Source organism: Mirounga angustirostris, unplaced genomic scaffold (assembly GCF_029215605.1).
Source record: "Mirounga angustirostris isolate CCGP_5_RB_7025 unplaced genomic scaffold, mMirAng1.0.hap1 SCAF_3, whole genome shotgun sequence".
Taxonomy (NCBI): Eukaryota; Metazoa; Chordata; class Mammalia; order Carnivora; family Phocidae; genus Mirounga; species Mirounga angustirostris.
In genome coordinates, this window is record NW_026991711.1 from 137,581,933 (window position 1) to 137,707,110 (window position 125,178).

Genomic DNA, 125,178 nt, shown 5'->3' on the forward strand with positions numbered 1-125,178 from the left:
TACCTTTGCTGATGCCATTTCCTCTGCCTGACTTTCCCAGATTTCTCCATGCAGTATTTTCCCTCCTCTATATTTCTACAGCACTTTGCATCTGCCGCTAGTATATATTTACCACAATGTATTTGATTATATACAAATCTGTCCAAAGGACCAAATCAGTATCTTTGTGTCTCCAACATGAGGAGGTATTTCACTAAAATACCAAATCTTGTTCCCAAGATATCAACCAATTTGTTTTGTGCTCATTATCAGACAACAAAGACTTCCTACTCATTTATGACAAAAAGTTTTAAACATACTATTTAGTGAAACAAGTAGTTTTTACATTGAAAGCAATTCTTACCAACTTAATTAAAACTAAAACCCAAATTGTCTGATAGGGTAGCACAACCAACACATCAACTTACATATCTTAAAACCAAATGTTATTAGTAGTAATAATCACGAAGTTCAAACAATATTGAATACAAGATTTTTAATAAAACAGGAACTTTGGGGTCATGAGAGTAGTATTAGGATTTGAACTATTAAGATACTAAGATGCTTGCTCTTTTTAAGTGATTCTAATCCAGGAGTGTTTATCAGAGCCACTTAAGGAGTGATGACAAAACACATATATTCTCCATTCCCAGAAATGTCGAGTTAGTAGGCCAAGAATGCACCAAGACCTGTGGATGTTTTTAAATGTTCCCAGCATTTTCTGATGAACAGTAATGGCTAAGCACTATTTTCTATGATGTATGTTTGACATGCCTTCAACTTACACATACATGTATTATTACTATTTAAGCATTTTCACTACTTTGAAATATCTTAAGCATTTTCACTATTTTGCCCAGTCACTTACAGGGCACCCAACTTTTTGCAATAGGTGTATTCCTTTAAAGCTTTATGTGCTTTTTGGTTAATTGAATTACCTCTCAAAGTCATTAAGTCTCAAGATAAAGAAAATTTTCTTAAGTGATATTTTCTTTAAATTAAGGTATACAGAGTACAGACATCTAGCTCATTAGATGAGTATGTTCTGATAAACAGGAATTATTTGCATGTAAATACACTGAATATACACTCTAGCCTTCATGAAAATTAAGCAACTGACGAAACACCTATTAAAGAGTATACTTGCATTAATATACTCAATACTAAGATTCTGTAACTAGAAAAAAATCAATATATTCAGCATTTTTAAATACTTCCTCGGGAAGCCTGCTTCTCCCTCTCCCACTCCCCCTGCTTGTGTCCCCTCTCACGCTCCGACTCTGTCAAATAAAATATTAAAAAAAAACAACACTCTATAAACTTACTGTAGAATTTCAATATTATTTTAAAACATCTCTACTATCACACTCTAAAAAGATTTTTAATCTCCTGACTTAATGGGTATTTTGCTCAAGTGAGCAACCCTCTCACATAATCCTCTTCACACATCCTCAATAGTGAAAAAAATTCTAAAAATTATCTGAAGGAGTTTGAAGATTCAAATTCTAATCCTTGTTAACTTCAAAATAATTGTACATTCCATTAATTTCTATAATTCAAGTAATACTTCCTATTGCACATCACAAGCTTAAGTCTTGTATTTAGGAAAACTCTGCCTGTGTTTTTATGTGTATCTAGAGTTGTCCTATGCATTCAAAGATATTACTGACAGTGTCAGATTGGGCCTGGAAAAGAGACAATGGAAATCTTAATCTTTACCCCCACTGTACACATGTGGAAAGTAATTGGACTTTTAGTTTTAAAATATCTAAAATAAAGTCACTGTTAACTTCTCCCTTCCTCTTATTCTGTTTTTATTAAACGTTAGACATACATAAACCCGAACATAACTTTCAAATAATTCTTGCCATGGTTTACCAAAACATGTTACCATTTTCAAGAATCTTCATGTAAATTCAAGTTTTTAATAAATCAAAATATTCTGCACTGCTTTAACAAGGGAAACCAGGTTTGCAAAATGACATTATTACAATTAACATGAATCAATGTGGACTTAAGAGTTAAAAGATTTTTTCAAGTTTTATTTAATAATTAGTTCATTCTCAGGTGAAAAATTAGTAATCTGTTAGTGCCCCTACTCTTCCAAGTAAATATATCTGCTCACAATAATTTTAGTGTCTGAAATCAAGAATCTATGAACAAAAGGCTAAGATGAAGAAAATAAACCACAGATTTTTCTTACCCCATACCACTGCAAATATTTTAAATGCATAGGAATACAACAAACTCAAAAGAAAAAAAATAGTGTTTTATTAACTACCACACTGTTATAATACACTTTAAACGTACAATAAGGTAGCCTTTAAATTTGAGGTGGTCTTAAGAATAACAAATGAACAGAATTCCAAATTTTTGAAATAGGTGAACTGCTGCAGTTATAGGTATACATTTAGGAAAATTGTATAGCTCTTACAAGACCAGCAATGAAACTTTATTTTGTACATTTTTTTAATAATTGAAAATATAAACAATAATTAAAAAATAAAAAGAAAATACAGCATAATAAAAAAACATACATTTCTCAATTAAATGTACTGGATACATATAAATTTAAAGGGAAGAAGCAAAAAAAGGAAAATGGCTGATATTTAAGTGCAGACTGACTACTTAGACAAAAAAAAAAAAAAAGACTTAAAAAAATATCATAAACCTCTAGTTTTCTATGACTAATATCCGTATGGTTGGAGTATCGTCACTATGGAAGTGATTTTGTTATGTTTGCATATGTTATACTTTACTGGCAATTTACATGATGGCTTTTAAGGCCCTGGCAGACATATGGTTTTTGGAAACAAGACTGGATAAAAAAATCACTGCTAAGACGCAATACACCTTATTTTTTTGGTCCTCCAATATTCAAGAAAAGGGATAATTCACTGTAACATTTTCTTACCACCCAAATGCCTCAACCTATACATTTTAAACTTTTTTTTTTTTAAACATTGGTTATATTGCCCAACTTCGTTATTGAAAGAATATTAACAAGACATTATTTTGGCAAATTAAATCTTAAACATGGCTTTTCAACAGGATTTAAAAGGTGACTATCCCTAGAGTTCCATGTTAAAATGTAGTTTTCAAAATCTTACAAGAGTAATGCTTAAAATATTGTACATAGTTAACCTAATTAAAATAATTAGCTTCAAAATGACAAATTGATAAGCTAAGTAAAGCCTACACTATGTAACATTTGCTTGGAAACTTGATTTGTCAGTTATGCATAATAAAAATTCCAGTCATCAAGAAAATTACAAAAATTTTTTTTATCATAACATGATTTCTTTCACCCACCAACTTTTTTTTATCTTACAATAGATAAATACCAACATGTTCTCATTTTTACACTAAACCACACAGGATTGATGCATTTGGTTAGACTACCATTCGCATTGTTAAATTCAATTTTCTCTTTATATAACTTGGTAAAATTTCATTTCTTCTAGATTCCAAAAGTACCTACAAAACCCATGCAATTTTACCATTTTTAATATACTATGGAATATCATACAAAGTAAGGCATTTCAGTGTCATGTATAACCAAGTTACTGTCAATCCAAAAATTTTTGCACATCAATAAAAAGATATCTAAGAACTTAGGAACAATATTCTTCTCACTACTGTATAAAAATAACCACAATGAATAAGTATTTGTGTAATATTTACTCCATTGTCTCATTTCCAGAAACTGTGACAAGCTGTAAAGGTATTTCAGTGTTGGTAAGGATATCTTGATTGCTGGTGGTGGAAGTATTAACAGTTCCTATCCCTGAAACAGAACCTTGTTGAATATTTGCAAGGATAAGTGTTGTTCCTCCTGCAGTAATCAAAGTATCATCTCGTGCAGCTTCCACAGATGCCAGCACTGTACTGCTAGAGTGAATACCTTTTTTATTCTGATGTGTTTTAATATGTTTGGCAAGGTGGTCACTTCTCATAAAGCGTTTTGAACATTCTGGACAAACAAATTTCTTCTCACCTGTTAAAAAAAAAATTGTTACTCAATTTTTTAAATTCAACATTAATAGACTGATCATTTGCTGAGAAAGAAAGCCAACCTAACTGACAGGGACAGGAAGCAGAGTTCAATTAAAACTGTATTAGTACCATGAGCTGCCCTTGCAAGATCTCTCTCTTAAGAGTATTTTCCCTCAAAATAAATCTGTCATCTTTACTTTTCGATGAGAAGCGATCTTCAAATATTACAGACTGATACTCAGATGAGACTTTAATCTTTCAACTATGCCAATAGTTTTGAAACATCTGTTACAAGAAAGATACCATACAGCTAAAAAATGACTTCTTTAAAGAGTGTACTGTTATTTAAGATACTATTAACATGTCATATCCATGATAACTAAACCTTCAACTCTTAAATGTGAATTCAAGTAACTATGCAGAGTACTTCGAGATTAAAGCAAAAACACAAGCTTGAGGTCCATTAAGACTGAGTAATCCCAGGAATAATGGAGATGGCTAGATGACTTGATTTTAGCTGGAACAGTCAAGAGCAAGCCTGATATATCATGATATTAAAGTTAATTTAAGACCCTGATGCCTAAATTTATTTCCCAGCATGAACGAAATACGTTTTTTAATACAAAAGACAGGCTGAAAGTCTATTTAATGTTAGAGACCTACTATGTAAGAGAGTTACTGGAAGGTCAAGCAAAAGGCCAATCTAAAGGGAATCCAGAGAGAAATCAATCAATAAACAAATCTTGTATTTTCTTAATTTCCTTCAAAATTCTTACCATCTTGTTCCAGCACCTCCACCCTAAGTAGGTCTTCACCAGGCTTCATGCCTGATCTATGCTCTGATGACACCTTAAGTCGACTTATTCCCTCTCCAATCCAATAAATCAATGCCAGACAAATCTTCTTGAAATACCAAATTGTATTACAGTGTAAAATTCCATCATTATACTAAGTGGTATGGGAATACAAGCGTAACTTGCGGATAACTAACTAGTTTAAATTCTCTACTGCCTAACTTAATAGGACCTCTTTGTGGCTCAATCCTACTTATTAACAGAAATGTGCTATATAGAATCTCATCTTCACTCATGGCAAATGGTCTCTCACCTCTTCTATTCACATACTGTTCTATTCTTCTGGGAAAGTATTTCCCAGCGTTTCTCTTGGAATTAATCCTGAAAGATGCTCCATGGAAAATGGCACATCAGAGGAAGTTGGGAAATGCTACGCATACTGCATCTCCCCACTCAGACATACAGTCTTGCTAACGTTCAATTAAAAGTCCTAAGAGGTGCTACCCTGAAGGTACTTGTGGTGACCCTGTTTAACCAAGTGTTTCCCACATTCATTTGATCAGATTTTTTTTTCCTTTCACATTATTCCTTTTTATACCCTGCTGATCAAATTCCACAGACAAAACTTCTGTCATCAGGCCATCTTAAAGTCTACTATCCCAGCCCACTGCCCAATAATCCCTTACTATCCCAAGCAGTAATGATCTCTGCCTGTGAGCATACTTTATCTACTCTCCTACACTGCTGCAGTTTCAAACAGTTTAATAATAAGCTCATCTACCTACCGAACAAGTGAGACAGAAAATAAAACAAGTAGAACATGTAATATATATACTACTACATACTTCACAGGTTATTTTGTATATTTAAAGAGAACGTAGGAGGTGTGAAAGCAGAGTCAGAGACAGCTTATTTGCCTAATCTAACAGAGAACCTGGATTTGAATCCAGATCTAGGAGACTTCAAAAACCAACACAGTCTTTCATTTCACCACGCTTCTTCCTTCCAAGCTCTCTAGTGACTGTAAATATAGATTTTTCAATTCTTCAGTGTTGAGCATAGACTGATGAATACCTTGACCATTATATGGTAGCAAGAGAAAACTATCTCTAAGATATATTAAGTTAGGATTTAATTTGTGTCATTCCTAGGCTCTTTTCACATAACCACACAATACGGTGTATAAACAATTAAGTCTTTCCATCAATAACATCTTGGTTAATCCTCAATGCAATGTTTTTTGCTTACCTCATAGATATTAAAACGAGAAAAGGTGAAATGCTTAGAATTACTCTTTATTGTAGTATTGAGGAAGAAGAGTAAGAAAGGTCAAGAGTAAAAGCAGACAACTAATTTAAAATGTTAACATAGGGGGTGCCTGGGTGGTGCAGCCAGTTAAGTGGCCAACTCTTGGGTTCAGCTCAGGTCATGATTTCAGGGTCATGAGATCGCCTCTCATCTGGCTCCGCGCTCGGCGAAGAGTCTGCTTAAGATGCTCTCTCCATCTCCCTCTGCCCCTCCCCTCCATACTCTCTAAAAGAAATAAATAAATAAAATGTTTATTATGTTAAAATGTTAACATAATAAACAAGAAAAGCATCAAATGTGGCTTAAGACATTCAATGATGTTAAAGCAAAACAAAAAAAGCTAACTAAAAAAGGGGGGGAAAAGCAGCCCAAATAAAATAAAATGTTATTTTACAAGGTAAGCCATATTGGCTTATTTGGAATTACTGTTTCTTTTACTTTTTCAAGATTTTATTTATTTGACAGAGACAGAGAGAGAGAGCACAAGCAGAGGAAGCGGCAGGCAGAGGAAGAAGGTGAAGGAGGATCCCCTCTGAGGAGGGAGCACAACGTGGGGCTTGATCCCAGAACCCTGGGATCATGACCTGAGCCAAAGGCAGACGCTTAGTGACTGAGCCACCCAGAGGCCCGGAATTATTGTTTTTACATTGGTATTGCTGAAGATAAAAAATGGATTAACTGGTCATATTTTAAAAGATACAGATCAGTAAAGTATGCTTTAAAAAAAAAACAAAAAACTTCAAGGTAATATGTTGCCCTGTAATTCATTTTTGTCTGGTAAAAGTAAATATTAGTAACCTGTATGTGTTCTTCTGTGCCTCTGTAATTCATCACTTCGAGTAAATCTTTTACCACAGAACATCCAGTTACAAACAAAAGGGCGTTCCCCAGAATGCCAACGCAGATGAGCTCTCAGATGTGAGGTCTTCCCATAGACTTTACCACATCCTGGTATATGACAAATGTGTTGCTTCTTTTTCCCAAGATTGGTACCTCTAAAAAACACACAAAGAATAATATATACTTATATGAAAATATTCAAATAAACATTACCACTTATATCATATATTCCCGTGTTGAATTTCAAATAGAAGACATTATTACCATGAGGTCAATCAGAAACCAAGACCATTTAAAATCAATTTAAATAAAAATTTGTATGTCTCAAACATATAAGTATTACATATTAATTTTACTTCAGAATTAATATGATTGCTGTCCAAATGTAAATATGCTCAAGAATTACATAATTTAAAAGGACATTTCATAAAGAATGTATAAAAAGCTTTTTATTATTCTGTCAGAACCATTCACAAATTTGATGCATAGGCCCAATCCACCTTATGTTAGTTGTATAAGAAACTAAATGGTCTATTCAAAGTCATGATGTCGGCTAATTTAAAAATTAAATTAAAACCAAGAAATGACTGCAAAACTAATCACACGTACAATTAAAAAAAAGATAGGCACCTTAAGCAGACTTTAACATGACTTAAGCGTATTTATTCATATATTTGTATAGCCACACCCTGAGTATACACTGACTTGGAGAAAAATCAAAGGAAAAAATCTAGACAAAGCTATTGTCTCAGCTTCCCTTGAAATAAATATAAATCAAAATTATCTTAACAATTAAAATTCCCTTCATATTAACCATGCAAAGATATCCCAAATTATATACATCAGTTATATAATAAAAATACAGTTCTCCACAGCGCAAAATTTGACGTTTGTTACATTTTAGTATTTGATATCAAGAACAAGGTTTGGGGGATATGTGCTTATTAGATGAATGAACGCAAGTATTTTGGCCTAAGCAAGAAGAAAACTTTTTTGATTCCAGAATTGATATTCAAATAAATATTAAACACTATAGAAAATGTTATTACTCAAGCTCAAAAAAAAAAAAAAATATAGGCTAGTTACTGAATAAAAATAAATGAGTTCACAAAAAACATGACATTTTAGACTGTCAAAATCATATAAACTTTGCAATGTTTCTGAGATTTTAAAAAAGGTACATTTAAGAACCCCGACTTCCCCTCCTCCCACAATCTCACAGTCTAGGTATAGCCTGTGAACTTTCCATAAGCCTGCAAATCCTCCTTTATATATTATACCTCTCGTTTTTCAAATTTTACTGGAAAAATGCATATTTCCCCACATTTATATTTTAATGTACTCACACTCAGTAGCATGTGAAATTGCCATAGGACAAACAGTGCTAAACGGTGCAGTGCTGGCTGTTAGATGCCATAGGTGTTCTGAACAGGGAGACATCAATGTGGGCTCCAGTAGTTAGAGAAGGCTTCGTGGAAGAGGTGGGTAGGATTTAGATAGAAAGGAGGGAAGGCATTCCAGGCAGAGGAATAGCATAAGTAAAGACAAGGAGGAGTCATGCTGTTGTCTTAAGGGCAAGGACGTCATAATCTAACACAATTCTCATTTCTGCTCCAGTCCACCCCCAATTTCTACAACTCTTTTCCAAGAGCTGAGTTGAGTGAAACAGGTTTTTCTGGCTCACCTGCAATGCCAAAGTATTAACCAAAGCCAATATTTCCATTTAATTTAGCTTTTAAAATTTATTTTATTCTTAAACAGCCCTAAGAAAAAGAGCAATGTTTGTGATTATTGGTGTACAAACCAATTTTACATATTGTGTTCACCATAGCAATTTCACAGAGAACCCAATTCAGTTCACTCTTGTACTCATGACTTCTTGCCTCTATGCTAAGCATACCACTCGAGTGAATTGATGTGCTTTTATAAACTCAAAAGTGCTATTTTACTAACTTAGCAAAATTTAGCTTGAGAGCACTAACAAAGCACAAGATTGTAATAAATTACAGTAATGAATCTGGGTTCTCAAAGAACCAAAACGCCCGGGAAAGATTATTTTCAACTGAATTTAAGAAAACAAGAAATACTCTTTGAAAATGGGATAGGCATCTAAGAAAAAAAAAAATGGGGACAGGGATGCACACAAATATATGTAATGTAAGGGAAAAGCCAAATACCCGGGTCCAAGTTTCTATTTAAAAAGGAAATTTTATTCAAGATAATATCTATATATGCTAGATATGGATTTATGGCATGTGACATGAAGGAAGAGAACTGACTTTCTCAACAACTAAAAAGATAGTAACAGATTTGGCCATAAGTTTTCTTCTTGATTTACATAATCAGACCACTAATACCTATCATACAACCTAGAAAAAACAAACAATTTTAAGTTTCTATTCCTGATTGCCTAAACTTGTTCTCAATAACTTAACAATGCCAAGACAGAGTGACACAGAATAAATAAAGCTAATTTCAGTATGGGAATTAAAAGTTAAGTATATCAAGTGCTTTCTTTTGCTTGGGATGGGAGAAATGAGACACCAAGTGAAATGCTGACAGAGAAGAAAATTTTTAAAATATGGATCAATGTTTAATCCACACAAAACCCACATAACAATAATGCCTTTAGAATTTACTTTACTTTATTAAAATTATTTGTCTCTCCCACTAGAGTAAAAAGTTTCTGAAGGCTAGTTCTGCTTAATAAATATTGGTTAAATGACCAGATGAATACAATTTTAAATATTTAATTATATTTTATATTTTTTATAAATATAAAATAATTTTACATCTTGCTCAAGAAGGTAAACAAAATTTTATTCTCTAAAGTTGTCACTTTATACACACATATACATGTACACGTGTGTGTTATGTGTGTGTGTCAAGAATATGGCTAAGGAAAAAAGGCCAATATTCTAAAATTTTTAAAGTACTCCCTATTTCACCTTTGCAGAATACTTTGGAATGTTCTGGATTTACTATATGCTATGCTTCTATTAATTAGATGCAACAACTGTCAATGACACAATTGTACCTATCATGTATGTTAGTTGAAGTTTGTTCAAATTAGCTCTAAAACAATAGTTTTTTCTTAAGAACTTCAATTTTGATTGCTTATAATAAGTTTAAAAAAAAATTCACAAAAGTTCTAGAAAAAATTTAAAGTTAAGTCTCCTTATAAGGTATTTCATAAAGACCGACCAACTAAAAATTTTGTGCTAAATAAATTAAGTGATACAACTCTTCTTTTACTTGTGTTAACAATGCATTATGCAAACCACTGACAAAGTTGAAAGACGATGTAAAATGAGGAAAAAAACATCTGCATATATGACAGTTAAACACACAAACTGTTAAAAGATTCACAAAAGACAATTTACAACAGAAATCTTAAAATGGTAAAATAACATACCAAAAAATGAATCTCACAACGTAACAAAAAATATACTAAATGAAACAATAATGAGGAATTATTTTTTATCTGTCAGATTTTAAACGGTATTAAAAAATGTGAAATCCATTGTTGGCAAGGGTGTGGGAAAGCAGATACTCTCATACAACACTGGTAGGAGTATAACTTGATACAGATAGAAAAGCAGACAATTCCCTTTGATCCAACAATTTCATTTCTGCCAACTTACACTGATGAAGTAATCAGGCAAATGTGTAAAAATGTATGTGTAAGGATTGGAATGACAATAATAAACTCTCAAAAAAGATATTCTTATGCATCCATACAATAACAGAACAGCCATTAAAAAATTGATGTAGACTCTATACAGACTTGGAAATATGGTCACAAAATTTTTCAAAATAAGAGCACAGACAGGCAAAACAGTAAGAATAAGATGATTCCACTTTAAAAGTATGTAAAATGTGGAAGGATATATAAAAAAATGTTATAATGGTTATCTTGATAGGGGATAAGTGTGGTATTCTTTTAACATTATTCTGTGTTTCTGAATTTTTATGTGCATATTTTAGTTTAATGAAAACAAATCTAAAGGATTTTCAAGAAAATGACAAGTAAAACATAAGCCAGTCTTGACCCTCAATTAGATTTTTTTTTTTTTTGAGCCTCAATTAGATTTGACTTTCATGAACAATGTATCTGAAAGTTATTCTAAAAATGAGAGTAAGTTTCAGGAAAGTTATTGCCTAACCAAAATTCCACATTTACTTATTTAAATTGACCAAAACATTTCAAAGAATAAATATTTCAAACAATTAGAATAATTACCAGTAAATACAAATACCTAAGGATCAGATGCAGAAGCAAATCCACTTGTGAGGCAGTAAGTACAGTATAGTGGTTAAGGCTCTGGAGTCAGACACTGAGTCCAAATCTCACTTGCGTGTTGCTCTTAAAAGTCATTCAACCTCTCTGTGCCTCACTTTTGAGACGGTCTAAAACGGTCTAAAACTCTCAATGTTAGCAGTTATTAGTCATTATTACCATCATTGCAAATGGACTGGCCAATGTGCAAATCAACTAATAGCACCAACTCAAAGGCAGCTAGAAAGGCTATTTCTAATAGATGAAGTTCATTAACTGAATTAATAGTATGTTTCATCTAAATTTAAACAGTGTTTCTGGGAGAGATGTGCTAAGGCTTTTCACTAGGACTGGGGATTTGATCTCTATGTCTTTACAGTGTTCTATCAGTTTTTGCTCTATGTATTTCAAAGTTATGGTGAAAACTTCGCATTATTAAGAAACCTACCCCTATTTATCCATTTGATGATATTCACCCTAATCCTTCATCGCTTAACAGTAACATTGCTATCCAAGTTTTCTTGTTAACATTTCCCTATATTATCTATTTCCATCCCTTTATCTTCAACACTCCTGTGCCAGTTTGAGATGTTCCTTATAATCAACATAAGGCTGGATTTCGTTTTTTAAATATGATCTGAGTTTCAAGTTCTTAATCATCCACATTTAATATAATCAGTAATCTGTTTTTAGTTTTTCCTGTCATGTTATTCTGTCTTAACATTTATTTTTTTTAAAGCACTAAATTGAAATACTACAGTTCCACTTTTTAAAAAAATTCCATCATTAGGCTTATTATTCATTTCTGTTGAAAATAGAAAATGTTTAGAAAATGTTTATGCTTATCAACTATTTCTGAACTTATTTTTATATAACTGCTATTCTCAAGCTAAAAATCAACTTTATCTTATTTAGGCAAATCTCATTGCTGGTTTGCAAATAGGCTAATTTCTGGTATGGGCCTATTAAATGGCATCTGCTACATTTTTTTTTTTAAGGCAAATTAAGTAACTTTAATTTTAAAAAAGGCGTTTAGATCTAAAAATTCTATCTTATATATTTTGTTCTCTAACTTTTTCTGCCACACTCATACAGACATACACACAAAATGATGTAATGAATAAGTTCCCATAATTAAGTGATACAACATGCAGTATTTCAAAAATTAGGGTGATGATATTAGCAGCCTAAAAAAAAAAAAAAAGAGTATGTTTCATGTGTGCATACCTCCCACCACCTTCTTTACAGTTGGGACAGGTGCAAGCTACCCTCCGAAGTCTTTTTCCTTCTTGATGTTGTTGGTCCCCTTCTTCATCTACCACCTGTACTCTTAAATGTGTTAGATCATTGGTATTCAATGTAGAATCGCCACTGAGCTGCCACTCTTCAGGATCAGGTTCTTCTTCCTTGATCCTAATATCTAAAGAAAAAAGCAAATACAGATGAGAAGCAGCCCACTGGCCCAAAAAGCATGAGATCTGAGCCTCTCTAAGGTAAAGTGAATACTATGTAAAAGTCAAAGCTCATGTTCGTGGAACATAACCATTGGTCCTTATTGTGACTTATTCTTTTAAAACTATTTCTATTTTATTCTAAATATCAAAGAATTCAGCCAAAAAAGGGAATAAAGCCAGCATGAGAGCTTGCTTTTTTTAAGAAAAACAATTTTTTTGAGCAAGCTGAATCATCAATTCTGAAACTTCAATTATATATTGTTCAACTAGTCAATAAATCCAACAATCAATTCAGATTAGAACAAATTCTAATGCCTTAAACCTCTTTTTCATAACCTGTATCAATTAATCATCCCTATCTATAGGTACTATGTGAATGCAAAAGAAGGGGTCATTCACTTGAATCTGTTACTCACAAATTTAAGCTTTAAATTAAGTCAATCATTACTAAAATATCTACAATAGCCATAACATCATGGTGGAAAAGGGTACAGAACTATGAGACAGTTTCTTTTTTCAAGGAGTTTTATTACAAACCAGACTGGGAAACAGAATGAGGATGCAATGGTAAGGAAGAGTGGACATGGCAGCAAGTTATGCCATTTTCTCAGCAGAGCCAATCACCTTTATTTATACTGATAATGATATGATATCATTTTCTATGTGAAACTAAGATGTTTTTTCATCTCAGAAAACTTTTTTAAAGAAACAATATAGGGGGCGCCTGGGTGGCTCAGACGGTTAAGCGTCTGCCTTCGGCTCAGGTCATGATCCCAGGGTCCTGGGATGGAGTCCCGCATCGGGCTCCCTGCTCCTTGGGAGCCTGCTTCTCCCTCTGCTTCTCTCTCTCTCTCTCTCTGTCTCTCATGAATAAATAAATAAAATCTTAAAAAATAATAATAATAAAATAAAAAAATAAAGAAACAATACAGGATTTAGAACAAATACTGAATATAACCATTTTTGGTAAAACAAATTCTTGTAGATTTTTACTTCGACTTATGTAAACTAAAAATCTTTTTTTTTTTTTTTTAGATCTAGATCAGTCACTAATTACTGGGGCAAAAATAGCCTTAAAAAATCAAATGTGCCTAGTAACTCCTGAATTTAAACTAATAAAAACTAGAATATATAGCCAACAATAAAGAAAAATGCCTCAAACAGTTTAAAACTAGTTTATTTTATCAGAATAACCACAACTAAGATTCAGGCAGGAAAGAAGGAAGAAAGGGGAGTCTGGCCTGGGCAACAGGGTAGATAGTTGTACCATTCACTAAAACAGGAATACTGGAGAAGGTCCAAATAGAGGTAAAGAAGGACAATTAATGAGTTCAAGGTTCAAGACCATGGAGTCTGAACTGTTCATGAGACATACAAGTAAAGAAGTTGGACCTACAGCTCTGGAGCTTAAAAAAAAAGAGGCAAGTGCTACAGATACAGAAATTATCAGTATAGGGATGTTGAGTGGCTCAGTCGGTTGAGCATCTAACTCTTGGTTTTGGCTCAGGTCATGATCTCAGAGTTGTGAGACTGAGTCCTGCATCAGGCTCCATGCTCAGCGGGGAGTCTGCTTGAGATTCTCTCTCCCCCTCTTCTTCTGCTCCTCCCCCGACTTGTGCACACTTGCTCTCTTAAAATAAATATATAAATCTTAAAAAAAAAAAAAGAAAAAGAAATTCTCAGCATATATACAGTGATGAAGTCCATCCAAAGAAGTAGGTGAGATCACTCCACAACTATAAATAGAATGAGAAAAAAAGTTGCCTATGAGGAATACAAACATTTAAGGAACCAGCAGAAGAGGAGGAACCTGCAAAGGAAATTAGTATCCAGAAAAATGTGCTACATCAAAGAAAGCAAAGAATGTTATTTCAAGAAAGAAAGGAAGTAGTCAACATCAAATCTTGCAGATAAATGAAGAAACTAAACTAAGAACATGGGTAAGAAGTGAGAAAGTGTTTAATATAAAGTACAGGTAAGTTTTTCAAGAAGTCTGGTTTGAGAGACAAAAACATGGCAGTAGCTTAATGGGACCAAAGAGGAGAGTTAAGGGGAGGAGTGTTTTGTTTTTAAAGACAGGAAAAACCTGAACATGTTTAAATGCTTATGAGAAAGATCCATTATAGACAGGATGAAAATACAGGATTGAAATCCCTAAAATGTGAGGAAGGGATGATAAGCCACAGCACTTACAGGTTTAGCTAATGGTTTAGCCACAATTGCCTCTATTACATGAAGTAAGAAAAAATACAAGCATATTCATTCGTCCAGTAAATAATTAGCTACTATGTGCCATGAACTGTGCTAGACTCCAGACCCAGAGAGAATTCGATGACTGGAAATTAAGGGAAAACTGGTTTCTCTTTCCTCAGTGAAAGGATGAAGAATTAAACTATGTATAAAATTCCTCCAAATACACAACATAAATGAGTACTGACCTCTGTTCCTTTATAATTGGATGTCCATCTGCATCACTATGACAAAATACCTAAGTAACTTGCAAAAACATTGCACAGTACTAGCTTTATCAGTTAAATAAAAGACATAATATATGGATAACATATATCCAAAGTTGGGTAAGTTTGAAGTCCACAAAATGAGGAATTTTATCAGATGTTTTTAAAGCTGCTTGTCTTACATTATTGTGACAAGACAGCAAGTAAAAAGGACAAAATACTAATATCAAGAATGGATAAAGGAGTCTAGAGAGAAGAAAAGTTTTACAGACATAAAGAGAACAAAAAAAGCAACTGATAAGAGAGGGCAACTTGACCGAGGGGATGAGGGTATTATAGCACATTCCTGCTCCTATTGCTAATTCTCTTACTGGAACCTACAAAATACGTTTAAATAATGTGTCATGGACATGAATATTCACAACACAGGACATAAAACCTAACATATAAATTGAACACATCTGGTCCACCTACCAAACTTTCTCCTTGCATCCCTCTTAGTTTTACAGCATCATAAGCCACCTAATTGCTCAAACTATCAACTCTAGGTGACTCCTGTCAGTCCATTCCCAGCCTCTCATCTCCCTCTTTTGTCAATCCATCTTCTCCACAGCTTCCAGAATTTTCTTCCTAAATAAGAATCTAATGGCATCACTTTCCTGATAACCATACTTACACTAATTCTCTATTTTCTACAGTATAAAGACCAAACTCATTAACTTGATATTCAAGAATGTTCTCAATCTGGCCCCAACCTGCTCTTCCAACTTCAGTATTAAAACACTAAAATTCTCATCATTTTCAAAATATATGCCCTTTGTCAATGACACTCTTTGTGTGTGTGTTTTGCCTAGACTGTTTCCTAGTCCTTTCCTTTTTCATCTAACCTCCATTTATTCTTCAAGGCTAGTTCAAATATCATCTCCTTTATATATACTTATGGTAGTTAGATTTATTGGCTCATACATCCCTTTAGATAATAAATGCTTCACTCCAGGGTGCTCAGAAAATACAATCTAACTAAATGAACAAACTTTCCCTAAGGAGGAACTTCCAATATAGGTAATAATCTACCTGGAAAGACTTTGCCCTCTACTTTTCTATGCTCCTTCTATCTGCAAATAATACATAAAGAGATTTTTTATAAGATTAAGAGTCATTTCATGGGGACAGGACCACAAAGTGCTCACTAAAAATAATAGATTAATTGCCCAACAAGTGTTACGCCAAGTTTTAATCACTTCACTTGCTCATACACAATCTGGGGTATTTTAGAATCTTAATGATAATAATAATCCAAAAAATCTAAAACAATTCCCCTTTGCCAACTGCATACCATTTTAATTACAGACACCTTAAAAATAAGTCTCCAGTACTAGGTGGTCAAGGTTACATCTTCCTCAATATCTTAGCGTAGATGTTAGGAAAATATTTTTTACTGTGCTCTATTTATTAATGTCCTATATGTGGTGCCTACTTATTCTTAGAAATCTACGATTTATAAAGCTCAGAAAAAGGGGAAATAATAATCCATTAAAATGGCCCACACAAGTATGAAAGGGTACACATTATTATTAGGTATCAGGAAAATAAAAATTAACATCACAATGAGATATCCTACATACCACCTAGACGGGTAAAATTCAAAACAGACCAGGCCAACTGCTGGCAAAGTAGTGGAACTGAAACTCTCCCACACTACTGGTGGGTGTGTAAATTGGTATAACTTTGGAAAATCTTATAACCATATCTTCTAAAACTAATCCAATGTATACCCTATATCTCAAGCAATTTTATTCCAACAAAAATGCATACACATGACACCAAAAGTAAAGAAATTCACCCTAAAATGAAACAATTCCAATATCCACTAGTATTGGAATGGGAAATAAATCATGATATATTCATTCATACAATGAAACATGTTATGAAAATTAACAACCTATATGCAACAGAAACGAATGTCACAAACATAATTTTAAACAAAAGGCTCACGCGCACGTGCTTTCACTCTCTCCAAATTCCATTTATATAAAGCTCAAAACAACAGGTAAAACTACTGTATGGTGACTGCCTACCTTTAAGAGGGGTAATGACTGGGTATAGGGAGATTGCTGGGTTGTTGGTAGTATCTTATTCTCTTGATCTGGGTGGTAACTTTTCCTAGGTGTTCATTTTATGGAAATTCATCAAATTATACACATATGATTTCACATATTTCTGAATGTATATTCAATATGCTTACACTCAATATACTTATATTCAATTATACTTCGATGTAAGTATTATTCTAAATAATTTTTTCCAGTAATCTATAGGAGATTACCTAGGAATTCTGTGTCGGTCAACTTCTTTTGTTGTGGTTTCATCTCTAGTTCCTACGTAATCAGTTCTAACACCTTCCCCCAACATAGGAATTTAAAACAAAACAAAATCCTTAGGATGAGTATGCTCCAAAGAATAAGTCCATAAACTGATGTTTAGAATATAATGTTATTCACTCAGTAAGTATGTGAATGACAACAATGTGCCAGTCACTGTTGTAGGTTCTAAGGACAAAACAGTTAACAAGAATGAAGTTCACACCTTTATCAAACTTCCTTTTTAGTTGGAAGAAGACAGAACAAATAAATACATCCACAGTATTTTAGGTGATAAAGGGTTATGGAAAAAATGGTGAAGAGAGGCAGGAAGTAAAAGGAGTGAGGTACTGGCTATTTTAGAGTGGTCAGAGAAAGCTGCCTAGAGGCAAAAGATCAAGTACGGTGGAGGAAAGTATTCCGGGCAGAAGGAAAGGCAAGTTGGATGTATGCTTGGTGTGTTCAGGGAAAAGCAAGGAGGCTTGTGTGGCTAGAATGAAATGACTATGAATAAAGTATAGTAAGTGATAAGATCACAAAGTAAAAATATGGGGGAGATAAGAATATATATGAGTTACACATTGTGTATTATCTCATAGGCCATTATAAGGACTTCACATTTCATTCAGAGTGAGGGAAGCCACCAAGGGATTAAGAGTGGAGGGGTGATATAATTTAAATTACATTTTTATTAAAATAAATTCAAGATCACTCTAGCTACTGCACTAAAGAGACTGTTGGGAGGCGAAGGCAGAAGTAGGGAGACTAATTAAATTAGGAAGCTACTATATAATTACCAAAGCAAAAAATGACAGTGGCCTAAAACTAAGGTGTTAATGAGGCAACAGTAAGAATTGGTCAGTCAGTAAGTATTTTGTAGGGGTAGAGTCAAAGACATTGCTAACAGGCTTAATAACAGGGTTTTTTGTGAGGTGTGAGAACAAGAAAGGAGTTAAAGACAATTCTAAGAGTTTTTTCTTGTGCCATTAACTGAGATAGGGTAGACCAGAAGTAGAAAAGATTGTGGGAGAGGGGTGCCAATCAAGGACCCATCACTGGATATGAAAGTTTTGAGGTGCCGAAGAAAAAACCAAGTGATGATGCTACTCAGGCAGTTGGTGGGTCTGGAGTTCAGGCAAAAGTATGGCCTGCAGTTATAAATCTGGACATCATCAACATATACAGTTGGCTATTGAGAGTGACCTGGAATAGAGTACAGATAGGAGGAAACTCTGGGGCACTTCAAAGTTAACAAGTAGAAGAGATTAAAAAGAACCAGCCAGTGAGACAGAAGGAAACTAGTACTCAGAAAGCAAGTGAAGCAATCATTTCAAGAAGAACAGAATCAGAGATGTCAATGCTTGATAAGTAAAATGAAGACTAAGAAATGACGTTTGGATGTAAAAATGTGGTAATCACAGGTGATCTTGACAAATGCTGTTGCAGTAAAGAAGTTAGGATGCAGCCCTGCCTAGAGTAGATTCAAAAGAATGGAAGATGAATTGGAAACAAGTATATACAACACTTCCCAAGAGTTATGCTGGGAAAGCAAGCATTATAAAAATGTCACTGAAATTCCTAAGCTAGCCAACAAAGGCAGATTTAACATGTCTAGTAGCAATACATGTATAATATACACTAGCAATATAAAAAATGAATATACCTATTTAAACATGATTTTGGGTACATAAGGAAAAACAAGTTTAAATGCCAAAAATTTAAGCAATGCAAATAGATTTGCATACACACTTAAGAACTTTATAAACAGTACTATTTTTTTTAAATTGTATTTACTCTCTACCTCAAAATGTTTAAATTTCCTTTTTATCTAGCCTGGTATATGACAGTACTATCTCATGATTATGGTTGTTTTCAAGGCCTACCCTAATAAAACAAAGGGATACAGAAATGAAAAAAATTACCTATGTATCTCGGCAAGACTTGAAGGAAAAGAGAGAAAACAGGGACTTTAAATGATGAAATACACACGACATAGACACACACATGCGATATGGTTACACAGACTAATTTTCTTGTGTAGCCTATGGACAAACACAAAACTGAGAGAATGATACAGCTGAACATGTTATTAATACACTTTAAGTGCAGAAATACCAAAAAAGAGAGAAAGAATGTGACAGAAGCAAAATCTCCTGGGGTACAGGAGTGTGGTGAGGGTTTAGATGAAACTAACTTCCCATAGCCACCACTATATAGCACTGTTGACTTTAAAGAGTTTGGCTGCTTTTGTGTATTAGGAAGATAAAGCCAGCCAGCGGTCTCCAAATCTTTCTGACTGTACGGCACTATTAGTAAAGCTGTGAATAGGGAACCCATAAATATTAATTAAGCATATACACTCTGATTATAAAATATCGTAAAACACAAATACACATAAAAGATAAACAACTTTAATTTTATTGTTAATTACGATAGCTCAACATTAGGTAATATGTCACAACAAAATATTTAGGGCAAGATTCAATGTTATCAATAGCAGAAAGGGACTACTCTGCCACTTTCTTGTTGTTCAGTGATACCTTCATTTTCTTTTCTAGTCAATCCATGGTTTCTTTACATGGATATTAAAGTCTGCTCTGAAGGTTATTCAGTTCAAACCAGAAAATATAAATCCATTTAATTCAAGCTTATATAAACAGCAATATGTAGCAGGCGTGCTAAAAGCATATAAAAAGTGAGAGAGTGAGCAGGCTTAGCATATGTAACACAAACATAGCTGACATGGAATTAATGAAGGCACCAACGGTAATCTGTATAATCAATATTAGTTAAGCATTAATAACTCAGGGCATGCCTAGATTTCTATTAAAAATATTACCAGAAAATGCTAAATGCTTCCTCCTAAGACTATCTGGCTAATTATTTATCAATAGAGCTAAGAGAATATTTAAGATACATTCTTAACTGGTTTATCAAGTCTGGAATATGCATATTTAATTTAAATAACTAACACTAAATATGAATTACAGTACTGTTGATAAAATGAGATATTCTCCTTTATCAACAGCATATCATTAGGATTTTGTTGGTCTTATCAAAGGCTTTCATATTCTCTGCCTTCAATTTTTTAAGCCCCGATGAAATTACTTCATTTGATTCTAAAGTTTATTTTACATTTTCCCTTTAATCAGTTTTACCTGCCTTAAAAAAAAATCACCTAAACAGAATTACAGGATAATCCCACAAGATCTCATGTATTATTTTTAATTAGATTTTCACATTCATAACAATTCACATTCCTAAGGACATATCAGAGCTACCAAGTCTTTCTTTTCCAATTTTTCTTTCAAGGAGAGAGTTTTCAACTACAGACATGGATTCTTATAAATACAACTTCGTTAACTTAATCAAAAGAAGTTAATACTTTAGGGGATAGTTATAAAAACAGAATTTTATTCCTTTACCTATTATAAACAAAATATATGTACATGAAGCAAATCTCTTTCCCACAAACCCTATCTCCCCAGATCTGGATTGTTACTCTTCTGTGACTGCTCCCTTCCCCCTATTTAAAATTAATCTTTAATTTCATCTCAACTATCTTTTTTTAAAGCCTCCCTTCTATTTTTTTATAGCAGTTTTCCAAATTATCTTCAAAGCTTTTCTACCTAATTAGGAGATTATACAATAGGATTATTCATCCTAATAAATCTAAATAATAACAACTTTTTACAGGATATACACACACAGATGTAAACAATTAGAAATAACTGATTTTCTAATATGCCTTATAGAAGACCTCAGTTATAGCCACACCACAAATATATAAGAAAAAGGCCATGCGACAATTAACACACTGTAAAACTTCACTTTATTTCATCTGAAGTACTAGGTAAGTCTCTGTTAAGGGAGCAGTGTTCTATCAGATGATGATGATAATAACTAGCACTTAAGATTTACTTGTCAGACACCATTGTAAGCACTTAATATATATTCCCCTACTTTCTACATAAGAAAACAAGGTTAGTAGTTTGAAGTAGTAAGAAAGCACATAATTGAAAATGGATAGAGCCAGGATATAAGACAAAGACTTATGCAAAACATACTGCAAGTACTGCTAAAAACCAGTTCTCTACCAGGGTTAGTTCCCAGGAACAGGAGCTTAAGTTAGCCCCCTAACATATGAATATGTAACTTTAACTGTAGTATGATCAAATCAAATTAATGTGACTTAAAATCTGGGGAGGATAAAGAAAATGTTGTGTATACATACAATGGGAATATTGTGCAGCCTTAAAAAAGAAGGAAATCCTGTTACATGCTATACAACATGATGAACCTTGAGAACATTAGATGCTAAGTGAAATAAGCCATTCACAAAAGAACTAATGTATGATTCTTCTAATATGAAGCATCTAAAGTAGTCAAAATCACAGAAACAAAGTAGAAAGGTGGTTGCTAAGGGCTAGGGAGTAGGAAGGGGAGAATGGATACAGAGTTTCAGTTTTGTAAGATGAAAAGTTCTAGACATCTGTTGCAGAACAGTTGTAAGTATACTTAACACTACAGAACTGTACACTTAAGTATGTCAAGATGGTAAATTTAATGTTATGTGCTTTTTACCACAATAAAAAAAAATCTGGAAAAATCTCCCTTGTTGCTTCCCACCATGGGGGACTTCATTTTAGGAACCTCACAGATAAAATCTTCAATGTCACATACAAGAAATTCAGAATAACTGTAAAGGAACACATCAATGTATTACCGCAGACAATGTTCCTTCCTAAGGCTCCTCCCTCCCCACCCCGTAAGTTTGAGAGACTAGTTTTTCTCTCTCCTTCAGATAAGAAAAGACTACTTTAAAGTTACCCTAAAGTTAAAAAAAAAAAGATAAAGTTGTTCTCCACCACTTCCCCAGGTTAAAATACTAAAAAGGATGACAGTTCCCAATAATCCTTGACTGGTAAGAAACAACAAAGTGATTTGTTACAAGCAGCTGTCACAACTCTCACTATTCAAATCTTAATAGTACCAAAACATTCATCCTAAAAGTAGATTCAATTTTTGTATACAACTAAAGATGAACTGAAATAACATATTATGAGTAACATTAATTAAACTGGGAGATATAACATTGTTCTTCATTCAAAACAGACCATAACATAAACCTCCTTACCACCTAATCATCTAAATATTCTATCCCTGGCATAAGCAAACACTTTCCTAGTCTAAGTAGTTGAGGACAAAATTACACTTAAAAAAAATCTTTTCCTGGGCACCCAGGTGACTCAATCAGTTAAGCATCCAACTTGTGATTTCAGCTTTGGTCATTATCTCTTGGGGGGTGAGATCAAGCCCCCCATGGGGCTCCACGCCCAGTGCCCAGCGGGGACCCTGCTTGAGATTCTCTTCCTTTGCCCCTCCTCCACTTGTGTTCTCACTCTCAAATAAATAAATCTTCCAAAAAAAATCTTTTTTCTTCAGTCTAGTAAAAGGGGGGGGAGGGAATATACAAAAACAGCAAACAAGTTACATATGATTTTTTTTAACCTCACCTGGCAAATCCTATTCTTTTTCATGCCACCTACCCAATAAACATATCTTCTTCCATATTCACATATATATATATATTACTTATCAAGAATACAAAAAAATAGGGGCACCTGGGTGGCTCAGATAGTTAAATGTCTGCCTTCGGCTCAGGTCATGATCCCAGGGTCCTGGGATCGAGCCCCGCATCGGGCTCCCTGCTCAGCGGGGAGCCTGCTTCTCCCTCTCCCTGCTGCTCCCCCTGCTTGTGCTCATGCTCTCTGTCAAATAAATAAAATCTTAAAAAAAAAAAAATGCAAAAAATAGCTCTATATTGATTTTATTACTAATCCAATCTCATTTCATGCTGCAAGAAAACTCTCTTCCAAATTACATGGTTTGCAATCTCTTAAAATATTCCTTAAAAAAAAAATAGCCATTACAGGGGTATCAGTCAGTTAGGCATTGGACTCTTGATTTCAGCTCAGGTCATGATCTCAGGGTTGTGACACTGAGTCCCAAGCCTGCTTAAGATTCTCTCTCTCCTCCCTCTGTCCCTACCTCTCAAACAAACAAAAAAGCCATCACAGAACAGCTTTCAGTTACGCTTTTTAAATATATTATACTATAACTTCTTGAAACACAATGGCCATGGCATATAGCATAATATAAATTCATTTTCTCAAATTAAAATACCCTGGGGCTCTTTTCATTAAGTTTTAATAAAACTTTAAAAAATTAAACATTGGAAAAGAGTATTATTACTACTTCAATGTTTAATTATTATTATTATTTTTTAAAGATTTTATTTATTTGAGAGAGAGAGAATGAGAGAGAGCACATGAGAGGGGGGAGGGTCAGAGGGAAAAGCAGACTCCCTGCCGAGCAGGGAGCCCAATGCGGGACTGGATCCAGGGACTCCAGGATCATGACCTGAGCCGAAGGCAGTCGCTCAACCAACTGAGCCACTCAGGCGCCCTCAATGTTTAATTATTTGTATACCACTTTAAAATACATCAAAAACTTCTAAAAATCAAAACCTTCAGGGCATGAGCTATTTAGGATGGTAGTTTATGAGATTAACTACAGGTTACCCACCATATTTTGAATGGAAATCTCTCCAGAATTACACACTCATCTACTTTCTTTAGCAGGAACCTGAAAATGTTATTTAATCTTTGTTTAATGACTCCAATTCATTATTAAAAATAATTTATGGTATTAGACAAGTCCTGGAACACTGCACTAAAATAAGTCCAGAATTCCAATTTTTGTTTTTTTGCCTCCTTCCCAACTTCAGTGGTATCAACTCTCTCTCTCTCCCAAGCCACATACCCATCATTCTTTCTAATGTCTATCTTCTAAGCCAGTCTGAAACTTGGAAATTAGCCCCAGGATTGTTAAAAATTATATATGAATACCGGAAAAATTAAGCCTAAAGAATATGAGGCTTTTCCTAAGAAACCCAAACCCCCAAAAATAAACCACAGTGCCTATACCTGCTCCAGCTTAGGGGCTTTCAAACTGTCCTTAAAGGACACTATAAACTTTAAGTTCATCAGCAGAGAATATGAATATATAGGGTCCCAGGTTCTCATATAAATCAGAGCAGCCCCTTAAGGTCAGTTTTATATACTGGGGTTCTACTGAGACTTCATGTGGGAGGAAGGGGTTCTACTCACCATTGGACTATAACTAATGTGCCTATCACTTTATGGGTAGAAAAACTAATGGTTTGGGGTTTATTTTCCCCTACCCCCTCATTTAAAAAAAACACAACAACACCACCATTTAAACAAAAGATTCCCTTTCCTCAATTGTTTTAGAAATGCTTATTTTTGGGTGCCTGGGTGGCTCAGTTGGTTAAGCGTCCGATCTTGGTTTCAGCTTAGGTCATGATCTCATGGGTCATGGGATCGAGACCCATGACGAGCCAGTGGGCTCCATTCTCAGTGGGGAGTCTGCTTGAGGATTCTCTCCCACTGCCCCCCTCCCCATTCACTATCTCACTAAAAATAAATAAATCTTTTAGGATCAAAAAAAGAAATGCCTGTTTTTCCCCCTAAGGATTATTTACAATACTTTCTGTGTATTTTCAACAATCTTAGTTTGAGTTGCTATCATCAGAAATAGGAAACCATACCACATATGTATAACTTTGAACAGTTATTTTTAGTTGTATACTACAAGTTTCGTTGTTTTCTGTTTTCCTTTGTCTTCTACCTACATAATCTCTTTGCCATATCACCTATATAAGAGGGCACTTAGTCACCTCACCGCGTGGACTTTGGCTATTACAAGAAATATAAACCAAAAAGCTGCATCTCAGCAGTTTTAGAATTTGTACATTTTCCTTTGCTCTCAAATTCCAGTGTCTTCAATTAAAACATTTAATGAGCACCTACTGTGACTAAAATTATAACCTACCACATCAAGCAGGACTAGTAAGGTTGTGCTGTAGTAACAAAGAATTCCAAAATCCGAATGGCTTGACACAACAAAATCATTTACTACTCACTAATTTTACATGTCTGATTCAGTTTGGCAGAGGGGGATCTGTTCATCAGTCCCTCAGGAACCTACCCTCTACTTGATACATGCTTCCAAGACTGCCTTGACAAGGAAGTGTAAAAGGGAATGTGGTAAATCACATCCTGCTTTTAAACTTCCATTCACATTTTACTTGCCATAATAAATCACATGGCCTGACTTCAAAATGACAGGAAAAGGCAAGAGAGCAGAATTGGACTATTTATGAAGAATCCTGACTCCCAAGATCCCTTGCTGGCCAAACATTCAATTTCTTCTCCTTCCTACAAGTGGAATACACCTGTACCCTGCAGAAGATAACCCGGAACTCCCATCTAGTTACAGCATCAAGCTCAAAGACCAGATCTGTGGATGATATGGACATAACCTCTCTATCATGTCCAGATATGGCCCCTCTTTACAGAAACCTATTACTACAACAAGTTATCTACCTCCGCCTACACACAAAATATACAATGATATATGTATAAACATATTAATGAGGTAAGTATAACCATAAAAAATGATGTAAGAACGAGATAAGTATAACTATTAAAAAACACTCCCGTTCAAAAGAAGAGGAACAGAAGACACAACAGTCAGTGGTTCATGGTAATTCATAAACCCTGCTGAACAGACAGAGGACCGGGTACGCTCTGACTGATCAATGGGAGGAGTTTCTCAGTACAGTGTTCTCTGTGCTTCTTACTTAGTTAGCTCTGCCCTCCAAGAGTTTTTCCTTGTCTGTTATCCTCCTCACCACAAGTAAAGTAGACACAGAATGTGCCTCTTCAGCTAAGCAGAATTCTCAGCCTGCTGGCAGAAGGCTAGGGGGCAGGAACCAAGAACATTAAATCTCAATTCGTTACAATTTTTTTTTCACACTTTTTTCATGCTTGTGGTTTCCTTGGCTACACAACTCCCTGAAAAACTTAGAAGGTTCTTATCTATTTGATTCTAGCCATTTCCAAGTGCCAATATATAGACCACAGCTTTTTTTCTAGATACATCTCTTAGACTAAATTTCTTTGCTTTCCTGTCACATGAGACTGTGTCTACTTCTACTTAATTGTGAGTACCTTGGGCTTACCTTTACCTGGCTTTAGTAGGGAATCCATACTTTTAGTCTCTTTACCCTAACCAAAATGAGTTAGTAAACCATCACTCTGAGTCACCTTAATCCATTCAAATGTTTTAACAATGAAATATGGTCATAACCTTGTTTGGGTCCTTGCCATTAGACAGTTCTGATTATCTGCTCAAAAGGCTTCTCAGTTCATCTCTTACTGATTGAAGGTGAAAAGCAGTTGCTTCTTCCAATCCTACAAAATCCCCAAATTTCCGGCCTCTGTATAGATTCTCATTCCTATTTACAAAACAGCCAATCATTTTCTAGCTCATTTCCTCCATATATCTCGTCAAATGGAGCTAACAGCAGTTAAAATACAGTTGTCCAACTTCATCCCCTAAAGCTAAAAATGCAAGTTATTGCAGGCAAGTTTTACCAGATGCTTCTCTGCATTGCATCTTCCCATTCTCTAATATCAGTTTCCTTGCTGCCTGATCCTCGAACCAAAGTAACCATATTTGCGGAATTTTTGTTAGGGCACCCTACTGCATCAATTTTGATTTTAGTCAGGATAGGTGCTACATAGGTGCTGCCCAAGAGAAACATAATACAAATCGCATATATAATTCTAAGTTTTCTAGAGGCCACATAAAAAACTTAAAAACAGTGGAATTAATTTTAATAATATTTCAATATACCCAAAATAATTACATTTCAACCTGTAAACAGTATAGAATTTAAGTGCTTACCTGCATCAGGGAGCTAGCAGCTACCATATTAGAAATGCAGGGCAAAATTAAATTGTAGTAGCAAGCAAGCCCTGAAATCTCAGTGGTTTATCTTTTTATTCATGTCCATGATAAGTCAGCTGAGGGTATATACTGCATGCTTTCCCACTTAAGAGTTTAAGTTTAAGGCTAGGGCGCCTGGGTGGCTCAGTTGGTTAAGCGACTGCCTTCGGCTCAGGTCATGATCCTGGAGTCCCGGGATCGAGTCCCGCGTCGGGCTCCCTGCTCGGCAGGGAGTCTGCTTCTCCCTCTGACCCTCCTCCCTCTCATGCTGTCTCTCATTCTCTCTCTCGCAAATAAATAAAAAATTAAAAAAAAAAAAAAAAAAGAGTTTAAGGCTAATAGAGTAGTCACTTTGGTATATTTCATTGGCCAAAGCAAGTCAAATCGCTACACCCTAACGTGGGTATACCCAGAAAGAAAACCAGAAATATTAGGTAGATAGCACTAATGACAACTATATCCATTTTTTAAATCACATTTTAACACTTTCAAAGTAAGTCTTTAAGGAATTAGAATTTTTTTTTGCTAGTATACACCTACTTCAAAATGCAAAACAATTAAGTAGTAAGCTAGTTAAAACTTGAACTCTAGACTACATATAGTTTCTTTACTATGGAACTTAATTTTTTCTTCAACAAGGTTTCTGAAGATCTGATAAGAGCAACTGAAAAGATAAGACTAGTGCTCAAATACTATTCCTTTTACTTCACTTTGGCAAACAAGTACTTCAAATCTTCTTTAACTTCTTGTACCAAGCCTAAGTGATTATGGCTGCTGAAACAAGTACGGGCTGAAAAAAATTAAATGGGAGAGGAAAAGCCAAATTCCTCAAAAGTGGGGTGAAAGAAAAATAAGGAGACAAATAATACTATTCATAACTAAGGATATTTTTACCATTTTTCAAAAAGAATTCCTTATCATCTTTATAAGTTAACTTACTGCCATTTAACACTGTAACATAAAAATCAACTGCCTATTTATTTAACCAAAATATAAGGTATTACTACTTCAAAGCCTAAGGCTTCATTTTCACAGGTTTAAGGCTGAAACCCTCCAATAGATAAATGCTTATTAAATTCTATTCTACCTTCACATAAGCAACCAAAGAAAGAATTTTGGCATATCTGAGGACCCATGATAATGGCTGGATTAGATGAAATGCTGGGAATTAAAGAGTATCACAGTGAGTTATCTGTAGTAGGCAATAAAAAAGCATCACAAGGAGGGGCTTGTGTAAATAAGAGCAAATTTTGCTTAGGGAATAATGCACTGGTATGTATGTGGACTGGTTTCATATAGCATTTAATTCCTTTACAAAATCTTTGTTTTGAAGTCTGGTGTTCTAACTTATTAATTAAGAGTCTAGAATAAAATAAGCTCTTTTAAATAAAGCAAAAGTGATAACAGAACTGATAAGCAATCCATGTGGATGCTCTGCTGAGAGAAAATAATCAAAGCCAAATCCCAACCAACAAAACATCCGAAACCAAATCTATGGAGTCCAAACTAAATTTTCTGATGCCAGAAATGAGATAGACAAATGTCTTTCTGCTTCCCAAAGAAATTATCACCCATTAAAACTTTATTTAATTTTTTTATTTATTTGAGAGAGAGAGAGAGCACAAGCAGGGGGGAGTGGCAGAGGCAGAAGAGAAGCAGGATCCCCGCTGAGCAGACAACATGTCATGGGGCTGGATCCCAGGACCCCAGGGTCATGACCTGAGCCAAAGGCAGACGCTTAACCGACTGAGCCACCCAGGCGCCCCTCACCCACTAAAACTTTATAATCCTACAATAATGTCCTAGAGATGGTGGAAAATACGTTTTTTTGCATGTTTTATTGATGCTAACAAGCAGCTAATTTAGACTCCCCATTCCTAAAAATTTCCCAAAACACCTTCCTTTTTACCACTCTCTTGTTCAGTTTTATCTGTTCTCACGACTCCATGTCCATCACTGCTACAGAATTGCAGTCCTTCATCTCTACTACCAACAGTCATTTCAACCTAGAACTACAAATTCAATCCATTAAAACTGCTTTCCCGGTGCACCTGGGTGGCTCATTGGGTTTTAACAGCGTTTGCCTTTGGCTCAGGTCATGATCCTAGAGTCCTGGGACCCAGCCCCGCATCCCTGCTCAGCAGGGAGTCTACTTCTCCCTCTCCCTCTCCCCCTGACTTGTTCTCTCTCTCTCTTCTCTCTCTCAAATAAATAAAATCTTCAAAAAATAAAAACAAAAAACTGCTTTCCCTTTGCTTCCCCCAGATCAGTTTCCCTTCCCAAATCTCCCAATGATATGACCTTTTTTAAAACAAAGGACTAATCTCTTATTTCCAATAGCTAATCACCAAATCTTGTGGATTTGTTTTTTGAAATGTCTAACAGCATTTTTACTTCCTTACTTTATTCCTGTATAACTGAAATAGTGTGACACTTATGAAACAACTAAGTATTTCTCACACCCTGTCCAAGCTGTTATTATGAACAAGGCTCAGTAACCCAAATATCATGGGATTTTTGACACCAAAATTAAGTCCAATCTTATATATTAAATTTCTTTTTTAGAAACTCAGCAATCCAAAAACAAACCAACCAACCACCAAAAAACTTAGCCATCCAAAATGTCCCCTAATCAAAAACAAGAGAGAACAAGACCTACATTTCCAAAAGCTTTTTAGTAAAGAAACCTCAAATATATACAAAATTAGAACAATATAATAAACCCCAATGTACCCATCACCCAATTCAACAATCAACTCTGGGACAATTCTGTTTTTCTATATCTACACTGCTTCCATATTATTTTGAAACAAATCCCAGATGTAACATTTGTTCCACAAATACTTCAGTAAGTATTGCTCAAAGATACAGAATTTATATTTTTAAAATCTTTCATCATTTTATTCTTATAATACACAAAACGTATAGTGTTTAACAAAAAAAAAAAAAAAAAAGACTTCAGGCAAAGTCATTTAATTCTTCTAAACTCCCTCACACTCAGGCACGACTACATCTAAAATTCCTTTTGCTTCTCTTGGCTTTTCCCCCCACAGGTTTATAGGTTGGTTTCTGAAACATAATTCTAAATGTCGAGTCTTTGAAAAGCTACAAATTTAACAAAATTACACAACTCAGAGTGGTATGAAATAAACAGGTACTATGCATCCCAAACATCTGAACAAAGTTAATTAATTCAGAAGTAAACAGGTAAAATTTACCTTATGTATTACTACACAAATCTATGTTTATTTTGTATCTACTACTGATTATTTCTTCATGTATTCGTTCTCAATAAAAGCCGAGATAGAAATGAGTAAGAATTTAAAAAAAATAAAGGTGCATTCTACACTGGAAAAAAAAAAATGAGTCAGAAATGACTGCTGAATTCCAAAAGAAGATAGACATGTTAACTATAATACAAAACAAAGGAAACAGATGCTATTAAAACAAGCAGTAATTTAAAGGAGGCAGGAGTCACAAAAGGCTATGGGACAAGGTAGTACCTAAGCTAAGCCTTCAAAGATGTCAACCAGGTTACTCCTCTCTGCTCCTAAAGTACTGTAGTTCAATGTTAGTATACCATTACCATGTCATATTACAATCTTATACATGTCTGCTAATCCAATGGTTCTCAAAGGGAAGAAGGTGGAGTTTTGCCCTCCTGGGGACCTTTGACAATGTCTGAAGCCATTTTTTATTGTCATGAATTATAAGGTAGGGAGTGCTAACTGACATCTAGTAGGTAGAATTAAGGGATGCTACTAAACATCCTAAAATGCACAGGAGAGGGATACCTAGGTGGCTCAGTCGGTTAAGCATCTGCCTTCAGCTCAGGTCATAACCCCAGGGTTTTTTGGGATGAGTTCTGCATGGGGCTCCTTGCTCAGTGAGGAGCCTGCTTCTCCCTCTGCCTGCCGCTCTCCCTGCTTGTGCTCTCTCTCTGACAAGTAAATAAATAAAATCTTTTTAAAATATTAAAACATTTTTAAATTTTAAAAATTAAAAAATAAAATGCACAGGAGACCCCCACCACAATCAATCATCAGACCCAATATATCAATGATGTGGATATTGAGAAACTGGTCTAACCTGTTAGATTATGAACAACTTTAGTGCATCTTTGTATCCCCAACATCTGGCACAGCAGGAACTCTCTAAGTATCTGTGAATTCAACAGACTTCAATTTAAAGGCAATGGAATACAATTTTACATATCAAATATACCTCAATACAGTTGAAATAAAAAAATAAAGGTAATAGAGAAGTCGGTGAAGATTTTAAGGAAAGCAACAGCATGACCTGTGTTTAGGAAAGAGAACTTCTGTAAATAAAGAATATACTGGAACAGTCTTCAGTATCTTCCAAAATTTAAAATCCATATACTGTAATCTCTAATCCAGGAATTTTGCTTCTAGATATTTATCTTTCATATATATATACTTTATCTAAGGGAAAAAAGAATACAGGTATATAAGGATATTTATAGCAATATTAGCTGAAATATGACTGAAAAGAAATATCCATCAATAAGGATCTTATTAAATAAATGACAAGATATTTGTTCAATAGAATACTTTTGCTGCCATTGCTAAGTATGTGAGAACTTTATGCTTGTAGTATTGAGAGATCCAACATAAAAATTTCAAATGCAGCCGAATGGGTATAGCATGGTATAATTCCAAGAATAGCAGAGAATATATAGGTATGTTAATGTTTGTACATGTATCCTTCCACTAGAAATATCCCATACACTGAAAAAAAAAATGGTGTCAACTATACTTCAATAATAAACTTTAAAAAAAGAAAAAAACCTGGTAATGATGGCTACCTCTAGGGTAGGGAATTGGGGGGTTAAAATAAGGAGGGAAGGAAACGAACTTTTTTATAATTATCCTTTTATACTTTCTGAATTTGTGCCTTGTGCAGGTATTGCTTATTCAAGAAATAAACACATTTTTTTAAAAGAATTTTAAATGCACTGGGGAAAGATTGAGGGTTGGAGAAAGATTAAATGTTATAAACAATAGCCTAGAACAGTAAAAGCCGGACTAACAATATGAGAAGGGAGAACAGATCACAAAAATATGGCAGAGATAAAACCAAAAGGACTTAGAACTTTCTACAAGGAAACAGAGAAGAGTTAACCCTGCATCAGCATCCAAGCTGCTAAAAGTACTGGAGAAAAAAAACACAATTGTGCTAATAATTACTCAAGTGGGCACCCAGCAAATCCTGCAATTCTGTATTTCATCAGTAATTTTACTTTCTAATTCTCTCAGACGACCATTTCATATCTTCTTCCTTCTTAAATTTCTATCACCTGACCTCCTCACCCATCTCAGCTTCTTATTACAAAAGAAAATTAGAAGCAATATAACAAGAATTACCTTATCTTCCTACCAACACACCTGCATCTGCAAAGCTCTATCTTATGCCCTTTGTGTTAAAAACAGGATTATCCCTATTTTTATCAGTGGCCAACCCCTATACTTGTGTCCTGTAGTTCATCTTGCTTGCCCTCTTAAAAATTTTCCTCTATTATACCTTCTTTCTGCATCATCAATTTCCCACTCTTTATTGAGATATTCACAAGAATGTCTCGACCTCAAGTCCACCTCCAGCTACCATCTCCTGTTTCAAAATTCCTCTTAACAGAAAAAAACCCTTAAAATATTAGTCTGTAATTACTATCGCTACTTCCTCTTCCCTTAATCTCCTTTTCAGTCATTCTATGCAGGCCTTCCTCACCAGCACTCCACTGAAACCCCTTGTCACCAACAACCCATTTCTCTAGCAATCTTTAATTTCCTCCACGATATCTGAAAAGTTAAGAACTATCTCCTCCATTCTTAAGCAGTTTATTCACTTGGCTTCCTGCATATCACTCTCTCCCATTTCCTTTGCTGGCACCTCCTCTAATTCTCGCCTCCTAAAAATGCTAAAATGTATGGGATTCAGCTCCAAGGATTTCCCTCAATTTTGGCTGTTCTAAGTTTCAGTCACTGAATTTCTATTTGGTTCTTCTACAGATCTGCTATGTCATTTTTGTTAGTGTCTCTAACTCTGTTAAAAAGTGCTCAAGATTGGCTTTTATCTCAGACCATAGTAAACAGTTTGTGTTGGGTCTATGTTTGAGAATTCTAGTATCTAGAGTTCCAACGTATCTTATTTCAGTTGTATGCCGGTTCTCACTCATGCTGTTTCATCTCCTCATATGCCCTGTTACCTCTGATTCTGTGCTCAACATTACATTTGAAAACCTAGAAAAATAATTTGAAGCTCAGAATGACACTATCTTCCAATCTCTTCTCTAGCTATATTCTTTCTCTACTACATTATTTCCAAGCCAGCTGCACCTCAAAATCACTTGGGGACTTTTAAAATATATCTTTCCTAAACCTCATGAAGGGCAATTAAATCAGAATTGGGAGGAAAGTGAACACAAGTTGTTGGCATTTTTTTTAAGTTGCCTGTCACAGCTTATTATGCAGCCAAATAAGATTTCATCCAGTCACAACTATCTACATTAATGACTCCCAAAATTTTATCTCTAGCCCAACAGTGTATCCACCTGTTTACCTAAACCATCCACATGAATATCTATCTAATAAGCATTTTATATTTAACAAAGCCAAAACAGAAGTCCTAATTCTCCCTTAACTCCACCCTTCCCCAGACTTTCCTTATTACTAGCCTAGCCAAATTCAGTATCCTCTTTTGCCTAGATTATTGCACTAGCCTTGTGCTGACTTCTGCCATTCCAACTCCCACCCACCCCATCCCCATCTGCCACAAGGATCTGCCAGAGGGATCTTTTAAAAACAGATAAAATGGTATCATTTCCATACTCAAAATCCTTCAGTGTTTTCCTATTAAAAAGATAAATAGGGGTGCCTGGCTGGCTCAGATGGTAGAGCATGGGACTCTTGATCTTGAGGTAGTGAGTTTGAGCCCCATGATGAGATTACTTAAAAATAAAATCTTTAAGGGGCGCCTGGGTGGCACAGTCGGTGAGCGTCTGACTCTTGGTTTCAGCTCAGGTCGTGATCTCAGGGTCGTGAGATCAAGCCCCACATCCGTGGGCTCCATGCTTAGCATGGAGTCCACTTGGGACGCTCTCTCCTTCCACCTCCCCACAGCGCTCTCTCTCTGGAATAAATAAATAATCTTAATAAATAAAATCTTAAAAAAAGATAAATAAAAATCCAAACAGCTTACCATGGCCTGTATCATCTGGCCCCTGTCTACTTCCAATCTCATCTTCCAACACCTCTCATTCACTAAGCTCCAACTATCTCAGTCCATTTCCTCTTCCAGGAATATTCTTTCCTCTAGATCTCAATAACAGGCTCTTTTCTTAATGTTCAGATCTGTACTTCAATTCCATTTCCTTATAAGGAGGTATTTCCTAAACATCCTACCTAAAATAACCACCATCCTCCAGCTTTTCCATGTTCCCTACTATTCCATAACCCTATTTTATTTTCTTCATAACACTAATTATCTAAAATTACTGTTGGCTATTTATCTTCATCCACTAAAACACAAAATTCATGAGAGTGAGGACTCTGTCTCTTTACTATTGCAAGAACCTAAAAAACATTACCTGGAATACTTTAGCATACCCTCAAACATCTGTTGACTGAATGAATGATATAGATTGCTCTCATCTAGGCTGCTGGGAGGATGATGTTACTACTTATCAGAGGAGAATTTATGAGATTTATGAAAAGCATCGCAACACGTCAAATACCCTCATAAAATAAAGTTGAATACAAAAACTATTCCAAGAACCACTAAAATGACCGAGTATTTTAGAGACTAGTTTTTTTTTTTTTTTTAAGATTTTATTCATTTATTTGACAGAGAGAGACACAGCGAGAGAGGGAACACAAGCAAGGGGAGTGGGAGAGGGAGAAGCAGGCTTCCCGCGGAGCAGGGAGCCCGATGCGAGGCTCGATCCCAGGACCCCGAGAGATCATGAACTGAGCCAAAGGCTGACGCTTAACAACTGAGCCACCCAGGCGCCCCTAGAGACTAGCTTTAATAAAGTTATTCTTAGATTAAAATACGACACTATAGATCAATGTATCAATGAAAGCATACTAATAAAAATCATACATTAGGTGATTTCCATTCTGTTGTGTCTATCCAGAATTCTAATTTGCATTATTATTACTGGCTATGCTATGGAATAAATTCGGTTAATGACAGATTGAATATACTATTTAAAAAAATATTTAAAAACAGACACGAGCAGCCATTTGTTAAAGATGCACCTAATGAGGAATGTCTGGGTGGCTCAGTCGGTTAAGCCTCTGACTCTTGATTTCAGCTCAGGTCATAATCTCAGGGTCATGAGATCAAGCCCAACATCCAGCTCCACCTGGAGGGTGAAACCTGCTTGAGATTCTCTCCCTCTCCTTCTGCCTCTGTCTCTGTGTGCATGAGCATGTGTGTGCTTGCTCTCAAAAAAAAAAAAAAAAAAAGGGCGCCTGGGTGGCTCAGTTGGTTAAGCGACTGCCTTCGGCTCAGGTCATGATCCTGGAGTCCCGGGATCGAGTCCCGCATCAGGCTCCCTGCTCGGCGGGGAGCCTGCTTCTCCCTCTGACCCTCCCCCCTCTCATGTGCTCTCTGTCTCTCTCATTCTCTCTGTCTCAAATAAATAAATAAAATCTTAAAAAAAAAAAAAATGTATCTAATGAGTTCAATTAGTTGACCTCTAAAAGATTCCATGACTTAAATTGCATAATTACATCAGAAAAATAGTGCTATTATATTTACCAATGTTAGAGATATGAGACTGCTTTAAGTATCATCCTCAAAGAATTACTCATGGATGTGTGAGTGCTATATTTCCATAGGATACTAAGAAAATAACAAGTGTCACCAAAAACATACATTAAAGGTTGATTTTATTTTGAAAGGCATATAATATACTCTAGGTATTTTTCTAGATGTAAGAATTATAAATCAAAATACCCAATGTCTTGCAGAAACTCTTGAATTGTATCAGATGACCATAAATCAATACAAACTAAACTCAAAAACTATGCTTCAAGTTTCTAAATTACTTTGCTCAAAAAAAATCTAGTAAGGGGCACTGGGGTGGTTCAGTTAGTTAAGCATCTGGTTCTTGGTTTCAGCTCAGGTCATGATCTCAGGGTCATGAGATCAAGCCCTGTTTTGGGCTCCGCGATCAGCGGAAATCTGCTTGAGATTCTCTCTCTCCCTCTCCCTGTGTCCCTCCCTGACTCGAGCTCATTTGCTCTCTCTCAAATACAAATCTTAAAAAAAAAAAAAAAAAATTTTTTTTAGTAAGAACTTACATGTACCCAAAACTCAGCATGACAAACTTGAAGGCAAACAATTGGAGAAAATATTTGTGGTAACAAAAGATTAACGTCCTTAACATATAAAGATGTCTTAAAAATTTTTTTTACAAATTAGTGGGGGTGAAACATACAAAAAAAAAACATGAAAGGCAACTGATGAAGCATAAACAGCCAATAAACAGGCAAAAATGTTAAAGTTCCCCAATAATAAATGAATGCATTAGACTCTACTTATACCCTCCAAAACTTTGCTCATTTGATAAAATGATATCCCAGTATGAAAGAAGTATGGAAAACCTGATACTCATACAATGCTGGTACAAGAGCACTTATGCAATATATAAAAAAAGCCTTAAATAGTTAACATTCTTTAACCTAACAACTCCACTTCTAGTACTTCCGCATAAGGAAGGAATTAGAAATGGGAGCAAAGATTTCTATGTAACAGGAAAAAAATGAGAACCTAAACACTTGACAATAGGGGATTAGTTAAATCATGGAACATCCATACAAAAATACTTAGTAATGAAACGAAATAATCATATAGAAAAAAACCACTGTAGGAAAATACACACAATACATTGTTTGAAAAAAGTTACAAAGCTGTCATGTATATAACCTCAATTTTATCAAGACACTTAATAGTATATAATATACACAGAAAAAAAGACTGGAAGATTATATAGCAGAATACTAGTAAATAACTTATCAACTTTACTCACGGTAGTATTACTAGTATTTTTTTTCCTGTTTCCTTTTCAGAGCTGTCCTGAATTTCTGTATCTATGATTCTTTTTCTTTACTATATTTCTTTTCTATTGGACTGATAATTTTCTATCTCCTGCCCCAATTTATAAGTTAAAAATTGCATTTTTATTCTCTTGATACTTATATCAAAATTTAAATTTCTGCAAAAAAAACTAAAACTATTCTCTCTAAAGATTATCCTAAAAATGACAAGGACCTTTACCCACACCTGGATTCCTTGGTTTTCATGTTTAACATTCCATTTATTCTCCAACAATATAAACATTAACTACCAAGAGTAATTGCTATATATTAAAACACAATTGATAAAATGAGTTCATAATGATATTCCAAAAAACTAAGGGGAATCTCTAATAGAAGCTAGGAGACGAACTCATTCCAAAAACAGATAAACAAAAGGAATGAATTTAATAGTTTATCCTGCCTTTCTTGTACAAACTGTACTTCTGGGTAACCAAATAGCTAATGAGGGAAAGTGTTTTCTGGAAGATTCAAAGCTGTAACACAAAAGGATTCAGAAAATTAGAAAAGTCACCACTTTACAAACCTTAATGAAATAACGAATCCAAATGACAATGAAAAGCTGGTAAAACATTAGTTGAGAAGCAGAGAGTTGGAGGCACATCAAGCAATAAAATACACAGTCCCTGTTTGAATCCTAATTTGAACAAATTCTAAAAAGGCCTTTAAAAAAGTTTTTTAAAATTTATTACTGAAGTATAATTGACATATAATGTCATATTAGTTTCAGGTGTACAACATACTGATTTGACAATTTCATACATTATTCAATGCTCATCACAATAAGCATAGCACCATGTGACACCATATGTTATTACAGTACTACTATTTTATACTCCCTATGCTGTACTTTCATCTCTGTGGTTTATTTATTTTATAACTGGTAATTTGTACCTCTTTATCCCCTTCAACTATTAAAAAGACTTTTTTTAATCAATTGGGGAAAACTAAACATTGCAAGGATATTAGGTAATATTAAAAGATTACCAGAAATTTAGGGTATAGTAAATAACGGTACTGTGCTTATATTTTTAAAAATCCTTATTCATCAGAGTAGGTCTCAAACATTTAACTCTTCTAAACTCATGATCACTTTAACTCTCAAAAATTGCTGAGGATGTCAAGGAACTTTTGTTCTGTGAAATATACCTATTTGCCAGAGGACAGGGTGAGGGAGAATGGCTATGAAGTAGCACATGGGAACTGATAGGAGTGATGAAATGATACTACATCTTGAGTATGGTGGAGATTACATAACTGCATGCAGTTGTCAAAATGCAGAATTATGCATTAAAAAGGATGAATTTTACTGCATGTAAATTATGTCTTTATAAAAAATGGGAAAACTTGGTTAAATATTTGAGGACCTCAAAGGGCCTTTGTTTACATAAGCATATATATCCATATTACCATATCAGGCATCAAAATTGGGAAAATTTTAAAGCTGTATTTATTAATTTTAAAATAATAAACTCATTAAATGTTAACAAAAATAACATTTTAATGGAAAATAGATTTTCAAAAAAGTAAGCACAGTAGGAAGTTTTTGCAAATCTCATTAACATCTAGCTTATTAGGAAACAACTAGATCTTCATATCAGCTTCTGTGTTCAATCTGTAGTGTTATCACATATTGTGTAGCCTCAGGAAAATTCCACTGTACACACTATATGTGCGGTGAGAGTAAAAAAGGCAAATAACATCTTAGTATTATTATGAAAATAGCTTTGACCTCACAAACCCCCATGAAAAGGGTACCAGGGGCTCCCAGACCACACAAGGAGCGTTCCATCAGTATTTTGGGGTAAAATTTTACAATTCTGAAATTCTATTTTAAAATACTCCAGCAAGAGGGACACCTGTATGGCTCAGTCAGTTGGTCTTGGAGTTGTGGGAAGAACCCCATGGAGGGCCATGCTTGACAAGGAGTCTGCTTGAGATTCTCCCCTTTTCCCTCTCCCTCCCCCCAACCCCGCCTCCCATTTCCCCACGTGCACACACCTTCTAATAAATACTATCTTAAAAATAAATAAATAAAATACTCCAGGAAGAATAAAATTTTAAATAGCAGAAATACAGGAAACAAGAATGACAGAATACTGACAAATGCTGAAGCTGGGAGGTGGTTACATTAAGGTTCATTATACATTTTTCTGCTTGTATGTATTTTTGAAATTTCCTATAATTTTTAAAGTTACAAGTATTTTATTGTGAGTTAAACTGTTAATTCTGGGTGCCTGGGTGGCTCAGTCAGTTAAGTGTCTTGCCTTTGGCTCAGGTCATGATCTCAGGGTCCTTCCGCATAAGGCTCCCTGCTCAGCAGGGAGTCTGTTTCTCCCTCTCCCTTCCCCCTGCTCGTGCCCTCTCTCTCTCAAAATCTTTTTTAAAAATTAAAAAAATAAACAATTTTTTAGCCACTTCTGTGATCACTATTATTTCCTCATTTCCCATTCATTTCCTCTGGAAACATCTTTCCACTTAATCCTTCAGTAGTTAAGTTTAGTAAGGGTCTTTGAATAGTAAACTCTCAGGTCTTGAATTAAAATGTCTTTCATTACATCCTAACTCTTGAGTAGAAGTTTAATGGCATACAGAATTCTTGGCCGCTGGTTATTTTCTGTTGGTACTATGAAGATATTACTAAACCATCCTCTGGGATCTGTGTGTGTGGCTGATGACAAATTTGTAGGTCTGTAATTTCTTTGTAAATAATTTGTCTTTTCTTTCTGCTAAATGTAAGATTACCTTTCTCCATAATTTTAGGGGTGAACTTATTTCTGTTTATCTTAATACTTGGAAGTAAGATTTTCATCTGCAAACTGTATTTCTTCAACACAAGAAAATTCTCATCCATTATCTCAACAAATACTGCTTCTCCTGCCATTCACTCTATTCTCTTTTTCTAAAATTCCTACGTTGGTAGCTCTCAATCTATTTTTCACGTCTCCTGACTACTCGTTCATTATCTCTATGCTGTATTTTGGGCAAATTCCTTAGTATATTACTACTGACTCACTCTTTTTCTAGGTCTAGCCTAAAAGTTGTCCTGTTTCCTCCCTCCCCCGGCCCCTCCACAAATTTCTCTATTTCATCCAAGACAATGCTGACAAGACACACCACTACCAGTAAAAAAGAAAAAGCACTGTCAATTAAACATTGACATGGATTGTAAGATGTACTCCAATTTCAGAAATATCAAAATGTTCAACAATGTGTTTTAGAAGCAAATGTTTCTCATTTCTAATTGCTTCTTTTACATATCTACCCTCCTTTTACAACTTTTCTAAAAATGCTACAGCTTTATCTCATTGACAATTATAAACATACTAATTAAACTCTTCAATAGGTTGTTCTTTCTTTAATATGACATGAATTCATTTCCAAACTGTTGATTTTATTGGCTATCTTTCATAGATTTTATGTTTATCAGGTATTCTGGAATTTTGGTTTTCAGGCTTATCTTGAGTAAAATTTTTCTCTGTATTACAGCTCCATGTCTGGAATTTTTACAAGTGCTTCCACCAAGTCTCTCTGGCCCCAGTGCAGATCCATGTCTTATATTGGCTTTAGAGAAAATACTGGAGATATCACAAATTCAGACACTGAGCTAACAATTCAATGGTTCAGACCGGTTCAGATGCTGATCACAGATTCTGTTCCTGTCCTATTTCCTTGTGTCCTCTTCTCATTTCTGTAAGTATAAGTCTCATTTAAGCCATACCTTGGAGTAAGAGAGCAGCACCATTTTTTTTTTTTTTTAAGCTCCCCTCTAACACAAGGGAGCCCTATTCCAGCTTGGTTTTAAGCAGTGAATCTGATCCTTGGCTCTTCCTCATGTGGGGTTACTTTTATCTATATTAATAGATAATTAAATACGCTATAATTCCTGACCTAAATACTTAGCAGATATGTTCATCCTATTTTTTTTTTTTAAAAAGTTACTAAAAATTAAGCGGGATAAAAGAACTGTACAGGCAATATAATTATAATATTAAAAAAACGCCTATGACACCAAGTTTGATTCCTGAGAGATTAGAGATTTCCACTTTCTACATTAAAATTTCCATACCAAACATGTATCACTTTATAAGCAGATAAAGCAAACTTTAATAAAGTATAGGAAATACATAATTATGATAACACTAAAATCGAATGAACAAAAAAATATTGTTGGGGAAAAATCAGAATATGAGTGATTTTCCCAAGCTCTGAAATAAAAATTTAGTGAAAGACCATGGCATGCATGTACAGGGTACAGATTCCCAACTGAAGAACTCAGAACTAGAACAAAGCAGGGTATAATGTACAATACCTAACTAAAAGGTCCTCACGTTATACTGAATAATAAAACTTTAAGGTCTACATAAAACAATAGCTAGATTGGACCCCTATTTGTGTAAGAGGGCTAAAAGATCTACCAATCACTTTAAATCATCATGGGTCACAGACATGCACATTTTTTCCCATTCTTTCTTTAGCTCTAAAAAGACTGCATTTCCACCATACACCACTTTTCAAGCAGTAGGTTTGGCCTTTTAGCAGTATTTATACATTCCTATAATCAGGCAGTTCTGACATGTGATTCCTTAGACAAAACCAAAAACCATTACTTTTATTTTGTTAGAATTGCCAATGAAGTTGTTCCAGAAGACACTCGCCCCACTTACCATGAAAAAATAGGCTAGTATCTTTCTCCAAAAAATGAAAAAAAAAAAAAAAAAACCCATATTGATGCAAATTAAACAGCAGAACATCCAATCAGTGTAGTACAGAAAAACGACAACCAGAAAACCAAAAAACAAAACAAAAAACAACCAAAACCCTAAAGGCTGTTGTGAAAGCCTTGGGCCAGTTTCCTTCCCTACCCAAATGTTAGAATAGTAACAAGATTACTGCAAGAAAGAATTTCTTAACTAAAAACACCTAAACAGTAGCTGACATCTCTCTCTCTCCCTTTTGCCCATTAATACTTAAATTAACCATAAAAGTTTTAAAAATCCAACTTTTTGTAATGTTTCCATTCACTATTAATTTTAAAAAGCACAGCTACCAATTAGTTCACAACTATGCAGTTTTTCAAGGGTAATGGGAAATTCCAAACATGAGGTTTTTTTGCTCTAAAGAAGTAATGATTTCCATAAACTTTTCTTCCTACCTCAAACACCTGACTGAATTTCAAATACACCCAGTCTTAAAGAATAAATTTGTATTCATATAGAACAAAATCTGGTAAAGAACTAAAATTTGAGAGACTGAATAAGTCTTGGTTTGAACTTTGGGGAAATTTTCTGACTAGAAAAAACTTTGGAAAGATATATAAATCCATACTTTGTCTCTTCCCACCCATTTTCAAATACACAGCAATGGTAGACAAAGTAAAACTTCAAAAACAGAAGTTCTCTAAATCAAATCAACATGCATTTTCTCAGTGAAAAAGAAACAAATATTAACAGTGAGTGGGGTTGGAGCTTGGGGCATGATGAGCTGCTCTACCTTCCAAGGAAAATGGGGATCTGGTTTCTAAGGGGTAAGAGGCACTAAACATACCCATCACGAGGAGGGGTCCAGAGTCAGACTCACTGCCTTGAACAGTTTAAAACTGCCTCTGAAGTAGAGGTCATTTTTGTTAAAGGGGAGCTTAAGAAAAACAAAAAGTCAAAGAAATTCCAGAGTCCCAGTAAAAGAATCTGTGTCTTCTCATTCATTGTGAAAATTATATTATTTCCATACTTATCAAATACAAAAATTCAAACCAAAGATGAAAAGTTTTAAGCATTTCCTCTGCGCATACTATGCTCTAACACAGACAAAAAAAACTTTATTCTTAGTTTCAGGTAAAACACATCCTAAAATAATTTATCTGGCTTCTTGCCAATTAAAAAGACAGTACACCAAGGGGCATTTTCCTCTTACCAAATCTTCCCAAAATTAAAATTTCCAGGTTCCATTACTAAATATGCCACTGTATACTACGCAGCATTTATTCTCATTCTTTTAACTTTTATTTTCTCAAATTTTTTCCCTATTTCTTTAAAACTGGGACAAAATTCGCATTTAATGGCGTTCTGGAGTACTTCCTTATTTTACCCTTCCTTGTCACCATTCAATAAACTAAATTACCACTTTAAAAAGTCCATTTTAGGGGCGCCTGGGTGGCTCAGTCGGTTAAGCATCAGATTCTTGATTTCAGCTCATTCTTGATTTCAGCTCAGGTCATGATCTCAGGGTCATGAGATCGAGCCCCGCCTTGGCTCTGCACTGGATGTGGAGCCTGCTTAAGATTCTCTCTCTCCCCCTCTGCCCCACCCCTGATCTCTTTCTAAAACATAAAACAAAACTAAGTTAAATTTGTAAAGTAAAATTTGAGAATAAAAAGTCCATCTTGTATCTAATTCATACAACGTTGCTATTCTGATAGTATTTTAGAAATAAACCACTGTACTGAAATATTTAGTACTCTGTAACAATCTACTTCATAAATCCACAAAATCACAAATTAATCTCCTAGGATTTTTTTAACATGTATAGATCTCTACAACCTTTAATTTTGCTCAAACTTTAATTGGTTTCTAAAAACTACCAGCTGTATCTTTAGGAGTCTGTCATTCTATCAGCATTCTGAAACTTTTTGGTCTCAGAACTCCTTCTAAACTCTTAAATATTACTGAGGTCTCCAAACACTTTTGTTCATGTAGATTATATATTTTAATGGGTGGCTCAATCACTAAGCATCTGCCTTCAGCTCAGGTCATGATCCCAGGGTCCTGGGATCGAGCCCCACATCAGGCTCCCTGCTCCGGGGGAAGCCTGCTTCTCCTCCCACTCCCCCTGCTTGTGTTCCCTCTCTCGCTGTCTCTCTCTCTCTCTGTCAAATAAATCAATAAAATCTAAAAAAAAAAAAAAAAAAAAAAAATTATGAGAAACTATGATTTTCTGTTTTAAGAATAATAAATCCATTACATGTTAACACAAATTAAACATTTTATGAAAAACTACTATTGTCCAAAAATATAAACAAAAGCTTAATGAGAAGACCATGTTTTACATTTTTGCAAAACTCTTAAAAAATGCCTAGGTTAAAAGAAAACAACTAGAGTCTCATATTTTGCCTCTGCATTCTGTTGGCAGCATGTAGTCTGGAGTGAAGCACAGACTGAATATCCAGTCTTACAAAGATACGTGGCTGGAAAAGGAGGAGTAATTTGATTGCCTTTCAGCATTCTTTGATACTATATACCAAACTTGACAAGTGGCAGTTTCTTATAGGTCAGTTGTACTGTAAAACCTGAAACCATATTGACAAACTTTCTACACACTTGTGATTGGTCTATCTCAAACTCTGAATGGATCTTTTTACCCCTGCATGATTTTGTAACATGAATTGATATCTGACAACTACTGGTTCACGGAGTTATCGTATAGGTCCTCCAAATGTTGGCACATTTCTTTATAATACAGTAACCCCAAAAAAATCCCATTTATTAATATCACTCTCCATCTCATCAGAAAAGTATTTTATTAGTAAAGCTATCAAATTCATAGTAGTAGTTTCGAGTTTTACAAAATTCTAATTTTCACTGGAAAACCCAAATTTTATCATTGGTAGCAAATACCGTCAGGCTTTTTTCCTTTAATTAACCAGCTCACTTAATTCTTTTTTTTTTTTTAAGAAAATATTTGCTCTTAAATACATGAATCTCTCAATAACCATAGTTTGTCAGTTGTTCAAGAAAAAACAATCTTTTATGAAAATAGCATATAATTCACCTTGCAACTCCTACAACTGCACAATCAAAAAAAAAATTTTTTAAGACAATCACCTTATTTTGGTATACAGCAGAAATGCTTTGTTAAAGCATACTTCCCATTTTATCACAATGAATACTACAAAGACAAGCAGCAAGAAGAGCAAATTAAAAATAGAATGAGATACCACTTCACACCCATTAGGATATCAGGATGGCCATGATCAAAAATAAAGACCATTGTAAATGTTGGTAGGAATGTAGAGAAATTGGAACACTCAGTGGTGTAGTCCCTTTAGAAAAAGTTTGGCAGTCCCTCAAAACATGAACAGTTAGCATACAACCAAGCAATTCCACTCTTTTGTATATACTCAAAAGAAACAAAAACATGTCCACACAAAAACTGTCCACAAATGTTCATAGCAGCATTATTCATAATAGCCAGAAAGTAGAAACACTGTCCCTCAACTGGATATATACTGCAGTCTATTCATTTACCTTACTGTGGAATATTATTCAGCCACAAAAAAGGAATGAAATACTGACACAGGCTACAATACAGATGAACCTTGAAAATATACTAAATGAAAGAAGTAGATACAAAAATCCACAAAATGTGTTATTCCACTGATACGAAATAACAGGCAAATTCAGAATAGGCAAATCCAGAGAGACAGGAAGTAGATTAGTGGTTGCCAGGGGCTAAGGGGAGGGAGGAAATGAGGAGTTAACTGTTGATGGGCATGGGTTTTTTGGTGAAAACACTCTAAAATTAGATAGTGGTGATGGTTGTACAAGTCTGTGACTACATAAAAACCACTGAATTATATACTTCAAAGAGTGAATTTTACGGTATGTGAATTATATTTCAGTAAAGCTATCTTTTAAAAAAGGAAATACAGCACTCAAGGGTCGAGATTTAGTAAAAATAACTATTTTGACTGGTTCATCAAGATCATTCTTGAGTGAAAAGTGCATTTTTCTTTAACTGCAAGTACATGATCATGAAGAATACAACAACTAGTAGTACAGTTTGGTGCCACTAATTTCATTTTTGCTAAGACACAAGCCATTTTGTGAAAATGTAAACACAATGAGGGGCGCCTGGGTGGCTCAGTCATTAAGCGTCTGCCTTCAGCTCAGCTCATGATCCCAGAGTCCTGGGATCGAGCCCCACATCGGGCTCCCTGCTCAGTGGGAAGCCTGCTTCTCCCTCTCCCACCCCCCCTGCTGTGTTCCCTCTCTCACCGTGTCTCTCTCTGTGAAATAAATGAAATCTTAAAAAAAAAAAAAAAAAAAACGTAAACACAACGAAAAAGGCAAGTAACTATAGTATTAAGAAAAGTAATCTGACATCAAGGACCTCTGAGAGGGTCTCAGGGATCCCCCAGGGGTCCACAGACCATGCTTTGATAATGGGTGCTCTAAACCATTGCTTCAGAAGGCTCAAATACAATTAAAGGCTTGCCAAGTACAGATCTGAGGCTTTAGAACAATTCCAATTTTCTAAGTATAGACGACAAATTTCTCCAAAGAAAAAAGGTAATCTCTATTGTGATAGGAATTATTTCAATAAATCAAATTCAAGTGTCCTAATGTAAGAGTTTGGAATCTGACTCAAGTGGAAGGTTGTAATAGTAGTAGTCACCACAAGAACCCAAATACAAAGGAGAAGTGTAAAACTAAGGATTTAGTGCACAACAAAACATTCAATAACATGTCATCTAAATGAACATTAAGGTAATGACGATACCATCTCTTTTAAACTGTATTTTTAATTTCTGCCAACACTGGAAGAGTAGACTTCTGAAATTTCTACCCATACTATCAATAACAATATATCTAGCACAGTTAAATTTAATGCTCACTACACACTTGAAAGAATAAACTATCACAGATTCAAAGAATTTTCAGTCTGGAAGGTACCCTAGGATTTAGTTACCTAGTCCAATAACCCCATTTTATATAATGAGACAACCGAGTTTGCAAGAGAAAACAATCTAGCCACAATCACACAGTTAGCTAGTGGGTGAGACAACATAAATGGTCTTGGCTCCCAGTGCCACGTTTTCACCATGACAACCTGATTCCCCAGACAAATATAATGCAAAAATATTTAATTTACATCACAAGAAGCACAACCAAGACACCTCACCTGCCAAAAAAAATTTTGTAATGCTTGACAATACCAATCAGATGTGAAAACAGATATAAAATTAAAGGAAAACTACAAACGTAATTTATGGCATAATGAAGAAATGAATCCTTGACTTCAAAACTTTCAAGAACAATCTGGAAGACACCTTGATGTCTACTTTTCATACAAACAAAGGGAAATGTATCATCACCTTTAAAGATAGACAGATATAGAAAACACCTTAAAGCAAAAAATATCCCTGCATGTCAACAAATCACTTATCTATGGCATGACAAGACTTAAGACTCACCTGCAGGACTGTCAGCATTCTCTCCTGGGTGTAGCTGTATACCAGTAGAATCTATAGAGTTCACTGTAACTGTCTGTAGATTTGGCAACTGACCAGTGCTTAGACTAACTGGAGTTGAAGTCAAGGCTCCACCTGCTGCAACTTGACCAAGCGTGAGTGTCTGAACAGGCGTCAAAGTTATTTGTTGGGCAGCAGTATTCTGTATTTGCAAATTCTGCAAGTTCTGGACCCCTTGTACTTGAAATGTTTGCCAAGTTATCTGTCCAGAAGGGGTCACTGTCTGTGCCTGAATTAAAAAGGTTCCAGGATTCAGCTGCAACTGAAGATTTTGCAAAGCCTGTTGTGATATATTCTGACCACTGGCTTGCACACCATGGATTGTCTGTGGTGTAATGCCTTGCACAATTTGGGCTTGACTGGTTGGCTGCTGAGACTCTGGAAGTTGTAGATGTTGTACAACAGGCTGTGCTGTAGAAACCTGAATATTCTGAGCCTGTGTCTCTTCAGAAACAGGCGACTGGATATAATTTCCCTGAAGATCTGAAGAATGGACTTGCCCACTAGAAGCAGTCAAGCTATTTGTGTTTTGTTGTAATATACCTGTACTATCTATAGTAACAGGCAACTGTGATGAAGATGATGTTGGCACAAATAAATCTGTATCAGTATTAGTTTCATTAATATCAGGAGAAACCCGCTCACCAGTCCTTTCTGAATTGTCTGAACTATCCATAGCTTGTCCTGTGTTTATCAAATGTCCATCGGCATTAATGCCTGCAGTCATTGTCTGAGAACTGCCCGAGAGTCCCAAAGAATCTAGATCGACACTATTGATTGGTACAAAGGTAATATTTCCTGGCAGACCAAGAGGCACATTAGCAACTACTTGGGTTTGGCCAGGAAAAGATGAACCACCAATTGCAACTCCCTGAACCTGGACTTGACCAGTCTGTGGTATGAGATTCTGGATATTAGCAGGAGGTGTTCCAGAGGCAAGCAAGGTTTGATTAGAGCCAGGAATGATCTGAATTTGGCCACTTTCTTGATTTATACCCCCATTATCTGAAGAGCCTGTGAAACCAATCTGAACCTGCTGACCATCTGTTGACTGAATCTGTGGTATTACTTGATACTGAACATTGGACACTGTACCATTTGACGAATCTGATCCTGGTGCAACTGAAAATATTTGTTGATTCTGCAAATTCTGAAGGGGAAGGACATACTGCCCACTCGAAGTAGCCGCACTTGGAATCTGTACTAGATTACCAGCTTCATCTTTTATAGTTGTAGGTGTGGCTGACAAAACCTCCCATCGGTTTGGTGCTCCTCCTAACTGTGCAGAAGCCAAATCACCTGTCTGGATAAAGAAAACAAAAAATGTTATGTGATATATATTTGTGGCATATTTAAACCAGTCCTCAAAAAAATCTAAGAACTGACAGAATTCTACTACCTGAAATTAAAAGTTCTCTTAATAACACAGCAGACTTCAAATACTGAAGCAGTACTATATAAACCACAATAATTATTATTTCCAATTTTGTTAGTTACTGCAAAGATAACCCATGCTATTTAAACAGGAAAAAAACTTCAGAGTAATCTTTGTTTTACGAACTGGTCTTCTAATTCCTCACCTATGATCTCTAATCCATACAGTTAAATCAATAGAAGTTAAGTGGCTAGGAAAGATGATGGACAGCTCAAACCAAAGATCTCAAACACTGAAGAGTTAAAAAAAATACATATAACCTACTAAAAATATATATCACTAATTAGGTACATTATATTTGTATACAAAAAACAAACATAACCAGTACAGTGTTATCAAGTCATCTGAGTTAGAGAAGTTAAGATTTGTATATTGTTGCTGTAAACCTTAAGTCAAACTATTAAGGCTACTCTTTTATGGCATACATTAATGTCCTCCAGAGTAAACTTCTTGGCTAAGGCTATTCCATTAGCAAGCCATCAAATTCTTTACTTTTCCCACGAACTACCAAGAAAAAAAAAAGAGACCTTAAAATTTTTTAATGAGTTAAGATTATTGCCCTGTGACCACATGGCAAAGTCACTCCATCTGAAAGGTTTTCCTAGACTCTAAAAGCTGGAGGATATAGACGATGGTTTTACCTACTACTCTATTTATGTTTGCAGTAAGACATATCCGTTGTGCATTCTGTGATGTGATAGAATTCTCAGTTATCATCCTCATATTTTATGGATTAGGCAACACTGGAAAAATACCAACAAAGGAAAGCAGAAAGCAATAAAATCTTATACATCAATGTCAAAGAATAACATTTTTTGAGGGAATAAAGTAATGTCTCACACTGGAGCCATTCTCTTAATGCCAAGTACTATGATAATGATTTATAAGATTATATCATCTACTCCTTACAACAATCCTGTAAGGTAGGTGTTATCACTATCCTCATTTCATAAATGCAATAAGTGAGAAACAAAAATCACACAGGTCTCAAATGGCCAAGACAGGATTTTTAAAACTAGGCCAAGTCTAACTGCAGAAGCCAGGCCTTTAATTCTATACTAAGTTTGTCTCCCACTAAGACCAAGGGTAAAGATAATGGGGAATGAGATCCTATATGAATTACTCACCCTCAAAATAAAGCCATTCCTATGCCACTTCCCTCTAGATCTATATGCAATTTCCTGTGACTCTGTGTATCACCAGACAATGAAAACGTAAGTGTATCTAGCCCAGCATTCTCAACGCAGGACCCACACCTGGGCTTCAAGGGATCTATGAATCCTCTAAATGAACATAGCAACTTTTTGAGAAAGTGCAATTGGGAGACAAAGGGATAATCTAGGGTTTCATCATATTCTCAAAGGAGGTATATGACCACACAAAAAGGTGAAGACATACACTGTTCTCTCAGTATGAACCATTCCACAAAATTTAATACAACCATTATAGAACCAGAAGATTTTAAGAGTTTCTTAAAAAACTACCTAATTTTCACACAGATGCGTAGTTGAAAAGCATTACTTCAATGGATGAACCACAGTTTAATGATTCAAGAGATTTGAGCATATCGGCCAAGTTGAAATAAGCATATGAGTAAGCTCATGAAATAAACAATCTGTTTCAAATGGTTCCCAATTTATCCAAGCAGACATACACATACATGCTACTACTATGTGAATAGTGGTGTGCACCAGCCATATGATCAAAACGCTTTTTGGGAACATAGAAGATGGGGGAAAAAAAAAAGATCTCACACAAGAGATATTTTAAGTAATCTTAGAATAAAATTTATGACTTCACCATAGGCAGCTACAAAAGAGAGACAGAGGTATTCATAAAGGTATAAAACAACAGCCACAGACAAAAGGAAACTCTAAAGAATGTGTAGTTTGGAGTTCAAGAGAGGATCCAGAAAAGGCTCATATTCACAGAGAAAAGTAATGGGGAACAAGACTAGACATTTTTATCAAGGCCTGTAGTTAATGGCTTTGTAGATCCTGCTAAGGAGTTTGGACTTCATCCTACAGATAGTAAATGAAAGCTATAAAAGGTTTTTAAGCAAGTGAGTGGTACAATCAGGTCTGTGTTTTATAAAGATAACTAAGAGCCAATGAAGGAGACTGAAAGAAAGCCGGAAGAGACTAAAGACAGATAAAATGTGGAACCCAGGACAAATGTATAGTCTTGAACTAAAATAATCATCTTTTAAATACAAACATTTAAATTTATCAAACTTAAATTACTAAAATAAAGACCAGTCATTAAAGTTCCATGTCATTCTTCAACTTCTATCTGGTACAGGAATTACAAGCCTAAGTCATCTTTCCCAATATCAGAGCAATAATTCATGTTTCATTTCAGTCTCTTGGCATTTTAAATAAAGATATTTACATCTATACTTCATACTGAAATCTACACTAAAATATAATGTCTAAAATCCAATCTTTATTTTTCTAAGGTTGTTGTTTACCTCTGGAGAATTGACTGTTGAATTTTTTTTTTTGACCAGCATTAAATTTACAATTATTCAACTTATACCAAAGAATACAGTATCTCAGGTACAGATTATTTTACAATACTGGCATTTTGTCCTTTTTCATCCTTAAAAAAATGTCAAATTTGTGGCATCTTAAGTATTACTTTTTACAAAATTGTAGTAAGGACAGATTTTCAACCATCAGTGAACAGCTTTTTAGTCAAGAAATTCTGTGAAAATAAATACAGCTACTCAAATGACAAATCTGAGTAAGTACTACCCAAGGACCCCTCTCCAGAAGTTAAATAAAAATAAACCGTGGTACCACTTTTCCCAACAATGCAGGCCATTAATTGAAGGGAAATCCCCAAACCTAAGACAGCATGATGTATTTGAACTTTTCTGAATAAACCTAAGGTGAAATGGATATACAAGAAATATTTATGAAGCACAAACCCAGAGGGAAGAAAACCAGCAACAAATAATTTAAGAAAAAAGGCAACAAAAAGGATCTTTTAAATGAAATAAATTTATGCTTTAAAAAATTTACTAAGTATTAAATGTTTTAATGGAATTGGAGAGAAAACACGGAGTCAGAAAACTATTAGACCTTCATGATTTTTAAGCTACCATTATGCTTGGGGGAGGGGAGTACATTACACTAGAAAGGAAAGAACTCAGAACTGACTTCTAGTCCTAAGCTAGAATTGTGGAATTGTGTGTGATTTAGAACAGGACTCAATTTTATGTTAAAAATGGGAAAATTATTACCTTGTGGGGTCATAAGAACCAAAAGAAAGTGTTATGCTTTACAAACTATAAAGCACTATACAATCCTAAGGTAACATTATGATTAGTAAGATTATGAGGACAGAGGATGATCTGAATGTCTAGTACAATTCCTAGCATAAAGATCAGTAAATATTTATTGAATAGTTAAAAGTATTTACTTTAAAATCATTGCAAAGAAAATGATTGAACTGATCAATAAAACTGACCTTGAGATAATTAGTCTTCTATGAAAAACTACACCAATTTTAAACCTATTTATTTCCATAATTCCACAATAAGCCCCCCAAATTTCCAAACTACAGAACCTTTACGAAGCCCATTCATTTGTAAGAGAAATTTTATCAGCAGTACACCACGAAAAAATATGAATTAGAAAATCATCTGAGACCAAAGAACAGTTGTAAAAATGTTTGATGTTAGGCTATTGGAAACACTATAGAAACAAAAGAAGAGAGACATAAAAACACGTAACCCAGGCAAGAACTAGTATTTGGTTCAGATAACCCTCAAGAAAAATCTACCAGTGTTCTCTCAGTAATTCTAATATTCTTTTTAGACAACTAACAAGACACCATCTGACATGGAAGTTGGCATTATTGTAAAAAGTTGTAACTGAAGGTACTCTTAAGTCTCCCTCTGTACATAAACACAAAATCACAAGGTAAAAAGGACCAAAACCAAGAGTAGCCCTGGGACGTTGCTATAGCAATTCATTACAAGGGCATTCTCCAGTGCAACCAGGCATGGAGGGGGGGAGGGGCAGTTGAATGGGAAAAAAAAAAGAGGCTATCTTCTCAGATAATACCTGTGGAAAGGAAAAAAGAAAAATTCATACCACTTATTGCATAGCAATCGGAAAGGATTATTAACTTCTCAGTTCCCACAAATGGCTTTTTGAAAGCCAGAAACAGGCAAGGGCAGAGTGTTACTGGAAACAAAAACAAGTATGAAGCTAAGGTGGAAACAAACTAAGAACCACTCTTAGGCAAATACTCAAGTTTCTTAAAATCTTCAAGGAACACTGAAGAACTCAAAACCAATTTCAAATAAAAACAATTACCCAATTAACTGATTACAATTTAAACTAAAGTACAAATGGACTAAGCAAATTAATAACCCAGAAACTCAAATCAATACAGATTGGACAAACTTATATTGCATGAAGATCTACATCTTGTATTTCCTGGTTTATTACTAAAATTAACTATACAACTTCTAATAATAAAGTACAAAAAAGAGACCTGCCATCAAACCAACTTTGGGAGTCCATGCTGTGGGACATTATAGGTGAGAATGGTTTATGATTAGACCTATTCAGCACTGCACTGGGAATAACCATTCTTGGCCAGGATCCAGAAAGAACCCATATCATAATATAACAAATTCTAAATTCAAAACTCTTAAAACAAATCTCCAGTGCAGCTGACTGGCTTTTCAATGCCCTTTTAATCTTAAAATACTAAACTAAACCAGCACAAAGTTGAATTTTATGTGTATATTTCTATTTGATTTTAAACACAAAAATACTATATGCAATGTGGTACCCTAGATTAGATCCTGGACAGAAAATTGGGCATTAGTGGGGGAAAAAAGTGAAATGAGAATAAAGTCTGTATTTTAGTTAATACTGTATTACTGTTAGTTTCCTAGTTTTGACAAATGCACTATGGTTATACTAACATTAGGGGAAGCTGGGTGAAGGGCATAAGGTAACTCTCAGTTCTATCTCTGCAACTTTTCTATAAATATAAAACTACTCCAAAATAAAATTTAAAAAAAATCACAGCTACAAAAAAGCTCCCTACGACCTCTGATGAGTCCCAGTAATTGAATGATTACAGTAAGATTATCTAAGCACATTTTTAAATAGAAAAAAATGCCCATAAAAATCACTTAAATTCTCTTCCATTTTCTGAGATGTACATGTCTGAAATTCACTTTTAAACTAGAAAACTAATTTTGCCACTTGCTAAGGCAAACATATTCAAGCCAATCTTACTAATTCTACTCAGTGAAAAATTTTATGCATGCGTACCAAACATACAAAGAAAAGTGCTCCTACTGATTCTAGTTCATGTTCATCTGGCGGGAAATGTGATGTCAGTAGAGATTTGGTAGCTGAGAGGAGGAGCTGAAGAGGCATGGAAACAACCTCCCTACAACTATATGAGCACAGCAGGATAAGACCAGAGACAGTGTTCTATTGCCAGGGCTGAGATTCACGTACACAAGTACATATACGTATTTTTCACCCATAACTTCCTCCTTCACTTCTCCCCTCCCCCATCAGTGAGCTACATAAACTAGGTAAGTTGCAGCTACAAGAAGTTTTTCCTTGTAATTGAAAATACTGTAAAAGACAAGAAGCAGCAATCTGCTTTGCAATTTTACTTGTGCAGTGGTATTTTAAGATAAACAGTCAATTTGTTTTGGCACTGTGGGGCTAGAGAGATAATTCATAAAAAGGCTTACCAATCCATAGTTTGTTTAGAAGTAACCATGCCTCTCACAAACATAATTTTATGCTTTTACATTTTAATCAGCTTACAAAAGCACAAAACCCAGAATATTTTTAAGAAATTAAAGCTATTCACATCCCTCCCTCTACAGTGTCATTTGAAGCACTAAAATTACAAATACAGTATTTAACAATACAGCTTAACATTAGCTTCACTTTTAGTGTCTAGACATACTAAGAATTTCTTGCAGACTATGCCAAATATCATACTTTTTTGTCTGTAGTGACCAATCAAAATACCACTACACAAATCAATTCCCATAATCCACCTCAAAAGAAACCAAAAACGACTGGGAGAGCTTTTTAGTATTTTAGTAAGTGAATCCATCTACATGTTTAACACAACAGCGACGATTCAAACAGATAAAAATCACAATTAACAGTCTTAAAAATTGTGCCTAGCTAATTTTATTAAGCCCTCATACAACACACTGACCAGCTCCTCCCCCCGCCCCCGAACTAAAGACACAAACAGAACCCCACACCTTATCAGACCAATAATCGTAATAAAATGAAAATACAGCTTTGCCAACCAAATTCAACTGTAAGTACAGTATACGTTAGCATGCATATAAATACAATTCCTTACATGTACTTTTGTTTCTAACACTGGTATTTCATATTCAATTTCAAAAGCCAAAGTAGTATCTAAGTAACTTCGCCAATTTCAACGGCCGCTAATTGAATGTTTCACCTACTCCACTTATGAAAAATTCCTGCAAATTTAAGTCTGCAAAAACTAAAATTCAACAATTTAGAATGGCCATTAAAAAAGCACTCACAAAGTGTTCACTGCTGCATACAAAAGGGTAATTCAAAGAATAAACCTTCATTCCTTTTTTGGTTTCTTTTTAGCAATTTGCGATTTAAATCAGTAAGCTCTAGTAAGTTCCAGCAGAAAAAGCTCCAGGTTCAAAAAATACTAGAAACTAAAGACTTAAAGACACTGCCTCTGTAGTTGATACTATCTATGGCCGATAGGCTGTGCTTGAAAATTTTGTAGTGTTCAGCGAAGGAGTTTTCAGCACTGATATGAATTGCTCAAACATCCATTTTGGAGTCCTCTACCCCCGCCCTCTCTGACTTCATTTTGTAGTCAATTTGGATCGAGGCGCCGCAGTGACAATTTAGAGAAAGCCTGGGCTGGCCTGCGAGCCACACGGGCATGCGAAAGAGCCCGAAAGGGCGCCCCGGCTGCGCGATCCGTCCGTATCGCGGAAGGCGCGGCGCCGGGGAGGCCTTTCGGCTGGCGGGCGCGCCGCAGGCCCGGGATGGCGGGCGCAGGGCCTTGGCGGGGGCGGGCCGCGCGCGCGAGACTTACCGCTCCGGCGGCGGCGGCGGCGGGGGCCCCGGCTGCGGCGGCCGCCTCCTCCTCGTCGTCACCCGGCGATGGCGGCCCTATCTTGCTGCAGGTAGCGGCCAGCAGGGCGAGCGGTGACGGCTGAGTGTCCTACCCCCGATGGGCGGGTTCAGAGAGGGAGACAGGGGGAGGGGGTGGCGGTTAGGGCCGGGCCGCCGCTCGCCCAGGAAGTGCGCCTCGGTCCTCGCAGGCTGAGCCCGGGCGAGCGCCAGCCCGCGCGCTCTCCTCCTCCTCCTCCTCCTCCTCCTCCTCCTCGACTCCGGCTCGCGTCCTCCCGCTCGCACGCACACCGACTCCGCCGTCCGCGGGAAGGCGGGCGGCGGGCGGCGCGCCGGGCCTCCACCTTCCGCCCGGAACCCACCCCCGGGAGGGTGCACACGCTCGCACGCTCACACTCACACACACACTCACACACACACACTCACACACACACACTCACAAAAAGGCGGCGGGAGGGGGAGCGCGGGCGGGGTCGGAGCGTTGGCGCCTCGGGCGGGCAGCTCCCGGGGCGGGGGGAGGGGAGGAGAGAGCCGCGGAGGGAGGGGAGAGGCGAGGGGAGGAGAAAGCGGCGCTAGGGGGGAGCCGGGCCGGGGCTCAGCCGCTCCTCACCTGGGCCGCCGCCGCCGCCACCGCGCCGTTTCCGTGCTGCTGCTGCTGCTGCAGATACTCGCCGTGGCCGCCGCCGCTGCCGCCGCCGCCACTGTCCACGTCCAAGGCAGCCATTTCCTCTTGTTTCACGGGCTTTTCGGGAGCTGCAGGCACAGCGCGGGGGGGTGGGGGTGGGGAGGAAGGCGGGTGGAGGAGAGGGAGGGGGCCCGCGGGCCGAGGCGAAATTACTCCGAAAGCCCGGACCGAGTCCCCTTCCCCTCCCCCACCCGCCCCCCGGCGGCGGCGGCGGCGGATCCCTCCTCCCCTCCTGCTGCTGCCCCCGCCCGCCGCTGCCTGTAACCCTCCTCCTCCTCCTCTTTCCCTCCTCCTCCTCCTCCCCGCGCTGCCCCTGCCCCCTCTCCTCTCCTCCCCTTTCCCTTCGCGCCGCTCGCTCTCACTCGCGCTCGCTCCTCTCGCACCGTCAGTCACTCACACACGCCCGCCCGCCGCCCGCGCCCGCACACGGGGGGATGCGCTCCCGGCGGACCGGGCCGCCCGCCCCAGGGCCCGGCAGGGACACGGCGTTGCTGGGGCTTAAGGGGTGAACGGTGGCTGGCCGGGAGGGGAGGGAGGCGGAGGGGAGTGCGGCTTTCTGCCTCTCACAGACACTCGGTCGCACACAGGGGGCCGGGAGCCGGCGGCGGCGGCCCCGGGCTGGCTGTGGTCGGCGGCGGCGGCAGCGGCGGCGGCAGCAAGGGTTGCTCTCTCTCGGCTTTACGTACCGGTCATAGTGTGTTTAGGGCACCTCAGGCGGGGCTCCCCGCCGCCTTACACATGGTGAGGAGCGAAGGCGGCGGCGGCGGGAGAGGATGCGGGAAGCGGCGGCGGACACGGCCGGAGCGGTCCGGGGATTTTTTTTTTCCTATTTTGATTGACTGTGCGGGAAACACAAAAGGTGGAGCCTCCAGCCCAAAAGGGGGGAAGAGGGTGACAGCCCGCCCGGAAGTCCCGCCTCTCTTCTCCGCGCTCATTCGCCACCACGCTCTCCGTCGCCAATGCTCATTGGCCCGAATACCCGTCCGTCGCTCGGCCAGCCGGCGCGCTTCCTGTTTGCCCCCGGGTGGAAGGGGAGAGACAATAAGCGGCCGTGGCGGCGTAGGTTCCCGAGAGCGGCTACGGCTCAACTGTTACCCCGCTGTGCCCGCCTCGTTCGCCGGCTGCAGCTGTCAGGCCCTAGACGCAGGCCTCTTCCACCTCGCAGGTGCTTGGAGCAGGCCCAGCCAAGCTGTAGGGAGCTGGGCTGGGGAGGAAATCCATCCCCGGCGGCTCCGGTTCCACTCGACGCTTTCTCCATCCCGACGGCAGCCTCCGCCGGATCTCCCCAGGGCCTCACGCTCTCGGAGCCGCCGCTTCCCTGCGCTGCCAGGAGGCCGCCGCCGCTCAGCCCCGGGGCTGCTGCTACGGCCGCTGCAGCTTCTAAGCAAACCAGACCCGCCCCACGAGCCCGGGGGGGAGGGAGCTGGTATTGGGGGAGACACCCCCTCCGAGGCTGGAGGAGGATTTTCTGTCTCACACATTCAGCTCTTAGATTCACAGTCAGAGCCATCTCGTTCCCATCCCCCTTAGCCCCAGGTTTCCAACCCGTCTCCCACTTGTACGTACCCTGGAGGCAGGCATTTAAAACAAAAATCTCAGTTCACCTCGCTTACTGGAGGAGAGCTTTCATTCTGGCCAGTGGCACCAAAGCGGGCACTTATATTTCATTTAATACGTATATTCAAAGGGCAGAATTTTTTTTTAATCCACTCGATCATTTTGCTGCTCAAACATATATTATTCCCGGGTTCTTGATCGTCTTGGTAACAAGTCAACATCTGAAAAAGCCCATCAACAATTGCTAACATTTTTTAAATAGTGATTCTCAGCTAAGTTATTTTTTTCTTGTAACGTTTTACTTATTCTTTAATTTAAAATCTCGTTTCACATATTTAACACTCCTTTGCCCTTTTCATCCTTGATATCTTGCTGTCATCCGGGAGGAATGCTCAGGCTGTGTGTGTGTGTGTGTGTTTTGCCAACTAAGAGACATTTTTGCTGATTACCTTTAGAGCTAATTGCCAAGAAAGTTTAAATTTAAGAATTGAAAACATTGTCCACAATAACCCTGTTTATTAGCTGGCTGAAGAATTCGCGTTTCAATTATTGTGATTATTGTCTTTTGTGTGATAAAGTTGTGCTGGGGGATGGGGTTGATAAGTCCAAGCAACTGAACTAGATTTTGTGTGTGCTAACTAAAAAGAATTCTTAGCCCATTTGTGAGACACTAAATAAATTTGCATCTCAATTCTTGTGATCTATGCTCATAGGATCAAAAACATCGCGTGGTTACTTGGCATTTAATTTTACAAAAGACAGAACTTCCCAGGGAAATGACCTAAAATCCATAAACATGCAAAAAAACTAGGCTTGAAATTCTGGATCCAAGAATGGGGTTGATCTTGCCTAACAGTAAGAACTTCGGTCTCATATTTAAATAGAAGAATAACCTTAAAAGGTAAATAGTATAAATGTTGTACTATTTTACACTTAAATTTTAAAGGAAAATTAAAGCATCATAGAATGAGCTGATGGAGGGGGCTGAGGAATGGGAGGCTTGAAGAGGACAGAAGTAAAAACGAGTGGGAGAAAAAGGGAAGGCACAGTATTACCATTTTTCTGGCATGGATATGTTGGATAGAGGATCGCTCTGTCCCTAGAAGAGAGATTTCGGGCATTTTCAGCTGTTTTTCCAGGAGTGGCGATGTGTTTTATGGGTCTTAACATACTATCTCCGTGCCCCTTTTATAAAGTCTTAGTCCAGCCACCCATAGAAAGCAAAGTATTTGGCCACAGGAATTTATTTCCTCATTGATACCACTTAATTGGAATGAAGAAATCATTTTCAAACTGCTTTGGTCCATAGACCATTCTGACAAGATGCAAAAACACTTCATCTAATCTTTCTGAAAAGAAAATAACCTACCAGAGCTAACTATTCTGCTTTTAATGCAATGCTTTTAAGAGATACATATACCAAAAGTATTACTACTACGAATCAGATTCAGAGGACCCTCTCAGACCCCACTTAAAAGAGTGATTGTCATGCAAGATCTTGAGGCTAAAGATGAAGATAGCCTCTGGACAGAACACCTTTTCTTAGTTATTTCCAGTACTGTAGTCAAATCTTGAAGTACAGCTTGTGTTAATTAAAAGATAGCTGTTTTCTCAGTCGAAGGCAGACTCAGTGGCAACTACTGGCACATTACATAAGAATCCAGAACTGCAGTTGCCTCTCAGGAAGGGAAGCACCATGCCGGATATCATTTATACTTTCTCCTTTCCAAAGATGATTTCATGAAGGAAGCTCTGTGCTAGCCACTGTTGACATCACAGTAGGAGATCTGGGTGTTAACTGTATTTTCCCTTCTCCTCAGTTTTCTCACATTTTTTTTTATTTCCGATGTGTTTTTGTAAAGTTTTCTTAAATCCTTTGGAAACATGAATGTCAAAGGGCCTAAAAGACTTCTACACCCAATGGCATGACTTTTCAACCTTCTTCAACCCCTTTTTTCTCTACAAAGAGAAGAGGCTACTAAATAATGCTTGATTCACATCTGCAAGAGCCTAGCCATTCTGTATTAAAAATAGCGACAACCCTGGTTAACTGCACCACACCTGAAGGACTGCCCTTTCTGCTTTTCTTCCCTCCTGAGTATCTGTTAAGTGGACCATATGAAACTGCCAATATTCAACCATTTTCATCTAAAAAGGTGGCGATTTTTTATAGTTACACCTAAATCCACGTCTCTTTGACATAACCTTTGTTGCTATGATTGTGACCTTCCTCTTCCGTATCCCCCTGGATCTCTTTAACCTGTTCACACTGGATTTCAAAAATCTTCAAGTCTGTTCTACTTACATAATCACTATCATATTTCAGAAACATTCTGGTTGACATTGACTAGGTATACTTAACCCCCTTCATACTTCATCTTCCCTACTTTTTTTTTTTTTTAAAGATTTTATTTATTTATTCGAGAGAGAGAATGAGAGACAGAGAGCATGAGAGGGAGGAGGGTCAGAGGGAGAAGCAGACTCCCCGCCGAGCAGAGAGCCCGATGCGGGACTCGATCCTGGGACTCCAGGATCATGACCTGAGCCGAAGGCAGTCACTTAACCAACTGAGCCACCCAGGCGCCCCCATCTTCCCTACTTTTTTAAAAATACACCTTGATAACCATATTTCTTATTTTTTCTTAATCTACCAAAAGAGAAAGAGAACATTTTGGGGCTTTTACTGTGGACCACCTACTTCACATTTTTAATCCTCACAGCCTTAGGAGATAAATATCCTAGGTTTATCACTTTATAGATGAGGAAACTGAGTTAAGCAAGATTATGGGACTTGCTAAGGGTCATTTTTCAAATAAGTGGCAGAGTAAGGATTCAAACTCACATGTTGGCAGTTTTTACCAAATAACATATCAAGTTTTCTTAAATGACCAGTTTAAGAGATTCACATACCTATTATGGAAAAAAGAAGAAAGAAGATGAAAAACACAGTAGAGGTGGGGCACCTGGGTAGCTCAGTCGTTAAGTATCTGCCTTCAGCTCAGGTCATGATCCCAGGGTCCTGGGATCGAGCCCCGCATTGGGCTCCCTGCTCAGCGGGAAGCGGGCTTCTCCCTCTCCCACTCCCCCTGCTTGCGTTCCTGCTCTCGCTATCTCTCTCTGTCAAATAAGTAAATAAAATCTTTAAAACAAAAAACAATAGGGGAGCCTGGCTGGTTCAGTGGGTAGAGCATGCTGACTCTTGACTTCAGAGTGGTGAGTTTGAGCCCCACGCTGGGTGTAGTGATTACTTACACACACAGTAAAGTAGATAAAATAGGTCCACATGTATAAGGAAGATGAAGTATGAAGGGGGTTAAGTATACCTAGTCAATGTCAACCAGAATGTTTCTGAAATATGATAGTGATTATGTAAGTAGAACAGACTTGAAGATTTTTGAAATCCAGTGTGAACAGGTTAAAGAGATCCAGGGGGGTACGGAAGAGGAAGGTTTTAAAGTGAGTCTTGGGATGTGAGCTCCTTATGTTAGGGATCGTATTTTGAATGCTCTCACCAAGACCTAACACATTGTGGGTGGTTAATATTAAGCAGAAAGATTGTCAAGACTATTATCTTGTGGGAAAATGAATGATGAATAAAAAACTACAATTAACCCATAAATATGATAAAATTTCTTCAACTTTATAATAGTTCACCTCTTTCAAGATCACTTTTCCCAAATGAGTTAGACCCTCATTTTCATTCAAGCTCCACACCAATGATATCATCATGATATAAAAGGACTCATCTTTTCATAATTCAAGGAATCCCATTCTTTTGATCTAGGTTATTGACATCCCTAGACACTTATGAAACCATCTTCATGTCAGTCCAGGAAGCTTAGTGCACTGACAGATTTCTGAGTCACTGCAATTTTCTGAAAAAAGATGGTTTATGTATTTCTACCTTGTTAATCTATCTTCAAAGAATACTGAATGCTAGAAAGTGTCTTCTTAACTACCTTTCTTAGAATAATGAAGAATGCTAGAAATTCTCTTGGTTGTAAATTAGCAAACTTATGAGGTAGCTTTATTTAACAAATGATACCAATAATCACCTGATTCCATTAAGGTGTGGTGTCATTAAATGATGAGCAACAACCTTCAGCATGAACTATATTCATACATTACTTCATGATTCACTATCTTATAATGGAATTTCTTCTATGCTTTAATCTTGTAATGCAGACATATCCATCAGCTACAGTTGACCCTTGAATAATACAGGTTTGAACTAAACTAAACGTAAAGTGGGTCCACTTCACACAGATTTTTTTTTTTCAGTAAATACAGTACAGTACTGTAAATGTTTTTTTCTCTTATGATTTTCTCAATATCATTTATTTTCTCTGGCTTACTTTATTGTAAGGATACTGTATATAATACCTATACAAAACATGAATTAATTGACTGTTTATGTTATCGGCAAGGCTCCCAGTCAACAGCAGGCTATTAGTAGTCAGGTTGTGAGGGATTCAACATTATATGCAGATTTTCAACTGTGCAAGGGGTCAGCACCCCTAACCCCCATGTTGTTCAAGGGTGAACTGTATGCCCCAAAGAGCCAACTATACCCAAGGCCTAGTTATAGAAAGTAAGAGAAAGGGGAAAAAATAAAGAACCAGGTAGCAGGGGAAAAGTTGGATAGAACTGTATAAAATATTGAAAATAGTTTTTACCTGCCTTGAAGGAATAGAGTTTTTCCAGTTACCACTAAAAGAGTTGAAATGCTGCACCATGTATGTCATCATTCCATTTCAACCCAAGAAGTGGAGTAAAAAATAAATGCAATTTTACCTATACATACATATATATGTATTATATATGTAATATATATAGTATAACCCACAATGATTAATAAATTAGTGTATTCATTAAGCAACATTTAAAATAAATGAAAAAAGATGATTCATCATGGATAAATCTCAATAATATTGAGTGAAAAAAAGCTAGTTACAGCAGGATAAACAGTATAATACCACTTACATAAAGTTTAAAAACATACTAACTTATATCCTAGATGGGCAGTACAACTATAACATCTTGCATGGCAATGATAAATGCTAAATTTTAAATGGTGATAAGCCTTGGCGTGGAGAGGAGAATGAGATTGAATGGGTTTCTCAAGGGGCTTTGTTTGTATTTGCAAGTTTTACTTATGCTGAGTATGTTGTTATTGTGATGCTGTCCTCTATTACTACTGTTTGCCTGAAATACTTCATAATCGTTATTTTAACAAGGAGAATAAATTAATAAATCAGTCTACGGCAGAGGTAGTAAAATAAGCATGCCCAGGCAACTGATCGACTGAAGGAGTGGAGGGGAAGGAGAGAATGATTCACATATGACTAAGTTTTCCTGCTTTAGTAACTGGAAAGATGAGCCAGAATAAGGAATATAAAAAATGGGAATGGGTATGGGATGGACAATCATGAGTTTAGTTTTAGATGTGTTGAGTTGGGGGAGGCGCTAGGAGGATATCCATGAGATATCCAAGAGACTCCTGTAAATTTGATCCCAGAGCTAAAAAGAGAAGCAAATGCAAACCATGGATTTGGAAGCCTATGAAATAATAGAAAATATATACATTGATCTCTGCCCCAAGCTCCTGGCACAGAGCTCCTAAAACTCTTGTGGTTTCCCAAGTGATAAGAGCACTAGGTGCATCTTGTGTTCAAATATTTGGTCTTTGACCCTGGATCTTAACACAGCGCTCCTAAATCCCTTGGAATGTCATAAATGATAGGGGCATCTTTTGTTCTAAGAAGTGACTTGTGGAGGGCTCCTGGATGGGGGCTGGTCACTAGAAAGACCAAGCCATGATTAGCAGCTTGGAGCTGTCAGCCCCACCCCCATCCCCCAGAAAGGTACTAGAAAATGAGTTAGTAATTAGACATGCCTATGTGATGGAGGCTCCATAAAAATCCTTTAAGTAGAGAGTTTGGAAGCTTCCAGGCTGCTGAACTCATGAAGGTGCTACAAAGATGGCATGCCCAGAGTGGGTACAGAAGATACACACCCCGTTCCCCCTACCTTGCCCTATGTGTTTCTTCATCCAGCTGTTTAGCTATATTCTTTGTGGTAAACTGGTCAAGGTAAGTAAGTTTTTCCCTGCGTTCTGTGAGACTTTCCAACAAATTCACTAACCCTAGGAGGGAGTTGTGAGAACCCCGATTTATAGTCTGTTAGTCAGAAATACTTGCAATTGGTGTCTAAAGTGGGAACAGTCTTGTGGGCTTGAGCCCTTAACCTACGAGATCTGACGCTAGCTCCAGGCAGATGGTGCCAGAACTGAATTGAACCTGTAGGACACTCAGCTGGTGCTGGTTGTTGTGGGAATAAACACGCATATTTGGTGACCGGAAGGGGAGTGTTCTGAGTATTGTGAATGTGAGACTAAAGAGAGAAACAGAGCATTTTTCCTAGATAGAGCCCTTACCATCTTCACAGGCCTTCATAACTTCAAACATCAACAGTCTCCCCATCCTTAAAAAGCCTCCTTGTGACTCTGAAGTTCTCTCTAAGTATCGTCTTCTTTCTTTCTTTCCTTTCCTTGTCTAAGGTCTCAATAACTTGCTCTTTACCTACTGCCTTCCTAATTTAAGGCTATACTCAATTTCTGTGCCTACCATGCTACTTAAAATTGCTGTCTGAAAGGTGGCAATGACTTCCTTATTACAAAATCATGGGACCCCCCCTCCCCACCCCCACCACTACCAGTTTTCATTGTTTTTCAGCATTTGACACTGTAAAACTCTCTCTTCCCTTGAAAGGTCATTTGCTCTCTGGTTTTCTCTCAAATGAATATTTATATCTTTTCAATGCTGCCCAATAATGGTATCCGTGATGATGGAAGCATTCTGTTTGTACTGTCCATTACGGTAGCACTAACCACATGTGGCTATTGAGCACTTGAAATGTGGCTAGTGTGACCAAAGGACAGAATTTTTCATTGTATTTCATATTCATTAATTTAAATTTAAATGGCCGTGTGTGGCTAGTGACTACCATATTGGACAGTGTAGTTGTAGGGTTTCTTTTCCTCCTTCCAGTTCCTAAATACAAATATTACTTCAGACTTAGTTTTTGATTCCCTGAACTTATCTTTCATCCCCTGGAAGGGGCACCATTCCTGGAACTTCAGCCATGTCTCTAAATTCAATCCCAAATCTTACCTTTGTCTTCTGTCACCTGAGTTCCTCAAGCACTAAAAATGCTCTTAATGTCTCAGAATTTACCTCCAACTCAGAATGGTCAAAGCTGAACCCATAACTCTCTCTACAGAACCAGCCCCCCCATCCCTTATGACATTCCTGTCTCTGACAGCAATGTCCTCAACATTCTCTCAGACACCCAGACGTGAAATTACCTTTGACACATCTCTTTCTTCTCCCACTGGCAGCCGGCTACCAGGCGTTAACAAGCTTTGCTGCAGAATGTCTCTCAGCTATCTATTCATTGAACCCACAAAATTAATTGAACACTACCCTTACAGATACTGCATGGCCCCTACCCTCAAGAGGCAGATAATCCAGTTAAGAGACAAGATATAAACACACACAAATTCAGATAATATAGAACAGAAATAACAAAGATGCATTGCCAAAGGAGTTCCCCTTGAATTCAGAAATCACTGAGGGGCGGTCAGCTCCTTCTGAAAGAGACGCAAGCATGCTTGGCTCTGGCTGGACTTCTGCAGCTCTAGACGGTACTCCAGACTTTCCTGCTCCTTTCTGTTCTGTATCTGCCACCAAATTCATCTGCCTCTACCTTGCTTTACCACGTGAGTGATTCCCAAGATGTAATGCACACGGGGTCTCTCTCAAAAACCCCTCACTGCCCTATATTTAATCACCCTTAGTACCAGAACTGTCTTTCCCTCTCCCCTGTTCTCATGCAAATTCTAACATGCCTTTAAGCTTCCACTCAAGTCTTAACCACTTCCCAAAAGCCATTGCTTCCAGCAATTAGTAATTCCCTCCCTTTCAACTTTCCATTACCCTTAGAGGATGTACCCTTCACTTAGGACTGTGTTGCCCCCACTGTTTAAATCCTATGCATTCTGTGTACAAGCAGGAGGTCTCACCTTCCCCAGCTCCTATGCAATGATTATTTAAGGAAGGGGAGAGGTCTAAACAGCTCTTCGTTTGTCCCACTAGGAGTTTTTTTTTAAAGCTATGACATTAATTTATTTGAATTTCAAATATTAAAGAAAAACGTTCGATTTGTATGCTCTGTCAAAAGAGGTATCTTGTTAATAAAAGAGATCAAGAAACACATCTACAGTGGTGAGCAAATAGAAGATAACCAACAAAATCTGTTGAATTCATTAATTTCTTTTTTTTTTTTAAAGATTTTATTTATTTATTTGAGACAGAATGAGAGAGAGAGAGCACATGAGAGGGGGGAGGGTCAGAGGCAAGAGCAGGCTCCCTGCCGAGCAGGGAGCCCGATGCGGGACTCGATCCAGGGACTCCAGGATCATGACCTGAGCCGAAGGCAGTCGCTTAACCAACTGAGCCACCCAGGCGCCCTCATTAATTTCAATAAACCACAAATTTGGAATCTGTTAGGGTTAAAGTTTCAGACTTCTTATTTTAACGAAGAAACTGCTAATAACCTGCTGATTGTAAAGGGGCCACAAAACTAATATTCGCCAGTTGAACAAATCATCAAAAACTTATACAGAAATCTTCAAATATTTTTGTTATCTACCATTTGATATATATGTGTGTGTATATATATATAAAATCTGTGCAACGTATATGTAAGTTGTAAATCATAATAACTAATAAATTAGGTGACACAAATTAGGTGACTAATTTGTTTCTGGTATTGATAGACCACCCATAATTTAAGGTTTCTATCATACTTAACAGCAAGTGTTATTATTTTTGCTCTAATTACATATATTCCAGTGAGTTATTTTCTTAGTCTAGTATATTTAAAATATACTTACTATTTTTATTTAAAATATTAACATTTACATGAATATTGAAATTCTGTAGTCAATACCCCTGTCTCACAGCATTTGAATGATTTTCATTTAGTTCTAGCATGCTTATTTACACATCTCAAGAGTTTTTACTTTTTTTACTCTATTTTGAACATTCTGATTTCACATTACTGAGAGATAATCCTTCTACTTCATATTTCCTCCACACTGAATTGAGTAAGCCACTTATCTGCTTATGTTCCTAGTCTAGTCAACTTATTTCATTCCTTTTTGTACTGACTGTCCCTCCCTCTGGTTTTGTACAACAAGCTTACTGCATGTTCCCTCTTCTAAGTCACTGACATATAAAATGAATAAAATTGGTCCTAATATTGATCCCCGGAGCTTTGTAATCCATCTGTTCCAAACTCTTCCACACGTTGATATCAAAGTCAATGTTTAATCTACTTAAGTAGTTCATCCCTATACCATACTTCTCTAACTTCTAGATTAGTTGTTTGTATAGTATTCTTTTCATGGTACTTTATCCCAAGTAATTGGTTCATGGCTTCCCTCAGCTGATATTTGTCATTAGACCCAGAGGTTATTTCACATCACTGAGGCAGATGAGATGTGAATCCATGCTGACTCTTTAAGTCATAACTTTCTGATACTTCCAGCCACTGATTTTCTACAAAGTTTACCAAAGTCTTATCTTCCATGTAAATTATACTTAATAATTCTGAATTTTAGGGGTGCCTGGCTGGCTCAGTCAGTAGAGCATGCGACTCTTGATTTCGGGATTGTGAGTTTAAGCCCCACACTGGATGTAGAGATTACTTAAAAAATAAATAAAACATGTATTAAACTTTTTTTTAAATTCTGAATTTTATATTCAGGAGAAAAGGGATATTTAGGAAATGATCAATAATTTGATGAGGGTTTTACTTATTATAACTGATATAGTCTATAAGTATTTCAAGTCACCTTTATTGATAAATTCAAGAAACTATTAAGAATCAAGAAGAAAATACTTGAGTTACAATAGTCAAAATCTAGTAGTCAGGGGCGCCTGGGTGGCTCAGTCAGTTAAGCATCTGCCTTCGGCTCACGTCAGGATTCCAGGGTCCTGGGATCGAACCCTGTGTTGGGCTCCCTGCTCGGCGGGAAGCCTGCTTCTCCCTCTCCTCCCTGCTTGTGCTCTCTCTCGGTATCTCTGTCACTATCTGTCTCTCTCTCAAATAAACAATCTTTAAAAAAAAAATCTAGTAGTCAAAAATTCATAGAATTATGCCCAAAATGGGTGAGTTTCAGTGAATATAAATTATATATTAATTTTTTTAACGGGAAAAAAGGAAATAGAGAAAACCTTCACTTTAAAAAATCTGAGAATACTCAAAGTAAAAGCCTATAAGAAGAGCATAGGGACCTATTCCTGTACATAGGGGGGGTTTAACTCATCATGGAAACTTTATTTATTTGAGAGTGCGCGTGAAAGCATGAGGTGGGAGGGGGAAGGGGCAGAGGGAGAAGTGGATTTTGGATTTTGGAATCCCAGGATTCTGGAATCATAACCTGAGCTGAAGGCAGACACTTAACCAATGGAGCCGCCCAGGCACCCCCATCATGGAAACTTTTTTGAGGAGGAGATGAGAACATATGAATAAAGGCCAAGCAACTAATATTTTGAATGTGGATAAAGTCTATGGATGAAGCAATGGAATGGAAAGAAGTACAAACTATTTAAAGCTTATTTAATGTATACTAAAAGTAAATGCATAAAAAGGCAAATGAATAAACTCACATAGTTCCCCACAAACACATGTCTCTGAACACAGCAAGATAGTAAAAGGAGAGCAGTATATATTTGGATATATATGCTTTGTCCACTTGAAAGCAGGGACCAGCAGAAATCTTAACACAGAGTAGGACTTCAATACATTTATTGACTAGATGGATATTTAACTTCTTTAGCCTATTATCCCATTATTAGTCAGTCATCCCTAGTTTGTTTATATTTTGTTTTTAATTTATTTTGTTCTTTTTTAGCAAACTTTTTATTTTTGAATACTTTGACTTTCAAAAAAAGTTACAAAGATAATAGAGAGTTCCCATCTACCTCTAACCCGGTGGCCCCTAATGGGGACTGGAATTGAGCAATCATTCTAGTTTTCTTGGGACTGCCCTGGGGTCAGCACCGAAAGACCGATATCCCAAGAAATCACTCTCCCAGGCAAATCAGGATTGTTTGGCACCCTACTAAGTCAACATCTTCTTTTACCATGGTATATCCGTCAACAGTAAGAAACCAACACTGGGGAGTTACCACCAACCAAACTCCAGACTTTATTTAGATTTCACCAGTTTTTCCACTAATGTCCTTCTTTCTTGTTCCAGGATCTGATTCAGGATACCACACCGTGTTTAGTTGTCGTGTCTTGGTGTTCTCTGGCCTGTGACAGTTTCTCTTTCTTTCCTCATTTCTCATGACCTTGACTCTTTTGACGAGTAATTATAAAGTATTTTGTAGAATGTCAATTTGGATCTGTCTGATGTTTTTCTCATGTTTAGACTGGTGTCAGGAGCTTTGGGGCCCTAATTAATTTTTAAATTCTACAAATGTCAGTGCTTATTTTCTTGATTACATTAGCCATGGTGGACTTTAAATTTCCCAGAACATCACTTTAATTTTTAAAAGAAGATAAAATCACTTGTCCAAGAGTTAGAGTGAATTTTTTATTCTAGATACAGTTCTCACATTACTATTCTACGAGGGGCAAAGTCAAATTGCTTCAAATTCAAAAAATTCTTATTTAAACTTTGAAAATGACAGAGAAGTCGGGGCTCATTACCCAAGTTACCTTTGAAGTCATGAGGCTTTTCCATTGGTACTGTCCTCGGAGGGTAAAAACTATACCACCATTTGGCTAAACAAAGCTAGGAAGGTTTATTTTTTCTAGTTATGAAAAGAAAATATATCTTTGTAGAAAATTTAGAAAAGAGAAAAAATGAAAAGGAAGAAAATCAAATCACCCATAATCCCACCGCCCTAGGAAAACCACTAGTTACAACTATCAGCTTTTTTGTATATGCTGTTAGTCTTTTACAGCTTTTTTGTATATGCTGTTAGTGTTTTTTCTATCCATTCCATCATCTTTTACAAAAATTGGATTATACTGTTATATGCTCATTTTAATTAACTTAAATTTTGATATACCATCAATACCCTTTTATATAATTAAACATCTATGACATCATTTTTAATACCTGCAAAATATAGTATAGGTGTATCACTTAACATCCTTGTGGCTAAATATTTATACAGAGCCATAATCATTTCCTAAGATCAAATTCATTAAAGTAGACTCACTGTACCAAAGGGTATACACAATTTGAAGGCCTCTGATATGCACCACCAAACTGCCCTCCAGAATGATTTTACCAATTTATGCACACACTAGCAAGTTATCAAATTAAGTACCCATTTCTCCACATACTCACCAACTCAGTTTTTTTTTAAGTAAACTCTACCCCCAACTTGGGGCTCGAACTCAGGACCCCAAGATAAAGAGTTGCATACTCTACTGACTGAGCCAGTCAGGTGCCCCTCGCCAACTCATTTTTTTAAAGATTTTATTTATTTATTTAAGAAAGAGGGAGGGAGGGAGAGAGGGAGAGGGAGAAGCAGACCCCCTCTGAGCAGGGAGCCCAACAAGGGGCTTGATCCCAGGACCCCGAGATCATGACCTGAGCTGAAGGCAGATGCTTAACCGACTGAGCCACCCAGGTGCCCCTCACAACTCAGATTTTATTTTTATTTTTCATCTTTGCCAATTTGATAATAAAAAATATGGCATTTTTTAAAGTTACATTTCCTTGATTACTAGTGAGGGTGACCATTTTTTTATATGATTACTGAAGTGTAGTTGACACGCAATTTTACATTAGTTTCAGTTATACACCATAGTGATTCAACATCTCTATTAGAAGTTATGCTACTCTAGTTATCACTAGAGTAGCCACCATCCATCAACATACAATGCCATTACAATACTGTTGACTTATTCCTTATGCTGTGCCTCTCATCCCATAACTGGAAGCCTGGACCTCCCACTCCCCTTTGCCCACTTTGCCCAACTGCCCCCTTCCCTCTGGCAACCACCAGTCTGTTCTCTGTGTTTCTAGGTCTGTTTCTGCTAGGGTGAGCATTTTTATATGGTTAGTGCCATTTGTATATTTCTTATACTGTGCACTGCTTGCTTGTATCCTTTAAAATCCAACTTCCTCTCAAGGCATTCATCATTTTCTTATTGATTTAAAAGTGCGCATTAGGGCGCCTGGGTGGCTCAGTTGTTAAGCCTCTGCCTTCAGCTCAGGTCATGGTCCTGGGGTCCTGGGATGGAGCCCCGCATTGGGCTGCCTGCTCAGGGGGGAGTCTGCTTCTCCCTCTCCCCCCCTCCCCCGCTTGTGTTTCCTCTCTCGCTGTCTCTCTCTGTCAAATAAATAAATAAAATCTCTTTAATAAAAATAAAAATGCGCATTAAGGACATTAAACTTCTCTTGTATGAGTTTCAAATATTTATTTTTCATTTGCTTTTTAATGATGTTTAGATTTTCAGAGGTATGAAGTGTTCTCATTTGTTTTCTGCCTTTGGTAGGTGTTTTTGGGTTTTTGTTTGTTTGGGTTTGTTTTTATGTTTTATGTTTTTATGAGTTCAGTCCTGCATCCTGGTTGTTCCTGTTTGGGGCAGCTCAGTGAGTCTAGGAATCCTACAGCACAGTAATTCCAGCAAAGGTTGATATGCTCCTTTTCCTAATGAGGCAATAACCTGAGTCCTCACAGGACCAAGCTTTAGGAGAGAAAAAAGAAATAAAACAAATTCAAAAGCCCACTGCCCTGAATGCTGCCAAATCTGGGCTGCCACTGGCTTCCAAGGAAATAAATTCCAAAGATAGTAAAAACTCAGTTTAAAAAAAAAAAAAAAAAGTCTTTTAAGACAATTCAGCTCCCAAACCTCAAAAATCGTCTGTTTTAATAGCTTTAGGGCTTTCCCCAGTGGGGATCCCCAGCCCACCTCATATGAGTACCCCTGCCTCCAAGCCTTCCCTGGTCTCCCAGCTCCCTCTGAACAGGGAGGAGAGCCTGGCTCAGGGGGGCCAGGAGTTCTCTTCCTATTTCCCCTTCTCCTTGCCTCCATTTTAGGATGTCTAAAGTCACAACAATTTTAGGGCAAATGCCAGGACTGAAAGTAAGAACCAGAAAGATTTAAAAGCCTTCCTCCTCTTTTTTTTTTTTTTTTTATGAAAACATGTAAGATGGCTCAAGTTTTACATTAAACTTAAGCCAAGAAAAAAGAAACAAATAAAAAAGAAAAACTTAAGGCAAGAAGAAGGCCTGGTTCATGGACAGTAAACATTCTCACTTTTGTGTCGTGAATCCAAGGGCCTGGGGAAGGCCTCCTCCTCACACATTCCCCAGTATGCCTCCCTGCCACAAATTCACCATAAGTGGTACCTCTCTGAAGTGCCTGATCCAATAACCAGATAGAGTGGGTATTTGTCAGTAACCGTGAGAAATGTGATCCTTCTCGGGAAGTGCTGGGGTCTATGAACAAGGTGTTTTTCCCAAGTCTTCAGAGATGCAGTCTGCCCTCCAGAAATAAAGGGGTGCTTATGGTTCTGCCTGATTCACCCTTTCCAGTTGAGAAGGGGCCCTCGATAGAGACAAGAGCCCTATGGCCTTGATTAGGGTGGGAGCAGGAACTGGGAGGAGAATGTTATAAGCACATGCTTACTCTGCCCACCAGGTCATCTGTCCTGAGGGAGATACCAAACTGATGTTAAAGGGTATAAAAATCAGAAAATGGGATATGGTTTTCACCCCAACATACTCACTACTCCCAGAAGCTGGTCTAAGTCTGAAGCCGTACATCAGAACAACTCAACATTCAGCCAGCAACCCCAGGTCACACCCCTGGTTCGAAAAGGCCCGAGCCCAGCTCCTGCTCAATGAGGCTGTGTTATAGAAATATTTTCTTGGGGCGCCTGGGTGGCTCAGTTAGTTAAGCATCTGCCTTCGACTCAGGTCATGATCTCAGGGTCCTGGGATGGAGCCCTGAGTCAGGCTCCCTGCCCAGCAGGGAGTCTACCTCTCCCTCTCCCTCTGCCCCTCCCCCAACTCCCCCACCCCCACACCCTCCATTCGTGCTCTCTCTCTCTCAAATAAATAAAATCTTAAAAAAAATAAAAAAACATTTTCTTTAAGACTTGTAAACTGCCTGCTTTCTAGAGTTTCCTTGTTGGTGACCTTATTTTGCCATCCAGTTTCAATATTAATTCAGCATGGAAGGGGAGTGGAGGGATGTCCCAGCTTGAGCCCAAGCTGGGCTCTGAGCCAGGATTCAGATTCGTCTGGGCATGTCTGATGGGCTTGCCAGCAGTCTCTCAGCATGAGGGTTGGAGGAAGCTCATAGAAAACAACATCCTAAGGCAGTGGGTATGGGGGATACCTCACAGGTATCAGAATCGCCAGGGAAACAGTAAAAAATATGTGTACCCTCCACAAATTCTGGTATGGGGGGTGTTTCTCTAGCCATGTACACAAATGAATGCACACTAGCAAGGAGCGCTGCTTTGGCTCCAAAACTGGCCTTGAGATTTATATAGATCAGCCTGCACCAGGGGCACTGAGGACTCCAGAGAACACAGGGTGGCTTCTGTACCTGGGAGTTCCCAGAGCTCTGAACACCCATGGCTTCCAACACTTCAGGGCCTGCCTGCATCCGGCATTCTTAAACCGGAGACCATGCTTCCTAGGAATCCAAGAATAGGCTACAGGGGTCCCATAAACTTCTGAAAATTGCGTGCGACTTCCTGGGCATACATGTTTTTCTGGTAAAGGTTCTATCAGTTTCTCAGATTTTGAAAAGAGGATAGGATCCTCAAAAGGCTAAGAACTGGCAACTGCCAAGAAAACATTGAGCAAGCAGATTTTATAAGATTTTGAGAATGCCATAATGACAGACATGGGCAAAACCAGAAAAACACTGTTTTTTCAGTGAATATGACTTATTTTTACCTTGAGGCATCCGTGACCTGGCAAAGCTCTGGTTACATAGAAACATGAAATCCCACCTATGCTTCAAGCCCACCTCAAAGGCCTCCACCTCCACCCCCCCCCCCAGAAGTCACTGCTCCCTTGCCTCCACCTTGTTTGTGTACCTCTTGTGACAACACTTTTTACCTTGTGTTTTAGATCTGTGTGCATGTATCATGTCTCTTCTACAAACCATAACCTTTGAGAGTAAGAATCACGTCTTACCCCCATTTTCTCTCTCTTACGGTGTCCAACATAGCATATTGACTTAGTTCCACTGGATGAGGGAATGAACAAATTTGCAAATCCATCCTATCTGCCAGAACTTTTTATCCTCTTTACTAAAAGCAACTGGCCCTATATCCTTGTAAATTATGCATTTAAAATGTATTCCTTATACTTTATATTGCCAGCCAATTGATGTACTTCTTTATGCATCATGCATAAATTACCTGCCTTATCTGTTTGGTCGGTTGTAAACTGCTTGGAGGGCAAGGGTCACCTATAACCCAAACTACGGAACCCCATGGGCCTCTGGGGAGGAACACCTGGGGCTAACCCATGTGTTCAGTGCTTCGAACAGCTCACTCACCAGGACATCTTTCTTGAGAAGACACAGGCCTGGGTAGAACAGGGTTTGGTAGAAAAGCAAAAAAAACAACTGCTAGTAGGAACAAAGCAGAAGAGCAAAATCATCAGGCTATGGGACTCCATTCTAAAGAGGAGAGAAACCAGAGAGAGAGCAGCCTGAACCTGTGTGAAGGAGAGCCCTGACAAGACAAGATGCCGCCCTGCCTCAGCCTCAGAGGGGGTGTGGCTGGACCACAGTTCAGAGCTCCCGTTGGCTCCTCCACCTTCTACAGGGCTGCCAGATATTTTTCTAGCCCTATGACCCTATTTGGTTTATTTCCTATTTGTGTCAGGCTTTTCCTGTGTTCCAAGAACCCTGGCTGCCATCACAACATGTAAAATGATGTCAATGAATCATTTTATGTGGTCTGTTTTCAGAGTAGAACACCAGCAGAGTATTTTCAAAGGGATCTGAGCCTGATTAGCAGGGAGAGGGACACGCAGAAACATGGCAGCATTCTCTTTTTCTCCTTTTCTTCTCAGTTGAATATTTACTTATTTACATATCCGCCCACACATCAACACACCCTTAGTTCTCTACAATCAACGTCTCTAGAAGACTGCATGATTCTTGCTGACCATTTTAGCTTAATGACTGAACTGTTACAGTAAGGTTATTCTGGGTATGTTTACTAACTGATGGTGGACGGAGTCATAAATGTCAGACGAACCATTCCACGGGCAAGAGTCAAAAACGTGCAAGTAGTAGTAGGAAAGGCCAGGCCAATGAGTGGCTCCATGAAGCTTAGCTAGTGATTCTGAATTAACCACTACTGCTCAGATACCAGCCCTAGGACACAGGGGTAATTTTAGGGTGAACACAGATAAATTAGATAATTTCCCATTGCTTATTTAGTTTATCGCAAGTTTAAAGTATTCATCATTCAACAGCGTGTGTTGCGTGCCTATGTGTGGGATCCATCATTAACCAGAACAAAAATCCTTGAATCATCTGTCAGTCCTTGTGGTAATTTTGCATCTTCTCTAGATCTTAACTCTTGGAAGTCATTATCTTGCTTGTCTCTGTTATTTGCATCTCTGAGCCCCAAATGAGTTTGTTTTCAGCTAAGTCTTTGGAGGAGAAGGGTCTTTGCATGTCGTTAAATTAGAATTTTAAAAATCCGTGTTCCATAAACTAATCCATGTATATGTTTTTATAATTGTTTTCTCAGTTTACTAGGATGAGCCAATTTTGAGAGGGTCCAGTGTTGTCACAGTTGGGCTAGACTACACTACCAGGAAAGAGAACTTTTCTAGATCTCATTCAGTATCAGAATTAGGAACAACAGCTGCCTGAGCCAACAAGGCTGAGGAATATGGGACAGGGAGAGCCCAAACCCTGGGGAGCGTGAATTTGCTTACCATTTGAGATTTTCTCTTAAAGAACCCTAACGAAATGTAAAACTTAGTAAGAAACTATATGATCCAAGACATATGTACATGATTATTTAGCTTCTAAGTCCTTACCAACTAATTAATTAGCAGTTCCGGAAAGCATGGATTTGGACTCAGAAGACTTACATTCTTCACGTACCAGTTTTGTTTTTTAAGATTCATTTATTGATTTGAGAGAGAGAACGCGCACGAGTGGGGAGGGGAGGGAGAGGGAGGGGGAGAGATTCACAAGCAGACTCCCCGCTGAGCATGGAGCCCGAGGAGTCCCTGGGCTCAATCCCAGGACCCTGAGATCATGACCTGAGCCCAAATCAAGAGTTGGACGCTTAACCAACTGAGCCACCCAGGCGCCCGCTTCATGTACCAGTTTTATGACTGGGGGAAAGATCCTTAACTTTTCTGAGCTTTGGCCTCCCCATCCACAAAGTAGAGATAATAAAACCTGCCTCATCTTCCTCTCCACGTTGTGAAAGTTAAGGGAGCAAGCATGTGAACGCTTTTTATAAACTGCGAAGAAGTGTAAAATTTTAATTATAATTACCAATTAACAATTCAACTTGAAGATGTTCTTAATTAAGCTCAATCTTAAATTTAGTAACAATATGAACTTAAAACTCTGCTCTGGGGGGGTTTACATGTTTATTTTAAAATTCAAAGAAATGAAACAAATTCCTACAGGTATAATCCCATGAATAAAAATACTTTTTCTTTCTTTTTTATTTTTTCCTTTCCTTTTTTAAATAAAAAATACAATTTATTTCCCTTATTGAGGAAAAATTAGAGGAAAAAAAGCCACTAGGGCCCATTTTTTAATACACCCTTTATGGAGCAGATATTGTTTGCTCAATTGCTAAGTGCTAGAGCAAAATGAGAATCAGTATTAGCTGCCCATCCTTCCAAAGGGCTCCCATGTTTGACTGCTAAGAAAATCTTGTTCTCTCAGATCCTCTACTTTCATTTTCCCCTATGGAAATGTTGGTTATTTGGTCCCAAATTGCATAAAGCCCTTTCTGCTGGGATAAACAAAGCTTTGGCACTTTGGGTACCCTTAAACCCAAAATGATTCTACAGATTTGGCTGCCTGGACAAGCTGACTGATGGTCAGATATTTATGAGTATGCACATAACTGAGGGATACCCTTATAATGCAATAATTCTTAAGTCCACATCTGCCAACCTCCAGGGCATAATTAACATTATTTTATTTTATTTTTAAAATTGCACCCTGTACAACACAGCCTTCAGGCGCTTCCAGAGAAAATGAGCACATTATGACAAATAAAATATTATAGAACAACAACTAATAGCTTAAGCGAATTAAAAATAAGAACCCATAAAATAGTCTTATTGCTAGGCCACAGGGGAGGAACAAAGCCCTTTAACCACTAAGACTGTTAGACACTTTAAGACTTTTCCTGCTTTCACGCAAGAGAAGCAGGAGCTGGTGGAAGGAAGAAGGATTGGGAGAGGAAAACCACAAGCTTCATTCAGAGCACATTATTTCCCAGCAGGACCACGACAGGCCCCTGAGTTATGGGAAAGGGCCAACGATGCCCTGATGCCCATAGATAGGTAGGGTCATGTTTGGTTTCTTGAGATGCATGGTCCCACTTTAAATAACTAGCTAAAGCCCTTCGGTCCTTCACTTTCCTGCTAGACTTAGATCTGATGTCATTTTCTTCATTTTCCCCAATAGGAGAAGTTCCATATTATTTTAAAACTTAAATAGACCTTATCTCTTCCATACATACAAATCATGACACTAACTATCACTATACAAATCAGTGTATACAACCATACTATACACATATATACACAGACACTCCCACATCTGCAAACTGAACCTACAGGCCCTTCTGCAGATGACAACACAGGATAACTGAACTCATCTACTAGCCAAACTGCAAAGCCAGTCCACTAGGCATTTTTAAAATAAGAGTGTAGTCTAATTCTTCCTTAAGCTTCCACAAAGTTTTGCATTGCTATCAAAATATTTTTGGAAATTCTGTAATGTTTCTCCTTTTCCCTTGGCTTCTTATTTCTGGCAAGGACTAAACCTCAAAATATCTTTCCTCTGGGACACTGAAATAACTGTCCCAAAGCAGCTGCCAGAGCCATAGCTATTCAGAGATTTGGGACAGATTTCCAAGGAAGGCCACTTGCAATTTTAATTGAGTCAAAAGCTCCACCTCCTGAGATTCTCAAAGAACAGGTGTGCGAGGCAGGGCGGGGGTGTTGTCTCCTGGATTCTCTCATTTTCGTTCATGACTCGATCTGCTGTTTCACTTCCCTTTCTTCCCTCCTCTTGTCTGCCGCCCACCCTCCTCTGGGTTTTATTTTAGATGTAAAGAAAAAAATCAACTCATCTCTCCCTCTCCCCACCCCCACCCCCCCAGGGCTCTGAGGTTGTATCTCTCCTCTGCTGACTTTCCAAAAGCTTCCCTTACTATAATTGTGCCATTATTGGGTTCTTCTTACCCAGGGCCACCTTGCTCAAGTTTAGAACTCTGTAGAAGATGTATCTGGTAGATTAAGAGAAGAACGAGGTCTCCACCACCAAGCACAGCTGCCTGACTGGCCCAGACTTGGGGGTTTCCTGCAGACAAATAAGGTTTGGACTCGTTATGTAGCACACGGGGACCTTTACATCAGGGGTTCTCAACCCTAGTCACATCCCAGAAGCGCCTGGGAACTGTTCCCCAAAATACCTTTGTCAAAAAAAAGCCCTTTGTCCAGGCCCGTTGAATTGAATCTCTGGCCGGGGCCTGGGCGTTGCAATTTTTTAACAGCTCCCAGATGATTCTATTGTGCAGCAGGATTAAAAACCACTGATTTAGATTCTGCTTGTGGAAGTTATCCAACCCTGAGCTTACTCCCTTCCTTCCAAATACACCCCAGGAGATTCCTCTGCCTGCTCTCACACCAAAGATTTCTGGGAGCCAGGAAATTGAGTATGGCGGCCTCGGGAATGCAGTTTAGTTTTAAAAAATAAGAGGGCTGAAGAGAGAGGGTGGTGCCGAGGCATGGGGGAGGCTCCCCTCCCCCCCCCCCCCAGGCAGCGTAGGCACACAGCTGGTGTGCATGAGGCCACCTCCTCTCCCCCGGGCCTGATCCGCTTAGAACTTGGCAGATGAGACACTCGAAGCATCGTGATGCTCAGTTTCTTTCTTGCCTGCGTGGGAGAGGGGAAAAACTTAAGTCGTGGAGGACACTGGAGACTCAGAAACTATGATGCAGAGACTCCGGACAGGAACACGTCCCAGTCAGCAAAAGGCCAACTTAAAAATTAAGTCACATCTATCTTGAAAGGCTTGGGATGCAGGAACAAGTATGATTTTACACGCAGACTGTAGCCGGAGAGACAGACACACAGCTGCAGCCGTGACATAGTCCCCACCCCACCCCCCACCCCCGGGTCCCACAAAGGCTGGGGACTCCGCCGGCCAGGGAGAAAGTGGTTCCTGAAGGCCCAAACCACCACGGCCGCTCAGACTCTCCAGCTGCTCAGCCCGCAGTTAGGAAAGGATAAGGAGCCCCTCCCTTGAAGCCCAGAGTTCGAACGAACCCCAGGGGGTTCCAACCTCCCACCCCCTGTTGCTGAGGCAACTGGCGGGCACCATCCAGCTCTTCTAGGCCAGTGACTCTGCTGCGCTGAGCTTTTGCTCGGAGCTTCTTGGCTCTCCGCCTGCCTTCCTCTGGCACGCTGACGGCCGCTGCAGCCCTCCTGGCTCCGTCTCTGCGGAGAAGGTCTCCCTGCCTCCACCCATCTTTCTTCCCATCGCTCTCTCTCCCCAGATGTCTCCGAGTTTATGTGGGAAAGCATGTTCCTAGAGCCTATTAAAAAGACTTTCAAAGTCACGCCTTCCCCCCGCAGCCTTTGGAGTCCACCGCATCCACTGTATCCAGGCAGTGTGTCAAGTGGCCGGAACGAGAGGGGGTGACTATTTTGCAGGCTCCGGGGAGGATTCCTAAATGTTTCTGGCTTTCCCCTGGCATGGTTCCGATGTGTGAACATCCAGAACTCAGGTCCTTGCCCTCAGCAACAACCAGGAAAAGCACAGGCTGAAGGATCAATGCACATGTGCAGTGTGGATGAGTTCCAGCTACCAGGGAGCAAGCCAGTTAAAAACCCTCCCCCATTCACGCAACCTTGGCGCTTCCAACATAATGAAGTTCCATTACTTGGAATTCGGGGTGTGTTCCTTCCCTTCCCTGCCCCCCTCCCACCCAAAGCAAATTCAAGCAAAGAAGACCAAAAGAGAGTGAATGATCTCTCTTTCAGATTATGAACTGCCAGAGTCCTGGCCCCTTTCGAAAGGCACCCCACGACCAAACCAGCAAATGTCCCCCAGTGCAGGTCACCACTGCTCCTTCGACAGTCTGAAGTCAGCCAGCCTGACTCCTGTGGGGCTAGGGCCCTGCCCTTCATAAAGCTTCAGCATAAATTAGCAAACATGTGCGGCTCCCAACTATAAGAAAGGTTTTTTGTTTTTGTTTTTTAATGAAATGAAACCACGTAACCTACTGCATTTTTCTCTAAGCCAATAGTTAGATCTGGACATTGGATGTGATATATCTTTAAAACTGGTCAGAGTGATCGCATACCAAGATTGGGGACACGGAATGCCTTAAGGCAGACCCTCCTCCAGGAGAAGCCTGGCAGGGAACGCCCGCCTGGAACTAAGGCTCCCTGCTGCAGGGGTTTCTTGCCTTGTTTCATTTTTAGAAACCAGAAAAACACGAAAGGGCTCCAGTTCTAACCATCCCACTCAGGCTTGGCTGCAGGCAAAACTAGGAAAATGGGCCAGGAAGGCCAGGCCAGGCTTCCAGCCCCTACCTGCCCCCATGAAAGTCAAGGACCCAGTCAGGGACCCCCTACTCCCCAGCCCAGGGCAGACAGAAGTGGCTCAGGGGCACACGCATTCCAGAAATCTCTGAGTACAGGACAGAAGAGAAGAAAAAGCAGAGAAGTATGTCGGAAAGTCAATATAATCATCATCATTATCATAATAATAATAATAATAAACAACATAATGGCCACTAGGACTCTTATCCTGGCTCTCCTACTTAGAGGCTTGGTGACCTTGAGCATTTAACCTCTCTCTTTCTCCACCTGTAACATGACGACAATTTTCTACCCAGAACCTTGTCCCAGGGGTTGTCATAAGAACCAGATGAGATCATGTAAAAAAAAGACGACAAAGTTGGTTTGTAACCTGTTCAGAATATTCATTCTTTTTAAGACTATTTAACATCAATATGCAAAACCAGATACCACACCTAAATATTATACCAACTAAATGAAATCTTAGCCACCTATTGATGGTTAAATATGCATATTGTATTTCTCTTATAATAAATTCCTGTTACTGGGAAATATGTCAGTAGCCCCATTGCATAAGGCCAGTTATGGCATTTGCTAAAGTGGGCTTCCACCTCTTGGGGTGGTATAGTTTCAAGGGTCCCTAAGGAGTGCTCTGTACAACTCTGAGTGGGTGGTGCAAGTCTTTAGCTAGACCACATAAAAATTATATCTATTCTCACTGAATGCCGCTATCTCTATGATTTGTGAGTAGGCTGCTCAATGAGTTCAGAAAAACATTTCCTTCTAGCTCCAGCTGGCAAGATGTCAAGATTGAAAAACACATTTCCTGCTTCTCTTTCTTGCCCCAATTGGGATGGATGACCCTAATTCTCACCACCCCATTTCCTTAAGCCATTAGCAGTGATTGAATCTCTGCCCATCCCAATGAGCCTCACACAGACGATTTTAATGCACAGCAGCACCCGTAATAGAGAGAACTATGTTGTGAAACTTCAAATTTACTTTTAATTCCATCTTTGACAGACCAAATTGAAGCCATGGGTTATACTTTGTTATGGCCGCTTAACACTAGCTGGAAATTCAGGCACCCTCCGGTTTGTAAAAGTTTCCCTCTCCCATTAGCCTCAGATCAAACAAGAGACCTCCATCTCGCTCGATGGCTTTCAGTTCACAGAAAGAGTCCGTCATGATGAGGGGAGGTCGTCTAAAAAGACAGCCAGAAGCCAATGTCCCTGAGGAACTGGGGATCCAGCAGAAGAGACGAGCCAGCCAAGTGTGGTCTGACTGTCCATACATTCACACGCACGTGTTACGTGCTGCTCAGCGAGGAAGGAGTTTCATGAGACACACAAAAGCACTGCAAGCAATATTCACTTGTTCTTAAGGAACCGGGCACCACTTGCCCGCCGAAGCTTGAGAGAAGAGAAAGATAATAAGGGCAACACCACCAAGGACCGCTCCCTTTCTCCACTCTCTGGACAAGCCCACAACGAACTACGATCCCCACTTGATAGACAAGGCACTAGAAGGCTTGCAAAGGTTGTGTACCAGAGACGCCTGGGTGGCTCAGTTGGTTAAGCTGCCTTAGGCTGAATCCAGGAATCGAGCACCTTCCTGGGCTCCTTGCTCAGCGGGGAGTCTGCCTCTCCCTCCAACCCTCCCCCTTCTCGTGCTCTCTCTCTCTCTTTCTCAAATACATAAATAAAATCTTAAAAAAAAAAAAAAATAGGTTGCATACCTTGCCTAGTATGCCACATGCTTGCTGCAGAGCAAAAATTCCAACCGAGATTTATCTGATTCCCAAGCTTCTGCTCCTAACCATTATACTTGGCTGGCTTCATTGTCCAAAAGAGTCAGTCAGGAGACCTTTGGGATGCTGAGGTTCGAATTGGCTCTTGAGGGCAGTGTGTGCTTGGCCTGAGGGAAAACAGGAGATGGTGTCATCCAAATTGCTGAGTGTGTATCCCCAGGGCCCAAAACACTGCCCAGTATAGGGAGAAGCTCCATGTCTATTGAGAAAATGAGAAACGGTACAAACAAAGGCAAGGAGATCAGTACAAGGATAGAGAGCAAAGTGGGGGAAAGGGAAAACGAGAAAGTGGAAGAGGAAAGAAGAGCAGACACTGGAGAGGAGCAGTGCTCACTGTAGCAAGGAGTAGGCACTGAGATCATCCAAGCCCGGTGGAGCTGAGGAAGGCTGAAAATTCTGGGGTGAGGAGCTTGCATTCAGTTCTGTGCATGATGGTTAAATAAATTCCTAAGGAGGGGCCTGATAAGGAGGAAGCCATCATTGAGAACGATTAGTCTGGCTCTGTTGTGTGGGAGGACCTGGAGGTAGAGGGACCAGAGACTCTGAGACCAGCCGGTGACTGAAGAACCCACTAGGGAGGACCTGGGGGCTCTGACTGGTGACCTAGGTAAGAGTTGAGCACAGAAAAACAAAAACCAAACAAGCAAACAAAAACAAAAACAAAACAAAAAAGAGTTGAGCACCGACTTGTGTCTCAGTTGAACAGACAAGAGAGTTGGACAGGCCATGGTGTCCTCATTGTTTCTGGCAAGAAGAGGACAGCAGGGAAGCGTGCAAGCTCTCTTCATCACAAGCAAGCTAGGAGATGGAGATACTATGAAAAGAAGCAGCTCAGGCTCACGACACAAAGAATTACTTCTAAAAATCTTTGGTCACCGGGTCAAAGAAACTGGTTCCCGGTCTGAGCAAGTGGTTGCAATTGCTTTTAATAATCTTCACTGGCCTGAGATTTTTTTTTTTTTAAAGCCCTCAAATTGGAGCAATGCCTTTGTCAAATTTAGATGGATCGTCTTGCTAATAAGAGTCATGAACCATAGGTAGGTAGCTATTGCTATAACCGTCCCTCCCCTCCCCCCCCAGCCAGATGGCAAACATGTTGAGAACAAAGGCAGAGCCCTCTCCTTTGGGGGAACCTCACAGTGGGTTCGGCACGGAGTACGCAGAAATGAGGGCCTTACACATATTTGCCACACTTGCGTTTTAACAACAGAAGCAATCAGAAAACTTAATTTTCTGAGGTAGAATGTGATAAAATACCACTCCCAAATCCTTTCTGTGTAACAAACCTCCCCCTGTGGAAACTCTGGCCCTACCTGGCAGGGCTGTTCTCTGTCAGGTACCATCTTCCTCCAAGAACTACAATCACAGCTGCTCTTTTATCAGGATGAAAAACAGATACCAAGTTTGTGTAGGGGATAATTAATAGCCAACAGCAAGTCTTCGCGTTAATTCAGCGGCACATGAACGAATTGTGAAAATTCCCTTTGCCAGAGAAGCAATTGGCTGTTTTACCACTCACCCAGCAACCTTTATTTCCCACTTGGCACTATATTTATGGCTTTTATGGGGATAAAAGAGGCTAGGAACTCTGTGTTGGATAAATTTGATATCTGTCCAACCAATGATAACAATTCACATTTAAGTGCATATTGTTAAAACCGTAACCTCTGTCCCAGACTCTAAGCTATTTCATAATACGGGTATTTTCAAGACTTTCAGATGCCAAATGGCTCCCCAATCTAGAAAATTATCTTACTGTTCAGCCGGTCAGGGGTTTGGTCTTGCACAGAGCCAGTTTCGACAAAGTTCCTGAAACACGTGTTCTGAGAAATTAGAAAGTATGCAGTGTGTGTCTGTTATGTGATTATAACTCGGTTTCTGAGGGGGGCTCATGCTGAGTGGTTCTGCTCCGAGATTCACCCCCAACGCTACTACCTCCACGTGTCTACCTCCTGCCCACTTTCCTCTGGTGGCTCATAGACCTTCACTTCTGACTTTGCACGACACAGTTCAGGCCTTCCCCAATTCCAAGCTGCCAAGACCAGAGTACGTGGCTGAAACACTTGAATACTCATGTGAAATGAACTCAACTTCTGCTTTTGGGTCATTTAGTAACAGTTGTTCTAGTTCCTTTTCTTCTAGTAAGCAATTCTACTTACACAGAAAAAAATATAACCAACAAAGGATTCTTTTTTTGTTTGTTACACCAAGTACTAAAAGCAGTGATAGTGAACTAAACCAACTAAACCAACCTACTCTATGCTCAGATGGCAATGTCCCATGTGGCTGCGTGACATGAGCCCTTTCAGAGGAGAAATAAGAAAGAACTTAAATGACAAGAAAAAATTGTTTTTACAAAGAAAAAAGAAGCATGGTTTAATTATGATTTGACCCGACAAGAGACACATCCTGCTTGGCGCAAAAATACTGAGACTCTTGGGCAAATTATCAGGTTGACGTTGAATACACCTGTTTATGATTTCCATCTTTTGCCAGATGCTCAACTCCACAGCCTGGTCTAGAACCACTAACTACATCCTGTTAAAGCACAGGAAGAAAATGGATGCTTTCTTCCATAGGAAGGCTCAGCCTAGAAATAAACACTATCCCTGCCCTATCCATTCTCAAGCCTGCATTCCTGACTTCCTACCTGCACCAAGCAACCCTGTGTCTCACTATCACCTCAACCATCCTGCTATTGTGTAGATGAATTAACTGTGACAAGATGAAGTGATTTGCTCGGGATCCGATCACCAGAACTGGAACCCAGGTGTTCTTTTGCCCAAGGTTATGCAAGTAATTAATGAAAGGTGATATCATTCCCTGATTTCCAGCTTCCAGCAACACCCAACTTCCCCGCCCTCTAGTGTTGGCCTCAACACACCTAACCCGGGCCTCACACACAATGGGAACGTCTTACTGCTGTACCATGCATTTGAATCCAGTTTCTTCTACGCCATTTGGTTGAGTGCTGCCTGTCTTAGATGCAGGGCTGATATACAAAATATTTAACAACTGGTATGGCCTAGGCACTGACCAGCCAGAAGGGATACTGGCTTAGTGTTAAGGACTGAATACTCCAGAGCACTGCTCCCTGGGAGCCTTCTCATTTCTCATTGCCTCCCAGGCACCCCTCCCCCTACTTCTGACCCTACTAGAGAACAGGCAGGCATCGGCCAAATGGCCTAAGGGATTACATGCCCTTGCTGGGCTCTGATGGGCCAGGGAAGAACTGGCGATTGAACGCTGCCCTTGGAATGGCTGTCTGGGAACAGGATGCATTCTCTAGCCCGCTTGGAGGCAGCCCAGCGCTGAGTCTGGCTCTAGTCCAGTCTGGTTCCAAAGCTAGGAGGGAGTATGTGACAATGCGCTGTGAGTGCTCCCCAGTTCCTCAGTTGAGGCTGGAGGTGGGAAAGGGGAGGGTTTGTTAAAGGCAGATCTAAAATAGGAGTAGGCGAAGAACACAGGGTGAAGTCATTTGAGAAGAATGATGGATTCTCAGATTCTGCTGTAGACTACACTGGAAAAGATTTTTTTAAAAGCTGCTTTTACTGTCTCCTATAGAATATAAGGGTCCCTCATAATTTTAGTTCAGTGATAGAAACTAGCTACATGCTAACTGAAAAGAGCATGCGTGGGCTTTGGCATTCCACCAATCTGGTCCAAGCTCCTTCCTTGTTAGGAAGAGAGCACACTTCCTATTTACCTAGAGATGATGCTTTGGCAGGGAGGGTTCACGGATTCAAGATGAGTCTAGGAAAAGGAAGTTAGTGAATAATAATTTGTCAGTGCTTCTCTGCCACAATGCAAGAAAGATGGGACTCTGTTCTCCATGACTGGTAGTCTTAAACATAAGTATTTGTAGGACAAGTACAGATAGGATAACTAGCTCCCCTTGTCTAAGGGCTGTGTTCCCTGAGAACAGCCAGCTCCCTCTGCCCTTATTCTACACCCAACAATCTGTCTTCAGATCTACAATCCGGTTTCCTGAGTAGACTTGCTTTAGAGCATCCTGTATACATAACTGGCCCCAATGTTCAAACAAAGCCTTTCTCCTATTGCATTGTTTTTCATATTGGAGTCTTTAATCAAATATTCAGAGGTCCATGAATTCCTTAGGATAATCTTTAAATGCTGTGTTTTCATTTGAAAGATACATAAAAATTTTAACACAAGCATCACGTGGATCACCACCTTTTTACAGAGTAATGCCACGTAATATCAATGCCCAGACTGGATTTACCTTTATGATTATTTCAATCAGGTGATCACCTAAAGTCTCATAATGTAAGTATAAAAGCAATACTTCTCAAATGGGGATACATTCAAGGGTCCACAAGTTCAAGTCTGAAAAACACTTCCTATTATAAATAACATGACAAACTGATTTATACATCAGTCTCTTGTAAGTTTGACTATGATGAATTAATCCCTCTCAGCTTAATCACCCTGAGTGAAGGGGCCCAATAATTACTGCATCTGTAAAGCTAAGTATCAGATCTGTGGTATCTGTCCCAATATACTGCCAATCAGTGAAGCAACCACCCAGGTGGCCTCCTCCTGAAAAGCTCTACTCTCTTCTATGTGACACATGGATTGTGACTGGCTAATTAGACAAACTAATCTTGGATTTGAAATAGAAAACTTTTTGATCTTGGGTAAGTCCCCTAATCTCCACTCTCAACTCTGTGAAATGCGGGCACAGCTAAGACTACTACTACTAACAGGGATGTTGGGCTAATCACTTCAGACGTTCTGCCATGCCAGGTCCATCTGGGCCTGCTCCTGAGTCAGTACCCTTATCTTAAGGGGATGACAATGTGCCAAGGGACCAATGAGATGGGAGAGGCATGAGAGAGAACATCTGGACAAAGTTACCCCTGAGGTCTGGAGGGTAGCTCTGATAGGGCTGTAAAAAGTTCCTTTAGGCACATAGTGCATCTGAAAGACATCTCCCAGTCAGCAGTTTGGGATGCAAATAACAAAGTAACAAAGGGGACTCATTGGCTCTTGAAACTGGAAGTGCAGAGGTGGATCAGGCTTCAGGTGTGGACTCTGGCTCAGCACTGCCCTCAGGACAGTTTCTTCCTGCCACTCTGCCCCACCAAACACAGCATTGGCTCCACTCTCAGGTTGGATCTCCTCATGAACACAGGATGGCTGCCAGCAACATGTGGACCATGCACTTCCTTATTTGGGGATGCTTCTGCTCAGCATTCCAAGCAAAAATTCCAAGATTCACCCCGATTAGAGTCCTCATTGATATCTCTCTTCTCCAACATTCACATCTAATCAGTCGGAAAATGATTGGTTCTGCCTTCGAAACACATACAGCATCCAACCACCTCTCCCCACATCCACCGCTACCACCCCAATCCCAGCCATCAATCTCACCTGTATTACCAGAGTCATCTGCCTGTTTCTGCTCCTATTCCCCCTGCAGCAGCCTGGGTGATACTTTCAAAATGTAAGTCAGATCATGTCACTGCTCAGAATCTTCCAGTGGCTCCCCATTTCACTTGAGTACAAGCCAATGACCTTGCAATGCCCTATAAGGGCATGACCTGGCTCCCCGTACCCTTTCAGACCTCAGCCCCTGTCACACCACTCCCTTTCTCATGCCAGGTGTGCTCAGCTTCTGATCAGGGACATTAGACTGGCTGTCCTCTTTGCCTGGGACACTCAGCTTCTGGAGAGCCACATGGCTCACTTTCAAGTCACTCTGCCAATGAGGCCTACCCAGGATGGCCCACTGAAAACCGCAATATACTCTGCACTCACAACCTCCCTACCCAGCTTATTTTTTTCTACAGTACTGCCCACCTAGTGTATTTATCGATTTACTGGCTCTTTCCTCCTAGTTAGAATGTAAGGGATTTATGTCTATTTGTTTCACTGATGCAGGTGCTCAAAAAACTTTGTTGAACGAATGAATCAATCAATCAATCAGTCAATCAATGAGACTGGTTCTGACACCCATCTACTTCCGAACTCTTAGTGGGGGAAATGCCTAAGGCCATAAAGTTAGGAGTAGGACCTACCAAAGTTGGACTATGCTGGGTGTCTCCAAAGTTTGGAATTTCAATTATGCTCTAAGAAAGAAACCGATATGAATCAATAGACAATCGATAAGGTGAACAGCACCTGTGGTGTTTATTAAGAATGATGGTTCTTGGATCCAACCACAAACTTACAAATCAAAATTTCAAAGGGCAGGGATCATAAATCTTCTTCGGGGCACCTAGGTGGCTCAGTCGTTAAGCGTCTGCCTTCGGCTCAGGTCATGATCCTAGGGTCCTGGGATCGAGCCCCACATCGGGATCCCTGCTCCGCTGGAAACCTGCTTCTCCCTCTCCCACTCCCTCTGCCTGTGTTCCCTCTCTCGTTGTGTCTCTCTCTGTCAAATAAATAAATAAAATTTAAGAAAAAAATAAATCTCCTTCTTCACTAGTCTGGGGTGTATGTATAAATAGTTGGCAGGAGCAACATAGGTGTACTATGAGACATAACAAGTATGATGAAGAGAACTGAGATATAATAAATGGTACTAACTCATGAGAAGAAAGAGAGTATAAATGGAGCAAAGAAGATGTTCTTGGATTTAGGAAAAGGAAACCCAAAGGCCCAAATTTGGGGAGCAGTTTTCTAGTACTGCCAAAGGGACGAAGACTAGATCTAGGGATTACAGATAATCTGGTCACTAGACAGGACTACAATTCATCAGGCTTCACAATGTCAATCAGTCTGCAGAACTATCTGTATCAGTTTATTAGGGCTGCCCTAACAAAGTTTAAACCAACTAGCTAGTTTGAACAATTTATTGTCCCACAGTCGTGGAGACTAGACCTTTGAGATCAAAGTGTCAGCAAAGTTGGTTCCTTCTGAATAAGGGCTGTGAAGAAGAATTCCTTCTGTGCCTGTCCCCCAGCTTTTGGTGGTTTACTGGTAATCTTTGGTAACCTATAATCTTGGTTTATAGAAGCATCACTCCAATCCCTGAATCTCTGCCTGCATCTTCACATCATTTCCTCCCTCTCTATGTGTCTATGCCCAAATTTCACTTCCTTTTTTAATGTTTTTAATTAATTTATTTATTTGAGAGAGAGAGAGAGAGCACATGCAAGTGAGGGGGGCAGGGGGAAGGGGCAGAGGGAGAGAGAGAAAGAGAAAAGCAGACTCCATGCTGCACGTGAAGCCTGACCCAGGCTAAGTCCCAGGACCCTGAGATCACAACCTGAGCCAAAACCAAGAGTCAGTCCCTCAACTGACTGCACCACCCAGGTGCCCCTTCACCTTTTTTTTATTATAAAGATGGATGTTACAGAAGCATATGTACTGATGTATACAGCTGTTTATATCCTATTGTTAAGGAAAAAATGCAGGTTTTATATTTGTATGTATATATGTCTACATGTATAATTGTACATTTAAAATATTTCCTTTTGGGGACGCCTGGGTGCCTCAGTCAGTTAAGCATCTGCCTTCGGCTCAGGTCATGATCCCAGGGTCCTGGAATCGAGTCCTACCTTGGGCTCCTTGCTCAGCAGGGAGCCTGCTTCTCCCTCATCCCCTCCCCCTGCTTGTGCTCTCTCTCTCCGACAAATAAATAAATAAAATCTTTTTTAAAAATTTCCTTTTGAATATTTACACACACAGGCAAAAATCTGGAAGAATACTTTTTTTTTTTAATTTGAGAGAGAGAGAGAGAAAAAACATGAGCAGGATGGGCAGAGAGAGAGGAGAGAGAGAAACTTAAGCAGACACTGCACTGAGCACACAGCCCAACATGGGGCTCAATCTCACAACCCTGAGATCATGACCTGAGCAGAAACCAAGAGTCAGTCACTTAATGGACTGCGCCACCCAGGCACCCCATGGAAGAATACTTCTAAGTTGAAACTGTTATGATCTTCGGGAGTTGGGGTTCTGGCGAGATTATTATTTCCTTTTGTTTGCTTAAATCTCCATTTCTTGATTTTTCCACATAAATACGCAATATTCAAAAAACATATTTTTATGTCACTTAAATATAATTAGACTAACATTTTGTTAAATTTCATGCCAGTTTATAGAACTAGAATTTGCTTTTGACATTTTAATAATCATATTTAATTAATCTCTGCATCTGAAGGAGTTTTTAAGTGATATTTGTTTGTTGAACAATAAAATTATAGTTGTTTTTATTCAATTTATTTAAAATAAAAAAGAAAAAATGTTGACGCATTTCTCTTACTCCCACCAACCCCTGCCTCTGGCAACCACCAATCTGTTCTCTGTATCTATGAGCTTAATTATATTTTTTTGTCTAGATTCCACATATAAGAGAGATCATAACAGTATTTGTCTTTCTCTGTCTTATTTCACTTAGCACAATACTCTCAAGTTCTGTCCATGTTATCACAAATGGCAAATTTTCAGTCTTTTTTATAGCTAAGTAATATTCTGTGTGTGAGGGGAGGGGTATACCCCAATTTCTTTATCCATTTATCTATTTATCCAAGAATGGACACTGGCTGCTTATATGTCTCACATTGTAAATAATGCAGCAACGAACATAGGGGTGCATATATCTTTTTGAATCAGTGTTTTCATTTTCTTTTTTCTTTTTTCTTTTTTTAAAGATTTTATTTATTTATTTGACAGACAGAGAGATAGCAAGAGCAGGAACACAAGCAGAGGGAGTGGGAGAGGGAGAAGCAGGCTTCCTGCCAAGCAGGGAGCCCGATGTGGGACTCGATCCCAGGACCCTGGGATCATGACCTGAGCCGAAGGCAGACGCTTAATGACTGAGCCACCCAGGCGCCCCTGGTGTTTTCATTTTCTTCAAATAAATACCTAGAAGTGGAACTGCCAGATCATGTCGTACCTCTATTTTTAATTTTGGGGGGATCCTCCATACTGTTTTCCACAGACACTGCACCAATTCACATTCCCATCAACGGTGCATAAGGGTTCCCTTTGCTCCACGTCCTCACCAACATTTATCTCTTCTCTTTTTGATAACAGTTATTCTAACAGGTGTGAGATGATGGCGCCCTGTGGTTTTCATTTGCATTTCCCTGATGATTAGTGATGTTGAGCACCTTTCCATGAACCTACTGGCCATCTGTGTGTCTTCTTTGGAAAAATGTCTAGACCATCTGCCCATTTGTTTAATTGGATTCTTTGGGTTTTCACTATTGAGTTGTTTGAGTTCTTTATATATTTTGGATATCAGGCCCTTATTAGAGATATGATTTGCAAATATTCTGTCCCATTCAGTAGGTTGAGCTTTCATTTTGTTGATTATTTCCTTTGCTGTGCAGAAGCTTTTGTTTGATGTAGTCCCACCTGATTATTTTGCTTTTGTTGCTTTTGCTTTTGGTGTCAGATTCAAAAAATCATCGCTAAGGGGAGCCTGGGTGGCTCAGTCAGTTAAGTGTGCGACTCTTGATTTTGGCTCAGGTCATGAACTCAGGGTCATGAGATCAAGCCCTGTAACGGGCTCTGCGCTAAGTGTGGAGCCTGCTTAAGATTCTCTCTCTCCCTCTAGCCCTCCCCCCACCCCTCTGTTCACGCATGCACTCTCTATTAAAAAAAAAAAAAAATCATCACCAAGACCTATGTCAAGGATCTTACCATCTATGTTTGCTTCTAGCAATTTTATGGTTTCAGGTCTTACATTCAAGTATTTAATTCATTTTGATTTAATTTTTGTACATATTGTAAGATAGTGGTCTCGTTTCATTCTTTTGCATGTGGCTGTCCAATTTTCCTAAGACCATTTACTAAAGAGACTGTCCTTTCTCCATCATATATTCTTGGCTCCTTTTATAATTGACCGTATATGCGTGGGTTTATTTCTGGGCTCTCTATTCTGTTCTATTGATCTGTGTTGTTTTTAATGCCAATACCATATTGTTTTAATTACTATAGATTTGTAATAGTTTGAAATCAGGGAGTGTGAAATTAGGGAAACAAAGTTTCCAGCTTTGTTCTTCTTTCAAAAAATTGCTTTAGCTATTCAGGGTTTTTTATTGTTCCATACAAATTTTAGGATTTTTTCTATTTTTTTAGGATTGTTCTTTTTCCATGAAAAATGCCACTGGAATTTTGGTAGAGATTTCACTGAAACTTAAGATTGCTTTGGGTAGTATAGACATTTTAATAATATTGATTCTTCCAATCCATGAGCATGAAATATTTTTCCATATATTTGTGTCTTCTATTTTTTGCATTAATGTCTTGTAGTTTTTTTGTTTTTGTTTTTTGGGTTGTTTTTTTTTTTTTAAGATTTTATTTATTTGACAGAGAAAGAGAGAGACAGTGAGAGAGGGAACAGAAGCAGTGGGAGAGAGAGAAGCAGGCTTCCCGCTGGGCAGGGAGCCTGATGCAGGGCTCAATCCCAGGACCCTGGGATCATGACCTGAGCCGAAGGCAGAAGCTTAACAACTGAGCCACCTAGGCACCCCTTGTAATTTTTAATATACAAGTTTTTCACCCCCTTGGTTAAATTCTTTCCTGGCTATTTTATTCTTTTTTATGTAATTGTAAATGAGATTGTTTTAATTCTCTTTCTGATAGCTCATCATTAGTATATAAAAATGCAACATGTTTTTGAGTATAAATTTTGTATCCTACAGTTTTATTGAATTTGTTTATTCTAACAACTTTTTGATGTATTCTTTAGGGTTTTCCTGTATATATTATTATGTCATCTGCAAATAGTGAATGTTACTTCTTTCTTTACAGTTTGGATGACTTTTACTTCTTTTTCTACGACTTTCAATACTATGTTGAATAAAAGTGCAAGAGTGGGCATTCATAACTTATTCCTGATTTTAGAGGAAAAGCTTTCAACTTTTCACCATTGAGTATGATGTTAGCTGTGGACTTGTCACATATGGCCTTTATTATGTGGAGATGTGTTCCTTCTATACCTACTTTGTTGAGAGTTTTTATCATAAATGGATGCTGAATTTTGTCAAATGCTTTTTCTGTATCTATTGAAATAATCATATGATTTTTATCCTTCATTTTGTTAATGTGGTGTTTCACACTGACTGATTTGCGGACATTGAACCATCCTTGCATTCCTGGAAAAAGCCCACTTAATCCATGGTATATGATCCTTTTAATGTATTGTTGAATTTGGTTTGTTAGCATTTTATTGAGGATTTTTGCATCTATGCTCAGCAGGGATAATGGCCAGTAATTCTCTTTTCTTGTGGCACCTTTGCCTGGTTTTGGTATCAGGGTAATGCTGACCTTGTAAAATTTGTTTATGAGTTCCCTGCTCTTCTATTTTTTTGGAAGAGTTTGAGAAGGATTTGTATTAATTCTTCTTTGAATGTTTGGTAGAATTCACCAGTGAAGTCATCTGGTCCCAGACTTTGTTTGTTGGGGGGGGTTTTGATTATTGATTCAATCTCCTTACTAGTAATCAGTCTATTCAGATTTTCTATTTCATCATGATTCAGTCTTGGTAGGTTGTATGTTTCTAGGAATTTATCCATTTCTTCTAGGTTGTCCAATTTGTTAGTGTAAATTGTTCATAGTTCAGCTGTAACATCTCCTCTTTCATTTCTGATTTGATTTGGGTCCTCTTTTTTTCTTGGTGAATCTAGCTAAATGCTTTCAATTTTGTTTATTTTTTCGAAGAACCAGCTCTTAGTTTCATTCATCTTTTCTATTAGCTTTTTAGTCTCTATTTCATTTATTTCTGCTCTAATCTTTGTTTTTCCTCCCTTCTACTACTTTTGGGCTTCATTTATTCTTCATCTAGTTTCTTGAGGTGTAAAGTTAGGTTTTTACTTGAGATTTTTCTTGTTGTTTTTTTTTTAAGATTTTATTTATTCATTTGAGAGAGACAGACAGGGAGGATGAGCAGGGGGAGGGGCAGAGGGACAGGGACAGGGAGGGTAGAGGGAGAGAGAGAGGAAAAGCAGACTCCCCACTGAGCTGGGAGCCCAACATGGGGCTTGATCCCCAGACCCCAACATCATGACCTAAGCCAAAGTCAGATGCTAGACTGAGCCACCCAGATGCCCCTCTTGTTTCTTGAGGTAGGAATTTATCACTATAAACTTCCCTCTTAGAACTGCTTTTACTCTTAACTATAGAGAACAAACTGATGGTTACTGAAGGGGAGGTAGGCGGGGGGGATGGGCTAAATGGGTGATGGTTAAGGAGGACACTTGTGTGATGAGCATCGGGTGTTGTATGTTAGTGATCAATCACTAAATTCTACATCTGAAACTAATATTACACTGTATGCTAATTGAAATTTATATAAAAACTTGGAAAATGGGGTGCCTGGGTGACTCAGTAGTTTAAGTAGCCAACTCTTTTTTTTTTTTTTTTTTTTTTTAAGTAGCCAACTCTTGATTTTGGCTCAGGTCATGATCCCGGAGTCGTGGGATCAAGCCCCACGTTGGGCTCTGTGCTGAGCATGGAGCCTGCTTAAGATTCTCTCTCTCCCTTTGCCCCTCTCCCTGCATTTGCTTGCACTCTCTCTCTCAAAAAAAAGGAAAGAAAGGAAAAAATAACTGCTTTTGCTGCATCCCATAAATTTCAGTATGTTACATTTCCATTTTCATTTGTTTCAAAGCATTTTTTTATTTCTCTTTTGTTTGTTGAACCACTGGTTATACAATAGCATGTTGTTTACTCTCCACATGTTTGTGAATTTTCCAGTTTGCTTCATGTAATTAATTTCTAGTTTCATACCACTGTGGTCAGAAAAGTTGCTTGATATGATTCATTCCTCTTAAATGTATTTGTTTTGTGGCATATGATCTATCTTGGAAAATGTTCCATGTATACTTAAGAAGAATGTATATTCTGTTGCTTTTGGATGGAATACTCTGCATATATTATATCTATTAAGTCCATCTGGTTTAATGCATCACTTTAGGCCAATGTTTCCTTATTGATTTTCCGTCTGGGTGATCTACCCATTATTGTAAGTTGGGTATTAATGTCCTCTACTAGTATTGTATTGCTATTTTTCCTTTAGGTCTGTTAATATTTGCTTTATACATTTAGGTGCTTCTATATTGGGTACATATTTATAAATGCTGTATCTTCTTATTGGATTGACCCCTTTATCATTATGTAACACCTTTCCTTGTCTCTTACAGTCTTATTTTAAAGTCTATTTTGTCTGATAGAACTATAGCTATTCCCGCTTTCTTTTGGTTTCCATTTTAATGGAATATCTTCTTCCATCCCTTCACATTCAGTCTGTGTGTGTCCTTACATCTAAAGTGAGTCTTTTGCAGATAGCATGTTTTTTTATCCATTCAGCCACTCTGTCTTTTGATTGGAGAATTTAGTCCATTTATATTTAAAGTGATTATTGATAGGTATGTGGTTATTGCCATTTTGTTCATTGTTTACTGGCTGTTTTTACAGTTCCTCTCTGTTTCTTTCTTCTGTTGCCCTCTTCCTTGGCGGTGAGATGACTTTCTTTAGTGGTATGCTTACACTCCTTTCTGCTTAACTTTTGTGTATTTACTATAGTTTTTGCTTTGTGATTACACTAGGCTTATCTGTGACAACTTACATATATAACAGTTTAAGTTGATAACAATTTAATTTGATCCCATCCCTTTTTATAAAGGAGCCTTTTATATAATCCCAGTCATATTGGATTAGATGTCACTCTACTCTTAACTAATTTCATCTACAATGACTCTATTTCCCAATAAAGTCACATTCCAAGGTACTGGGGTTAGGACTTCAACATATGAATTTGTTGGGGACACAATTCAACCCATAACACATCCATTTCTCTCTTGTGATTTTAAGATCACTAAACAACCTTCTGATTCCTAGGATGGTTCCCCAAGGTACCCAGGATTTAGCAGTGAGAGTCCAGGAGAACATATATGAGTCTTTTGGTCACTAGAGATGAATGTTTCCATTGTGAACTGGCATTCCGTTCTTTCAAGAGTCTTCAATGAGCATGAATCAGTCCCTTGGAGCCTGGTCACTCTGGTTGTACTGACAATGTGACTTTTGGGGACTACACAATAGTGATGACCCCTCATTAGGCCCTTTTTGCAGAATTGGTTGACTTCTCTCTCTGACATTAATGTATCCTCTCTATAACTGCAATCTCTCTATAACTCTATCCATCTTAGAAGATTAAAAACAACAACAACAACAACAACAAAAACAGCTAGCAATGCTAGAAGATGTGCCTAGTGCACATCCTTTACCAGTTCTGTTTCTCAGCAATCTCCACATCCAACCTATTTCTAAGGCTCTAGGCCTGACATCCTCAGAAATGAAGGCTGTCATACTGTGTGCCCTCATTAAAAAGGGAATAGAGGTACCTGCTTCATAGGTGGAGAATCCCAGATATTTTGCCACAGATAATCCATTCTTTCACCAGCCCCATCTTTCCTGAACAACAGGTATTTTGAAACGGAGTAAACTTCTGAAAGTTAGTACTGCAGACCAAGGTAGATAGAGCTATCAACCCAGGAAAATACCCACCTGCCTTTACTACACTCTCTGGCAGGATAGCCCCCAATATCTTTTGTAACCTGGAACCTCCACTGAGGAGAAGGAAGGTCTTGATTTCAACTTCAACAAATACTCTTGTTTGCATATCCTTTTCTGGTTCCATCAAATATCTTGCAAGTCCTATGTCCATGGAGAGAACCCAAGGCTAAGACTTAAGTGGAGGTTCTTAGGGGCCCCAGACATTATCATAAACTAAGAAAACTGTTTTCTTATATTAGCTTAGACATTTTATCAATCAATCTCCTTGTTCTATCCATGGAAAGGATATCAAATGGCCTTAAAATGGCTCAGTTATGGTTGGTTAAATATATTATATGAACTCTGTGAACCATTAGCACTAACTCTAAGTTTGAGAGTTTTAGATCCACTCCAGCTTTCTTTAAAACTCAAAACAGAGCAGCCAAAACTTGAGTGCAATAAGATTTCCAAGCCCCATTGATGCCAGGTGCACTGAATACTAAGAGGCTACTCTTTAACACAGTATTTTTCAAATATCAATTTACTGGGTTGACACACTAATTTCATATCAATTTACTGGGTTGACATAAATTCACTAGGTCATGACTGGCATTTTTTAAATATAACAGTATAGGACAGTTATGCTGTATGCTTAAAATCAGTTATTTATTCTAAAATGTGTTTATATCAATTACATAAAAATGAAATGAGTGCAAAAAAAGAAAACTCAAAACAAAGAAATTCTAAAACCAGACATGAAAAATGACATAAAAATGAAGTTGAATGCTTTGAAAAAAGATCGCTAAAAAATAAATAAGAAAATAAGTAAGTCCTAAAAACTGATGCAAATTAGTTACAAGCTAGAAAACTGTAAAAGATGAGGAAAGAAATGATAAAGGCTAAAAGAACTCCGCAGTAATATTGTTTTACAAGTGCCTTAAGCTCTCTCTACCACTATAGAAAAGCAAAGGTTGGAAATCTTAAACCCAAAATATCAAGAGTGGGGCTTATATAAGAAAAACAAGGAGTATTTCCAATCAGCAGACCCACACAGTGAGTCCAACACCAAAAATTGGAGAATGAACATAAAATTACACGTTTTAAGTAAAAATAAAAAGTTTAAGGCTTAAATTGTCTTGTAAGTCTACACCATACATGTTAAAAGGACTCATATATTTTTAAATTTTGGCTAGTCCTTAGAATATGATGAAATAGAATTTGAATGTTATAAACTCACCTCACCTATCAACAAAGGAAGGAATCACAAGGCACACCTTTAATGTATCAAAGAATGTAGTCAGATGACTAGAGTATAAGACAATATGATCAGAGCAAAGTACAGAAAAAAATAATAGTCTCACATCAGGAAGGACTAACCATTTATGAGCTAAAGATTTGAAATCAGCGCAGATAACTAGTTTTCTATAATGCTTTCCTGCCTCCTCATTCTTACTGTCCTCTTGCCCCACTAGAACTGGTTACACCTTCATATCCCACTGGCTGCTGTGTTTGTCTACTCAGGGACCTACCAAAGCCTCTAAGATAATTCCCTATACATCATTGTTTATATATGCATGTCCATCATCAAGACACCAAGCTCCTGGAAGATAAAGGACCAGGTCTTGTCTTGTATTCCCAGCATCAGCCTGAGGCTTGACACTTGGTAGGTATTCAGTAAAATTTTTTTTAAAGATTTTATTTATTTATTTGGGGGGGGGAGGGGGAGAGCACAGAGGGAGAGTGAGAGGGAGAAGCAGACTACCCGCTGAGCAGGGAGCCCAATGTGGGGCTTGATCCCAGGACCCTGAGACCATGACCTGAGCCGAAGGCAGACACTTAACGGACTGAGCCACCCAGGCGCCCCAGTATTTAGTAAATTTTTGTTGAATGAGTGACTATGCACATATAAGTCAAGGTGTTGTCCTAATTTTCAATAAAAATGGAAGGTAACTCAGTTTGAAGTAAATTGTAAATTTGGCAATTAAAAAAAAGGGGGTTACAGTAATATAAGCAGGAGGGCACTGGTGCATTTTTAAGCTCAAAAAGAGAATCACTGGAAAGGTCAAAGTTCACTAGACTTTTACAGCTTGGTTGAAATAACCATTAAAACCATTCTACTCACGTTGCCTTGACTCTGGATTTAATATGAACCCTTCTTTGATTTTGGTTCCCTGTTTGAGATCTTGACACTTCAAAGGAAGTCCCCCTAAATAGTCAAGACAAGATTCTGGTCACTGAAAAGGAAATGTAGAAACATTGTATGTCTCTAGAGTAGAGACAACTGATAAGTTGATATTCTAGCACAAATCAGAAAAGACTGGCTGGCCTGGGAAAACAATGGAGGGAAACTATTGCTTTATTCTTAGGTTTGTCCCTCCATCTCTAAATACCCAAAATATGGTCATTTTTATTAGCTAAATTACATAAACAATTAAAGTACTTTTCCTGAATAACAGTGTAATACATACTGACTGTAGAAAAGTCGCAAAGGACTAAAAAGTATAAAGCAAGAGAAAAAAACAAAACAAACATACTCATAATCCTACTACACCAGGGCATCTACTCATTTGGCACATACACTTCCAATTGTCTTTTTTGCAGTTTTCTTTATATAGTTGAGATTACTATACATGATGCCTTTTTATGGTCTTAAACTAACAAGATAAATTCTCATATTAAGTTTTCTTCTATTTACCCTGCCCCGTGAAGAGTTTTCCTTTTCCATAACTCCAAATTTTCTAGAAAAATCTCTCTCTAGATAATAAAATCAGTGAGATTTTATTAATCAATCAAAAATGTTTATTGAATAAAGCCATGTACAATGTATCAAGCTGATATTGAAATAAACACACAGAAATAAAAAAGTGACTGTTTAAAGAAATTAAAAAGCAGGCTGAGAAAACAAACCATCTGTACACAAAGAAAACTTGTCAAGTAACCCCTGTTTAATGAGTTAGGTGATAAAGGGGTACAGAACGGGGGAATACCAAAGGTAGCTTAGAAGTAAGTGGGCACTCTGGGCTCTGACAGATAAGACTAGATAAACTCTACATGAATCCTTTCACTTAATCCCCCAGTGAACCTTGTGAGGTGGATACTACTATTTCTCCATTTTACAGCAATGGGAACTGCACTGCAGGGAAATACATAATTTGACTCAAATCATAAAGCTAATTAGCGGTGGAGCTGAGATTCAGCCAGTCTGTCTCCAAAGTTGGGCTCTTAACACTGCCTTCTAGGAGATGTCCAAGGCTTAAAAGAGACTGAAGAGTCAAAGAGGGGGAAATGTCCAATCAAGTGGTAGCGGAAAGGAAAGGAGGAACTTGCAACCTATGGTTGAGAGTAGAGAATAGGCAAGAAGGGGTAAACAGATGCAATATACATCACTATGTAATGATAAGCTTCCCAGGAGATCACCATGGGCAGGAGAGGAATGAAGGCAAGTTGTGTCTCTACCAGTCTTGTTTGTTTCTACCATTCTTTAAGATGCTCAGTACTCGGGGCGCCTGGGTGGCTCAGTCGGTGGGACCTCTGCCTTTGGCTCTGGTTGTGATCTCGGGGTCCTGGGACAGAGTCCCGCATCGGGCTCCCTGCTCAGCGGGGAGCCTGCTTCTCCCTCTGCTCATGTGCTCTCTCTCCCTCTCTCTCTCAAATAAATAAATATTAAAAAAAAAAAAAAAAAAGATGCTCAGCACTCGGGTCATTTTGGAAGACGGGGTTTCCCTGGGGACTTCCTGCCTCACCTCCAGGTAGCCCTGACCCTTCACCCCACTAATGCCTAGAGGTTTGGGGAGATGGGGTTCCTGCAACAAAGACCCTCATCCTTCACGGCCGCTCACTCCCGCTCACATACCTCGGTACATGCTCGCACTCACACACACCTTCTGCCTGGAAGAGAGAGCCCCCCCCCCCCCCCCCCCCCCCCCCGCCCCACGACTTCCTCTGCAAGCTTCCAACGTGGGGCCCACAGAAGCGAAGAGCTCACGTTCAGAACCAGGAGCGCCTGGGCCGGATGGGTGGGGGAATCGGGCCGGAGTCGCACAGGAACCCCGACCATCAGGCTCCCGCCCCTCGGATCCGAGCACCAGCAGTGCGAGGCGCTCTCGGCCCCCGCCTGCTACCCGAAGCACAGCGTGGCCGCGCTCCACTCGGCAGCCCACGCCTAACGAAGGGGCCGAAGCACAAGCGAAGCTGCCCCCGCGGGCCGCGGCGCCCTCCGTCGCCGCCCCTCCTTCCGGGTTTCCGCGCGGACTTCCGCCGATCCCCGGGCCGCCCCCGGCCCCCGGCTGTGCCCCCAGCCCCCCCGGACGCGCGGGCCCAGCGGGGCGGCGGCCTGGCGGCGGGAGCCGAGCCCGAGTCCCGCGGGCAGCGCGGGAAACGGAGCTCGACGCCCCTTCCGACGTCAGGAACCGCTCGTCGGCCCCGTCGGACGCCCTCCCAGGGCCCGGCTTTGGGCGGCGTGCCCCCGGCAGGGCAGGGACGCGCGGCGGGCGCGGGCGGGGCGCGGCCACCCTCTGCCCCGCCCCGGCCGCGGGCGCACCGCCCCGAGCGCCCTGGCCTCGCCCCCTGCGGCCCCTCCTCGAGCCCCCTCCGGGTCCCCTTCCACCCTCCTCCCGCTCGGTTCTCTTCCCCTCTCCCCCGAGCCCTGTCCCCTCCTCCTCCCCCGAGCGCTGGGCAGGGAAGGGGCCCCAGGCGGAGGAGCGGACCCCTACCTCCCCAGGTTGCTGGAAGCTATGGAACTTGGGGCGCCGGCCGCGCAGCCGGCTGCGTCCCGGAGCTTCTGGACCCAGAATCTGTAAACGCAGCCAGTGACACTCGCCCAGCAGGTTAAAGGCGCGGAGTTGGCTTTCCAGGAGGCTCTTTTGGCAAATTAAGCTTTTCACACGGGTGGCTCCTTCCTTAGGACCTGGGGAGGTAAGGCAAGACTGCGCGCAGCTCCTTAGAAGAAGTGTTTGGACGCGGAAGGGGCTTAGTGGCCCTGAGGCGCGATGGAGAGTGGGCAAGATTTTAGGTAGAAGAGCAAAAGTCAGACCCAGCTCGCCCGTGTCCGGCCCTCTACAAGGGGATCTAGGCCCCCTTGACTTTCCTTCCTGTGCCTTCCAGGCCCTTGGCTTGCCAAAACCATCTTCAACGCCTTTCCTTGGTGGTCCTCAAGGCTTCACTGGAGAACATTAGAGCCAGTATTTCAGGTTGAGGGAAGGGGATTACACCACCAAATCTTAGAAATTTAGAGTCAACGTTCTGATTTGACCCAAAAAGCAAAACGATGTGCTCAAAAAATAGAATAAAAGTCAGATGGAAGTACAGAAAGATGGTCGGATCTAGAGTAAAAAGATAGGCTTAAATCTTGGCATTACCTCTAGCTAGTTTTAGGTCTTGAATAAGCCAGTGAAGCTCTTTGAGACCATTTCTTCTTCTATAAAATGGAATAATAATCCCTACCCTCGGTGTTGTAAGGAAAAACAGATAATGCATGACAGTGTAAACTATAAAATGGTATACAAATGTAAGCTATTATGTCTTCAGAGATTTTTGGCCTAACCCAAGGAGAAAAAGAAACAAGATAGCTTAAACTTGACTTCCAACAACACCACAATGAAAGCCACATTTCCCAACACTGTTTTAGCCATGCTTTGAAGGAGACCCCAGGAACCTGTGAGACTGTCACAAAATTTTTGCAAAATTGTCTTAACCAGGATACTTGTATTTTACCATCATTAAAAAAAAAACAGCTTGTCATTTAATACATCTGAGAAGAGGGAACATTATGAATCAAAGACAGAGTGTCAAAATAGTGAAAAAGTAGATAAAGACTAGGAAATATTCAGTTAAACCAAATAAAAGAGGTCGTGTGTTGTTTTACTACAGAATTCCTCAGAGCCTTGGGTGTGCATACTGTGACTCCAAAGAGATTCCCCGGAATCAGCACATCAGGCTGATGGATCTGTAAAGAAATGCACTTGAACACCCCGCCTGTCCTTTATTCACATCTTTATCACAGACAGACTGAACTAATCCATGCTTGGGATTTCTAAGCTTTAGAACCTGAGGCAAATCATTGCAATTTCCCTCTTCTTCATCTGTAGCCAAATGCTTGCAAAGAATTAAACCTCATAGATTCATTAACTAAGCTTTTATTGAGCGCCTGGGTGCCACGCCTAGCACAGGGCTATTGGTACACAAGCGCTTCAAGCAAGTAAAACCTTCAGCCCTTGAGTTCCAATCACAGAAGGAGACAAACACAAATAATGAAGTGACAATGCACTTGGCCATTCACTTTGAACAGCTGTCAGTTGAGCAGAGGTCTGGTCTCAAACTCCAAAGCCTACCGAGAAGAGCCAGGGAATATAAAGGCGAGGGGCTGGGACTGCAGAACGGGAGAAGACTGGCCTGCTCTGTAGGCAGAAACACCATGAAGCGTGCACTGTTTGTTGTTAGGGAGGACCACGTTACTACATCTCCCAATCTTCCAAGAGAAGCCGGAAATCTGGATTCTGGGAAATCACCTCATTTCTAAATGATGTCAGCTAGTTAAGACTTTTAAAAAAACATTGCAGGACCATCAAAACTCATTTCATGTACTGCCGGTTTGTAACTTCTGGCCTGCAGTGACCCATGTCACCAAAAATTATTCAAAAGTGTGACAAGAACACAAGAAGTTTGAGAAACACTGCTTTGTAGCTACTATCAATAAAGGAAGTATAAGTGCCAGGTCATATTCAATCTTCATGACATGGAGAAATATTTATAATGTGCATAATAGGTGATGGTCTTATTACTGTTTTGATTGTAATAACCTATGTGAATAAGTCATTAGGATACTGTACCTCAGTTTATCCATCAAAAAACAACAACAAAAACTTGGCTTTACCTTGGTAGCAAAAACCTAAATTTTCCAAAACAAAGTAAATAGAATAGAAGTAGTGAGGGGAAACTGCAGGTTTGCTGAATCCAAAATATTGTTTTATAATCCCGTTCCTCTAGATTCTCAAAATACTTGAGTTTGGGGAGGAATTGTGGTACACACATACTATATTTATATATAGTATTTATATATAGTATTTATAGCTACCCAGTACACTTTGCATTTGTTTTGCCAAACATGTCACCCAACTATAGTTTTTTTGTTTGTTTTTTGAGGGCTGGAGTTGAAAACAAAGATGCTGAAGGATTTCCTAGTTTGGCTAAGATTACCTCAAGAAGAAACAAATAGTTGATTAATTTGATCTCCCCTATTTCTCCGACTGCTATTTCTCACTCTTCATAGAATCCCCTCTCTCCTTCCTTGGGTTATTAAAAGTTAACCCTCCCCTTCTTTCTCTTCTTCCTGGAGAGATTATTCATGCCCACAGCTTCTTTTATCATATGGACACTGGGACTCCCAAGTCTGTTGCTCAGGCCTAGCCCTCTGTCCTGAATCTAGGTCAATGTGTCCAAAGACCAGACATCTCTGAAAGGATCCCACAGATCCCTCAAACTCATCATGTGAATAACAGAAGACGGGGCAGCTGGCTGGCTCAGTCAGTAGAGCATGCGACTCTCAATCTTGGGGTTGTGAGTTCAAGCCCCACGTTGGGTATAGGGATTACTTAAAAATAAAATCTTTAAAAAAATAAATAACAATACATCACCTTTACCCTAAAGCCCACTCTTCTTCCTCTATTCCTATCCTTGGTTATGATACCAGTTACCTATGCTAAAAACTTAGGGCTTACCATAAGCTCCTCTTGTTCCTACACCCCACCCCCCAAATCAAGCCTGCCATCAAGTTGGATCTTAGCAGTTTGCTATCTCCTCATTACCTTCACAATCTACTTGGTTTAGTTCACCTCTTATCTGGACTTTATTAGGATAAGGTTGAAAATACCATGCCCTGCCAACAGGACCCTCTACAACTGACCCCTCTTTAGCCTCACTTGTCACTGCTTCACCCCTTGCATGTTATGCTCCACTAAAAACTATCAGTGTTGGGCTAATGTTGATGGGATCCAAATGTTTGCAACTCGGCATCTTTGTCAGCCTCAAGCCTTGACTCAGACCCCAGTTTCCTTACAGTGGGCAGTAAGCAAACCAGAGAGAAGTGCAGAATGCCAAATCACCGGAACAGTCTCTAGGGGACCCCTCCTAAAATAGTGAGCCCCCACCACAGTGTCCTTGGGATGCCTTTACAGGTCCCCTTGCCTGCCTCTGCCTAGTAGATCCTTGACTCACTGAACAACTTCACCCCCACTTTCCTCAGCCACCTTGCCTGTCGTCCTCTTGGACCTTAGGAATGCTAATGTTTGCTAATAATGAACACACATGTATCCCCAAATGTTGCTGCCAGGGTCATTGTCTTATCTTGGAAAAAATTGCCCCAACTAAGAGGGCCCGGTTTTCTCCTACAGGCCCTTGTCCGTTCTGCTTCTGCTCCCAGCCGATCACAGGTGGACTTTTCTTCGTAGGGAGGAGGGACCCCACCGAGCCATTGGCCCAGGCCAATGGACATTTCTCATCTTCATCAGAGTCCATGGCTCCATGGATAGTGTTGGTTAGGATGAGGCTAACTTGGGCATTCGTGGTTTTCAAAACTAAGTTTATTAAAACAAAAAAAATAAATTAATTAATAACAACCCGTCCTCATATAGCTTCAGCTGCAATTTAAGGCTAGAAGTAAGAAAATCCTAACGTTCTTAACAACAAAATTTATTGGGGTTTTCAGCGGGTGGGAAGGAATTTTCATGGCACTCTATCCTGCAATTAAGGTGGGACAGGAATTAATTGCCTTTAGATACTTGACTCGTGTGCACAGAGGAGAAAGGAACAAATGTCACTCTGTGGCAATAAACTGTCAATTTAATTATCTATTAATGTCCTGCAAGCTGAAAGTCTTTTGGTATTTTCTCCAAGAAAACATCTCCAAATTGTCAGCAGCCTCCCTTGCGTCCTAATTATTGTGTCACTAACTGTGTTGGTTTCATTTCTTTTTTCCACAAAATGGGTCCCTCAGCATTGGCTGATCATAGTTATCATTTTTTAATGGGCAAATTTGATGGATTTACAAAGAGTTTCCCCAAAGCCGCAGGCCATTTGGGCCTCGTGCATCAGTGCGAGGCAAATGTGAATCGAGTAATTCTGTCTCGGCCATTTGTCAACACCTCAGAGCAGGAAATGTCAGCGGCACATGACGGTGATCAAACTGGTTATGAATTTGAATTTGGCTTTTCTTTTAAGGATGATAACCGCGTGATGTTAACCATCTATTACCTTTCAATTTTATAGTCTCTGTCTCTTTTTTTAACTAGACAGTTTAATTTTTATGCCATAATTCTTGGCCCACCAACCATCGGGAGAATAACACCAAAGGAACGAGGGATTTAGTCTACGAGAGCAAAAATTACAAAAACAGTAACAGCTAACAGGTGACAAGGGCCACGCCCTGTTCCGAGTGCTTCCTCCGTAGGGACTCACTTAATCCAACAAAAACTCTATGAGCTGGTTTTTGTTATTACCCCCGTTTTACTGATGAGGAACTGAGGCACAGCGAGTTTTCCTGTGGTTTCAAAGCCAGGCAGTTTGCCCCCAAAACCAGTCGCCCACACTCGAAGCAGCAGGCGATTGATGATTCTTCATTACCATCAGAAACATTTATTGGATACTTAGGACAGGCATGTGAACCGTTTTACCTGTGTTCTCTCATTCAGTTCTCACAGCCTGTAAGGAAGTATGGTCGTCACTCCCCATTTTACAGAAGAGAACACCGAGGCTTACAGAGTTATGTGCCCAAAGTCACATAACGGCTGAGTGCCAGGTCGGGGACAGTGGATCTGTCAGACTCTTTACCACTGTGAGAGTTGCCTGAAAGGATAGGAGTCTGATCCTGGCAGAGCAGCAGGTCCTAAATAAAGTCACCAGCGTATCAGCAAGGAAATAAAAAATGCCCTGGGGGGCGCCTGGGTGGCTCAGTCGGTTGAGCGACTGCCTTCGGCTCAGGTCATGATCCTGGAGTCCCGGGATCGAGTCCCACATCGGGCTCCCTGCTCAGCAGGGGGTCTGCTTCTCCCTCTGACCCTCCTCCCTCTCATGTGCTCTCTCTCATTCTCTCTCTCTCAAATAAATAAATAAATAAAATCTTAAAAAAAAAAAAAATGCCCTGGGAGGCTCTCTGGAGAAATGGCTGATTCTAGGGCTGGGGCAGCTGGGGCTGAAAACACATGGCGGGCTTGGGGCATTTCACACTGACAGAAAGTAAAGTCATGCTCAGAACAAAGCAAAACACAGAAAGGATGAAGGCGTGTCAGAAGGACACAGGAACAAAACTGAAGTTGTTCCCAACGTCCAACACTGGAACAATTTTGAGCACCAAATGAATAACAATAGTATCAGATTATAACTCAAAGAAAATAAATACCCATGAGTCCATACTGATAAAAATAAATGATTGAATAAATAAATAAATGAGTAGAAGACAAAAACTGTCCTGAAGGAAGGATTCCAAATGATAAATGAGGAAGGAATAAGGAAAGGAAAAAAATTGCCTGAAGGCCCGAGCAATGATGGTGGCAGGCGGGATCCCCTGAGGAATGTGAACGTTAGTGGGTGAGGCTTTAAGGAGAAACAGGATCTTTGTATGGCCTCAGATCAGCTACCCCAAAGTATTAATTAATACTGTGGTGGTTTGCACATACGTCCACAAATGCTTTGATACTCCTGACCAATACTCTTCCAAAGTGTCAAGGCCATGAAAGACCAGGGAAGCCTGAGGAACAGTCACAGATTGGAGAAGGCTAAGGAGACAGGACAAGTAACTATGATGTGATATCCTGGATTGAATTCCAGAACAGAAAAAGGATATTAGTGAGAAAACTGGTGACATCTCAGTTGTGGTCTGTAATTTAGTTAATAGACTCCTATCAACGTGAATTTCTCAGTTTGGGTAACTGAGCCATGGTACGTGAGGTGTTAGTGTTAGGGCACTCGGTGATGGCTGTGGGGCGGGCAGCGCCCAGGAAGCACAGGACTGGGCAGGAGGCTACAGATAATACCTTGTGTCTGGAGATTGTTTTGTAACTGTTTAGAGCTTCCATGTCTTCTCTCGTCAGACTGGACCCGCTCACCTGAGTTTTATGATTTTCTCTGCTAGCTTCCAAAAGCCTGGAAGAGAATTCAAGAAAACAGGTAGCCCTGGATTAGGGAGTGGCACAGTAGGCTTAGAGACATCTCCAGTTGATGGAAAAACTAAGAAAATCAGAAAACAATATGGACTTTAGTTAATAGCATATCATTATTGGTTCGTTAATTGTAACAAACATCCCATGCTAGGGTAAGATGTTCATAATAGGGAAGCTGGGTGTGGGATTATTTGGGAATTCTCTGTGCTATTTTCTCAATTGTTTCGTAAAATTCCAACTATCCTGAAAAATAAACTCTATTTAAAAGTAAAAATAAAGGGGCACCTGGGTGGCTCAGTTGCTTAAGCGTCTGCCTTCGGCTTGTCCTGGGATCCAGCCCCACATCGGGCTCCCTGCTGGGTGGGGAGACGGCTTCTCCCTCTCCCTCTGCCCCTGCTTCTGCTCTCTCTCTCAAATAAATAAATAAAATCTTTTTTTAAATTAAAATTAAAATTAAAAAATCGCTCCACCTGCGTTCTGGAGGTAAACAAAGCATTGAGACTCATTGAAAGTTCACCAGAGCTGCCCTGCTTTGGCTCCAGGGCCCTCGTGAAGGTGCCCAGAGAGAAAGGATGTGACAAGTGGCAGAAGCAGCACAGAGATGATAGCAGGACTCAGAGGGGACACAATTAGTCATAACAGGAAAGAGAGGGGTGGCGGGAGAGCGAAGGAAGGAGAGCATGCGCTTCAGGCGGTTTGTTTTACTTGGCTGCCCTGACCCCTCAGTCTTTGTCCCTCTGACCCGCTCCTCTGCCTCGTGTGCCCATTGCCTTCTAATGTCCTGCATGGTTACGCTAATACTGTTTGTCCCTCCAGATTCCCTCTGCACTCTTTTCCACACGGCTCTGTGGCCCAGGGGACTCCCTGCCTGCGGCTTCCCTGGGGCCTGCCGGGTGGGAGGGGGTGGGGGTGGGGGGCACAGGCAGGAGTTCTGAGCACGGAGGGGAACAGGGTCCAGTCCCGAAGCTCCCGCCCCATGTGGGGCACCTCACCTGGCCAGGTCCCTCTCACAGAGCTCTCTCACTGGGTTCTGGTGACTGCCCCTTGTCTTGCCCCATTAGGCCCACGCATAGGCGGTGGTTCCCCAGAGTGAGTGGCTCTCTGTACGACACCATTTCTTGTTGGTTTCCCTGAAGTCTGCCCACATCTTGGTAAATCCTCTCATTAAACTCGTCTCGATTACTCAATTGAATATGCCATCTGTTTCCTGCCGGGACCACAACTGATGGAAAAACTTATTCTATTTACTGTCTGTTGTTTATCTTCCCCTTTAGAACATAAACTCCATGAGGGCAGAGATGTTAGGGGCTTCCTTCATGGCCGCCGCACTCAGTGAATGAATGAGGGAGGGTTCGTTTCATCTGTACTGTTCATTCGGTAGCCGCTAGCCACCGGTGGCTATTGAGCTCTCGCAATGTGGCTGGTAGGACTTGAAAACCATTTTATTTTATTTTATTTTTTTAAGATTTTTTATTTATTTATTTGAGAGAGAGAGAGAGAGTGAGAGAGAGAGCCCAAGAGGGGGGAGGGTCAGAGGGAGAAGCAGACTCCCCGCCGAGCAGGGAGCCCGACGTGGGACTTGATCCCAGGACTCCGGGATCATGACCTGAGCCGAAGGCAGTCGCTTAACCAACTGAGCCACCCAGGCGCCCTGAAAAACCATTTTAAATTTTATTTAATATTGATCATAATAGCCACAGTATCAGTCTTTGGGAATTTCCTGAGCATAAGGCAGTTGTGGAGCTCCGACGTCCGCGGCGCCCCAAGAGGAGTTTGGAGAGTGGCTCGGCGGCCTCTGCTGTTTGCTTGGCCCTGGGGAGCTGCAGTGCTGGCCTTTCTGGCATGCTTCTAGGCCGGCAAGCTCGGGATCGTGTGCCCTGCTTTTATACATTTACATTTTCATTTCCCTGCAAACTTTCTGTTTCTTGGATAATAGAGTTACAGTGTGCTCACCAGGCCCTTACAAACTTGCAGCTTACAAAAGGGCTCTGGCCCCTAGCCAAGGGAATCTCCAGCTGCTGACTGACCCTGCCTGGAAAGTCAACTTGGAAGAGATGCAAATGTCCTAATCCTCTTCCAAACCACTCTAAGTAGGTTTTATCCAGTGACCTGTAAAACCAAATTAGTAAAGGGACACTTTAATTCCAGCTCATTAGAGAGCTTCTAAAATCTTTGAGAAAGCCAACACAGCAAATTTCTGTGCTGGGGGGCTGAGAAACACATCCCATTTTCAAAAGCAAAATGTCCTTGCTTTCTTAGGGTTCTTGCAAATCATTCAATACGCAGAAGATATTTCGGAGGCTTTCACAGGGATCCCCAGTGAAGGTGGGAGCGGTTCCTGAGAGGGAGAAAAATATGGGGGCCTAGGGAGGTCAAGTGATTTTCCCCATGTTCTGCCAAGTCCAGTCCCAGCTCCGGTCTCCTGACTCCAGTGTGGGGAACATTTGCACTGTTCTTATTATTACCCCAGGAGCTGGCTTATTGCACAATATCAGGAAATAGTCCATATGGAAGCCTGGCCCACAGAGCGTACATGTTCTGCTTTTTATTCCGCAGCTTTTTTATAGAGTGTGTTTTCCTTTCCCATAATGTCATCTGGAAGCAATTCCTCCCAACAGCTGGATTTGCTTTCACAATTGGTAAACACGTAAAATGGAAGGCAGGGGAAGATGCGGAGTGTCACCAGAGGAGTCTTTCCCCCACCCGCTTGGCTCATGTTCTGAGGCTTATCATGGGTCTCTGCACAAGCCTCATCAAAACTGAGACTGTCTTCAAACAAGCAACCCCCACTGCATTCCCTCCTTCAGGGGGTCAGCATGTTCTTTGGGGGAGAAATTTTCTGAATACTTTGCCGATAAAATTGATCAGATGCAGACCAGACTGCTAGTCGCCCAGATCCCGGAGCTCCACGTGGAGACCAGCAGAGCAGCGTCCTCCCCAGGTTCCCACCATCCTGGCACCATCAGCACTTCTGGGGTCCCACCGGAAGTCTCTCGGAGGGCACAGCCTTCCCAGCACGCCTGCCACCGGAGCCCATACGGGACCAGAGCCCAACGAGCACTGACTAGGTCATCAGAGAAGATGACTATTCCCTCAGGAGCAAGCTTTCACCAGGCACACACAGAAGGCAGCCAGTTCTCCGGAAGGCCAAGAGCACGGCTGTCCTGTGGGTGTTGGCTCACACCCTCCCCCACTCTGGCTCCAGGGCCTGGGGGGGCAGCTTCTCTAGGGGTTCACCAACACGGTTAGTTCTGGTCCAGGGGGTCTAGGGCACAGTTGAAGCTGGAATAAAGTGCTGGGGGACAAAGCTCAGGCTTCAGGCATTGTCCTGCCACATCAGAAATGCTATTCTTTGATCAAAGTCTCAGATTTGGAAGAAATCAACCTAGCATATGGCTGAACTCTCAGAGGGAGCACGCGAGTATGCCATTGACCAGGCAGCCCTACAGAGTCGCAGGAGAGGGTGCGTGTCACCCGGCCCCACTGAGTGGATGACCGCAACACGGTGCTGGCCTGCTGGGGTGAGGGTGAGTGTGGGGGTGGGAGGGGCTCCCTTCCCAACACCACCAATGCTCCAGGTAGCCAGGGCTCCACTTCCCATGCAGGGAGCATCCTTGTGCTGTGGCCCTTTGGCTGCAGAGTTCTGCTGGAAGAGATGGGCATCCCTCCCACTGAACAAACAAAAGGAGACTCTCAAGGGCAGCGCTCAGCAGAGGACCCTGAGGAGGCTGGCTGCCCAGCTCCTCGGCACAAGCTGCAAATAGAACCCCTTTGCCTGGGCCCATGATGCATGGAGTGCTCTCCCTCTCGGTTCTGCTTCTATCCTGGAGTCCCTCTTCCCTCTCCCTCCTCCACGAAGAAGCTGTATCTTGTCTGGAGCCAGGGGACAGAAATTTCATTATACATTTTCCAAATGTCATGCCTCATAGCTGAAATTTTGAAACTCCATGCTTCTGGTTGCATGCCAAGGCTGCTACCTCCAGACCCTGGTCACTCTGGTCTGGTGGCCTGGACTGCTAGGGGGGGGCCCTCGGGGTACACTTGGAGAGATTTGCTGAAGCCCAGGACAGAGGGGTGGGTGGGTGAGAACAACCCATTGGTGAATACTTCAAGGTGATCCTCGAGATTAAAGCAACTAGAGACATAACAGCCATATGCAATGTGTGGACCTCGTTTGGATCCTGATTCAAACGTACCACTGTAAGAAGACATCTTGGGATAGATCAAGGAAATTTGAATTTGGGCCGGGTATCAGAAAATATTTAGGAATTTATTGTCAATTTTGATATTGTGATAATGGTGTTGTGGTTATATAAGACAATGCCCTCATCTTTCAAAAAGTATATACTGAAATATTTGGGGGTGAAATACGATGTCTGCGATTTATTTTAAAATACTAAAGAATAAAAGTCTGATGAAGCAAATATGGTGTCTTAGTCCACTTGGGCTCCTACAACAGAATACTGTAGTCTGGGTGTAAAGAACAAAATTTATTTCTTGCAGTTCTGGTGGCTGGAAGTACAAGACAAAAGTGCGGGCAGATCCAGTGTCTAATGGGAGCCTGCCTCCCGGTTCACAGATGGTGTTTTCTCACCACGACCTCCCGTGGCGGAAGGCACGAGAGAGCTCTCTCGGAGCTCTTTTATAAGGGCACTAATCCATTTACGAGGGCCCTGCCCTCATGACTTAATCACCTCCCAAAGGTCCCACCTCCTAGTATCACATTCAGGGTTAGGTTTCAACCTATGAATTGGGGGAGGTGGGGCATAATCATTCAGACTATAGCATAGGTAAGATGTTAATGGTTGAATCTAAATGATGGGTATATGGGACTCTTTATACTATTCCCTCTACTTTTATGTATGTTGAAAGAAATTTATAATGAAAAGCTTAAAGTACAGGCAATTTTATTCACAAAAGCTCAGAGGAGAACCTAACACACCTGTTGACTCACCTCAGTGGTGACTGAATTCTGTAATGAGGTTCGTAATCCTCCTGATGGTCGGGGGAAAGTACAACAGGGGGCCACAGGGGGCTGAGCAACTACCAGGTAAAGTTATTACTGCTACAGCCCCGATTGCTCTCGCTGCCCTCGCCCCCCAGCATTCTACCCCGTCCAATCTGTGTGCTGGCCACATCCTGCACCCACTCATGCACAGACACGGATCCGGGTGATGCTTTGCCAGGTCCTTTGCAAAGATGATGACTGCCTTTTAGGGGCACTGGAAAAGGCCTCTAGTTAGAAAAGTCAAAGCAGGTCCGACACTTATTCTTTTCCTGCTCTGGCCCTTGGCACCAACTTCTATGTTCTCAGCCTAGGTTTGTCCATAATCTTTAGCCTTAACCTGGTTTTGGGAAGGAGAAGATTCTTCGCTGTTTTACTCACCTCATCTTTCTGGCTGAAACATAAGCTTTTTCTAGAAAATTGTTTTTTCCCTTCTGTTTTGAAACATTCTGGGTATTCTACTTTTCTGTCTTTGCGTAAAAGGCAAGTGCCCATTCCTGGTGCCAGGCCATGCCTGTCCTTTCTTTTCTTCTTTTGTTTTTTTTTTTTTTCTATTTTTTCTTTTCTTTTCTTTTCTTTTTCTTTTAATTCCTGTGTAGTTAATATACAGTTATATTCCTTTCAGGTGTACAATATAGTGATTCAGCAATTCCATATGTTACTCAGTGCTCATCACAATAAGTGTACTCTTAATCCCCATCACCTATTTCACTCACCCCCCCCCACCCACCTCTCCTCTGGCAACCACCAGTTTGTTCTCCATAGTTAAGAGTCTGTTTTTTGGTTTGTCTCTTTTTTCCCCTTTGTTCATTTGTTTTGTTTCTTTAATTCCACATATGAGTAAAATCATATGGTATTTGTCTTTCTCTAACTGGCTTATTTTGCTTAGCATTTTACTCTCTAAATCCATCCATGTTGCTGCAAATGGCAGATTTCATTCTTTTTTATGGCTGAGTAATATTCCATTGTGCATATACACCATATCTTCTTTATCCATTCATCTATCAATGGACACTTGGGCTGCTTCCATAATTTGGCTATTGCAAACAATACTGCTATGAACATCCAGGTGCATGCATCCCTTCAAATTAGTGTTTTTGTATTCTTTGGGTAAATACCCAGGAGTGTGATTACTGGATCATAGGGCAGTTCTATTTTTAATTTGTTGAGGGACCTCCGTACGGTTTTCCACAGTGGCTGCCCCACTTTGCATTCCCACCAACAGTGTAAGAGGGTTCCTTTTTCCTCCACATCCTCACCAACATACCTTGTTTCTTGTGTTTTTGATGTTAGCCATTCTGATAGGTGTCAGGTGATATCCCATTGTGGTTTTGATTTGCATTTCCCTGATGATGGGTGATGTTGAGCATCTTTTCATGTGTCTTGGCCATCTGGATGTCTTCATTGGAGAAATGTTTGTTCACATCTTCTGCCCATTTTTAAATTGGATTATTTGTTTTTTCGGTGTTGAATTGTGTAAGTTCTTTATATACTTTGGATATTAACCCTGTATTGCATATAACATTTGCAAATATCTTCTCCCATTCTGTACGTTGTCTTTTAGTCTTATTGGCGGTCATGCCTGAGCTTTCTCAGTACTGACCACAGCACCCAGTCCTTTGGGGTGGAAAGGAAAGCCTCATGTGTAGAGGTGGTGCTATTGCTGAAGGCCTGCCCAAGCCGTATCGCCAACATATTTTGTAAGTAAGACAGCTCTCACGGAAACCAAAAATAAATCTTAAAGTTCCTATTTACACTTTGTTAGACTCAATATTTGGTATTTCTACAACATTTAAATAGGTTCTCTCATTTTCCTTTTTTCTTTCCTAATGAATTCCATTTTTGTCTCAGTTATAATTCAATGAGAACTACGGGTCTTACCAATAGCACACCCTTCCACTTGTCTACATTTCTGCTCCTTTTTGGTAAGTAATAAGGGCACTACCACTGCACAAACCGAGCCAGACCCCGCCCCCGCCGGTTGTGATGACATGCAACAGCTGTGACATTTCACTTGTCAGCGGGCGCGTCCAAGTCCAGACTCAGCCTACAAAAGGTGATAGAGAAGGTCAACATAGAAAGTGCGAAGTGTGGGTTGTTTGAAAGCAGAATATACAAAAGTTGCAAATGTTGCCCGGCCCCAACTAGAATGTAAGTGCCTTGCGGGCAGGAACGTTGTCCATCGTGTACAAAGCTGTATCCCAGTGCCCAGAACAGGGTCCAGCGCACAATAGATGCCGAATGCTTTCTGCATTCATGCACTGTCTGTGCTCTGGAAGCCTTGTAGCCACTTGTCCCATCCTGCTGTGTATGCCATTGTCGTATCTTACTTCAAGTTTCCTGAAAGCAGAAGTAAATCTCTTCCTCTTATCACGCTTCCATCATCCATAACTGAGATTCAATAAATGGGTACTGAACAGGTAGAAATAGGTTTGTTCTTTTGGGATCTAGCTAGTGATTACATAATTTTAAAACAAAATCCCTCACAAGTCATGAGAAAAAGCCATGGCTCATGCTATAGAAAGGGACAATTGCTGGAGCCCCCAGAAGTTTTTCAAGTACTGTGTGGCAGCGAAGTTGATTTCCTGCCCCAGAAATCTGGCGAAAGAATTCACTGGAGGGTTTAAGTCTGAGAAAAAAAGACCCAAGAAAGGAGGCAGAGAAGGGGAGGTCTTTTGCAGGGCCTATAGATTAAGGCTATTTAGATACCACTTAAGAAAGGGACCAGATGCCAGGCAGGTTTGTGCTTCAGTTTAACCGTGTCCTCTGCAAAACTTGCTTATGGGAAGATCAGAAGCTCTGACGATCATTACTGAAGGGGATTCAGAGAAATTATCGTCTACTCCCGGTTGAAGAGAGAACAAGTCCTGCTCTTTTTTTGGTGTCAACCTCTACTGAAATGTGCTGTTATCAAATCAAAAGGGGGATAGATTCGAATTTTGCAACTCTGATGAAAGTGAAATAAAAGGAAATCTGTATCATCTTAATCAAAGCTTGTGCCACCTGGGTCGGCTCCCTGTCTCGTCCCTTGGCCTTCGTGACTCTCATGTGCTGGAGGTTAAGGGTTTGTTAGAGAAGACGGGTTTTGATTAAGTGTCACATTTAGTGTGATGTGACATGCTCTTTATCATTGCAAGGGAAGATTGGGGACCAGGGGGAGCTTTATAGCTAGTTCCCAATATAAATTAGGAGTCTTGGGGAATGGGTACTTTGCAGTTGGCCTTGATCTTTCCAGGGCCCAATGAACGTGTGTATGTGAGAGTGTGCACGTGTGTGTGTGTGTGTGTGTGTGTGTGTAGAGATGGCAGAAAAGCCAGTTTTCACGGGGTCTGCGCTAATGGGCTGGTTACCCCACTTGGAGTTTGACTTGCAATTGTAACATAAGGCTCCAGTTCTAAATGTGTCCATGTTCTTGATGTACTGGGTAAAGGTCTCCCCACCTTTCACTCCTTTGGAATTTCTGTGTTGCGTCAGGAAATCTCAATCATTCATTCATCCCTTTTGGGGACCATGACACGAATTCGAAAATGGAGAAGCAAGAGGAAGCATTCTAAGTGCCACATGCCATTTCTAACCAGAGGCCACGGATATTGCCTCCCCTGCCTTTACCTAGAGAAAGGAGAGCGGGCAGAGCCAAAGCCTCCTCCAAATCTAAGAAGTGCTACACACCTTCAGACTCAGATTCTGGCTTAAATTGGAGTAGTGAGAGCACAGTGAAAATGGGGGTACAGTAAATCCCCAGAGTGTTCATGAGGAGGGAAAGGCAGGCGGAGGAGACTGAGGAAAACATCCCAGAGGGGACCACTCCCACCCAAAAGGCACCCCACCTCCAGATTAATCTTTCTAAAATATCACTTTTGGGGCACCAGGCTGGCTCAGTCGGGGGAGCCTATGACTCCTGATTTCGAAGCCATGAGTTCAAGCCACACTTTGGGTGTAGAGATTACTAAAAATAAATAAACTCAGAAGAAATTCACTTGCATCAAGTCCTTTCCCTGCTCAAAACCCTTCCATAACTGCCCCTACCCTTCCCTCCCATTGTCTATGAAAGAAAATCCACACCCATTATTCCAGCATTCAAGGCCATACATCCTGGCACCACCATATTGTCTACTCATTGCCTCCCAAATGATTTAACTTCCTCCTACCTTCTAGCATTTGCTTGTCACTCCCCTATGTGGGATGCCTTTCCTGTTTCTCTCTCCTATGGAAAGGCTGCCCATCTTCCAAACATTGGCTACAGCCCTTCTTGTTTTATGAAGGAGGCACAGCCCGCTGAGTTAATGCCTTTTCTTTATTCCAAAAATATTAATGGAGTTTCTACTGCTCTCTCTTCCAGAACTGCTCCCAACACCTGGATTAGGTCAGAGAACCAGACATAAAGGCGCCTGCCTGCCTTCAAGGAGCTTGCACTGCAGTAGTCAGGGGGATGTGCAGGAAACTTAAAAGACAACGCATCCAAGTATTACTTAGTGGTGACAATAACTATGGTAAAAGAAAAGAACAAAATAGAGCAGGGTAGGGAAGATGAGGCGCTCCTGCAGTTTGGGGGGCAGGGGGCTGGCTGCAGTATTACAGGATGGTGAGGGTGCATCCCATTGAGATGGTGAGAGACTTGAGGGAAGCACGGAAGTTAGTCAAAATACTGGAGGGAAGAGAGTTCTTTTTTTTTTTTTTAGTTTTATTTTATTTATTTGAGAGAGAGAGAGAGCGAGTGGGGGAAGGGGCAGAGGGAGAGCAGACTCCACACGGAACACAGAGCCCGATGAGGGACTCCATCCCATGACCCCGAGACCATGACCCGGGCTGAAATCCTGAGTCAGACACTGAACTGACTGAGGCCCCAGACTTCTCTAGAGGGTTCTAAACAAAGGGAGTATCTAGAGCTAAGGCCTCCAGGCAGAACTGTCCTAGTCTCCCTCCTCCTCACTTTTCCAGAGGGCTCTACACGCAGAATAGCATCGGAAGAGGATCTGTGAACGAAGAAAATAGAAGAACATCCATAATGTTGAATAATGAACAGAAAGGCCTCCAGTGTTTGGTACTGGCGGTCTGCATTAAGGAAGAAGTTAAGCGAGTAATGGAGAAGTGCTTAGGTTTTTATTACTATGTTCATTGGTAATATTTTTTAATTAGAAAAATTATTTACTTCTACTCCTTTTCTACATCTTACTGTTCAGGAAACCAACTTACATACATATCTGCAATAATGTACTGTCCCCACTCTTTAAAGGCAAAACACCATCTCAGCTTACGGGATCTTGCTTCCTGATTTTACAGTAATTCCTGAAAATCAGAAATGTGTTCTCCAAGAAGGAGAAAAAAAGGACATTGTAAAAAAAAATTTTTTTTTTCACTTTTTTTCAGTATTAGTTGTAGAAATGGAATCTATTTTCTTTAAGAAACGAGAAACTGTGAAGCAAATGCCACTTTATGTTGTTGGTTTGTCAGTACCGGGCAGCAGGAAAAAACAGTGACAAGCTTGTCTCTTCCTTCCCAAGAGATCCAGGCCAAGCTATGAGAGGCTTTCTTTCTTTTCAGAGATGCTTCTTTTTCTGCGGCTTTCCATCCTTGTCCACATTTCATATGAGAGGGTTGGTACAACCTTTAAAACTTCATGATCAGGAGCAAATCCACAGCCGCTGATTTCTTCCCAAAAGGCACGCAAACCCCTCAGATAGACAGTGTGGCAGGTCCATACTCACGACCAGTGTGGCCATGAGAAAAACCAACAGGACACAGATGAGTCCAATGAACAGAAGAAATCTACTGAGTTTTGGAATGTTGGGTGCATGGTGTTGGTCCAGGATTATGAAACAGAAGCTTTCCAACTTCCCACTGTAAACAGGAAGCTGGATACAAGTCCTCCCGGAGTATACTGTGAGTATACTGTCCATTTACTCTGTAGGCCAAGAAGGCTGCTGGCCTCTGACGCCCACGTTCATCAGGCACAGAGCCAACACTTGCAAGTTGGGCAACCACATCATCAGTGTTCCTCCTGTGATGAAGAAATCAGACCCCACCCCCAGCGCCTAGGCCATCATCGTCCTGCACCCAGGGCTACTTCTCAGCTTCAGGTTGGGACAATCGAGGCCAAGGCCAAGACTTGGTACAAACTGTCCATGGTGGTGGTGTAGGGGCAGCGCTCAGCCTCAAGCCCCACGTGCCCCCTGCAAGCAGCTAGGGTAGCTTTTTAGACATTCAAATGATAAAAAAGTGTTAACTGGCGATTGCTTCTTGATGTGAGAAAAATAACAAATACGCTTGTGAAATGGCAAACACCCCTTTGCGTCATGAAATAGTCCCTCCCTGTCTCCTTTCTTTCCATGACTCTGCGGCCCTCCAGACCCACACAGCCCCGAGGCTTTCTAGTAACCCGCTCCTAGGGCCGCTCTCCTGGCCTCCGTCGTGCTCGGGGGCAACCCGGCGCTGGGATGGAATCTGGAGCCCCGTCCCCGCGCCTGGACTGCCTTCCGGGGCGGGGATCCTTGGGTGGTTCCTCCACCAGCCTGTGCTCATCTGTAAAATGGGGCTTGTCTTTTTTTTTTTTTTTTTAAGATTTTATTTATTTATTTATTTGAAGAGAGAGACACAGCGAGAGAGGGAACACAAGCAGGGGGAGTGGGAGAGGGAGAAGCAGGCTTCCCGCCAAGCAGGGAGCCCGACGCGGTGCTCGATCCCAGGACCCTGGGATCATGACCTGAGCCGAAGGCAGACGCTTAACGACGGAGCCACCCAGGCACCCCTGTAAAATGGGGCTTGTCTTAACATCGTCCCGCCGCTCATTTCGGGATAATTCTTGGCCTGGTCCATAGTCCAGGGCAGTGAGTGCTCACTGTTGCACGGCTGGCCTCAGGGGGGTCCCATGCCTCCTGGTAGAGCTTTCGTCCTCTTTCTGCTGGAACCTCGAGAACTTCACAGCCCCCGGCTGTCTTTATCTGTCTTTATCTCTTTTGCCAGGCCCACAAGGGGTGGGGTTCCCCCCAAGGCTCTCTCTCTGCCCAAACTTCTTCTTCTTCTTCTTCTTCTTCTTCTTCTTCTTCTTCTTCTTCTTCTTCTTCTTCTTCTTCTTCTTCTTCTTCTTCTTCTTCTTCTTCTTCTTCTTCTTCTTCTTCTTCTTCTTCTTCTTCTTCTTCTTCTTCTTCTTCTTCTTCTTCTTCTTCTTCTTCTTCTTCTTCTTCTTCTTCTTCTTCTTCTTCTTCTTCTTCTTCTTCTTCTTCTTCTTCTTCTTCTTCTTCTTCTTCTTCTTCTTCTTCTTCTTCTTTCTTCTTCTTCTTTTCTTCTTCTTCTTCTTCTTCTTCTTCTTCTTCTTCTTCTTTTCTTCTTCTTCTTCTTCTTCTTCTTCTTTTCTTCTTCTTCTTCTTCTTCTTCTTCTTCTTCTTCTTCTTCTTCTTTTCTTCTTCTTTTCTTCTTCTTCTTCTTCTTCTTCTTCTTCTTCTTCTTTCTTCTTTCTTCTTCTTCTTTCTTAAGATTTTATTTATTTATTTGACACAGAGAGAGAGAGAGCACAAGCAGGGGGAGCGGCGGGTAGAGGAAGAGGGAGAAGCAGGCTTCCCACGGAGCAGGGAGTCCGATGATCCCAGGACCCTGGGGTCATGACCTGAGCCGAAGGTAGAGTAGACGGCAGACGTCTAACTGACTGAGCCACTCAGGCGCCCCTCTCTGCCCACCCTTCTGAAGTGGGCTCCTCATAGCCACAGCACTAGCTTCCACTCTACCCCCACCCACTTATATTGGGGGCCACCCCTTGGTTTCTCTATCCCAGCCCCTTCCCACACTCCAGACTGGTAGATCCATGTGTACTGGGTGTCTCTGCTACCCAGAGGTCCAAACCCACCTCACCTGTCCTGGGGTATTACCCCCGCCCCCCTCCTCCTGAGCCCTGTCAGTCTTCCCACCCCTCCCCCTTCCTGTCATTCACGCATTTCCTCCTCACCTGCAGGAGTTAAGAAAGATCTTTACAGAGTGCTCCCGGCTGCGGAGAACTCCCAGGGCGATGGGTGGAGGCAGATAAGGACCATCTAAGAGGAAAGTGGTTTGACAAAAGGAAGCGTGTGACTTAGGGGAGAGGGCAGGGGAGGGGCCTACCTGGCCTGGGGGTCAGCCCAGTAGTCTCTTAGGAGGGCTTGGGGCGCCTAGGTAAGATGTTTACCAGGAACAGACATGAACAAATTTTCATTTTGGAGCAGGGCATGGGTGGGATGGGAGGCCTCTTAAGAGTCACCATTACCTGAGGGAAGAAATAAAGATGGCCACAGGCACGCTCACTTGTGAACCGCCACCCCCCAAACCTGGAAACAGGCCTGAAACCCAGCCTGTCCCACAAGAGACACAATTATATTGTTGTTTCTGAGAGACCTCTCATAATTCTGTGTTCTTTTTAAGGTATATGGCTACCAAAAAGGAATTTATTATATTTTAACTATTATTTCTCTCAAAGGTCATGAGGAGTCAGAAAACCTTGAATATAACAAAAATTGAACCTACAAGTTGCTCTCGAATTTAATGAAATTTTTATGAAATCAAATGTTAACAATTAAAGGAGACGATGTAACTTACATTTTATAGCTATTGCAATACAAATTTGTGAATATTAATTTTACACTTCTCATCTTTTTGAGCCAATAGCTCCCCCCGCCAGCAAGCCCAGATTTCAAGTGTTTTGGTAGGACCTTGGCACATTTGTAGCCCTCGTAATGAGCTTAAGAAATTTTCCTGGGCCATCAGAACCAAGTGTGCATCAGCCAGAATGGAGAACACGGTTGGCTTCAATATGCTCCCCGGAGGTGACCGTCTTCAATGCTTCATTCCGCCTGGGATGGTGACATTAGGCAGGAGGGTAGGGGACCTGGGAGAAGCAGAGGGCAGCACCCTCTGAGACTGAGTAGAAGGCACAAGGCTTACTCTTTAAACATTATTTCCTTGACCGAAGTAATACAGACTCATTAAACAGAATTTGGAAAACATGGGAAAGTAAATTAAAGAAAATATATTGCCTATAGTCCTGTTACCCAGACATAAACATTGATCACTTTTTTTATCTTCTTGTGATTTTCTCTGCATAGGGGTGTTCCTTTTTTTTTTTCTAAACATAGTTTTAATTGTGCCTACAATTTCATATCCTGCTTTTCCTACTTACTACATTCTGTTTCCTTCTGTCATTGCTCACTTTAGTGTACTATAACAAGTGATAAAATGTCATCACATGGATTTATCAAAGTTCACCTAACTGTTGCCCTATAGTTGGACATTTAGATTGCTTTCAATGTTTTACTGTTATAAATTTTGTATTATAGATGATATTGCAATGCATATATGCACGTAAACCTTTTTTGACATTTAGGATTTTTTTTTTTTTTTAAGATTTTATTTATTTATTCATGAGAGACAGAGAGAGAGAGAGAGAGAGGCAGAGGGAGAAGCAGGCTCCCAAGGAGCAGGGAGCCCGATGCGGGACTCGATCCCAGGACCCTGAGATCATGACCTGAGCCGAAGGCAGACGCTTAACCATCTGAGCCACCCAGGCGCCCTAGGATTATTTCTTAAGCGAGAGTCTCAGAAGTGGAATTATGCAGTTAACGAATACAAACACTTCTAAGATTTTTAAGTTCATATTGCCAAATTGCTCCCCAAAGAGGGCTGTATTAATGTGCACGGCCACTAGCAATGTGTGGAAATTCCAGTCTCATGATGGCTCCGGCTACAGAGGCTCTCTCTATATATATAACTTAATAAATAGGTAGGAAGCGAGCTGGTTTTCTTAGGTAAGCTTTTTGGTGAGGCTTATCATACACTCAGAGAAGTACACAAATCATAAGCGAATTTTCACAAAGTAGACTTCTAAGTAACCAGCAGCCAGATCAGGAAACTGAGCATTACCAGAACCCCAGAGGCACCTGTCATGCCCCCTTGGACCCTTCTCCCCCCCACTGAAGGGTAATCACTATCCTGACTTCTCACACCATAGGTTAGTTTTGGACAGTGGCATTGTTATAATTTTCATTTCTGTGATGACTAGAGGAGCTAACCTGTTTTCCATGTATTAGTCGATGAACTGAGTTCTTCCTTTGTAAATTGTCTTTTCAAGTTCTTTGGGAAATAGTTGATTATTAAGCAATCTCCTAATGTCAAGTTTGGCTGAAGTTGGACTGTAGTCATCTGGACACTGTTCAAAATTGGAGAGGTGTGCGTGCACGCGTATGTTTATGCTCTCAGGGTCTCACTCTGACCATCCTCCTCTTCTTCGTGCTTCTTTCCTGCACAGCAAGGTGGTGCCTCTGTAGGCCACACCTGGCAGGGGTAACTTCTCGGTGACAGCGCTGTGCCTAAATAGACTCAGCTGTTCTTTCAGTGTCTGTGAGAATTACAGAAATAGGTCACTGAACCTGTTTAAAAATAGAACTGACACATTTGGGGAAAGCATTTTTTCTGCTGAGATAGCATACAGTATGAGATGAAATGATCTTTAGAGGCTAGATGAATTCAGACATTTGGTATAAGAAATAAATATTCTTAATGGCAAATAACTCACAAGAAATAAAACGTCTTTCATAAGAAAGGTCTTTAAACATCGTTCCTGAACAGCCTGTGTCAAGCTTTCCCACTTCAGATCAACAGGGGTTCTTCTGGGGAGCAAGCATCAGCAGCCTGCGAACCCTGCCCGGCTACACCTGGCAATAGCTGGGGAAAGAGAAGGGCCCCATCATCAACTGCGGTCAGTATTTGCTTCCCCACCAAAGCCAAGATCTGCCGTCTCACTGGATTTGCATCCTCTCCTCTGAAGTTCCCGGACAACCACCTGCTACCCTTGTACCACTGTCCATTCTGCCAAACAGGCAGGGACAGGGACAGGGACAGCTGCCCAGGTGCAGCTCCGTTCCAGCCCTTCCGAGGGCTTCACTGATTTGCGGCAGGGCAGCCCCAGCATCTTGGCCCACGGGCCCCCCAGGAGCTGTCGAAGGGCCCACATCTGCCCTTGGGGGGGCCCTTTTTGGCCCTCTCCTGAGACATCGCAGTGAGCTGTGTCTGGCACACCCACCCTGTTGCCTTCAGAAGCCCCATGCACCTCAGGGGCAGACACTTATGTCTTCTCCCCGGATTCCCAAGGAACTGCCTACTCTGCCTTGCTTGGGCTCCACTAATGAGAGAGGCAAGATCTGTGGGCTGGAAAAGCAAAGCTTGGAGTTACTATGGAGAGGACACTTTAATTCAGCCCAAAGGAAGGCCAGGAAGACACATAAAGGCCTCAGTTGTCCCAAGAGTGGGGGTGAATGGGAGCAAGGGAGGAGGGTATGGAGCTGGGGCAAGGACACCTGTGTTTCTG

General features: G+C 40.0%; 1 protein-coding gene and 1 long non-coding RNA gene across 3 annotated transcripts; both read right to left on the minus strand.

The window, feature by feature from the left end:
- Positions 1 to 2,227: 2,227 nt before the first annotated feature.
- On the minus strand, positions 2,228 to 83,190 carry SP3 (Sp3 transcription factor). Of its 2 annotated transcripts, none has more exons than XM_054506142.2 (7): positions 83,157 to 83,190; positions 56,909 to 57,051; positions 56,261 to 56,389; positions 47,662 to 49,021; positions 12,424 to 12,616; positions 6,876 to 7,072; positions 2,228 to 3,976 (listed from the first exon to the last, which is right to left on the minus strand). In XM_054506142.2, exons 1-7 carry the CDS (start codon positions 83,173 to 83,175, stop codon positions 3,660 to 3,662), a joined length of 2,358 nt encoding a protein of 785 aa, XP_054362117.1. In that variant the 5' UTR covers positions 83,176 to 83,190; the 3' UTR covers positions 2,228 to 3,659. The 2 variants fall into 2 exon arrangements, with proteins under 2 accessions (XP_054362117.1, XP_045724553.1); XM_045868597.3 differs by lacking the exon at positions 83,157 to 83,190 and adding an exon at positions 57,670 to 58,320.
- A 3,567-nt stretch (positions 83,191 to 86,757) lies between these two features.
- On the minus strand, positions 86,758 to 101,958 carry LOC129045626 (uncharacterized). The gene is made up of 3 exons (XR_010410188.1): positions 101,686 to 101,958; positions 99,823 to 99,906; positions 86,758 to 89,625 (listed from the first exon to the last, which is right to left on the minus strand). It is a non-coding gene; the product is annotated as an uncharacterized LOC129045626 (long non-coding RNA).
- Between the last annotated feature and the right edge of the window lie 23,220 nt (positions 101,959 to 125,178).

Bases quoted from the DNA above. Each gene is read 5' to 3' on its own strand.
- SP3 (XM_054506142.2), bottom strand. The intron at 56,390-56,908 runs GTGAGGAGCGGC...CATCGGGGGTAG, and splicing joins TGGCGGCGGCGGCGGCCCAG to GACACTCAGCCGTCACCGCT. The intron at 7,073-12,423 runs GTATGCACACAT...TGTGTTTTTTAG, and splicing joins TGTAAAGAAGGTGGTGGGAG to AGGTACCAATCTTGGGAAAA.